The sequence below is a fragment of the Vulpes lagopus genome, chromosome 18, assembly GCF_018345385.1.
Source record: "Vulpes lagopus strain Blue_001 chromosome 18, ASM1834538v1, whole genome shotgun sequence".
Classification (NCBI taxonomy): Eukaryota; Metazoa; Chordata; class Mammalia; order Carnivora; family Canidae; genus Vulpes; species Vulpes lagopus.
Window position 1 is genome coordinate 26,217,434 of NC_054841.1, and position 128,562 is coordinate 26,345,995.

At 45.5% G+C, this 128,562-nt stretch overlaps 3 protein-coding genes and 1 non-coding gene across 5 annotated transcripts; 2 read left to right on the forward strand and 2 right to left on the reverse strand.

The window, feature by feature from the left end:
* Window positions 1-3,313: 3,313 nt before the first annotated feature.
* On the reverse strand, window positions 3,314-31,223 carry POFUT1 (protein O-fucosyltransferase 1). The gene is made up of 7 exons (XM_041733156.1): window positions 30,997-31,223; window positions 29,043-29,164; window positions 23,945-24,127; window positions 22,262-22,374; window positions 10,814-11,006; window positions 8,798-9,040; window positions 3,314-5,009 (listed from the first exon to the last, which is right to left on the reverse strand). Exons 1-7 carry the CDS (start codon window positions 31,127-31,129, stop codon window positions 4,821-4,823), a joined length of 1,176 nt encoding a protein of 391 aa, XP_041589090.1. The 5' UTR covers window positions 31,130-31,223; the 3' UTR covers window positions 3,314-4,820.
* Window positions 31,224-31,313: 90 nt separating this feature from the next.
* PLAGL2 (PLAG1 like zinc finger 2) lies at window positions 31,314-46,855 on the forward strand. Of its 2 annotated transcripts, XM_041733371.1 has the most exons (3): window positions 31,325-31,430; window positions 37,020-37,393; window positions 40,438-46,854. In XM_041733371.1, the coding sequence occupies exons 2-3, from the start codon at window positions 37,134-37,136 to the stop codon at window positions 41,666-41,668; spliced, it is 1,491 nt and encodes a 496-aa protein (XP_041589305.1). In that variant the 5' UTR covers window positions 31,325-31,430; window positions 37,020-37,133; the 3' UTR covers window positions 41,669-46,854. The 2 variants fall into 2 exon arrangements, with proteins under 2 accessions (XP_041589306.1, XP_041589305.1); XM_041733372.1 differs by lacking the exon at window positions 37,020-37,393 and having other exon boundaries at window positions 31,314-31,430; window positions 40,438-46,855.
* A 20,084-nt stretch (window positions 46,856-66,939) lies between these two features.
* TM9SF4 (transmembrane 9 superfamily member 4) lies at window positions 66,940-118,907 on the reverse strand. The gene is made up of 18 exons (XM_041733107.1): window positions 118,688-118,907; window positions 97,219-97,332; window positions 92,396-92,495; window positions 87,074-87,242; window positions 86,843-86,972; window positions 85,591-85,714; window positions 83,997-84,115; window positions 83,769-83,880; window positions 82,296-82,366; window positions 80,450-80,582; window positions 79,470-79,551; window positions 79,299-79,374; window positions 76,521-76,604; window positions 74,806-74,981; window positions 74,263-74,326; window positions 72,944-73,063; window positions 71,806-71,895; window positions 66,940-68,886 (listed from the first exon to the last, which is right to left on the reverse strand). The coding sequence occupies exons 1-18, from the start codon at window positions 118,700-118,702 to the stop codon at window positions 68,737-68,739; spliced, it is 1,929 nt and encodes a 642-aa protein (XP_041589041.1). The 5' UTR covers window positions 118,703-118,907; the 3' UTR covers window positions 66,940-68,736.
* Window positions 110,271-110,381, forward strand: LOC121478481. Its single transcript, XR_005984488.1, has one exon. It is a non-coding gene; the product is annotated as a U6 spliceosomal RNA (small nuclear RNA).
* Window positions 118,908-128,562: the final 9,655 nt, after the last annotated feature.

The following is a 128,562-nucleotide window of genomic DNA, read 5'->3' on the forward strand; positions in this document are numbered from 1 at the left end:
GCAGGCTCCATGCACCGGGAGCCCGATGTGGGACTCGATCCTGGGTCTCCAGGATCGCGCCCTGGGCCAAAGGCAGGCGCCAAACCGCTGCGCCACCCAGGGATCCCATGGGTCAGCAAATTCTATTGGCTCTTTCAGGGACACCTGGGTGGCTCAGTGGTTGAGCCTCTGCCTTTGGCCAGGGCGTGACCCCAGAGTCGAATCCCCATCAGGCTCTGCAGGGAGCCTGCTTAACCCTCTGCCTATGTCTCTGCCTGTCTTTCATGAATAAATAAAATCTTAAAAAAAAAAAAAAAGATGCAGGTACCCAGGCACTACCCACAGAACATTCTGATTCCTCAGGCGGGTGGATCCCTGGAACCTACCTTATCAACCAGCTCTCCAAGGATTATCTGAAGACTACCTGAGAAACACTGCCTGGGACCATGATTAGCAGCAACTGGAGCTCGATGGAGGTGGCTCACCTTCAAGTCTGCAGGTCAGGGGAATTGCTCTGTTGCTTTGGGGTTTTCCCTTAACTTAGAACCTCCTGGCCTTCTGGTTTCCCTCCTAGCCTCCATTCAGTGGGTCAGCAAATTCTTTTTTTTTTTTTTTTTTAGTTTTTTTTTTTTTATTTATTTATGATAGTCACACAGAGAGAGAGAGAGAGAGAGAGAGGCAGAGACACAGGCAGAGGGAGAAGCAGGCTCCATGCACCGGGAGCCCGATGTGGGACTCGATCCTGGGTCTCCAGGATCGCGCCCTGGGCCAAAGGCAGGCGCCAAACCGCTGCGCCACCCAGGGATCCCATGGGTCAGCAAATTCTATTGGCTCTTTCAGGGACACCTGGGTGGCTCAGTGGTTGAGCCTCTGCCTTTGGCCCAGGGCGTGACCCCAGAGTCGAATCCCCCATCAGGCTCTGCAGGGAGCCTGCTTTTCCTTCTGCCTGTCTCTCTCTCATGAATAAATAAAATCTTAAAAAATTCAGATTTTCTTTAAAAGACTCTAACACATGGACTTCGGGGGTGGAACAGTAAATGAAATAAGACTGGTAAAATGTTGGACTGTTGAAATTGGGAGTTCATTTTATTACTCACAATTTTTATGTAGACTTGAGTTTTTCCATAATAAAAATGTTTGTTTGATCTAAAAAATCCATTTCTAGGGATCCCTGGGTGGCGCAGCGGTTTAGCGCCTGCCTTTGGCCCAGGGCGAGATCCTGGAGACCCGGGATCGAATCCCACGTCAGGCTCCTGGTGCATGGAACCTGCTTCTCCCTCTGCCTGTGTGTGTCTCTCTCTCTCTGTGTGACTATCATAAATAAATAAAAAAAATAAAAATAAAAATCCATTTCTGGGAATTTATCTTAGTGAACATTTTAGATACAGAAAAAAAGTGCAAATAAAAATATTATTTAAATAATGGTGAAAAATTGGGAATATACTAAGTTCTCCTAATAGGGCAATAAGCTATGGGACACTCAATGGAATCTTGTAATTAAAAACATTTATTCAGGCCATGTACCAACATGGAAAATATGATATACTATTAAGTGAAAAACAAGACATTAAATTTATATGCTGCATGATTAAAACTATACAAAGACTCCTATCTTTGAAAAAGATTGAAATTTAATGGGGTGCCTGGTGGGCTCATAACATTCAACTCTTGATCTTGGGGTTCTAAGTTTGAGCCCCATATTGGATATAGAGATTACTTAAAAATAAAATATTAAAAAAATAAAGAAGTTTGAACTTTAAAAAATAATTTTATATATTCAGAATCTGTGCACTTCCCACTACCTTCAATACAATGACCTTTGCCTGAGCCCCTCTGGCCTGCTTGCATCCCTGGATCTGCCTGGCCCTGGTCTCCCTGCTTCTACCCCTCCCATCTTTTTTTCCATGTGGCTGCTAGAGGGGTCCTTCAAATTATAAATAGATCTTGATCCTTTTCTGTTCAGAATCCTGCAAAAGCTTCCCACTTCTCCAAATAAAAGTGTTGATTTGACCACTGCCCTCCAGGATATAGGACCTTGCCTATTCTCACCTACTGCTCTCTTCCCTGCCTTGCTCTGGACACTCCAACCATGCTGGCTTCCTTGCCATTCTTCACTCACTCACGCCAGCTCCAGGACCTTTGCACCTGCTGTTTCCTCTGCCTGGAATGTGCTGCCTCCAGATACCTGAATGAGTAGTCCCCTCCTTCTTCCTGGCAGCTCTTCAGAGAGGCCTTACCTTAACTCCTTATCCCAAACAGCACTGCTCCCTCTCTCAACTCCCCCATGTCCTTTATTTTTCTTCATAGCAGTTAATACCTTTCCTGATAATTTATTAGGTAGTATACTTACTGCACTGCCAAGCCCTTGAGAACAAAGGCTTTGTCTGATTCTCTGCTGAATTCTTGTACCGAGCACAGTGCCTGGCACACAGCAGCTGATTTACATGAAAGAATGGTGGCCTGAATAACTACCCCGAAAAACTGTAGCTTCACGTGGGTTTTCTTTTCTGGGTGCTCTCTCCTTCCCCAAACCTCCTGGCAGTGACAGATCGACCCATACATGGCAGGAGCCCAGCGGGAACTAAAGTGGCTGATCATTCTCCTACCTGAGGCCCACACACACACAGGATATAAAGTACATCCTGTGAACTGGTGGCAGGAGGGCACGTGCTAACGGTAATGGCTTTGGGAGGTCAGATCCTGGCTTAACACCACCAGCTATGAGGCCATGAGAAAATTAGGAGAATTTTCTGAGCATTATTTTCCCCTATGCAAAAGGAGAAGGATATTAACAGCCCCTACTCCCCAGGACTGGAGTCAGGACTAAATTCCCATAAAGCACTTAACAAGCATAGTGTCTGGCAGAGGGTAGGTGTGCGGCAAGAGGCAGTCAAATTAATCAACAGCCATATACGTGCCTTTGGGTCTTTACAGTTTACAAAGCACTCTTATGCTTGCTTTATCAGATGTGAGCCTTTCAACAACCCTGTCAGTTTTATCACCATTTTTATAGGTGAGGCAACTGGGTCAAAGAGGAACAAAGTGCTTGCTTATGGAATACAACTGAATCTGACTACAACCGTGGCACCCTCTTGTCCAGAAACTTGTTATCACTGCCAATGTTAATCAAAGTGGGAAGGCCCATTAGAGCCTCAAACTCTAAAGCGTGTGCCCAGTGTGAGCTTGTGATCAGCAGATGAATTCAGCAAACAAAATCTGCCAGTGAGCCACACCTTCCCAATGACCCCATGGGGGCAGGGTGCACAGGCTCCCGCACCTCTGAATGAAGCTTGTGAACATGTCTGGACAGACAAGCCATCTCTCAGAATCCACACAGGATTTAGAACAGTTTACTGTTTTCCCAACAGAGAAAACACAAAAGCCCTTCCTCAAGTTTCTCTGCTTCAAATTGGGCAACAGCTCTAAGCAGCAAATGCCACCATTAGTCTTTGAGATCTTTGTTGCTCTGCAATCTCTGACCCAGTCTGCCTTGAATGAGACAGTGTTTCTTCCCAAAGGTAATCCAAGGGGGAAGGAAGTCCTGCATGGAGCTCTGGGCCTGGCTCTCATCAGTTTTCTTCACCTTCCCAGGATCGAAGGCCAAGGGAAGTCATGTGGCAGAAAGAGACCAGCAGGTAATAGACAGGAATTTTAGAATAAAAGGACAAAACATCACAGACTCTTAGGAGTCATGGATTACCACAACTCTAGCATCTGAGAGACAAAGAAACTCATGACTAAATACCTTAAGCATCATGGGGTTGGTAGAGATTCCACTGAACGAGGGGCAAATTGGAAATCTGATGGCTTCTGGGTCATGGGCATCTTCTATCTATCTGCTCAGAGGTTTGGCAAACATGCCCTTGTGAGAATATAGCCTGAGGACTGGCTCCAGCTCCAGGAAAGAGTCTGGGATAACAGGTGTTGGATGGCAACTTAATGGCAAAATTCTGCAACCAGGCCTCTTGGGACACAGAAGAAAGGGTAGCCTTCAGATGGATGCTCCCAGGTCATTCAGCCCTGGTCCCTGGTGATGTGCTCCAAGATCTCGATTGTGAGATCTTGTGGTTGGCAGGCCACCAACCACTAGGAGACTCTGAGAGCAATACCATGATGATCTGGCTCGATGGCAGGTGCTCCTTGCTTGGAATGTGCTATGTGAGCAGCACTCAGTATTTGCAGAGCACTGCACAGCATCCTGATCAATAACTTCTGTTTGCATAGTGTTTACAATGGAGATGAGTGCTCATGCCCCAAACCCTGGAAATGACCTTGGAAGAGGGGTTGGTGATGACTCTGACCAGGCAGTGGAGATGGCTCTGGCCTGCTCTAAGGGTTACTCTGGGTCATCTGGGAAAGGGTCAATTCAACCACTCCACCACTGGCCTCATCTTTAATTCAAGGTCACTTTAGGTCCCTATGTTAATGAACTTCACTGATTTTTAAAAATGAGGGTGGGTTCTAGAATAATCATGATCTCATATCAAAACTATAAAAATCTCTGGTTCTCTATTAAAAATCGCTGAAGAGAGTTTAGCCCCCCAGGGGGCTCAGAGAAGGCTAGACCAAAGATAGAGGTTGGACTGCTTTGCCACATGAGAAATTCCCAAGAGAAATAGTAGGAAGCACACAGGGAGCAGAGATACTCTGGCTCCAGGAGGCCTGAAAGCCCTGTGCCTTGGGAGATGGAATCCTTCTCCTCCATAAGTCCCTGGTGCTTTTCTGTCTCTGGCCAGGGAGCAGAAGAGCTTGTACTCTTGGGAATCAATCCTGGGAGCACTGCCAGCTGCCAGGCCTGGCAAATGGGACCAGCTTAGACTGGTGATGTGCCCCAGCCAGGATCAGAACTCATCCCGCAGCTGAGGGGGTTTGTCCATGCCGAAGAAAGAGGACAACCTTCCCTGGAGGTCCCGTTCCCGCTTCACAAAGGCAGTAAAGGAGGAGACACAGTTGCCAATAAAGTGGTCAGCTTGGCCAAGGATGTACAGGTCGATCTGGGCCACGTCAGGCTTCAGGCTCACCACCTTCACCTGTAGGAAGATGGGCAGAACATTTTTACCAGGGTGGCTGAAGGCCAAGGGGACCCAGTTTGGCCAAGGCCTGAAGCTATACCCTCAGCCTTCCTCCCCCATTCTCGAGGAAGTGACAGACACAAAAGGTGGGCAGAGAAGATTAAGACCTGGGGTCGGGCATTCTAACAGCAGTATTGCCCAGTGGCTGTCTCGGCACACCCCGACATAGAACATCCCTCCAAACACACCATCATTCGCCCTCTATGCCTTCACTAGTGTGGTTGGTTCCCTCTGCCTGGACTGCCTTTTTACTATACATTTCAAGGCTCAGTTCAAATTCCACCTTTCTCATGAAGTCCTAGTTTGGCAGGACATGGCTCTCCCCATCAAACTGTAATCTGGCCAAATAGTACCCCACCCACCCTGTTCTGCTGCCTGGATGCCTCTGAGCCCTAAGTCCTATTCGATTTATCCCCGAGATATTTCCTAAAAGTGAACCCTTCTCTTGGTGGATTAACACTTCCTAGGCCCAGGCACCACAACCTCTTGCCTCCTCATGTGTCCCCTTACCACAGAACAGAACAGCTGGGAAAACTTTTTCTGTCCCTCCCTCCACCCCAAGTTGAACACTCTTAAATGGTACCCTACTGCTCTTCAGATAAAGATGACAAATCCTGAATTGGGCCTACAAAGAAAGCTCTGTTCAAGCCACCTCTCCACCTCTCCTATCTCCCTCCATCTCCCCCTTGAGCTCCAGCCACTACTCACCAGGTTCCCTTCTGCCTCAGGACCTTTGTATGCATTTTCTCTGTTCAGGGTGCTCATCTTTTTTGTCTGGTTAGTTCTTTTTTTTTTTTTTTAAAGATTTTATTTATTTATTCATGAGAGACACACACAGAGAGAGAGAAGCAGGGACACAGGCAGAGGGAGAAGCAGGCTCCATGCAAGGAGCCCGATGTGGGACTCGATCCCGGGTCTCCAGGATCACACCCTGGGCTGCAGGCGGCGCCAAACCGCTGTGCCACCAGGGCTGCCCTGTCTGGTTAATTCTTACTTAAACTTCACTCTGCAGCTCCAGTCTCACCTCTGCAGACCCCGGTCTAGGCCAGAGTCCTCTGCTGTATGCTTGCTCTCTCTCTCTTTTTTAAGATTTTATTTATTCATGAGAGACACAGAAAGAGAGAGGCAGAAATATAGGGAGAGAGAGAAGCAGGCTCCATGCAGGGAGCCCAATGTGGGACTCGGCCAAAGGCAGGTGCTAAACCACCAAGCCACCCAGGCGTCCCTCTGCTCTATACTCTCACAGAACCATGTTCCTTTACTTTGGAGCAGACATCTCAGTTTGTAGTTTCTACTTTGATTAGTATCTGTCTCCTGCACCTGATGGGGTTGAGACTTTCGCAGTCTTCTGGTTACTGCTGGCTGGGGCTTGCCTCAATAAATATCTGTTGACTGGGCAAGTGAATGAATGAGTCCCTGCCCCACTCAAGCTCCTAGGCCTCTTGTGTAGCATCTATTAGAGTTTTGTGCAAAGTCTCTTGTCCTGAGTCTAGACTGGGTGCCTTGGAGGGCAGGACCACATCTTATTCATCAGTGTCCCCAGCTTAGCAGGGGGCACCCAGCTTAAATGAGGAGCAAGGCTGGGTTCTGAACCCATGGAGAAAGGGACTGAGGCCAAGGGTAGTGGCACAGGAACAGGAAACAGAGAATGGCAAGAAGCTCCAGGCATAACAAATATATTGACTCTAAAAACTCATGAAAAAACTCCCTGGGACTCTCCAAATGCTTCAACTGGGTACAGAGGTTTATGGGTGTGGGCAGAGCTGGGGCTGAAAGTGCTTTGCTGTCACACAGAGATTTCTGATGTAACAAAAATCATCATCTTGCTATGTGGATGGTAGCAAAGAAATAATACTAGTTTAATCATGGCCAAAATCCCCAAGCAATTCCACCCACGCTCTGAAACTTACCCGCTCTGTGTCATGCCCACTATAATTAGCTCTGAGACCTCTTGGGTAAATCCTATCCCTTCTTGGGACTTTAGTTTCCTCAGCTTATAAAAGGCAGGGGATGGGTTAGAGGAGCCCTGAGGTCTCCCAGCGCTGATGGTCTTCTATAAAGTGGGTGGGTGGGAGGAAGGCCAGGATGCACTGCTTTAGCACCTTCTCTACAAGTCAGGGCTTCCAGCCCATGTCTGGGGTAAAAGTGAGAAGGGGGCCCCTCACATAAAGCCCAGGGTTCTCCCTACTAGAAAGCAAATCTTTTAAGGCCTGTATAAGCATTTAGGACTTCCATCCATTCCACAAATATCTTACTGAGGGGCACCTGGGTGGCTCAGTGGTTGAGTGTCAGCCTTTGTTTCAGGTTGTGATCCCAGAGTCCTGGGATCGAGTCCCATATCAGGCTCCTCTGTAGGGAGCCTGCTTCTCCCTCTGCCTGTGTCTCTGCCTTTCTCTCTGTGTCTCTCATGAATAAATAAATAAAATCCTTTTAAAAAAAACTTGCTGAACGCTCATTATTAATTTAATCATTTTATTGATATATACTTACTTAATACCTATCCTTCCCTGACACAGCACCAATCACATCCACTCTTTAGTCACATGCTGAATATTTACTCTTCACCATTTCCTTAAGCGTTTACTAAGCACAAAAGAGCCTTCCCTTTATTCATCAACCACTTACTCCTACTATCAGTGACTGCTAACATTATCGAGGACTAGTTTTGTACTGGATCTGTTTTAGTTTTTTTTATATCTCACCTTCACAACCACCCAGTGAGATAGGACTACTCTCAGGGCCGTTTTACAGAAGAGGAAACGGAAGCACAGTGAGCTCAAGTAACTTGCACAACACTGTATAGTGAGTAGTGCCTAGGTTCTCTGGTTCCAGAGTCCAGGCCATTAATCTCTCTGCTCCACCAGATTTCTCCCAAGGACCCACTCTTCACATCCTTATTCAACAGTTACTGAGCATCTACTGTGTTAGGCACTGTCCTAGATGTTGGTGATGGCAAGGCCCCAGATGCCGAGGGACAGAACAATGAGTTACCCTTGGACTCTACTGTTAAGGAAGCATAACTCTTAGGAAGTGGGCCGTATTTCCAGCCCCATGCAGGCTAGACAGTGCCTCAAGAGCAGATGTGATAAACTGCTGTGATAGCTCCAGTAGGGACACAACAGCTATAAGAGTGCAGGGAAACCAGGAGAGAATGTGCCAAGGTGGTCGGGCTTTGTTTTTTTTTGTTTGTTTTTTAAATTTTTTTAAAATTTATTTATTTATTTTTTAAATTTTTATTTATTTATGACACACACAGAGAGAGAGAGAGAGAGAGAGGCAGAGACACAGGCAGAGGGAGAAGCAGGTTCCATGCACCGGGAGCCCGATGTGGGATCCTGGGTCTCCAGGATCATGCCCTGGGCCAAAGGCAGGCGCCAAACCGCTGCGCCACCCAGGGATCCCCTTAAAATTTATTTTTAAAGATTATTTACTTATTTATTCATAGAGACACAGAGAGGGAGAAGGAGAGGCAGAGACACAGGCAGAGGGAGAATCAGGCACCATGCAGAGAGCCTGACGTGGGACTCAATCCCGGGTTTCCAGGATCACACCCTAGGCTGCAGGCGGCGCTAAACCGCTGCGCCACTGGGGCTGCCCTGGGTCGGGCTTTAAAGAAAGGATAGGCACTGGAGCAGAAGTGGGTGTCTAAGTGTAGGGAGGACATGAAGCATGCAGAGGAAGCAGTGGGACCACCCTGGAGCTCCCTTTGATTCCCTTTCCCACACCCCCACTGGGACCATACACACCTTCCCTTTGAAGAGCTCTTGGATCTCAGGCACATAACTCTCGGAATCCGTGGCGATGTAGACCGACTGGGCATTCAGTGCTTCCACCCAGAGCTTCACGGCCCGTCTGATTTCCTTCAGGTCGGGGAGGCACATAGTCATGGTAAGGGGGGCCGCCGTACTGCGGCTGTAGCCCACACACTGTGGGGAGGCCATGAAGTGGGAGCCTGCGGTCCCGTCCTTCAGCATGGCACAGGCGTTCTTCTGCGGGGTTGTCAGGGGACAGGGTTAAAGACAGCAGCCGGCCCAGGAACCCAGAAGCAAGAGCCACTAAGTGGATAAAGGCTATACAGAAGCTCAACTGTGTTTTTTAAAAAAGAAACTGCGGAAAGGGGAAAATGTATCAAAACAGTAATAGTTGTTTCTGTGTAGTGGCATATTGGCGTTCTACAAAATATTTTTTTCTTAGTGTTTATATTATCTGGGACTTCCAGAATTCTGAACCATGGTGGTGATAATGGGCAGCCTTATCTGATCTCTGACTTCAGTGGGAAAACTTCTGTTAGCTCCCATGAAGTACATGTTTGCTGTGGGTTTCGGAGAGATAGCCTTATCAAGTTAAGGTGGGTCCCTTCTATTCCCTGTTGGTTAAGAGGTGTTTTTTTTTTTTTTTTTAATTATGAATGAGTATTGACTATTATCAAATGCTTTCCTGGCCTCTATTAAGATGATTATATGATTTTTCCTCTTTGGGTGCTAATATACTGAATTTCATTGCATTCTTGGGATAAAGTTTACTTGTATGCTCTTTAATACATTACTGGAGTTTACTTGCTGATATTCTACTTAGGGTATGTGCATCTATGTTTGTGAGAATGAGCTCTATTCCTCTGAATTGACTTTATCTGAGTTTGGTTTAGTGTTATGCTTGCTCTATAAAAATATAACATCTTATATCTTTTTATGTTCTAAGTATGTATAGATGAAAATTGTTTCTTAAAGGATTGGCTGAAACCACTCTATTCTGGGCCAAGATATTCTGAGCCTGGTTTCTTTTCTTTATGAAAGGAGGGCAGGAAGGGAGTCAAGTGCATAAATGTGTGACTTCAGGTGACCCTTAAACAACACAGGGCATAGGGGCCACCACCCCCTGCAGTAAAAAAACCTGCATATAATTTTGACTTCCCCAAAAATTAACTTCTAATAGCCTGTTGCAGATTCAAAGCCTTATTGATAACATAAACAGTCAATGAATGCAAATTTTATATATTATATCCATCACATACTGTATTCTTACAATAAAGGAAGCTAGAAACAAGAAAGTCATTAGGAAAAGAAAACCCATGTACACCCCTGCACTGTAAAACATCAGCATGTATGCAGGCCCAGGCAGTTTAAACCCATGTTATTCAAGGGTCAACTGTACTTCCTTGAACAACTCTGAGTGAATTCTGATCTAATTTCTATGCTTTGCAATATTTTTCAAGTCTTTAGCAATGAGCATTTCTAACATACAGACATACACATATCTTATGTAAATTAAGGAGACTGTCTACATTTCCCCTATTATTTTCATATAGAGGATAATCTGATGAAGTTTCTGCACATTTAAGTGGCCTCCAAATTTGGAAGATGACATCTTCATTTCTTGGGAGCCCCACCCAATCTCCAGAGCCTGTTTTTCAACAAAGAGCCTACTGGCTAAACACTGAGCTGGACCACAGGACTCCTGGGCTGTGGGTCTTTCTCTGGCTTGTTGGCTAACTTGGAGTCTAGCTTGATTTTATTTATCCATCTGCAAAATAAGGACAAAAGTGGCCATTGTTAGAATTGAGGGCTGGCAAGCAAGCATCTGGAGCCATATTTCTGATGTGTCTATGGCAGGATTATGGAACACTGCCCTGTGGACTTGGCTGAGTGAAACTTCTCTACTCTGGCTGGGATTCTGTGCAGTGGGTTAAGTGTTTAATGTTTAATACCCATAGGCATGGGCCCTAATCAGGGACATGCTGGCCATGAAAGGAAGGGAAAAATTACCCAGTCAGAGCCAATGCGCAGGTGAATGCCCACGTACGGCCGGATGAGGTGGGTGAGAATGTGGGCCTCTCCCGTCCTCACCATCTCATCTGACCATACCACATACTTCTGGAGCGGTCTGTGCTCCTCCAGGACGGGGAACTGGGCAGGGGCTCCCGGCAGGGCCAGCACTGGATGTTCCTTTGGAGAAAATCTAGGCATGAGACAGAACAAGGGGAAGTCACGACAGAGGACACACAGACAGCCTGGTCGCTGCCCCCACAGGGCAAAGGATGGTGCACCATACCCCAGAGACCCTGCAGAAAGGGGCCCCTCTAATATGCAAGAAGCACGAGAGGCTGTGAAACCCCAACAGGCTGATAAGGAACTGCGGCGGGTGACAACAGGCACAATATACAATACTGTCCCGCCGCACGGAATTTACAATCCTCTTTGCTTGTTTAACAATTAAAAATTTACAGTAGGGCATTCCAACCTTTTGTATGTCATGCTGGCTTCCAATCTGTGGTGTGGTAATTCACTCCAGGGTGGGGTGTCTGGACCGCACCTCTGCCCTTTTACCTACATGGCAGGACTGGGACATGCAGCAGCTTTACAGAGGACTGTGGACAGGTCATGCTCACAGGCAATGTGTATACTGGGTGAGAACATTCACTCGACATTTAACACGTATTTGTTGACTGCCTACTATGTGCTAGGGCCCAGGGAAGAACAAGACAGGCATGGTCCCTGCCCTCATGAAAAGCACCTGCCATCTGCAGATGCCCATCATACCCTTCCGACGGCTCTCCTTCCTCCTTGTACACTACGTTTTGTAATTATTTCACCCTGTCTTTTCTGCTAGACACAGACTTCTGAAGGCAGTGCCTCCATGTGCCTAAGACAGTGTCTGGCACATGTAAGAGCTCAGTGAATATCTGTTGACTGAACGAGTAAGGAACGAACCTATGCTTCTTCCTCTTCAACTAAATCCAGAGTCTGTCCTAGCAAGCCAAACATCTTGATGGTTCCATCAACTTGAATGCACTTTCAAGCTCCAGAGCTCTGTATGCTTCCTGCCCCAACTTGGACTGCCTTCTGTCAGCCAAAAAAACCTTTTCTTAAAATTACAAAATAGGCATAGCCACTCTGGAAAATGGTTTGACAGTTTCACTAAAACTAGAATGCAGTTATGATATGCCCCAGCAATTGCATTCTTGGGTATTTATCCCAAAGAAATGAAAACCTATATTCACACACGAACCAGTATACAAATGTTCATAGAAGCTTTATTCATAATACCCCTGAACTGGAAACTACTCTAACATCCAAGAAGTGAATAGTTAGTTAACCAAACTGTGGTGCATCCTACCATGGAATCTGACACAGAAATACCAACAAACAAAGTACTGAGACAGGCAACAATGTGGGATGGATCTCATCAGAGTTATGCAGAGTGAGAGAAGCCCTCAATCTTATATACTGATTGCATTTATTTACTTATTTTTATTTTTTAAAGATTTTTATTATTTATTTATTCATGAGAGACAGAGAGAGAGAGAGAGGCTCAGAGACACAGGCAGAGAGAGAAGCAGGCTCCATGCAGGGAGCCCGATGTGGGACTCGATCTTGGGTCTTCAGGATCATGCCCTGGGCCAAAGGCAGCACTAAACCGCTGAGCCACCTGGGCTGCCCTATTTACTTATTTTTAAACAAATTTATTTATATTTTATTATTTTTAAAAAAGATTTATTTATTTGACAGAGAGAGAGAGCACAAGCAGGGGGAGTAGCAGAGGCAGAGGAAGAAGCAGGCTCCTCAAGGAGCAGGGAGTCCAAGTGGGGTTTGATCCCAAGACCCTGGGGTCATGCCCTGAGCCGAATGAGCCGAAGGCAAACGCTTAACCGACTGAGCCACTCAGGCACCCCTGATTGCATTTATATAACATTTTTGAAATGACATAATGGAGAACAGAAGTGGAGAAGAGATTAGTGGTTGTCAGGGGCTAGGGTGTCCTTGCCCATGTGTGTGTGTGTGCATGTGCATGTTTAGGCACATGCGTGCAGTTATATACTGGTCACAAAAGATCCTTGTGAAGTTAGAACTGCTTGGATATTTTGACTGAAGTGATGGATACACAGACCTACATATGTATAAAACTGAACAGACCTAACTACACACACTCACGTGCACATACAGAAGTGAGTACAAGTAAACTAGGAAAATCTGAATAAGTTGGGTGGATTGTATCAATGTCAACATCCTGGTTGTGATACTATACTGCAGTCTTGCAAAATGCCAGCAATGGGCAAAACTGGGTAAAGAGTATCTGGGACCTCTTCCTCTCCTTCCTTCCTTCCTTCCTTCCTTCCTTCCTTCCTTCCTTCCTTCCTTCCTTCCTCCCTCCCTCCCTCCCTCCCTCCCTCCTTCCTTCCCTTCCCTTCCCTTCCCTTTTCCTTTCTTTGTTTTTATCTTTGTTATTTCTTGCAACATGTGAATCTACAATTACCTCAACAAAATCTTCAATTAAAAATTATTAAATAGTGGGATGCTTGGGTGGCTCAGTGATTGAGTATCTACCTTTGGCTCAGGGCATGGTCTCGGAGTCCTGAGATGGAGCCAGTCTCACATCGGGCTCCCCTTGAGGAGCCTGCTTTTCCCTCTGCCTCTGCCTCTCTCCCTGTGTCTCTCATGAATAAATAAATAAGATCTTAAAAAAAGTTACTAAATAGTTCAAAGCATACAGGAAAATACAGAAAATAATTTTACAATCCACATACATGTGACCCAAATTAGCAGATATTAATACTTTGCTTTGTTTCAGATTTTTTAAAAAAGAGACACCAAAATAAAAGGTCTATCCTATCATCTTTCCTTCCTTTACTTCCTCTTCCCAGAAGATACTGTGGCTTTATGCATGACTACACTTTTACTGTTTGTACAAAAAGGTATTATTCTGTGTGTTTTTCTCACAGTGTAATGGTAAAGGCACAGGCTGTCAAGCCAGACAGCCTTGTGCTAATGTTGACTATGCCACCTACTAACTTGGGCAAGTGACTTACCCATTCTGTGCATCAGTTCCCTTATCTGTATAATAGAGCTAATAATAGCTCCTAACTCACAGGGCTCTTGAGAAGATTAAATGGATTAATATAAGCAAAGTATTTAGAACAGTACTGGGCACTTAGAAAGCTCTTAAGAAATTCTGACTGGAGGATCCCTGGGTAGCTCAGCAGTTCAGCACCTGCCTTTGGCCCAGGGCACGATCCTGGAGTCCTGGGATCGAGTCCCACATCAGGCTCCCTGCATGGAGCCTGCTTCTCCTTCTGCCTGTGTCTCTGCCTCTCTCTTTCTCTGTGTCTCTCGTGAATAAATAAATAAAATCTTAAAAAAAAAAGAAAAAAAAAAGAAATTCTGACTGCCACCATCATGTATGTCATGTTGTCCTATGACATGAAATCCATTGCAACTTTTTAGAAATTCAACTTAATGTGTTAAGAGATTTGGCCACGTTGATAGTGTCAGCTTCTCTTGAAGTTTTGTTTTGCACAAGTTAACACAGCAGTGCTGCAGTGGGCATGCCTCTTTCTTCACACCCAACCCAAACACCTCCCAACCGTCCAAGACCAGCTGCCACTCCCAATCCTCAGCTCCTACGGGAGGGCTCTCTGTTCTGCTTCTCCTTTGCTGCTTTCTGCACACTGTGCTTGGCAACCGTCTTCCCTACTCGACTGTCAGCACATGAGGGTAGGGGCCTTGGCAATTCTACTTACCACAATTCCCACACACCGTGGTCCAGGGCTTGTGTCAAGGAAGCAATAAGCAAGTGTTCATTGATATCCTGTCTCTATATAACACTAATTTCATTATAATAATCTTACATATACATATATGTGAATCATTTATCTAACCTTATCATGTGACAGGCAACATTCTACTTGCTTTACATGTATGAACTCATTTGGTTCTCACAAGGGCCCTGTGATGTAAGCACTATTGTTATTCTCCTTTTACAGATCAAGAAATAAATGCACAGAAAGATTAAATAACATGCCCAATCATGCAACTAGGAATTGGTGGGGCTGGGGTTTAAATCTAGGTTATCTGCTCCAGAACCTGTATTCCTTTTTTTTTTTTAATTTTTAAATTTTTTTTAAAAAAAGATTTTGTTCATTCATGAGAGACACAGAGAGATCGGCAGAGACACAGGCAGAGGGAGAAGCAGGCTCCATACAGGGAGCCTGACGTGGGACTCGATCCCGGGACTTCAGGATCACGCCCTGGGCTGAAGGCGGCGCTAAACCGCTGAGCCACCGGGGCTGCCCAGAGAACCTGTATTATTAACTATGTACCTCACTCCCAGCGACTCTACTGCCATCAATGAGCCCCTCAAAAAATGAGTCTGTACTTTATGTTTCTGATCTCTAGCCCCTAGCATGGGCCTCAAAACACAATGGGTACAAGCAGTACATGATTGAGGGAATGAGAAGGATTCAGGGGTCTTACCAGAAAGACCAGGCCAGATTGTCAGATGTTAGAGGAAAAAGAAGCGTATCTACTACCATCAGGCCCTCAGCCAAACTCCTTTCTGATGTCACCTTAAAAGATTTCAAATGGAAAGCTAGAGTTTCTGATCTCCCAGGGGGTGGAACACTAGGATAAATCAGGAACTGTGTGCTCTTTGACTTCTTGGAGAGAACCTGTAGGCCTTTGGTGAATTCTAGATTTGGAATTTGGAATGTCCTTCCCATCTCCCTAGATCTGGATTGGCACATGGCTGCCCCACTGGGACATCAGCTCTGACCTGATGAGCATCAAGAGGCACAGACTGATGCTCATTTACTCCCAATGAAAGAAGAGAGTGTTGTTTGGAATGAAAGGGAGTACGAAGGGTCTTGTTTGGAAAGAAAGCTTGACCAATTCCATCTGACCCTGGTCACCATCGAGCTAAAAAAGCCTATGTTATTGCTGCTGGGTGCAGTGAACCTCTGGTGTTCTTCCCCACCACCCCTACACTACTGAGATCTCCCACCCAGCTGGTTTCTCTATGCACAACATCCAGAGTATCTACATGAGATAGCAGGTGAACACCATGCTGAGTGCCAAGGCTGGAGGACTATGAATGAGGCAGGGCCTTACTCTCAATGTCCCTGTCATGAAGGACTACCTCTCTCTCTTCCACTCTTTTCAGGGATGGCTCCTCATCCTTCAGGTCTCAGTCTGGTCCCAGCCCTGCCAATTACGTATCGCCTGTGTATGGACTCTGAGGAAGGCTCAGCCTGGGAGCATGATAACAATAAGCGCTGATGGTTGAGTGGGGAAGATGGTTGCTGAGCATATCAGTGTGCATAAGGCAGCAAAGGAGAAGCAGGACAGGGAGTCCTCCCATAGGAGCTAAGGATTGGGAGTGGCAGCTGGTCTTGGACGGTTGGGAGGTGTTTGGGTTGGGTGTGAAGAAAGGGACATGCCCACTGCAGCACTGCTGTGTTTACTTGGGCAAAACGGAAAACTTCAAGAGAAGCTGACATGATCAATGTGGCCAAATCTCTAACACATTAAATTAAATTTCTAAAAAGTTGCAGTGGGTTTCAAGCCAGAGGACAATGATGATGGTTATGGTGATAGAATTTCCTAAGAACTCCATACACCTGTTACTCTCATGCCATGAAAATGGTTCAGTATGATGGTTGATGGTCTTTCAACATTTGATGTGTGATAAATATCTGCTGAATCAAACCTCTGCCAGGGTATTCACAGACTCAGAAGCAGCAGAGCTAGAAGGATTCTGAGAAATTCCCTAGTAGGGAAGAAATACCTCTTATCCCCTTCTCCTAGAATTAGCTGGACACATGGTAAATGTGAGATTATAGATTTCTCTGTATTTCTTGCAGCTGAGACATGGCCATGTGTCCAAGAACTGGCCAATGAGATACAAGAGGTTTATATGGGACTTCTAGAAAGGTTCCTTAAAAAGGTGAGGCTGTGGCCCCCTTTTGCCCTTTTTTTTTCTTCCAGGCTGCCTGGGGCAAGGTTGCTATGGCTAAAGCTTCATCAGCCCTGTGAGAGGACACTGAGGATAAAAGCGCTGGGATGCTGGGCAGAGATGGGAGCCTGAGTCCTGACAACACAATGGAGCTGCCATCCAGCGGTGGGTTGGATATCCCAGTATTTCTCTTACTTAAGAAAACAATGCAATTCTGTCTTGTTAATCTGCTGCTATTTGGGGTTTTCTGTAACATGTAGCTTAAATTAAGCCTGCTATCCCTAGACCTGTGGCCATCCAAACTTTTAGTTGATATACAAGAGGATTACTGGTTAAAGATGGTGGGGGAAGGGATCCGAGTCCCTCTAAATTCACCCTGCCCTGCCAGCCTCACGGCACTACAGGCCCTTCTCAAGAACTCTAAGGAATAGTGTGGAAGTCACAGACCTTGCTCATCCTCTTCATTTTACAGATGGAACATTGGCCAGAGAAGAGAAGCAATCTACCTAGTCACACGGTGAGCTGGGCAAGAGCTTGATGCTTTCCAATGCCATTCTCCCTATACCCAGACCTCTGCCCCCAGAGGACAACTTTCTACAGCAAGCGTCTGCTACTTTAGAAAATGTTTAAACTCGCTTCTCCAATCTCCTCACCTGTATGGCAGATTAATTCTTCAAACCTCCTCTCACTAGATGGGCTCAATGTCCCCTCCCAACAGCATGTAGCAGAAGTGATACTGTCCCAGTCACCAGGCCCAGGCTGAAACATTCCCTGGTTATACCCTCTCAGAACTTGGCTGATATGCTGCCAGGAGTACAAACCACATGGAGAGGTCAAGTGTACTCGCACCAACCAACTGCCTCAGCTGAGCTCTCAGATGACAGCCAGTATTACAGCTAGCTATGAATGAGCCCTCTTGGACACATAGCTCAGCCGAGCTTTCAGACTCCAACCTCAGCTGACAGCTGACTGCAACCATATGAGAACAAAAGCAAGAAGCACCCAGCTAACCCAAATGTCCATCAACAGAGGAATAGATAAACAAAATGTGGTCTATGCATATAACGAACAATTCAGCTTTACAAGGACTAAGACAGATTGTGATAAATAGAACATGGACAAGACCTGAAGATACTACACTAAGTGAAATACACCAGACACAAAAAGACTAATATCATATAATTCTACTTACATGAGACCCATGATATGCAAATTCAGAGATAGAAAAGTTGAATAGAGAAATGGGACAGGGATGTGTGGAAGAATGGAGAGTAGTTGTTTAATGGGTACAGAGGTTCTGTCTAGAGTGACAAAAAAGTTCTGGAGATGGACAGTGGTGGTCATAGCACACAACATGTCACTGTAATTAATGCTACTGAATTGTACACTTTAAAAAGTGGTTACAAAGGTAAAGAAATAAATCATACACACACACACTCCATTGGCACAAATATACATAAATACCCCAGTAACCGTTTTTTGAAGTTTCATGCTTGTTTATATTTAAAACTGATCCTACTAGCAATATTTACTAACCTGGTATCAATTGCTCCTCAGAAAAGACAGTTAAGTAATACTCGATTACAAACTACACACAGTAGTTTCATTTTAAGATAATCTGTACAGGTACATAGGTATGTAAAAGTACCTGGAGGAAGGAAGTATATATACCAAGCTGCTAAGAGTGCTTCTTGAAGGAAGGGTGGATTATGGGTAAATGTAATTCTTTTATTTAAAACTTAAAAATCGGGATCCCTGGGTGGCGCAGTGGTTTGGCGCCTGCCTTTGGCCCAGGGCGCGATCCTGGAGACCCGGGATCGAATCCCACGTCAGGCTCCCGGTGCATGGAGCCTGCTTCTCCCTCTGCCTATGTCTCTGCCTCTCTCTCTCTGTGTGACTATCATAAATAAATAAAAAAAAAATAAAAAAAAAATAAAACTTAAAAATCTGGGACGCCTGGGTGGCTCAGTGTTGAGTGTCTGCCTCTAGCTCAAGGCGTGATCCCAGAGTTCTGGGATCGAGTCCCACATTGGGCTCCCTGCAACAAACCTGTTTCTCCCTCTGCCTATGTCTCTGCCTATCTGTATCCCTCATGAATAAATAAGTAAAAATCTTAAAAAAAAAAAAAAACACTTTAAAATCTCCCACCAAATCCATGGTGGGGAAAACAAAACAAAACAAAACAAAAAATCCATAGTGGGTATTCTAAAGGATATTTATACCAAGAATTTTTTTTTTTTTTTAAAGATTTTATTTACTCATGAGAGACACAGAGAGAGGCAGAGACACAGGAGGAGGGAGAAGCAGGCTCCATGCTGGGAGCCCGACATGGGACTCGATCCCGGGACTCCAAGATCATGCCCTGGGCCAAAGGCAGGCACTAAACCGCCGAGCCACCCAGGGATCCCCTATACCAAGAAATTAACATGGATTGAAACTTTGTACAGCTGAAATTCTAGAAAGAAACTGAAAACCAAAAACCAGAAGAACTGCCTCACTAAGCCCAGTCAACCCACAGAGCTCTGGGAAATAATTACCCACTGCTGGGGAGCAGCAAAGTTTTGGAATGGTTTATTTGCAGCAACCGACAATGGAACAGTCCTCTGTTCCCCTCCTCATTCACTCCACATCAGCCACACTGGCCTTCTGTCTGCCCCTCCACCTGCAAGCATGCCTGTTCCTGCCTCAGAGCCTCTGTGTTCTATGTCCTTGCCATGAAGACTACCTTTCCCTCCAGCTTTTTCCATGCATGGCTCCTTCTCTTCAGGTCTCTCGTGGACTGGATGTTGATGTCCTGCCCTCTGCCCCCACCCCTTTCATAGCTGAGTCCCAATCCCTAATGTGATATTAGGAGGTATGGCATTGGGGAGGCACTAGGTTTAGTTGAAGTCATCAGGGCAGAGCCCCCGTGTTGAGATTAGTGCCTCATAAGTGAGCCTGCTCTCTCTTCCAACATGTGAGGACACAGCAAAAAATGCTGTAAGCAAAGATCACCACAACCCAACCATGCTGGCATCCTGATCTCAGACTTCCCAGCCTCCAGAGCCATGAGAAATAAACACTATAGTTTTAGCGTCACTCCCCTCACTCCCGCTCTGTGCTATTTTCTTACAGCAGCCCGAGCTGAGACATGGTTTCAGCCCTCCAATCACACATCACCGGGACACCTGGGTGGCTCAGGGGTTGGGCGTCTACCTTTGGCCCAGGGAGTCCCCAGATTGAGTCCCATGTCGGGCTCCCTGCATGGAGCCTGCTTCTCCCTCTGCCTGTGTCTCTACCTCTCTCTCTGTGTTACCCATGAATAAATAAATAAAATCTTTAAAAAAAATCACACATCACCTGTTTATGTCCTTCATAGCACTGTATCTTCTAGAATTATCTGATATAAAAACTTATTCACGGTATCTCTCCCATTAGACTCAGCTCCATAAAGGTTAGGGACGTTATTGGCCTTACTCTTGCCTGTATTCCCAGGGTCCAGACCAGTACTTGACACCCCAGGAGGTACTTCTTAAATGTGTAGAAGGAAGGAGTGAAGGAAGGCAGCAGTCCAGGTGGCTCTAACTCTAAAACTGTCTCCAGGATCTCATCTTCCCTAATCATCTTCCTTTCCCCAAAATTCGGCTGTAAGGTACAAAGGTTCCCAAGCCCTCAGGCAACTCCTACAACACAATGAACTCAAACAGGACAGTGCGGGCACTGAACAAGTGTTTGAGCAACATTTCCTAACTGGCGCTTCCATGCAGCACTGCACCTTCTCTTCTAACTAGGATTGTGTGATATTTTTGGCTGTCTGGAATTTGCTTTTAGAACTGCTTTTAGAGCTGGTTTCATTTTTGTTTTTCCTGGCATTTTGTCTATAGGAGAAAAATCTCCATCCTTTGAGAACAGATCTACCTTCAGGCAAAAAGCTCCAGCTCATTCAGAACTGAATAAGGAGAACCAAGGGGGTGATCAAATGGGAATGCTCTGAGATCAACCACAAGGGAGGGGAATAGAACCGGCCATGACTAAGTATCCTCAGTAGCTCCTGAATGAGCTTAGAAGTCCCAAGTGGAAATTGGCAGCTGTTACAGGCACAGCTATTCTCAACGGTGATTAAGAATGGGTGCTCTGGAATCAGACTGCCTAGGTTCAAATCCCTCCTTTGCCACTTCAAGCTGTGTGACCTTGGGCAAGTGACTTCACTCCTCTCTGCTTCAATTTCCCTATGTGTAAACACAGAAGACAGTAACTTCTGTTGCACAGACTTGTGGAAAGATCAAATGAGTTATCACCTTAGAAGACTTAGGCGGTGAAATGAAAACTTAGAACAGTGTTTGGTACACAGAAGGCACTAAATAAATGGTAGCCTTATTACCTATTAGAGTTACATTTGACTGTAGCTGCCCTCTCAACAGCTGGGTTACCCTTGGCAAGTTATCTTACCTCCTTGAACGGTTTCCTTATCGGATGGAAATCAATCATAATGCCCACTTCATGAAGCTTCTCAAAGTTTTGTATGAAATAAAGCATGTCAATGTGAATAGTATTAACAGCTAACATTGGTTGGCCCCCTACTATGAGCCATGCGCTCTATGCCCTAGGAGGCAGATACCACAGGGCTTCTTCCATTAAACCACAAGGAGATTCAGGCCAGACAGCTGGAGAGGCTGCTCGGAGTCACCTAAGAAAGAGGCAGGGCTGAGTCTGAGGCCCAGGTCTGTCTGACCCTGAGCGTAGATTCCTTTCTCTACATCAGGTTATCCTTGGTCTCCAGGATGCCAAGTGCGGTGACCATGTACAAATTCATATGTTCCTCACAGCCCCGAACCTGAGTCAAACTTTCAAGCCCACATTCCTTCTCGCCATGCTATAGCATCAAGGTAAGCGCGCTCTGTTTGTTAGCATCATTATAACTAGCCTGTGGCTCCCTGAAGGCTGTGGCTGGGTCTTCCTTATTTTTATATATCACCTCTGGCCTTTGAGTACTATGTCTCATACATGACAGACGCTCTATAAATATTTCACAGCTTGTGCCTGTGCCCTGCTAACCTATTTTTTTTAATAGGGCCTACTGGAGCACAATTAATAAAGCACAGCCAATTATTATCAGGATGACATCATTTCTCAGGCTGCACCTAAAGTTGCTTTTCTCTAGAAGCAGCTTCCAATTTTCACCCTGTGAAGAGGAAGGTAACAGGGGAGTGATTCTCACGCCTCGAGGAGGAAATTGAGACCCATGTGACTGCACAATATTCTTTTTATGACATCCTTTATCGGCTGATAAACTCTTGCTCAACCTTGTGGCAGGTCAATGTCCCACCGCGTCAGGCGCTGAGATGGGAAGAGATCACACAGGATCCCAAGTTCAACAGACAGAATGGCTGCACCTTTGGTCTCATACATCAGGGTGTGGTAGAGGGGGAGAGGGCCAGGATGGTGCTGCACGCTCAGGGGCCCCATGCACCTCCCCTAAACCCAGCAACACTGTCCCCTCCAAGTACCTCTGAATCCACTGGTCTTTGTAGGAGGCACTGAAGGAAATGCCTGAAAAAAGCTCGGACTTGTTGAAACTCACATGAAACTGATCCCAAAATGGGCCAAAGGGATTTCCTTCCTGCAGAAAGAGAGTGATCAATGACTTACTGAGAAGGTGGGAGTGACCTCTGGGGATGGGGCCTAGAAACTGTGGGTGGGGGACCCCTGGTTGACTAAACTTGGGTTGAAACACCTCAAAGTATGTCACTTTGTAAATCCTGGGCTGGGGACTGAGGAGTGCAGCTTGGCCTCCGTCTGGTTTCCAGCAGATGTTCACCACAGTGTCTAAAGGAGTCTTTCTCACTGACATACCACATCCCACTGACCCTGCAGCACTGGTGGGGATATAGGAAGGAAGGAGACCTTGGATTTGGGCTTTGGATCTTGGACTGGAGCTTCCAGAGACTTTCAAGACAAGCTAACACAATGCCCTTATTTTGAAGATGGAATCCAGGGCCCAGATAGGGTAAGACACTTGCCCAAGGTCACACATCAAATGAAGGCAACGTTCAGACTATAAGCCCAGCCTCCTTTCTCAAATTTCATGGCTCCTCCAACCACCTTTCATTGACTTTAGCACTGAAAGACATACTGGGGATTGTTTTATTCCCAAAGTGCTAGAAAATTACAGATTTCTCCTGGTAAAATATGACAGCTTCTTATTTACCTGCCTCAGGCAGAAAAGTATATAAGTTAAGAAAATAGACAATAGAGTCAAATTACCTAGGGTTGAATCCTAGCTTATTTGCTATGTGACCTTGGGCAAAATATTGAACCTCTCTGTGTTGTACTCAGTATCCTCTCTATAGAACGTGGATATTAAGCGGCACCTGGGTGGCTCAGTTGGTTGGGCGTCCGTCTTAGATTTGTCTCTTGATCCCAGAGTCCTGGAATCAAGGCCCATGTCAGGCTCCCTGCTCTGTGCAGCGAAGAGCAGAGCTCTGTGCAGAAGTCTGCTTCTCCCTCTCCCTCTGCCTCTCCACCCCCTCTCCTGCTCCAATTCTCTCTCTCAAATAAATAAATAAAATATTTTTTTTAACGGGGATATTAATAGTACTTCCCTCATGGAACAATTTGGAAATTAAGTGGGTTAATATGTGTAAATCTCTTAGCATGGTACCTGGCATACAGTAAGTGCCATTGAAGTATTAGTTATTATTTGGGGCACTTGGGTGGTTCAGTTGGTTAGGTGTATGACTCTTTGATTTCAGCTCAGGTCATGATCTCAGGATTATGAGATCAAACTTCCTGTCATCAGGCTAGTGGAGCCTCCTTAAGATTCCCTCTCTCCTACCTCACTCTCTGCCCCCTCCCCGCCCCCACTTCTACTCATCTGAAAAAAAAAAAAGTATGGTATTGTTATTGATGTAGCACTTTACAGATTATAAGCACTCTTGGACCTAGTCCTTTTGATATTTATGAGTGAGACATAGCAGGGATTGGTGTCTTTATTTTGCAGGTAGAAATAAAGGCTCAGAGGAATCAAGGTCTTCTGCCCAAAGTGACACTGCTGACAAATGTCAGAAATGGGATTTAAATCTCCATCTTTGTACTCTAAGCCCTTCTAGTGCCTTTTCCCACATATTGCTATCATAGTGTCTCAGGGGTCTAGAGGATATGGAACAGGCAGAAAGGGTCCCCAGACCCACCTTCATGGGGCATGTCTTCTTATCGGGGCTTCGCTGGGCTGCCACTTCAAAGCAGTATGCCACTCGCCTCTCGGGGGGCCAGTGAGTGGGTGCCAGCTTCTCCATGAAGTCCTCTAGGCTGATAACCCGATGGTAGGCTTGGAGGGGCTCCAGCTTGAAGTACTTCTGGTAGGACACATGGAGCTACAGGAAAAGGTACAAAAGGAGAGGCAGAGGTCCCTCTTCAGTATCCTAGTGGCTAATTTAAAGACATTCATCAAAACCATACAGTCGAAGACGCAGACAGTTCAGACTATAAGCCAATGGAAAACTTTTGGGAAAAGATACCAAAACTAGAACAGAAAAAGGCTAGGTGAATTTATCTGCCAACTAATGAAGAAATAGTAACACTTTTTTTTTTTTTTTTTAGTAACATCTTTTGTGTTCAAAAAAAATGCTTGCTGATCTACATGAAAAAAAAAAACGATGTAAGGGAAAAATGTGAGCAAAGGATAGAAGCAAACAACACACAGCAAAGAAAATTCACATAGCCAATACACTCAAAAGATGTACAAACTAATAATTAGAAAAAAAGCAAGTTACAATTACAAGATGACTTCTCACTCATTAGACTAGCAAAGATTTAAAAGCTTAACTTTAATTGCTGGAAAAGATGTGGGGAAGCAGGGGCTGCTGTACATGGGTGGTAGTTGAAGTGTTTGTTCTGGAACAACCACTTTAGAATGCAATCTTGCAGCAACTACTAGAATTTAAAATGTTCCTTCCAGGGCAGCTGGGGTGGCTCCATGGTTTAGGGCCGCCTTCGGCCTGGGGTATGATCCTGGGGACCCGGGATTGAGTCCCGCATCGGACTCCCTGCATGGAGCCTGCTTCTCCCTCTGCCTGTGTCTCTGCCTCTCTCTCTCTCTCTCTCATGAATAGATAAAATATTTTTAAAAAATAAAATAAAATGTTCCTTCCACCTCTGTGTATTTTCCCTAGAGAAGCTCTTCCACTTTACACCATGAGATGGGTATAGGGATGCTCAGTGCCACAGCAGAAGTACAAGAAAAACCTCAGAAGGAGCTGCTCCGAAGTCATTACATCCACCACAATGGCTGCCTCTGGGGGTTGGAAGGAGGGAGTGGGACTAGCCTGGGGAACCATGTGAGACTTTATCTTTTAACAACTTCATCTCTAAAAAAAAAAAAAAAAAAAAAAAAAAAAAAAAAACCCAAAAAACAAAAACAACTTCATCTCTAGTATTTCTTTAAAATAAGAAAAATTAAGCAAAGAGAAAACATTAATGATGATCCCTTCTAGCAGTGGGCACACAGATGATGACTGTACTAATCTCTGTATTTTTCTGGATTAAAAAAATTTTCTTAGAATACCATGGAATAAAAATGTAGACTTTATCCTATAGATCAGGGTTCCCAAGCATGTTCTACTAGTTCAGGGGGATAGAGTTCTGCAATCAAAAGGCTCCAGAGATAAACAGACCTGGGAAATGCCATGTTGAGCTGATGTCTTTACTACAGGACTTCTGCAGTATGCTAATGTGTATTTTGAATCTCCAATTTTGCAGGATGGGGAATTGAGAATATAATTTCCCAAAGTAATTTAACCACTGCACCCTTCCTTCATGAGCCACTGGCACCCCAATGAACAGATTTGGGACACTTAACTATTAACAACTAGGTCTTGCTGCAGGATTTCATTTATTTTTTTAAAAGATTTATTTACTTTTTAGAAAGAGAGACAACATGATGGGGAGAAGCAGAGGGAGAGGGAGAGGGAGAATCTCAAGCAGACTCTTTGTTGAGCACAGAGCATGACTCAGGGCTCAACCTCACGACCCTGAGACAACCTGAGCTGAAGCCAAGAGTAGGATGCTTAGCTGATTGTGCCACCCAGGTGCCCCTTACTGAAGAATTTTAAACAGAAATGATAAGAGATATGCCTTTTAGAAAGATCACTCTGGTGGTAGAGGAGAGTATGAATGGATGGTAAGATTAGTTGAGGAAGAAGAATAAGGAGACTAATGCCATGGGCCTTTTATTTGTTCAAGTACTTACTCAACATGTACTTTTTATTTGAAGATTTTATTTACTTATTCATGAGAGACACAGAGAGAGAGGTAGAGACACAGGCAGAGGGAGAAGCAGACTCCCTGTGGGAGCTCAATGCAGGACTCAATCCCAGGACCCTGGGATCATGCCCTGAGCTGAAGGCAGATGCTCAACCACTGAGCCACCCAGGAGCCCCTCAACATGTATTCTTGAGCGTTAAGTCCAAGTGAAGATGGAGGGCACGGACAGCTTAGGAGAAGTAAAGCGGAGTACAGGGTAAAAGGAGGCATTAGGATGACTTCTAGATTCCTGGTTTGGTATCCAGGTATGTGGAGGTAACATAAACTACAGCTAGGAATATAAGAGGTGACACAGGTTTGAGAGGGAAAGATGCCAAGTTCAGCTCTGTCTTTGTGAATTTGAGGTGTCCCCAGGATATCCAAGTACACTCAAGGGCTTAGGAATTAGAAACACAGGTTTATGATCAGGAGAGAGTCTGGGCCACAGATAAAATTAGGAGGTATGTGGAGAATAGTGAAAGCCATAAGACTGAACAGAAATTTACAGCAAAGCAAATGATGGTAATAATAGCACTAAATATTTACTGAGTGCTGACTTAGTTCCAGGTGCTATACTCATCACATTTCATGGACTTGCTCATCTAATTCTAAGAGGTAGGAATACAACCACCTCCAGTTTACTTATAAAGAAACCCAGACAGACAGAATCTAGATAACTCATCTGAGATCACATAACTAATAAGCAAACAGAAAGAGGAGACACATCAACATTTATCATTTTTATTTTATTTATTTTTTTTGAGAGAGAAGAGCATGTGTGGGAGTGGGCGACAGGGGCGGGGGGGACGGAAAGAGAGGGAGAAAGAGAGTCTTAAGCAGGCTCCATGTCTAGTGCAGAGCCTGACACAGCTCAATCTCACAACCCTGAAATCATGATCTGAGCTGAAATCAAGAGTCAGAAGCATAACTGACTGAGCCACCTAGGTACCCCAAGACACACCAACATTTCAACGGTGGGTAGAGAGAAGTCCCTGATACAGCACAAAGAGGAAAATGTTGAGAGGTGAGGACTAAAACAGGAGCAGGCTGTGTTTTAGAAAATATGAGAATAGAGATGTTCAGGAAGGAGAGGTTCACAGGCCCAAGTGCCACCAGGAGGATAGCTGGAAGACTAAGAAACTGCCCCTAGATTTGGCAATTCTGAGGTCCCTGGTGACCACTGTGAGAACAGTCCCAATGGGGAAGGGGAGCCTAATTGGGACAGGTTGAGTAATCCATAGAAAGAAAGAAGTAGAGACTCAGAAAGATTCTTGGCTGAGAAGGCAAGGTAAGAGAAAGAAAACAAGGCAGAGGGGGATGCCTGGGTGGCTCAGCAGTTGAGTGCCTGCCTTCAGCCCAGGGTGTGATCCTGGAGTCCCAGGATCGAGTCCACATCAGGCTCCTTGCATGGAGCCTGCTTCTCTCTCTTAATAAACAAAAACAAACAAACAAAAAAAACAAGGCAGAGGGAGACAAACGGACAATGACTCAACTCTAACGGTGAGTGCAAAAAATCAGTCCATCAGTGGTTCCCAGTTACTGAGGACTTCCTATGTCCTTTGTACTTTGCATTGATGAACTGCTGATTCTAAGAGAGGGGCATACAATGAGGCATGCTACAATCGCTAACTCATTATGGTAGCCATAGTTACTACTTGCCTCTTTTAAAGATGAGAAAACTGAGGCACAAAAAGGTCAAGTACTCTGTCCAGGTTACATGTCTAGTCAGTGAAAAAGCCAAACTCTGATCTCAGGTCCTCTTACTTTTGACCTCTAACTGATAAAAACCTCTCTAAATACAGGCATGCAAAAATAATAATTATTATTATAATTAAAATAAGGACACTTAGGTGACTCAGCAGTTGAGTGTCTGCCTTCAGCTCAGGGCGTGATCCCAGGGTCCTGGGATCGAGTCCTGCATCAAACTCCCTCCGGGGAGCCTGCTTCTCCCTCTGTCTGTGTCTCTGCCTCTTTCTGTCTTTCATGAATAAATAAATAAAATCTAAAAATAATAATAATAATAATAAAACCTATACAGAGAAAAGGTTATAAGAATGAAATACAGTGTTTTGTACATACAAACATAGTTCTTTAAGGTTTATTAAAAATTTTAAAGTCAATTCATAAGGGGAGGAGGAAGGTGGGAGCATGGGGTAACTGGGCGATGGGTACTAAGAAGGGCACTTGATGAGATGAGCACTAGGTGTTATACTATACATTGGCAAGTTGAATTTAAATAAAATAGTAAAAAAAAAAAAAGTAAAATATATAAATAAATTCCCAATGACAATAAATAACAAACAAACAAATAAATAAAGTCAATTCAATAGATTAATTCAGTTCCTACTGCCAGGCCCCTGGGGATACAGTGTGAGCAAAGACAGACAGACGATCAGTAGAAGACACAAAGAAAAACAAGGAATTAGAAGATGTTGAGTATGACCACAATGGGGTGAGACGGTTCTGGAGCCAGACTGGCTGAGTTTGTGACCTTGAACACAATATTAACTAACTCATAGCTCAGTTTCTCCTTCAAACTGACAACAGCAAAAAAAAAAAAAAAAAAAAAACTGACAACAGCATCCATCACCCTTTGACTAATGGGATGAAGAGAGGGTGGGACAGACAGGGGTGGAAATGGAGCTTTAGGTTCAGATCGCCTCCAACAGACATGGACTTGAGTTCCAGCTCTACTCCTCACAAGCTTCGTGACCTTGAGCAAGTTATCTGACTTCTTGAAACCCACTTCCTCATAGGAATGTGATGAGGAATAAAAGAGCTAGTCTTCAAGTAGCGCTCAGAGCAGTGTCTGGCAGACAGAAGGCACTGGGTAAGTGTTAGCCAGTTAGCCAGGAAGACAGTTTGGGATGGGGAGTGGGGAAGGCTCAGAGGAGCAGGAAAAGCCCAGAGAAGGACGTGGGGTCAAGAGGAGGTAAGCAGAATTGGCATAGGCTGGATAAGGGCTTAAGGCCAGTGGGAGGTACTCACATTGGTGAAGGGAGGCCTGTGATGCTGGTACTCGATCCAAGGGGGTACAGCCAAGGTGCGGTTCAACAGCTTTGCAAAAGCCAGGGAGCCCAAGAAGTGATCAGCCTGGTTCCCGAAGCGCCCTGGATGGTATATGGTGGTTGAGGTGAGGCCTGGGGCATTGAGGGCATGGGGCATCCAGGATTCAGAAAGGATACAGGGCCAAGGGTGGGGGAGGGCCAGGACACCAAAGAGAGCCAGGGGAGCTGGCAGCATTGGATCAAATCTGGACTTGTGGGTCTGACCTCAAGGCCCTCAGATCCTACCTACCCTTCTGCCTCAGGTGCTCCAGGTTCCTTGCTTTTTCCCAGACATGCTCTACATTTCCCACCTGGACCCTATGCTTTTGCTCCTGTTGTTCTCTCATCCAGGAGGGCCCTTCCACCTTTATCTTCACTCATCTGTGTATGAAGGGCCAACTCCAATGCCTCATTCTTTTTTTTTTTTTTTTTTTAAGATTTTATTTGTTTATTTATGAGAGACACAGAGAGAGAGGCAGAGATACAGACATAGGGAGAAGCAGGCCCCTCACAGGGAGCCCAATGTGGGACTCGATCAGGACTGGGATTATGCCCTGAGCCAAAGGCAGATGCTCAACCACGGAGCCACCCAGGCATCCTTCCAATGCCTCATTCACTGGGATCCTTTCACCAACCCTCTGCTATACTCAATCCCCTCCTCTGCCTCCCACCTTGGATTGGAGCTATTTATGGTTTTTTATTTTTCCTCAAATGTCCTTTCCTACTTCCCTGTTTCTTCAGCCTGTGAATACCTTGGGTGAAAGGACCCTGTCTGATACTTTTCGTTATCCTCAGCATGTCCATTCATTCATTCAACAAATACTGAGAGGCTGCACTGTGCGAGGTTCTCTGCTTTGTGCTGGAATACAGGATTCAACAAGAAGGATAAGGTCTCTGCCTTTGAGGCACTCACAGTCCAGCTAGAGACATTAAACACGTAAAATAAGTGTATTGTGGTAAATTCTGATAATTTCAAGGAAGAAATGGGAAAAGTTTGATGATGGAGAACAGTAAGGGGGAGGTTATTTGTCTTGAGGTCATCAAAGTCCTTTCTGGTGACATTTAAGCTGAGACCTAAGAAAGGGAAGGAGTTCATTTGGCAGAAGTGAAGAAGAAGGTGTTCCAGTCAGTGGGAATAGCACAGGTGTCAGGACCTGAGTATGTATGAGGAGGAGAGGGAATATGAGTGGCTGCAGCTCGGGGACATAGGGAGAAAGGAGTGGTGGTAATGATGGGCAGAGGGCCAAATCGCCAGGGCCTGGAGTCTGGAGGGTTTTAAGAAGGAAGGCCTTTTACGATGACAATCCACCACCCCATTTAAATTGTCGCTTTTACATTCTCCCTAACTCTTCTCTATTTCATTTTTCCATAGCATTCATCCTCTTCTAAGATACTATGTATAATTACTTTTTTTTTTTTTAATGCTTATCTTTTATCGTCTTTCTTTCCCAGCGATGATGAAGGTTCTCCAAGGGCATGGCGTTTTCTGTCTTACCACTGCAGTATCCCCAGAACATTAAACAGGGCTGGGCACAGAGTAGGGTTCCTACAAATATTTGTTGAACGATGAAAGAATCGTCCAGAGCCAACGTGGAGTCAATGATATCAAGTCCTGCCCCACTAATTCCATTTACTGAACTCTGGGCTGGCTTAAACCTTTCACAAGACGCATAACCTCTCCTGGCCTCAGTTTCCTCATCTGCCAAATGGAAGGTTGGACGCAGGGGCCCCTCAGGGCCGTCGGAACTGGGGCAGAGAGGCGAGCAGCAGGCCATGCCCCCACGCTGGGGTTCTCTCGTGGACATGTCAAGGTATCTCTGGGCACCTAGGAAGAGGGCCTTCGCCTCTCTGGGCCTCAGTTTCCCCATTTGAGCAGAGGACTCGGGAGGCCTTACCCATGCATGGGCAGTAGAGCAGGTAACCGGCCGGGTCCCAGGAGCCCACGGGCAGCCCCGGGAGCGGCAGACTCAGCAGCAGGAGAGACACATGCAGCGGCAGGGGCGACGATGCCCACGCGGCGGCGCCCATGACGGCTCGGGAGCCCGAGCGCGCGGTGGTGCGAAGGCGGGCCGAGAAGGAGGGGCGCGAGCGTCCGCCCCGCTCCCGGCGGTCCCCGCGCGCCGCCCGCGCGCCGCCCCGGCCTCTCTAGCCCGCGGGCGGGCGGGATCATAGAGAGCCCGCGGCACCGCCCCCTCCACGGCCCGAGCGCCCGCTCGCGCGGCTCCCACAATGCACCGCACAATGGCCCGACCGCCGCCACTACCGGGGCCTGAGCGGGCCTGGCGGAGCCCGAGCGCGGCCCTGCCCGCAGCGCGGGGCCCCGAGCGCGGTGAGTGCCGGCGAGGGCCCCGGGGGACGGCGGGGAGCGGGGCGGGAGGCCGTCTCGCTGCGCCCGCGCGCCCGGCACCCGGAGCGGCGGCGCCTCTCCTCTCGGGCCCCACGGCGCGGTCGCCCGCACCCCCGACCGGGGGCCCCCTCCACGCCAGTTCGGACCCAGATAGGCCCCGGGGTGACGAAATCTCTCCGCGGACCCGATACCTGGGTCGGGGGACCGGAAGAAACCCCAGTGGCCCCCTCCCTACCGAGGCCTGGGGACTCCCCCCTGAGGGTCCCCTACTCTCGAACCCCCAGGCTCCCTGGAGACCCAGATAACGCGCTGCTGACCTTCCCAGGGACCCGGGTCTGGGGGACGCAGATAAGCTGCACCTGCTCCCTCCCCTCAGACACGCCTACCGGACCCACATAACCCCTTTTCCTGCTCCAAATACTCGGCTTTTTACTCTCCGTTTCGTTTCCCAGAACCACATAACCCATTTTGAGGCTTCCGTCAAATACCTGGTTCTGGAGAACCCCAATAAGCTCTACCTATGATTCCCTCCTCAGTCACCATACTCCCAAACCTTAGATATCATCCATCTGGTTACGCTTTTGAGACCATTGAAACTCAGAGAATTCACTTCTAATTATCTTCAATCCCTGGAATCCTCCAGCCTTTATAATCCCCCATCTCTTTCTGTTTGGGGCGGGGGGAGGGGGAGGTCCCTTAGAGATTCAGTTAACTTGCTAATGATTCTTTATCATACTTTCCCTTCCTTCCCATCCCTGAGACCTCCTCCAGACTTCTACCTGAATTTCTGTCCCTTCTCTGGCAGGCGTCCACTCCCATCTCTCCCAGCTCCAGGGGAATAGAACATTTTCCACCACACAGTGGAGTGATCTGAAAGCTGCCGGAGGAGCCTGGTTATTCCCTGCAAAATCGCAGGCTATGGCCCCAGCTTGGTGGGGGGAAAGGGACCTGTAAGGTGGAAGATGAGGGGACAACTGGTGTGGGGGAGTTGGTGCTTTCACCTGCAAGAGTAAGCCTGTCTCCTGGCTTGTATGTTTTTCCACCTGTTAGTTTGGGACTGTGATAGAGTCTGGCCTTGGATTTCTAGCCCTGCCCCCCACAGTGAGGCCACTCGTTGTCGGGGGAGTCCTTAGGGGTGTCCAACCAGGCTTCCTCGTAATGAGAATGGGGCTGTAGTGAGTTGCAGCCATTTGCTCAAGGCCTCCTCAGGAGTGGGAGGCAGCGGGAATGGGAGGAAAGAGTGAATCAAAGGGACTGCAAAGAGGGCCCATCTACAGTGACAGAAGAACTAGCAGCCCGAGAGTAAATCCAACCCCTGTTAATCCTGTTTGATGTCCCTTGGAATGATGCAAGTCATTGAGACTCTCAGGCCTCCCTGTAATTTAATTCTCCCACCACTGGAGTGTGTGTGAGGGAGGGAGGGAGGCGGGCAGCTCTTCCCATTCCCCCCTTTCCTTCTCACTTTTTTCCAGCCAGTCAGTGTGTCATTTGGATTTGTTTCTGGTGCTCAGGTCAAGACCTGTTTTTTTTTTTTTTTTCCCCCTTCTCTCAGTCTATTTATAATTTCCCAGTTGCTATTTTGGGTTCTGCTTAAGGGAAGATTCTGTCCACCCTAAGGAACGTTCCAGGGTGTGTTCCCGGGTGTGTTTCCTCCTCGGCAGGTGTTGAATTGAGTTCTTCAGATCCCCAAGTAGCTCTTGGGCTGGAGGGATAAAAGCTATTTTAGGGTAGTCACTGAAGTGGAGCTGTTAATCCTCCATGGGTCTCTCTCGTTAAGAACACTTAGGGATTAACCCTTTCCTTGCTGCACGGGGGCTACTCCTCCACAGTTTTGGGAAGGTTAGGAGAGTTTCCTGCTGGCAGCAGAAGGTTAGATGGGAACGTGCAACTCAATACAAAGGCAAAGATAATAGCTGCCTTTTGTTGGGTACTTACAGCAAGCCAAGCCCTATGCTGAGCCCTTTGCATACCTGACTAAAATAATCCTCACAACAAGCCTGTGAGGTAAGTATTTTTAGCTTTACAGATGAGGAAACAGGCTAATAATGGAGAAAGAACACAGTTTCTATAGAGATGATGTAACACCATAAAAACTATAGTTTCGTCAGAGGGCAGCAGGCCATCATGGCACACAGCAGGACAGAGAGACTAGGGAGCTGTTTGTCTCCTTTCAGCTTCCAGAGAGGATCTTTGAGAGTTTTTAGAAAGCATTTGTGTTTGGGGTACAGAGCCTTAGTAACGTAATAGAAGAGATTCCTAAAGTGAGAGAACCGCAGCCCAGGATGTGGTGCGGGAGGAAGGGAGCGCAGGGGGCACTGGTTAGAGGGGATGTGCTGCGGCTTGACTGTGAGGGAAAAGGGGAAGGCTGCATTCTGGGGAGATGTTGTGAAGGGAAGGAAGCTCACACGGAGGCCTGAGAAGTGACATTAAAGGGGGGAAAAAAAGAAGTACTACTCAGGCCCTGTGCGGAAAAGAGGCAGACACAGTATATAGACCCGGGAGACGGCTCTGCATGTACTCACACACTTTATGTCAGGTACTTCATCCTCCATGAGACTGTTCTAGGTAAGGAGTAAATCTTTGTTTTAGGAATTGAAACTGAGATTCAGAGAAACACAGTAACCTGCCCCTGGTTTCACAGCCAGTAAGTGGCAGCCCTCCTGATAGCAAGTCCAAGGTTCTTTCCACACTACCTCCCTCTTCAGATCAGGCGCCAGAAGGAATCTTTGGATGAAAATATACCAAGTTATACCAGTAACTGGGAGGGATTGGTTGTGTTTGTTTTATGGGAACAGGTTCTGTCAGCTTCTCTACAGTTGTTAAGGTTAGAGTGTGAGACCAGAAGAGCGGCTTTGAAAGAGAAGCAAAATTCTTTCAGTTTTGCCCAGGAAGAAGTCTGAAGGAGAGAGGCCCAGGAATTTTCCTGGAGGAGAGGAGTTTGCAGACAAAGGACAGAGGGAGAGAGACTAGATTCCCAAAAGGGCTCCTAAGGTAACACTGGAAGCTTTGGTTATCCAGCAGCCTGTTGGTGACTCTAGGTAAGGACTTCCGCTGTGCCTTTTTAAAAGGGTAGGGGTAGGGCAGCCTGGATGGCTCAGCGGTTTAGCGCCGCCTTCAGTCCAGGGCGTGATCCTGGAGACCTGGGATCGAGTTCCCTGTCGGGCTCCCTGCGTGGAGCCTGCTTCTCCCTTTGCCTGTGTCTCTGCCTCTCTCTCTCTCTGTCTCTGTCTCTATGAATAAATAAATAAAATCTTAAAAAAAAAAGTTTTAAAAAAACCAAAAGGGTAGGGGGAATAGGATCAGGGTGTTGGCTGTTTCCTTTTAAAGCCATAGCTCCATTAAAAGCAGATCAAGGAAGGCACATGGCTGCCTCCCCCTTTGATTCTCTCAGTACGACCTCGTGAGCTCTCCTTAGCCACCACCGGCCTCTTTCTTAGAAGCCCATTACTCACTCTTTCAGAAGCAGCATACTAAACTGCTGTGTCTTGTTTGTGCTTGTTCAGGAGAACAGAAGAGGTGGACGTGTGGGAGGTAGGGGACGTACTGTTCTCTTTCTGAGTTTGTGTGGAATTTCCAGGGCTAGGCTTCCCTCTCACGTTGGCCAGAGTGATGGGACTTGCTTCCCTTTGGCTGCCATTCCCAGCTTTCCAGAGGCTGAGGTGCATGATTCTGGGTAACAAGGGGGAATAGAATTTGACTTTGAGGGTAGGGGAAATTCCCTCCAAACTAGATGTTCAAAGTCGTGCTGCTCACTCTCTACCCAATTCCAAGGTTCGTAGTAATCACTGGTATTATAAACAGGTAATTCCACCCTTGAGAAGAAGGAAGGACTTAAACCACGAAAGGCAGATGTCAGAGGCCTTTGAGATTTATTGTGAAGCAGGCAGGTACGCCACGATGACTCAAAGGCTCAAGTGGGACTAGTTTTTAGTGCTGCCCACCCCTCCCCAGCATGTGACTCATGCAAAACGCAGCCACCTTTGTGCAGATCTTTCTAGGCAAATCTCCACTCGTGATGGGGAAATGTTTATCATATTACATTGCAATGTTTCTTCAACAAGAGGAATGGTTCCTGAACAGGACGTAGCTCACGTTAATGATGAGCAAAGCTCTCTGGGGCATGAACCCGCTGATCCCATCATCTCGTTCACGGCCAGTCTGTTGGATGAATGGTCACTGTAAGCAGCAGGTGCTAATGAGCTGAGCAAGCATTCTGTGGCACACAGCTGTTTGTGTGGTTGGAGCCCTCCCCAGATTCTCGTGGACAATCCCCAGATACCCTCTTTGCTCCCTTCACATGGAAAAGCCTCATGACCAGATTTTGGCATGACCTCTTCAAAAGGAATCCCCCCTGTTGTGGCAAGTTGCTTTGCAGTTGGTAATCTATGATGAGTTTGTGAGTGTGAATATGGATCTGTTGTCCCCCTTTGAGAGTCCATACAGTAACTCCCATCCTCTCTTCCTTTGAGTTGATGTAAAGAAAAACAGCTCTGTCATCTTTGCTCTAGTTTTCCCCCTTCTCACAGCCCTCCCCTCCCCCTGCCTCAACAAGAGAAAGGATCAGACTTCAAGATATTGGCTCCCCACTTTGGAAGGGCTGTGACCCCAGATTAAACCAGAACTTTCTGAGCATAAGTTAGCCTTGCATCAGCTTGCATTCAATGATTAATTTACCCATCTAAAAGAAAGTTGAGAGGCCTTTTCTAGATGCTAAGTGTGTGGAAACGAAAGAACTGTGATCTGACCCTTCAAAGAATCAGAGTTTGCTGGAGTTCTAATGCAAGTATGCTATGTGCTCGTAATGGAGAAATTAAATACATATGTGCTACAAGGGTCTGTGGAAGGGACCGCTCAGCACCTGGGGTGTTGGACAGGCTTTGCTAAAGAAGCATGGTCTGGGAGACCCAGAGAGGTGATGGCGGGTAGGATGGGACCAGTCTTCATTTAGGAGAAATGCGAGTCTGCTGTTGCCTCCTTAGGCAGAACTACTTATTGATGCTCTGCTGAGAAACACATCTGGCTCCTGGGACTGACTTTCCAGGGTGTAAATTCCTAAGCAAAGGCTTCTTCCTTCCCTGTTGCCTTTTGGGCATTTTATTGCTCTTTAGCACCTCCATGAGGAGGAGAATTATGGAAAGTAGTGGGTGAGGAGGAGGTAGGGTAAAGAGGAGGAGGAGGAGCTGCTATCTCTAAGTTTAGTGGAAAGGATATAAAAGTGAACTTGGAAGAGAATAGTTGGAGTTCAGGGCTTTTACTTCCTCAAATTATCTTGTTTACTATTAGCCTAGATAGTACTAGTAATAATAGTTACCATTAAACACTTAGTAGGTGCCCAGTTTTTTGCTGAATGCTCTCTATTCATTATCTCGTTTAATCCTCAAACCATCCTTACTATTTAGGAGTTTATTAAGCCCATTTTGTAAATGAGATAGCTCAGGGAAGTAAGTAATTGGCTGAAAGTCACATGGCTTTGAAATAGAAGGACTGGGATTGGAACGGGATCTGTCTGCCTCCAGAGCCCATGTTTTCATGGTATTGGGCTCCCTAACACCAGGTGTTCTGATGTTTCAGGTGAAGAGATTGTTTTCTGAAGGCTGCGTTGGAGGCTGTGACAGAGCAGAGAGCCCGTGTGGAGCTGATGGGGAGGCTTTCTGAATAACATGGCCCTTCGCCATTAGTCTTGCCATGACCACATTTTTCACCAGCGTCCCCCCCTGGATTCAAGATGCAAAGCAGGAGGAGGAAGTGGGCTGGAAACTAGTTCCCAGGCCTCGGGGCCGGGAGGCGGAGAGTCAAGTGAAGTGCCAATGTGAAATCTCGGGGACGCCCTTCTCAAATGGGGAGAAGCTGAGGCCTCACAGCCTCCCCCATCCAGAGCAGAGACCGTATAGCTGCCCTCAGCTGCACTGTGGCAAGGCTTTTGCCTCCAAGTACAAGCTATATAGGTAGGTGACACTCCCATATTTCTTTCTGCCCTGAGGTTCCCAGAGGACAAAGCCAAAACGACTCCACTGAGTATGAGGTTTTATCTGTGACAGAGGAGTTCAGAGGAGTGGAGGTTAATTGGCCCGTCAGTGTACCCTGAACACTAACCATTTGAAGTCACTCACTAAAAACTAATGCTGATATTTGTATTCAGACATTAGACTCTGATGGGGAAGTAATCAGTCAGTCATGAACAATCCAGATTGAACAATTTTGTCAATACTGCTTTCCCCACCTTTGTCAGGTAATGGTGAGAATAGTCAGGAATCGGTCTTAGAACTTTAGAAAGGGAAAAAAAAAAAAAAAGAACTTTAAAAAGAAAAGGAGACCCTCTGGTCCAGTCTTTCAATTTTATTTTATTTTATTTTTTTTAAGATTTTATTTATTTGAGGGGGAAAGAGAGAGAGTACTAGTGAGGGGCAGAGGGAGAGGGAGCCTGATACGAGGCTCCATCAGATCATGACCTGAGCCAAAGACAAATACTGAAACAACTGAACCACCTAGGCACCCCCCATCTGTAAATTTTAAGGTGGAGGCGCAGAGTGGGGAAGTAATTTACCCAGGTTCACATAGTTTCTTTGGTCCTGCAGTGCCTCATCTTCTGAATGAGCCTGCTACTCACATGATTACTTCTGTCTCTGTAGAATCCCTGGTGTCCTCTGGTTCAGCAGCTGCTCTGGAACTTGTAAGCCCAAGAGCCCCATATAAAGTGAAATGGATGTGAAGGTCCTGGTGTAAAGTAGATATAGCAGAACAGCTTGGAAGTGGAGGGGGCTGCTCAGATTTTATCCTTGCCTTTCCATCAGAGGAACAGGAACATGCCCCTTATAAATGATATAGACTACCTGATGCACACCGCTTCATCCGTTCATCTAGCCAGCGCTGATTTATTGAGCTCCTGCTACATACCAGGCACAGTATTGAGTGCCAGGGATAGAGTAGTGAGCCAGGCAGATGGGAGTTGTTGGCCCACCTTGATAAGATACTACTATCTTAGTAGTGGGGACAGATAGCAAGTAGGTAAGTAAAGGAACAAGTTGGGCAGCCCTGGTGGCGCAGCGGTTTAGCGCCGCCTGCAGCTCAGTGTGTGATCCTGGAGACCCTGGATCGAGTCCCACAGCGGGCTCTCTCCATGGAGCCTGCTTCTCCCTCTGCCTGTGTCTCTGCCTCTCTTTCTCTCTGTGACTCTATGAATAAATAAAATCTTAAAAAAAAAAAACAAAAAACAAACAAACAAAAAAAACAAGTTGACCACAGAAAGCCTTAGTTCCTTGTCTGGAAGACAGTTGATAGGAAGGAACTAAAACAGGTAAGGGGGTAGTGTGTGACCGGGATTATCCTTATGACAGTTCTGTAGTCCTCAGGAATGCTTTAATTCTGTGTGCTCCCGTGTCTTAGGTGGACTCCAGTGGGGCCGTCCTCTTAGACTTTCTTAGTACAATCTGGGTGTCCATGGGAGGCTGCAAGAAAGGTCCTGGTCTGGGGGGGGGCAGGAGCCCCAACTCCATTTGTAGTCACTGTGTGAGCTTCGGCGAGTTACTAAATCTCTTAAGGTCTTGGTTTCCTCACTTGCAAAACGAAGGAACTGGACTGTGGATCACTCAACACCTCCTTCTCATACATTATCATGTCTGTTATATCACAGGAGGTCCACAGTAACTCTCAGGTTTGAGCATTCACAAACGTAGCATGATGGTAATGGCTGTGTTTGATGCCTTCCAGGTAGGAAGGATCACTGCGTGCTGTAGTGGAGACATTGGTGGCATACCTAAGTGAATTCAGGTTTCAAAAAGAACTGTGTTCAAATTCAGCCTCTGCCACTTACTGACTGGTGGGTGGGGCTGTCCTGTGCTTGGGACTCTTGTGGAGAACAAGGTTAATGACAGTTCACACAGGGCCTGGTAAATGGTGGGTCCTCAAAGTCTTGCTAAGTGTCTGTGGAGTTCCAGATTATAACTCCTGGACTCTGAGCTGCTGTCCCTCAAGATGGGAGCAGGTAAACCAAGGGACACTGAGGTGGTATACCATGGGAACAGTTTTTTATATTGTTGCTGGTTTATATGGCAAATACTTCAAATAGTACAAATAGGCATTCAGTGAAGAATGAATTGTCCTCGTGTTGGAAGCTACCATTCTCCTTCCCAGAGGTGTCCGGTGGCGTCAGTTTCTTGTGTATCCTTGCTAAGACATTGAAACATGTACTCCCTTCCCTTTTTGTTTTCACAAGGGATTGTATTACACACTATACTAAACTTCCTTTTTTGACTTAGCCCCTTATATTTTGGGATTCTCAGATCAGGAAGTTTAGATATATTTCATTTTTCTTTTATTGTGTCATTTTAAATTTTTTAAATATAATTTTTTTGAAAAGGAAATACATTCACGTACATCAAAAATTCACAAGGTACCAAAAGGTATACAATGAAATTCTCCATCACACCCATAAGTTTCCTATCTCTTCTCCCCATAGGCAACCAGTGTTGTTAGTTTCTTGTATATCCTTCCAGAAATCTTTTTGAGCAAACCTACATCTATTTTCCCTCTTTTCCTATACATAGTACCATTTTGAGACACTGTTCTGTCACTGTTCTGTCCCATTGCTTTTTCCCACTGCATATATCTTAAGAGCTTATTCCCTTTATATGTTCCCCAACATACAAAGCTGCCTTATTTTTTAAAACAAAGTTGAGTCATTTTATGAACTTACCATAATTTATTTTACCAGTTGTTAGTGGTGAATGTTGATGGACATTTAGATTGTTCCTGATTTTTAACTACTACAAACAGTGCTGCAAAGACTAGGAGTACATGTGTGATTTTGCAGGTGGGTGAGGACACCTAGAGAATCTAGATACTGACTGGCATAGTATCCTTTTGTGTTCCAGCACATGGCTCGACCATCATTTTTTAATCTAGTTCCCTGTTAATGGACACCTCGGTTGTCTGGCCAGCCCTTGTGATCTCCCTTCTTTATTTCTCCTCTATCCTCCATCCCTACCCCCAGGCACATGGCCACCCACTCAGCCCAGAAACCCCACCAGTGTATGTACTGTGATAAGATGTTTCATCGCAAGGACCATCTGCGGAATCACCTGCAGACCCATGACCCCAACAAAGAGGCCCTTCACTGTTCTGAGTGCGGTAAGAATTACAATACGAAGCTAGGCTACCGGCGCCACCTGGCTATGCATGCCGCCAGCAGCGGTGACCTCAGCTGTAAGGTGTGCCTGCAGACCTTTGAGAGTACCCAGGCCCTACTAGAGCACCTGAAGGCCCACTCACGCCGAGTAGCAGGCGGTGCCAAGGAGAAGAAGCACCCCTGTGACCACTGTGACCGGCGGTTCTATACTCGAAAGGATGTGCGGCGGCACCTGGTGGTGCACACAGGCCGGAAGGACTTCCTATGCCAGTACTGTGCCCAGCGGTTTGGCCGCAAGGACCACCTGACACGTCACGTCAAGAAGAGCCACTCGCAGGAGCTGCTCAAAATCAAAACAGAGCCAGTGGACATGTTAGGCCTACTCAGCTGCAGCTCCACAGTCAGTGTGAAGGAAGAGCTGAGCCCTGTACTGTGCATGGCCTCTCGGGACGTGATGGGGGCCAAGGCCTTCCCTGGCATGTTGCCCATGGGCATGTATGGTGCCCACATCCCTACCATGCCCAGCACAGGCATGCCACACTCCCTGGTGCACAACACGCTGCCCATGGGTATGAGCTACCCTCTGGAATCCTCACCAATCTCTTCCCCAGCTCAGCTTCCTCCAAAATACCAGCTTGGATCTACCTCATACTTGCCTGACAAATTGCCCAAAGTGGAGGTGGATAGTTTTTTGGCGGAGCTTCCTGGAAGCCTGTCTCTCTCATCCGCTGAACCCCAGCCCGCCTCACCTCAGCCGGCGGCAGCTGCGGCCCTCCTAGATGAAGCACTGCTCACCAAGAGCCCCGCCAACCTCTCTGAGGCCCTCTGCGCTGCTAATGTGGACTTCTCCCACTTACTGGGCTTTCTTCCACTCAATCTACCCCCATGTAACCCGCCCGGGGCCACAGGAGGCCTGGTCATGGGCTACTCCCAGGCCGAGGCACAGCCCTTGCTCACCACTTTGCAAGCTCAGCCTCAAGACTCCCCAGGAGCTGGGGGACCACTGAACTTTGGACCTCTGCACTCCTTGCCTCCTGTCTTCACCTCTGGCCTGAGCACCACCACCCTGCCTCGTTTCCACCAGGCATTCCAGTAGCCCCCAAGGAGGCCCTCAGTCCAGTCTTAGGCTCTGTCAGGGAGCCTCTGTACCCACCCTATCTGCATCCCTCATGAAGGCAGCTGAGCTTTCAGAGCTGGGTTCAAAAAGAAAAAATTCCAGTATCTGTATGGAGCACTTGGTTTGGGGGTTCAGGCTCCAGGATCAGTTCCAGGAGGAGCCTTGAGCCCCAGCCCCATGAAAAGATCTCATACCATAGAACTTCAGGTATTTTTACTTTTACTTTTTTGATCTGAATCGGGAGCCACACTTAGCCCTCTCCGCCTCCAAAGTGTCAGAACCTCCTTCTCTTCAGAGAAGGAAGCGACCTCTTGGAGACATAGAGGGTGTCACTTTGGATGACCTCGAGAGAAATAGCCCAAGAAGCCCGCCTTCTGGTCCCAACCTGCAGACCCCACAGCAGTTGGTCAGGCCCTGCTGCAGAGAGAGGGTCATTTGGCTCCATCGCCTGCTTCCAGCCAGTGGGCAGGAGAGAGGGCCTCTTCTTCCCACTACCCCATCCCTCCTGTACCAACACCTCCATTTCCAGTCAGTGTTGTCCAGCAACGGTACCGTTTACACAGTCGTCTCAGACACACCATTCACCTCCCTTGCCAAACTGTTAGCCTTAGAATGATTGCAGTGAACATTGTTTACACGTCGTGAATCCATTCCCACCAGTCCATTCCAGTTGGCACCAGCCGGAACCATTTGGTACCTGGTGTTAACTGGAGCCCTGTTTACAAGGCGGAGTCGGGTCTCGCTGACTTCTCTTCACTTGAGGTCACATTTTTCCCCTGTGGGGAAATAAACTGACTTTGGACTGCTTCAGTCTCTGCCATCTTCCATGACTGTGTCTGTTCCTGCCTTCCTCGGCAGTGTCCACAAGACAGGCAAGAAGACTGGAGCCGTTTTCTCACAGGTCTGCAATTTTGTTTTTCTCCAAGTACATCATGACCCCTCCCCCCTCCTCTTGAACTGGAGAGGGGAAGAAATGAAAGGCATGCCCGTTTCCATCACCCCCATTCCCCAATCCCTACCCCAAACATCATGAACTGTTGTCAGTCTTGGAAGGAGGGACTTGGGTCCTAAGCTGGTGTGGATAGCAAAGAAGAGGGTGTGAACCCCTGATTTGTCTCTCTCCTACTTGTTCCTTTTCCAGGAAGTTGTGGAATTGTTGGAAGAAGAGTTTTCAGGAAGTTAGGGCTGGGCAGATAGTTGAGTCCTAACCTATGGGTACGTCATTGGCTCCCATACCAACCTTTTCTCTTATCCGCAGTATCCCTGTCTCTCCACTACTTTGCAGTTACTGTGGACTCTAGGCCACTGTGCATAGGCCTCTCTGCTCTCCATCAAAGAAATTCCACCTTCCTCTTGTGCCCCCTCCCCCAACTTGCCCCCAATACTTAGGGCTTCTTGCAACAGATGATTCATTTTCTTCTGGCTTGTGGTGCTTCTTGCCACAGACAGCACAGCCCTTGCCCTGCTGAACCCCATCCCTGCTTCATTTCTCAGTTCTGCATGGGCTTTGCTCTTCCCACTCACAAAGGGAGGCCGCTCAGGGACCACCAATGTGGGACCCTCCTGAGACACCTCCACTCTGATTCAGAAACACACTTCTACCTCTTTACTGTTAACTCCTGCAAACGCAGCCAGTAGTTTTAGGGGCACTTCTCTTAGCAGTGCCTCATGCTGGCTTCTCCACTAGGGTTTCAGGACAAACTACCAAGGAACTGCCTCAGCCTCCTCCCAGTCCGCCTACTCCCCCTTCTAGAAATCACTTTGCTTTATCATCCGGAAGTGAGCAGGTCCAAGATCCAGGCTTCTACTTCAGCCCAGCCAGTACTCTTTGAGGTGAAAGCCTTAAAATGTAGCTCCCTGGCCCTTGATTGGAAGCAATGTGGCATGAACAAGCATGTTTTGATTTAGGCCGGGTAGCTTGGGATACCTTTAAAAAGAAACAAAACAAACCAGATATAAATATGTCTGGCAAGGTTAGATTCAGACTAGGTGATTTGCTTCTAAAAATTAGTTTCAATGAGTCCCAGGGACTAACTAAGGTTTATTTTTAAAAGCGTCCGCCTTGGTACGCAGCCACCTCCTGCATGCTGTGCATGTTACTGGGACTCGTATTACAGGAAATGGTACGTGAGGGTCCAAGCAGGACTCCATGCTGCCATCCTCCTTATTGCCTCTGGTCCACATCACTAGACCCAGCAGCTCTTCACCTGCTCCCTGCCACCTTCCCTGTACCTGTCGTTAATAGAGGCAAGTGGGTCTCTGGCCACAGAGTACAAAGTCTCAGGCTTAGAGGAGTCCACTCTTCCCTGCCTCCCCTTTCCTGTCCCCCCTTGAATTCTCTCACCCATTAGTGATGCTGGGAAACTCATAGAACAGGCAGAGCAACTATTTAAAGACTTGTAACTGGGGCCTTGCCCCCCCCCCCCCTTTCCACCCTTCCTTCCCTCTTCCTTCAGTGCCCTCACCACACACAAGGAATTTTCCTATCACTGTGAACTTTGCTGGTACAGAGGAACATCTGCCTTCACCTGTTTTTGGACCATAGCCACCCATCCGCTTCTTAAACTTCCCTTCCCCAAATTAAAAAGAAAAAAAAAGAAAAGAAAAAAGCCTTATTGGCCTGGTTGTTCAAAGGATAAGAATAGCTTTATCCTACACTCAGTACCAAACCCACTTCAGTGGCCATGAGAGCCTGAGGGGTGTCTGCCCAGGACAGGAGCCATGGCATGTGGCAGAGACCAAACAGGGACCAGGAAAAAGGGGTGATGTCCCCTTTCCCCACCACCTCCTCCAATCTCTGTCAGTGATGAACCACCCTGAAGGGTGGGGGGGAGGCAGGCACCTCCCATCCTGCACATAGCTGGTCAAGGCAGAGTGCAGTCCTGGGGGCTAGAGGATGACCTAACCCAGCTGTGTCAGCTCAAAGGATCTGTGCACATTTTAAAAGAGGGGAGAGGTGGGAAAAGGAGCACCAATGAGTTTCCCCCCCAACCTTTTACAAATGGCATTTAATGGAAATCCGGGAAGCAGGTGTGATTACTTTTTTGCTCGTAGATATTGTCCTAAGTTGAAATTCTTCCACTACCCTAAGCCTCCTCTAGTAGTCTGAATCCCTTTCCCCCTTTCTTTTTGGTAGCTGTTTTCCCCATTCCCTCTACTTCCCCTCTTATCTAGGAGCTGTTGTTAAGCACGATTTTTTTTTAACAGTTTATATTGTACAGGATCAATATTTTGCTTTTTAACAAGGATATTTATGTAATAAGAAACTTTGCCTTAGGCAGGTGTTGGCCAGAAAAGTCCAGATTCCTCTGGGACCCCACCCTGGCCTCTCCTGGAGCTCTGAACCTGCTGTGGAAGGAATTGGCTATGACCTTCACCACTGGAGAGTAAGGTCTAAGGCAAGGGAAGGGGTGTTCTGGTTCTAACAGGAGGAGGATTCACCATGATAATCTAGTGCCTTTGTGGAGGGGTTTGGAAGAAGTATTCCAGCCCAATTTCTTCAGATGCAAGCTTACTTCTGTGGCTGCCTCTCTCCACTGAATATTCGGCACCAGAACTCCTGAAACACCACTTCTCATTTGCCTCCCTCCCTCCCAGTGATCAAGGCTTTGGGGCCACTCTTTCGTAACGCCAGATTATTTAAAGAGAGAAAAATACAAGACAAAAACCTTCTAGCACTTTGTAAACACAGTGAATAACCTCTTGGAGTATTTTTGGCTTTATATAAAACAAGGTTTTTAATTGTAAAATATAAGTGCCATTAGAAAATGCACAGGGCGTATCTTTGTTAAAGTAGATTTTTCAATGTTTTACAGAATTACATTTTCAAAAAAAGTTTTTATAATGAAGTTGTTTATTAAAAACTTCTGAATGATGTGTTTGGAAGTTGTGAACCTGTCTGATTGGGAAAGGGTTGGAGAGAGCCTGAGGAAGAACTTGAAACTCCAGACATCTAGCCTCCAAAGGGATGGTGAGTATAGGGCCAACAGTAACAATCCTTCACATTAGCACCTACAAACTTTGTACTTTGAAATGAAAGATCTTAATAGGATGTCTTTGAGGTAAGTGGCATCATATTATCACTTAAGCTTGGATGTAAGGGTCAGGAAAATCAAATTGGCTTAATGAAATTTCATATAACTAAAAATGCCAGATGTAGTGCAGTTTTTAGAATTGGTTCAGCCCCTCAAACGTGGTTGGCATTAGCAGTCCTATCTTTCATGGCCCTGTCTTCCATAGTTGGGACTTCATCCTCAGTCCCTACAAAGTAACTTGCCCCTTTGTGTAGTAGAATGCCGCCATCATTCCATCCCTGTCCTTCTCACACCGTGCCGGCCAGAAAGAGAAAAGAGAGAGGAGTCCTCGTGTTCACAAGAGCCCCACTAGGCATCTCCTGTCTCACTGGCTTTGATGGGGCTCTGTGTCCTCCCCCAAACCAGCCAGTGATGACAAAGCTGAGAGAGACAAAATGAATGGTTTCTTGAAGGAAATTGGGGCCAGTTAGGATGAAGAATGAATGCTGGTTGAGCAGGAAAGACCTGCCATCCCCTGTCCAAGGTACATGGCTGGCAAGTACACAGCTAGGACCTGACCTTGCTCACACTTGTGCCTACCCACTGAGTTCAGACAAATTGTTGAGAGACTGACATGGCTTCCGACTTTGCCACTTGGCCAGTCTCTAACAAAGGTAGTCCTCCCCATCCTGGGGAGGAACTGGAACTGGTAATGAGATCCTCTTGTCCAGATTGACCTTGTGTGATCTGGAGCCAGTGGCCATAGCCACACAGTGTAAGTCCAGAAGCCTGTGGGATAGTAACAAGTATTAAAGTGTGTACCAGGTGTTTTGTGTACAAAGGCAGTGGGCTGGTCTTTCATCTCTGGCTTTCCATTTACTTCACAAACATTCAGTTAAGACCCCAGTGGGTTCAGATCCCTGGCTAGGGCCCCAAGGGAATCCACCTTGCTCTCTAGGTGGAGAGGTGGGTCCAGGGGCTCAAAGAGCTACCTTACTCATTGGGCAGGAGGAGGCCGAAGGCTTTCTGGAGGAGGTGGCAGGACTTCCAGGCAAAGGAGGCTGACCTCCAAGGGCACAAGTTGCGGAGCCAAGACCGCAGGAGTGCAGCTACATTTGCGGGATCAGGGCTGCATCGCCGGTTCATCCATCTTCATCCTATCCAAGCACATTTCCTGCAATTCAGACTGAAGTTCACATTTGCAAAATGTCTGGTATAGAGCAAGAGGTAGCCCCTGGGCTCAGGACAAGATGTCCACCTTTCCATCTACAAGCCCAGGAGAATACAGTTCTTACAAACCTGCCAATTTGCTCCAGGTCTGCAGCATTTGAGACATTCCCTTGCCCAGCATCCTTGTACTTCAAGTTTGTTTCTTTCTCCATATAAATATTTCTAGTACCTCCATGTGCCAAGCAATTACCATCATCTGCAGCTCCCCGTTTGGGTCTGGTTAGTCTGTTCTCCATATGCTCGAGTAATTTATACTGTGCAAAACTGCAAGTCTCCTATAGCTGCCCCTAAATCGCAGTTGAATGCGGGCGCAGGGTGGCCCCCACTGACCACTGCGGATGGTGGTGAGCGGTGGGGGGGCAGTAATCGCTGCGTGTGGTGGCTGTGATGGAACGTTCTGTGTGTCCGTGACGGGAGTCCTGCCCGACCCTTGGTGCCCGCTCGGAGCTGCGCCTTGCTTGGTACACCCCTGCCCTTCACCCCCCTCCGACACTCTACTAAATCTGGGGCCAGTTCTGTCTGGCGCTCGCGGCCGCATCCCCACCAGGCAGCCCCCTGCCCCTCCGCCCCGCAGCCGGGCACCGCTGCGGATCCCACCCCGGAGTGGGGCGCGCCCCGAGGAGCCGGCGCCGCCAGGCTGGAGGGACCCGCGGCGCCGCCCACGCGCCCTGCGCGGCTGCAGGCCCGAGGCTCCCGAGGGGAGGGCGCCGGGGGGCCGCGGGGGCCCGCGAAGCCGCGGCACGCGGGCGCCCCCCCCCGCCCGGGAACGCCCCGCCCGCCCCGGGGAGCCGGAAAGCGGCTCGTTGGGGCCGAGGCCCGGGCACCCGCGGCGCCAAGGGGCGGGGGGCGCGGGCGGGAGGCGGCGGGAAGGCCGAGGAAGTGACGACTGGCGGGGCGCCATCTTCATGCAAGGGGCGGAGGAGCTGGGGGCGCGGAGGAGGAGCCGGGGCCGCCGGAGGCTGGGAGGGAGTGCCCCGGCGGGCAGGGCCTACCTGGGCTGCGGCGCGGGTTTGGGCGCACCCGCCGTCTGCACCAGGCCCGGGGGGCTTCGTTATCCAGAACATTCGTGGCTCCTAGGTGACCGCCTTTCTGAACCACCCGCAGCTGTCAGCCATGGCCATGACTCGTGATGAAGACAGCTCTGGTACCTGATGAATTTGGAGGTGAGGGAGCTCAGGTGTGCCAGCACCGTGCAAGTTCAAGTTACACTTTCGGAACAACTCTTACTTTTGGAACAAGGTGCTCACGAATGAGTATGCGTGCAGATCTTCAGGCCCGCTGGTGTCGGTTGCAACTTGCATCCGATGGCACAGGGGCCAGGAACCCCCTGTTCTGATACCCTGGGACAGTTCTCAGCTTCTTCACCTGGTTCTCACAGCACAGTGTCCCAGAGGCTGACGAGGTTGCCCAGATTATTAGAGGCTCTGTGGCCCAACCCCGTGCAGTACTATGTGCTGGGGGATAGGCCCCACAGAGCCGGAGAGGTCTGGCAAGGTGGCCCACAGAGGTCCTCCTAGGCTCTACAGGTTCCAGTCTGGCTAAGTCCCTTGCTGGGACCTGGCCCCTACATAAGACTCCCTTCTACCTGTGCTTAGGCTAATGACATAAATCTGCTGTCTGCTTGGTTTTCATGCACTCTGGCCCCTCTGAATATTCAGGGAACTCTGCTCCAAAGTTGTGACCTCCGTGGCCATGCTCTTCTGTTTCCATGTGGCCTTCATGCATCACACAGCTGTCACATGCCACGTGTCTTTCCAAGCACCCAGTGCTATGGATATGTACTGCCATCATCTTTGTGGTCCAGGCCTACCTCTGATCATGGCCTTCTCACTAATTTTTTTAAAGTAAGCTCTGCACCTGTCATGGGGCTTGAACTCAAGATTCTGAGATCAAGAGTCCCAGGTTCTACCGACTGAGCCAGTCAGGTACCTCTCCTCACCCATTTTTGACATGGGTACCCACAAATCATTGCTAGGAGGACTAGTGCTTTTTTCAGCCTGCTACTTCAAGGCCACAACATGTTTGGCTTCGTATTTATGCATCCAGAATATTAGCTGTGGCAGTCTCATCACCCAAGAAGAAGTGGACACATTTGGTGCTGGCTATCAGCCAGCCTTGGACACTTCATCCTCAGGGCCTCAGGACTGCAGGACCACAGACCAGGCTACCCCAGGCTACTGGCTCCTGGGCATCTGGTAGAATGGTCACACAACCATAGACAACTGCTGGGCATGGGTGAGGTCAAGGGCATGAAGCAGTGGGCAAGGCATTCTTTGTAATCACGCTGCTCTTCTTACCCCTGTGTTGGTACTACCTCAGAGCCTGCCATCTGCTTGTCAAAATCTGTGGTACCATGCCAGTGTCTAGCCATCACCTTTTCTGAGTTGTGCTCAGGCTGCCACCAACACTATTGCCTGCTCCCAGGTCTGTCAGAACCTCAATAACCACCTGCAAGGCACAAGAAAGTCCCCAACTCCCTAGGAACTCTGGCACACTGGCATATCTGGGCATGTGCTCTGGGCATGTGCTCTGGGCAGGCATGGGGGTCCCTCCCAGGAGCCTACCTTCCTGAGCCTCAGGCTCACACACAATCCAGCCCCCCACCCTACCCCCAGTCTCTGTCTGTTTTCAGGCTGTCAGGCTGCAGGTACAGGAGGGGTGTTTCGAGTCATGGGGCCTGTCTACACCTGCCCAGATCTCATATCTTTCTTTTCATTTGCTTTAACGTGACAGCTCGGAATCAAAACAACTGAAGAAGCAAAGTTTTTAAAAACAGCTAAGGAGACCATCTTTCTTATTGAATTTGCCACTCTTCTCGACAGCCTCTAGAGAGGGAGGGTTGAGCTGTAGACTGCTGCCGGCTGGGTCTTTGCAGGTCTTTCTCAAGCTCTGCGCCCTTCAGCAAGGCCCTCCCCAGGGGTGGGGCTTGTTCATTGTTTTGTTCTGTGCCGTGCTGTGTTCTTTCAGACTAATTCTAACCCCAGTCTACTTTCTTCTCCTTCCACCAGAGATCCAACCCCTCACTGTGGGGTTGTGTAGGTAAGAGTTAGCTGCCTCCCCAAGTCCCCCTTCCCATGGAAGGCCTTGTCTTCTGCTTCTGAGGACTTGGGGAGCCCTTGAACAAAACGTGGTGGATGCTCTCCACAGAGGAATGCACTGGAAGCCAAAGGCAGCTGGGAAGGCTCTGGTGGCTGAGAGACCGTGGGGTATAGGGAGCAGAGCCCCCTGATCCTTCTGAACTTTTCTGATTCACCAACAACTTTTTAAAAATATTTTATTTATTTATTCATGAGAGACAGAAGGGCAGGGGGGTGGGCAGAGACACAGGCAGAGGGGAGAAGCAGGCTCCATGCAGGGAGCCTGAGGTGGGACTCAATCCTGGGTCTTCAGGATCAGGCCCTGGGGCTAAGGCGGCGCTAAACCACTGAGCCACCCGGGCTGCACACCAAAAACGTTTTTTAAATCAGAAGACTTACTAATGGGACACTGAAACTCTGGAGGCTTCCTTGGTCCAGGTGTGACCTGTGAATGCGGAAAATGGATGCCATTTTTCATTTCACTGCTTTTAAATAAGATCCATGTATCCTCTTCCTCATTTCCCCCCTGTGGAGAAACTGAGCTGTCCAGGCCTGCCTACTGCTTTTAGTTGACAACATTCACAAGAAAGTACATGTAATTGCTCCATTTGGAGAGCCACGCCATTTGGAGACTTCGGTGGCTATTTGTGGTGGTTGACAAGTTGTGGCCTGCTAATACGGCCCTGTACATAGAAGTAGTATGAATAAGGTGGTTTCGTAGGACCTAAGGCTGGGAGCTGTTACCATGTTCTGTGAGGATACCCTCCAGAAAGAAATCTGTAAGGTCCTGATGAGTCTGTGCCCTGGCGATCACGATGTCGTGGGCATTGCTGTATCTGATGTCTCTGCTTCAAAACAGAGAAATATTCATGGGGTGGCTTTGTCCAATCAGAAGAGGATTTACGGTACTTTTATCTTCTATCTGCATGGCTAACATATAAAAACCTTTCAGTCTGGGGAAAAAAATAACGATCATGTTATTCCCCCATCTGGAACTCTCCACCAGTAGGGGAAAAAAAAGTCCTAATTTCTTAACATGGCTGACAAAGCCCAGCGCTGTCTGGCTCCTGCCAACATCACCCATTGATCTGCTCTTCACTCACCCTACACTCGCCTCTCTGCTGCTACTTAAACACGCCAAACACATTCCGGCCTCAGGGGTTTTGCACTTGCCTTTCTCTCTCTCTTGAATTTTCTTCCTGCAGATATTCTCATCTCTGGCTGCCTCCATTCTTCCAGGCCTCAGCCAAATGCCACTTCTTCAGAGGCATTCCCCACCTTGCCTGTCTAAAGTCATTCTTTATCTGCTTCTGTCTCTTCTCCCTGCTCCCATGTGATTCCCTCCATATTACTGTCTCTGAAATGGTTCTGTTTTCCTCTCTTCTTCCTTCTCCCTATGACAGGTCAGGAGAACAGGGACCTACCCATCCACTGCTTTGCCCTGTTGCATCTCAGAAATTATTTGTGTGAGTGAATGACTTTATCCAGATGTGTCAGAGCATGATCCTGGGACCAACAGAACAAAGAACAAGGTATCAGTCCTGCCCCAAGAATTTCAGTTGGACAGAGAAGGCGAGCAGGGCAGCTTGTCCAGCTGGCACACATCTGGGAATGAAAGGGGCATGACTGACAGTCACCCCAGGATAGGAAGCCTAACTGGTACAGAACAATCACCCTAGAGAGACAGAACCCAACCAAGTCCAGCTTTGCATACAGCTCCCCCCAAATGTGTGTGATGGGGGATCAGAGGGTGGACATTCTCTGAATTTGGGACATGGGAGCTGGGTGCTGAGGAAAAGACAGTAGTTTAGGTAAAGTGGGGCTGGAGAGGGAATTTCTGAGAGAGTACACGGCATGACCAAAGGCACTGAGATAGAAGATGCGTGATGTCTTCAGGGCACAGCAGGTACCTTGAATGTGGCTGCTTGGAAGAGGCAATGCTAGAAGGGTAGGGTAAGGCCATTTTCTGGAAATTCAAACTCTGAATACAAAGCTGAGGCATTAGCCCATGGATAGAGGGGAGGCGTATCAGATATGGTTCAGAGGTAGGAGAGCTCACAGGGCAGATGGAGGCAAGGGGAGAGGAATGTCTAGGAACTCTAGCTCTCTAGTATCTTCAGTTTGACCCCTGGCTGCAGCTCTTCCAGGAAGCCCTCCATGATTGCCCTTGCCTGCAACAATCACTGCCAGCTCCCAAGTACAGCCTAGAACCCAAATTTTGGATACTACTGACTGGCTGGGCTACATTCTCTTTTGTGTCAAACACTTGCTCATAATGCTCCCAAGGGAATCAAAGTGAGCCTCTAAACATCCGGATAATCCTAGAAATTGGTGCCCCATGTCATTTGCCTGCCCCACACATGGTGGTTGGCAGGTATACTTTGGTTCCTGCAGCCCAAATTTGGGCCCAGTCGTGTCCTGCATGTCCCACTCCATAATGGGCACTGGGGGTACAAGATGACTATTCTGATCTCTGCCCTCAGTGACCTCAAGAGCCCAATGGTGAGGCTGAAAGCAGTGATACTAACCATTGACATTTAGTGAGCACCTACTATGTGCCAGGGACTTACATGGATACAGCAGCCAGAGTAGCTCTCTAGACTTGAGTCAGGCCACATCCTTCCTCTACTCTAAACCTTCCAAAGGCTCCAATCATATGCCAGAAGAAAAACCAACATTCTCCTTATGACCCGCAAAAGCCTCATGATCTGACCTCTTGTCACCTAACTTCATCTCTTCTGCCTCACCTCCTTCAGATCACATTTCAGCGACACCACCTCCTGTTAGTCTTCACACCTGGCTCAGAACCTTGGTTGCTCTTCCCTCTGCCTGGCCCTTCTTCTCCACATACAAGTATGCATGGCTGGCTCTTCTATTCATTAAGGTTTCTCAGCTCAACTGTTACAATTACATCTCTTCACGAAGCTTCCCTAATAACCCCTTCTCAAAGCTGCCCTGTTGGAGCGCCTGGAGTGGCTCAGTCAGTCAAGTGTTGGACTTGTGATTTCACCTCAGGGTCATGATCTCAGGATCATAAGATCAAGCCCTGCATCAGGCTCCACACTGAGTGAGGAGTCAGCTGGAGATTCTCTCTCTCCAGCTCTCTCTATCCCTCCCCCTGCTCTCACTTACTCTCCCTTTCTCTTTCGCTAACATAAATAAATAAATCCCAGGCAGCCCCTGTGGCGCAGTGGTTTAGCGCCGCCTGCAGCCTGGGGTGTGATCCTGGGGACCCGGGATCGAGTCCCACGTTGGGCTCCCTGCATGGAGCCTGCTTCTCCCTCTGCCTGTGTCTCTGCCTCTCTCTATGTCTCTCATGAATAAATAAATAAAATCTTAAATAAACAAACAAACAAATAAATAAATAAATCGATCAATCAATCCCGGGATCCCTGGGTGGCGCAGTGGTTTAGCGCCTGCCTTTGGCCCAGGGTGCGATCCTAGAGACCGGGGATGGAATCCCACGTCGGGCTCCCGGTGCATGGAGCCTGCTTCTCCCTCTGCCTGTGTCTCTGCCTCTCTCTCTCTCTCTCTCTCTCTGTGTGACTATCATAAATAAATAAATAAATAAATAAATAAATAAATAAATAAATAAATAAATTCCCTTGGTGCTCCCTCCCTTTCTGTGGTTTGAATTTTGTTAGAGCTCTTACAACCACCTGACATTATATTCATTTATTCACTTATGTACTAGCTTTTTTCTCCCCTGGTGGGGACATTGTTTTATTCACTGCTGAATACCCTTCACCTAAATAGCACCTGGCATGGCTGGGGGTTCAGAAACTCTTGTGTAATCAGTGAGTACATGCGCGAGGGTTAGGAGGGTCTTCCAGGTGGGCAAGGGGAAGATTACCTCTAGGGATAGGAACTCTGTGTGGCCAGTGTAGCCCTTTTCCAGTGAGTGTCTGTGCCCATTCCTGGTCCCTCCTACAGAGAGATGGCTGCCAGGCTTACCCCTGATCCAAGGGTGGAGAAAGGAGGTGAGAGCAAGGAGGGGCTTCCTGCTCTGGTGTGGAGAGCAACACGAGCATCTGATCCCAGGGCTTTGCTTACCTCTGCTCTCAAGAGTCTGCCCTGTTCTGTAGGCCTGGGGAGGAACTTTGGACAAGTTTTTACAATCAGAAAAATCTGTCCTGAAACTATAGCAATTAGTTGTTACCTGTAACCGCCCTGATTACAGTTTGGGGAACTTTGAGTTTTCTCCTCCAAGGACATGATTTCAGCACAGAAATTCAAGGAAGTCCCTGGTATCTGCTTGCTCAGCAGAACTGAATGTTGACTTGGGTTGGTGAACTTTGAGGCCCCCACCCCAGAGGCCCCCCCATCAATGCTGACTCAGGATCTCAAGGGCATGGGGCTATAGTGGAGCAGGCACCAGCTGGAAGGCTGGTAGGCCTGTGTGCTCTTAATTCCCCACTGTGTGGCCTTGGGCACATCTTTCTGCAGTTCTCGCCCTGTTTCTCATCTAAAGGAGAATTTAGAAGTCTTTAGCAGTGGGAAAAAGTCCCTGCAAGGTACCCCACCTCCATTTATAGTTCCAGCCCGCCAGGTGGCTGGGTCAGCAACAATGCTTCTGGTTGCATCTAAAAGAAACTCTAACTTTAGTAGACCTAAACTCTTTTTTTTTTCCTTATGTGAACATCCAGAGGTGAGATGGGCTTTGGGGCTGTTGGATTCAGCAGCTCAGTGATGTCTTCAAGGACATAGACCTTCTCTGATCTGCCGTCCTTGTTGCTTCCAACCTCAGCTTGGTGCCAAGATGGTGGCACTAGCTCCAAGAGTCACTTTAGGAAGTGGTAACTCCAGAAAAGGTTGATTGTATCTTCCCATGGCTCCCTTAAAATGGAGAAAACCTTTTACAGAAACTACTCTAGACTTTCCAGATCCTGCATCTAATTGGCCAGAACTGAGTAACATATCCACTCTTGAATGGGTTTTTGGCCGGGGGAGCACAAAGCCATGGCTTGCTTGGAACAAGCATCAACAGTGAAATGGGAGTCAGCTCACAATGTCCAGTGGGATAGCTAAGATCATTATCTCTAGGAGCTTACAGTAATTATTCAGCTCTTCTATGGGAGCCCTCAAATGCCACTTTCATCCTATGATGGCCCTCAGGGTCCAAGGGTGCTGACTTCTGGGCTAGTACAGGTCCAATGGCAATGTTTCTGGAGCTAGAGAGTTCCTTAAGTCTAGTCAAATCACTGTCAAATTAAGATTCCTGTGTCAGGGTCTTTAGACTCACCTTTGGTAGATTAGGAGGGGATAAATGTGTGTGTCACTACTGTGTGAGTGACCCTTTCACTTAACAGAACTGATAGAGTCCTTCAAAGACACCCTCTGATCTTTTTTTTTTTTTTTTTATGATAGTCACAGAGAGAGAGAGAGAGAGGCAGAGACACAGGCAGAGGGAGAAGCAGGCTCCATGCACCAGGAGCCTGATGTGGGATTCGATCCCGGGTCTCCAGGATCGCGCCCTGGGCCAAAGGCAGGCGCCAAACCGCTGCGCCACCCAGGGATCCCCGACACCCTCTGATCTTATGGGTACAAAAGCCAGCAGAGACTTCTGCTTTTAGCCAAGATGTAATAATAAGGATCAGATTTATCCTCCCACCTGAAACAATCAGAAAACCAGATAAAATACAAAATATAAGAAACAGTGGCTTTCAAAGCTCTGAACACTGATCAATTAGTATTCATCAGAATACTAATCAGCACATGTTTGGAAACTACCTGAGGCCAGGTAAAGAACCATCAGGAAGGATTAAAGGGAACAGTGCCTAGTGCTCACATGAGTGGGGAATAGTGTCTATTCCCACAGTGACGGTATTGCAGAGAGTATCATGAAGTGTTAAGGAGAATACTCAGAAAGGTCTTGCCTTGACAGTGGCCAATAAGGGGCACCTGGCCAGTTCAGTCAATAGAATACGTGGCTCTTGATCTCAGAGTCATGAAGTTCAAGCCTCACATTGGACATGGAGTCTACAAAAAAAAAAAAAAAAAAAGTGGCCAATAATTAGCCCTAGAATGAGCATTGCTCTGGAATTGCCTTAAAAATCTTATCGGCAAGACCTAAAAAGAGAGTAAACTGTTTCTGAGAAACTGAACTGTCACAGAACAAAGCTCAAGAGTATTTGCAGGATTACAAAGATATCTAGTACCTAACAAGGCAAAACTCACAATGTCTGGCACCCAATCAAAGATTATCAGGCCTATGAAATGGCAGGCAACATGATCCATGTTGAGGAAAACAAGCAATCAAAACCAGCCCACAACAGAAACAGATGTTAAAATGAGCAGATTAAGGACATTAGAAGTTATTGCTGTATTTCATACATTAAAAAAATTAAACAGGGGTACCTGGGTGGCTCAGTCAATTAAGTGTCTGCCTTTGGCTCTGGTCATGATCCTGAAGTCCCAGTATTGAGCCCTGCATCAGGCTCCCTGCTCAGTGGGGAGTCTGACTCTTCCTCTGCCCCCTACTCTACTTGTGCTTTCTCTTTCTCTCTCTTGCTCTTTCTCTCAGATAAATATAAAATCTTAAAAAAATTTAAAAAGCTAAACAGACACTCACATACACAGATGACCCTGAGATCAAGACCTGAGGCTTAACCAACTGAGCTACCCAGAGGCACCTACAGTCAAATGATTTTTGGCAAAGGTGCCAACCATTCAATTGGGAAGGGACAGTCTTTTCAACAAACTGTGTTAGGAAAACTGGGTATCTTTGTGCAAAAGAATAAAGTTGGACCCTTACCTTATACCATGTATAGAAATTAACTCAAAATAGATCACAGACTCAACTGTAAGACCTAAAACTATGAAGTTCTTAGGGGGAAAAAAAAAACGGGAAAAGCTTCATGATATTGGATTTGGATTTGGAAATGATTTCTCACATGTCACACCAAAAGCATCAGCAACAAAACAATAGATAAAATGGGCTTCATCAAAATTGAACTTTTTAAAAAAGATTTTATTTATTAAAAAAAAGATTTTATTTATTCATGAGAGACACAGAAGGAAAGAGGCAGAGACCTAGGCGAGGGAGAAGAAGGCTCCATGCAGGGAGCCGGATGTAGGACTCGATCCTGGAACTCCAGGATCATACCCTCAGCTGAAGGCAGATGCTAAACCACTGAGCCACCCAGGCGTCCCCAAAATTGAACTTTTGTGCATCAAAGGACATTATAAACAGAAGGGACAGGGAACCCAGAGAATGGGAGAAAATATTTTGAAAATCATTTATCTGATAAGGGATTAATATCCAGAATATATAAAGAATTTCTTTAGCTCAATAACAAAACACAACTCAACTAAAAAAATGGGCAAAGGACAAGAATAGACAATCTCCAAAGACATACAAATGGCCAATGAACAAATGAAAAGATGTATAATATCACTTATCATTAGATAAATACAAATAAAAAACATAAGATACCACTTCACACCCACATGGATGGGTATTATCAAAAAACAGAAAACAAGTGTTGGCAAGGATGTGGAGAAATTGGAATTTTCATAGAAAGTAAAATGGTGTGGCTACTATGGAAAACAATATGGTGATTCCTCAAAAGATTTAATATAGGACTACCACATGATCCAGCAGTTACACTCCCCAAAAGAACTGGAAAGCAGGGACCTTAACAGATTTTTGTATACCAATGTTCATAGCACCATTACTCACAATAGCCAAAAGATGGAAACAACCTAAATGTCCACTGGTGGACAAATCGATAAAGTGTGGTATATACATACAGTGGAATATTACTAAGCCTTAAAATGGAATAAAATTCTGAAAAAGGCTACAGTGTAGATGAACCTTGAAGACATTATGCTAAGTAAAGTAAGCCAGATGCAAAGGGACAAATACTGTATGACTCCACTAAAGTAGTCAAGTTCAGAAACAGAAAGTAGAATAGTGGCCACCAGGGCCTACAGTGAGAAGGGTATAAAGAGTCAGTGTTTAATTAGTACAGTTTCAGTTTGGGAAGATGAGAAAGCTTTGGAGATGGCTAGTGGTGATGGTTGCACAACATTATGAACGTACTTAACACCACTGAATAGTATACTTTGGGATGCTTGAGTGGCTCAGCAGTTGAGCATCTGCCTTCAGCTCAGGGCATGATCTCGGAGTTCCAGGATCGAGTCCCACATCGGGCTTTGTGTGGGGAGCCTGCTTCTCCCTCTGCTTGTGTCTCTGCCTCTCTGTGTTTCTGTGTCTCTCATGAATAAATAAATGAAATCTTTAAAAAATGAATTAAACACTTAAAATGGTTAAAACAATATATTATACATTATGCATATTTTACACAAAAAGTTAAGTAGACATATGGAAGATATAAAAAAAAAACATTTAAATCAAGTTTCTAGGGATCCCTGGGTGGCGCAGCGGTTTGGCGCCTGCCTTTGGCCCAGGGCGCGATCCTGGAGACCCGGGATCGAGTCCCACATCAGGCTCCCGGTGCGTGGAGCCTGCTTTTCCCTCCGCCTGTGTCTCTGCCTCTCCCTCTCTCTCTGTGACTATCATAAATAAATAAAAATTAAAAAAATAAATAAATAAATCAAGTTTCTAGAGATTCAAATTCATGAGATGAAGACCATACTGCATGGGATTAATGGCAGAGCAGACATTACAGAAGATTAGTGAATTTAAAGATATAGCAAAAGAAACTACCCAAAATGAAACCCAGAAAAATAGATTAAAACAACAACAACAACAACAACAACAACAACAACAAAAGAAAGTAAAAAGCCTCAATGGGTGGGCATCAGTGGTGGGATAACTTCAAGCAGCTGAACATATAAGCAATTAGAATTGCTGAAGGAAAGGAGAGAACTGGGGGACAGAAAAAATATTCAAAGGTCTAAAATATTCAATGGTCTAAAACTTTGTGAACTTACTGAAAATAAACACACAGTTCTAAGAAGCTCAATGTACCCTAAGCATAAGAAGTATGGAGAGACTACATTGGCATCTGTAATCAAAAACCTCAATACGGGTGACAGAAAAGCAACCAGAGAAAAGAGACTTGTTACATACAGACGGGACAAAGATAAGGACATCAGATCTATTGTTGGAAGCAATACAAAGAATAAAAGACAGTAGAGTAACATCTTTAAAGTAATAGGAAAGGGGGAAAAATTTGTCAACCTAGAATTCTATACTCAGCAAAAATATCTTTCAACAACAAAGGTAAAATTGAGACGTTTTAGACATACAAAGGCTAAAAGAATTAATCATCAGCAAATCTTCACTATAAGCAATGTTGAAGGATGTCTTTTAGGCAGATGGGAAATGATACCAGAGGGAAGTCTGGATCTATATAAAAGAACGAAGACCACTGGAAATGGTACCTACCTGGGTACTTACCTAAGATATTTCATTACTATTCAAATTATTTAAAGACAACTGTTTAAATAAAAATAACAACAGTCTATCGTGGGTCTATTGGTTATAAAGTAACAAGGAATGACAACCATAACATGAAGACTGGGAAGAGAGAAATGGAAGTATACTATTTTAAGGTTCTTATACTATATGTAAAGTGGTATAATATAATTTGAAGGTAGACTGTGATAAGTTAAATATAGATATATACACAAGCCTTGGGGCACCTGGGTGGCTCAGTCAGTTAAACGTCTGCCTTCAGCTGAGATGATCATCACAGGGTCCTGGGATTGAGCCCTGAGTCAGACTCCCTGTTCAGTGGGGAGTCTGCTTCTCCTTCTTCCCTTGCCCCTCCCCATGTTCGTGCTTTCTTTTAAATAAATAAAATCTTTTTTCTTAAAAGCCCTAAAGTAATCATAAAATATCAAAACAAGAAGGCATAGTCAATAAGCCAATAAAGGAGATCAAGATATAGTAGTCCTGGGGTCCCTGGCTGGTTTAGTCGGTAGAACATGTGACTTTTGATCTTGGGGTCAAGAGTTCAAGCCCCATGTTAGGTGTAAAGCTTTACTTAAAAAACGAAAACAAGAAAACCCCAAAAAACAGTAGTCCCCCCTTATCTGTGAGGGATATATTCCAAGACTCTCATTGGATACCTGAAACCATGAAGAGTACCAAACCCTATATATGCTATGTTTTTCTTACACATACATATCCATGATAAAGTTTGATTAACTTTAAGATTTTATTTATTCACAACAGGCACACACAGAGAAAGGCGGAGAGATAGGCAGAGGGAGAAGCAGGCTGCCTGTGGGGAGCCTGATGTGGGACTCAATCCCAAGACCCTGAGATCATGCCAACTCTGAGATCATGCCCTGGCCAAAGGCAGACGCTCAACCACTGAGCCACCCAGGCATCCCAATAAAGTTTCATTTAAAATTGGGCACAGCAAGAGATTAACAATAAAAACTAATAATAAAATAGAACAATTACAGTAATAAAGTTATGTGATTACAGTCTCTCTATATCTCAAAATATCTTATAGTACGGTACTCACCTTCTTGTGATGGTGTGAAATGATAAAATACCTATATGTTGAGATAAGGTGAAGTGAATATTGGAAGCATTGTGAGAGCATTAGGCTACCACTGACCTCCTTTTTTTTTTTTTTAAGATTTTATTTATTTATTCATGAGAGACACAGAGAGAGAAAGGCAGAGAAATAGGCAGAGAGAGAAGCAGGCTCCATGCAGGGAGCCTGATGTGGGACTCAATCCCGGGACTCCAGGACCACGCCCTGGGCTGAAGGGAGATGTTTAACCACTGAGCCATCCAGAGATCCCCTACCACTGACCTTCTGATGATATGTCAGAAGGAAGATCATCTGCTTCCAGACTATGGTTGACTGTAGGTAACTGAAACCATAGAAAGCAAAGCCACAGATAAGGGGGTCTACTGGTACTTGATTTGTCCAAAAGAAGGCAGAAAAAGAGGGAAAATGAAACAATGGATGGGACAAATAGGAAATAACTGGAAAGATTATACACTTTAACCTAGCCAAATCAATAATCACATAAAATGTAAATAATCTAAGCACTCCATTTAAAAAGCAAAGGTTAGGGGTCCCTGGGTGGCTCATTTGGTTAAGTGTCTGCCTTTGGCTCAGGTCATGATCTCAGGGACCTGGGATCAAGCACCACATCGGGCTCCCTGCTTCATGGGCAGCATACTTTTCCCTCTCCCTCTGCCTTCCCCTCCCCCTGCGAATGCTCTGTCTCTCATGAATAAATAAATAAAATTCCCAAAATTAGTAAGAATAAAAAGATTACAAAGTTGGATAAAAAAGCAAGACCTGGGATGCGTGGGTGGCTCAGTGGTTGAGTGTCTGCCTTTGGCTCAGGTCATGATCCTGGGATCCTGGGACCGAGTCCCACAGCAGGCTCCCAGTGGGGAGCCTGCTTTTCCTTCTGCCTCTGTCTGTGCTTCTCTCTCTGTGCCTCTCATGAATAAATAAAATCTAAAAAAATAATAATACAAAAGCAAAACTAAACTACACGCTGCCTATGAAAAAAACCTATTTTTTAAAAGATTTTATTTATTTATTCATGAGAGACAAAGAGAGAGAGAGAGGGGCAAAGACACCGGCAGAGGGAGAAGCAGGCTCTCTGCAGGAGCCCGATGTGGGACCCGATCCCAGACCCCAGGATCATGCCCTGAGTCAAAGGCAGACACTCAACCACTGAGCCACCCAGGCGTCCTGAAAAAAAACTTTAAATATAAAATCCAAATAGGTTGAAAGTAAAAGGATGGGCCAACATACACATGAAAAGTTGCTCAACATCACTCATCATCAGGGAAATGCAAATCAAAACCACAATGAGATATTACCTTATACCTGTTGGGAATGGCTAAAATAAGAAACAGAAGAAACAGCAAGTGTTGGTGAGGATGTGGAGAAGTATGAATACTTGTGCACTGTTGGTTAGGAATACGCACCGGTACAGCCACTGTGGAAGACAGTATGGAGGCTCCCCAAAGAGTTAAAAACAGAGCAACCCTATGATCCAGTAATGCCACTACTGGGTATTTACCTAAAGAATATGAAAATGCCAATTCAAAGGGATATATGCACACCTATGTTTATTGCAACATTATTTGTGATAGCCAAATTATGGAAGCAACCTAAGAGTCCATCAGTGGACAAAAGGATAAAGATATGATATGTATACAATTATTATTACTCAGCCATAAAAAAGAATGAAATCTTGCCATTTGCAACAACATGGATGGACCTACAGAGTATAATGCTAAATGGATTAAGCCAGTCAGAGAAAGACAAATACCATATGATTTCACTCATGTGGAATTTAAGAAACAAAACAAATGAACAAAAGGAAAAAAGACTAACCAGAAAACATACTTTTACCTATAGAGAACAAACAGATGGTTACCAGAGAGGAGATGGTGAGGGAACAGGTGAAATAGGTGAAGGGAATTAAGAGTACACTTATCTTGAGCATGGAGTAATATACAGAATTGTTGAATCACTATATTGTACACCTGAAATGAAGATAACACTGTATATTAACTACAATGGAGTCTATAAAAAAAGTTGTTAAAAAGAAAGTAAAAGGATGGAAGAAGATATACTGTGCTAACATAAGTCAAAAGAAAGTGGGATTGGCTATACTAATATCAAAGTAGATTTCAGGGCAAAGACTATTAACAGGAATAAATTCATCCAGAGGACAATATGCACCTAATAGAGTTTCAAAATATATACAGCAAGAACAGAACTGCAAGGAGAAATATACAAGTCTAAATTATAGTAAAAATTTTCAATACCCCTCTCTCAATCATTTATTAAACAAGCAGGCAGAAAATCAACAAGCATATCATAGACTTGAACACCACTACCAAACATCTTGCCCATAGCACTACCAACAAACTTGCCCTGATTGACATTTATAGGACAGTCCACCCAAGAAGAGCAGAATACCCATTCTTTTTGAGTGTCCACAGACTAAGACCATATTTTGGGCCATAAAACAAGTCTCAATAAATTCAAACGGATTCAAGTCATACATAATCTCTGCCCATTATGGTTCTGCCCACAACAGAATTAAATTAGAAATCAGTAACAGAAAGATCCTTGAAAAAATACCCCCATATTTATAAACTAAACAATACACTTCTAAATAATAAAGAAAGCAAACAGAATTTTTTTTAATTTTTATTTATTTATTTATGATAGTCACACAGGGAGAGAGAGAGAGAGAGAGGCAGAGACACAGGCAGAGGGAGAAGCAGGCTCCACGCACCGGGAGCCCGACGTGGGATTTGATCCTGGGGCTCCAGGATCGTGCCCTGGGCCAAAGGCAGGCGCCAAACCGCTGCGCCACCCAGGGATCCTAGCAAACAGAAATTTAAAAGTATCTTTAATTGAATGACAATGAAAACATATCAGAATTTCTGGGATATCACTAAAGCAGTACTTAGGAAAAAATTTATAGCACTTAATACCTATATTAGAGGGAAAAAAAGGACCTTAAATAAATGACCTCAGTTTCCACCCTAAGAAACTAGACTAGAGCAATAGAATAGAGCAACTTAAAGATATATGTTTACTCTCACCACTTAGCTCTGTAATGGAAGTTGTAGCCAGTGCAATAAAGCAAGAAAAAGAAACAGAAGGCATTCAGATTGAAAAAGAAGTAAAATTATCCTTATTCACAGACAACATGATCATTTATGTAGAAATCTGATAGAATCTATAAAAAAAAGCTACTAGAACTAGTAAGGGAATCTATTAGCAAGGTTGTCAGGCTATAGGATCAATATGTAAAAATCAATTGTATTCAGTTGTGTAATGAAAAATCAGAAATAAAAAATACATTTATAATAGCATCAAAAATATGAAATACTTGGGAAAAATCCAACAAAAATATGTGAAAGACCCAAACACCGAAGACTACAAAATATGGCTGAGAGAAAATAAAGGCCTAAATAAACGGAGAGGTATATTTTGTTCATGGATCAATTCTTCCCAAATTGATCTATAGATTTAGCAGAATCCTGACTGAAATTCCAGCAGGTGTTTTGTAGAAATTGACAAGATAATTTGAAAATTCACGTGGAAATCAAAGGGCCTAGAAACCCTGCAAACGAACAAAATTGGAGGGCTAAAAACACCTGATGCTACAGTAAATAAAAAGCATGATATTGGCATAAAAATAGATGATCAATGGAACAGAACAGAAATTCCAGAAATAAATACACAAATATATGAGTAACTGATTTTTGTCAAGGGCACAAAAATAAAAGAGAAAAGGTAACCTTTCAACAAATGGTAAGAAAAATGAACTTGAATCCATACTTTGCATCATATACAAAAATAATGGATCATAGACCTAAGCATAAAACCTAAAACCAAGGAAGTTCTAACAAAAAAAAAAAAAAAAAAGGAAAAAAATCATTGTGACCTTGGGTTAGACAAAGATGGCTTAGAAAGGATACTATAAAAACCAAATCCACAAAAGAACAAATTGATAAATTAGCCTTATTCAAAATTAAAATTTCCTGCTCTTCAAAAGACACTGTTAAAAAAATGAAAATTCAAGCCAGAGACTGGGAGAAAATCTGTGCAAAGCATTGATAAAGGTCATGTATGCAGAATATATAAAGAACTCTCAAAACTTAATTAAAAAACCCCCAAACCCAAGCAACCTTTTAACTGAAAGGCAAAAGATTTGGACACTTCTCCAAAAAAGATATATGCATGACAGAGAAGTACAGGAAAAGAATCAACATAATTTGTCACTAGGGATCTGTAAATTAAAATCACAACATGAGAGGGACGCCTGGGTGGCTCAGTGGTTGAGCATCTGCCTTCGGCTTAGGGCGTGATCCCGGGGTCCTGGGATCGAGTTCCACATCAGGCTCCCCGCAGGGAGCCCGCTTCTCTCTCTGCCTATGTCTCTGCCTCTGTGTGTCTCTCATGAATAAATAAAATCTAAAAAAAAAAAAAAAAATCACAACATGATAGGGGGTGACTGGCTGATTCAGTAGAAAAGCATGCAACTCTTGATCTTAGGGTCATGAGTCCAAGCCCCATGTTGTGTATAAAGATTACTTAAAAAAATCGGGGATCCCTGGGTGGCTCAGTGGTTTGGCGCCTGCCTTTGGCCCAGGGCATGATCTGGAGACCCGGGATCGAGTCCCACATCAGGCTCCCTGCATGGAGCCTGCTTCTCCTTCTGCATGTGTCTCTGCCTCTCTCTCGCTCTCTCTCTCTTTGTATCTCTCATGAATAAATAAATAAAATCTTTAAAAAAAAAATCACAATGTGATTTTATGCAACTGTTAGAAAGGCTAAAATTAAGATTACCCAAAGCAAGAGTTAGGATATGGAGCAACTGGAACTCTCATCTATGAGATGGGACTGTAAAGTGATAGTCATCTTGGAGGAAGCCTTAGCAGTTTAGTTTCCATGTGTGATCTAGCCATGTCACTGCTTTATTCACAACTTTATTTGTAATAGCCTCAAACTAGAAACAACCCAAATGTCCATCAGTAGATAAGGAGATAAACAAATTATGTCATATCCATACGATAGAATACTTGGAAATAAAAAGGAATGAACTATGGATACATATAACACCATGGATGAATCTCAAAATACTTATGCTGAATAGAAAAAGATGGCGGGAAAAGCATACTGTATTTATACAAAAGCCTAGGAAATGCAAACTAATCTACAGTGACAAAGTAGATGGGTGGTTTCTTGGGGATGGTTAGAGGCTGGAGGGCAGAATTACACAGGACATCTTGGGTTGATGGGTATGTTTGCTATCTTGATTGTGATGTTTCATGATATATATATACCATAGTTACATTATACACACACACACACACACACACACACATACACACACACAGATGTACAGTTCTTTTAAAAGGCGGCTATGGTAGTTGTTGGAGGAACACATTTGGGAGTGTGCTTCAGCTGAATTAACACTCTAGCACATACCTGCCATGGGACTCCCAGCAGGCTACTTCAAAGACAGGGTAGGTACCTCGGTTAACTCCTCTGTAAAAGGGGGCTAATAACAGAAAATGCCTTAGGCGATCATATTCAAGAGTGAATGGGCTAATACATGGAAATGCAACAGTTGTCTGAACACTCAAAGTATTCCATGAATGGCACCAGCACCCTTCTCACTGCAAATGAGGAAATTAAGCCATGGAGTTGGAAGAGGTGAGGTTACAATAGGCAATTTGTTCGTTTGCTTTGTATCCCTACTGTGGGAAATTGTTCTTTCCACCCATTCCTAGTGATTCGAGCGGGTCTAAAACTCACAGTACCCAATATCCTTGGAGTATGCAGCCTGTAACAGAACAGTCTTCCTTGATAAATGACTGGTCCAAGGTGTACAAACAGTCATCCAAACTGGGTCCATCAGAAAACTTTTCTGGGATTTACCTGTATTAAATATACCGAAGTAGGGAAGGAGAGGTCTTTTTCCTTTAGGCTTTCCAAGCTGGCTAACCTAAGCCTGGAGTGATCTGTGACATGTCCTCATCACTTCCCTCACAGGGAAGATTTTTGACAGTGGAACAGAATGGGCAGAGAAAAGCAGTGGAGAAAGGGAGAATCCTAGGCTACCCCTTGAGCCCCTGGATCTATCTAGGCCTGAAATCAAACACTCCTTTCCTCGATGACTTATGAACCAATCAATTTCCCTTGGGACATAAGCTAGTTTGACCTATGTTTCTATTTGAAGGACTCTTAGATGACAGAGAGATGAAATAAGTTGGCAGTAAAATACTGGAGCTGAGATTCTAAAACCAGGTCTCTCTCACTGCTACCAAAGCTCACACCTGACTGCCCTTTCCTACTCGTGGAGTGGGGCAGATGCCTGTGATTCAGGATGGAAGGACTGAGCAGATGGAGCTTTGATGGAAACCCATCAGCTCCACCCATCTGGGGAAGTTGTCTCACCTCAGGCTTTTAACCCTTGCAAGAGATTCCAAAGACATGACAACAGGACAATGGCATATTTATTTACAATTGGACCAAAAAAAGGCATACAGGCATCTTTTAATTAAAAATAATAATGATGATGATTAAAAAAGTCAGAAAAATCGATGACATCTGAACCCTTTGTGAGGAGTCCATTTCCCTACTCCCCCGCCCCCCAAAAGAGAATCTCCTAGGGAAAAAAATCCGAGATTTGGATGAACAAAAGCCTGCACTATCATTCTCCACTGCTTGGGTTCCCTTTTCTCCAACCTGATTCTTGGTGGACACTGCCTGGTGCTACGGAGTTGCTGTGTGGAAGGTCAAGAAGTTCACTGGTTTGATTGGTGGAACTGGTAGGGGCTGCTGGGGGAATCTGGAATCAGGGTGCAGGGTGTTGAGGGGGTGGGATGTGTTCCTAGCATCCTGAGCTTTGTCTTGTGGTGGGAGTCCCAAAGGGCCGAAGCAAGGGTGAGTGACTGTTACTTAAGCCCTAATACCAGGGTGGGTCTGGTCTCTTGCAACTTAAGAACAAATGTTTGGACATGCACGGGGTGCGCAGGGGGTTAAGTGCTGACACAGGAGCCAGGCCTGCCAGGTTAGCAACCTCTAACTCAGCTCCTTGCCTATTCCTGGGAACGGGGGACAGAGTGACAGAACTGACCTTCCCTCTTCCTTCCCACAAGCAGTTTTCTGGATGTCCCCCAAAGGAGGCAAGAATCAAATGGGAGTTGGAAGTGGAGGCAGAGGGGGTGGAGCTGGCTAAAAGAGCTGGGTACGAGCGCTGAGGTTGGGGATGTCAGGGAGAGAATGCCTCTCCCCAGCCACCTAAAGGAGGGCATGGGGCGGGGGGGGGGGGCGGTCTCCTGGACTTGTTCTGCCCGGGAAGTGGGAGAGAAGAGGGCCCGCCACCAGCAGACTTTGCAAAGAGCAGCAACCCCCCAAGGAAAGTACTGGGGAGTAATCCTGAGGGGGTGAGGACCCTCATTCCAGAAAGACATGTGGATGCTTGGCTTGACTCTGTAAATACTCAGCCCTGGATCCAGGGTTTCTTGGCACGAATAGTTCACTGCAAGTCTCTTCTCTTCTCTAGCAAACTCCCACTGCTCTGAGCAGGGGTGAGTCTTGCTGTCCTGGGGGCACTTGGCCCCGAGTACTTCCAGGGGATTTTCCTTGGTTGATCTGGAGGCCTGGCTGGAAGCCCTGCCTTGGGCAGCCCTGGGAGGAGGCTGGAGGAGAGAGGAGTGAGGGACTGGGCTGGTAGAGGCTGGTTGGCACCGAGGATGCGCGTCCAGGCTAGAGCTGTGCTTTGTTGCAGCATCAACGACGAGGAGGGGCCATGAGAGGCTTAGAAACCTCATCGAAGCCCTAGAAGGCCAGGCATTTCATCTTCCAGTTAATCGTGGGGTGGCCAACAGCCTGAGGAACTGAGGTGGAGACAGTGACCAAAACCCAGTGTCATGGTGATTTATCCATCCTGGATCCATATGTTAAAAAACTAAGGAGAAAACCCCCAACCAAAAAAATAAACCTGAATAAACAGGTCTGAGAATTCCTGCTGGAGGGAACTTTCTTAGCACTGAGGAAAAAACAACCCACAAAAAACTCATCCCCCACAGAACTAGAATAAAATGATGAAGAAAAGTCCGAGATTTATCTACAGGCCTTCCCGCCCCCCACGCAGCCCCAGGATCCAGGAACACTGTGTCAGGAGTTACATTCCCAAGGAGCAGGAGTTATTTTATTTGCGTGCCTGCAGTTCCCCACGCAGAGTGGCTTCCTGTCCGTGGATGGAGTGGGCCTGGCCATGGTCCACCCCATCAGTCTATTTTCACAGCAGCGTAGATCTTGCGGACAAACATGTAGGCTGCATAGAAGCCGATGGTGCCCGTGAGAAGCCAGAAGGACAGGACCATGAGGGCCGTGTAGCCAAAGTACAGGAGGGAGGGAATGAACTCCACGATGTCCAGCTAGGGCACAAGCGGAGAGAGAAGAGAGGGGTGGACACTTAGTGCCAGTCTACCACAGCCAACTGGGGGCCCCCAACCTTCTCACTGATCCTGTGGCACAGCTGAAGCCTGGCAAGGGGAAGGGGTTCGCTCCAGGTGGGCAGTGAGGGGCAGGCAGGGCTCAGAGCCATGGCGAGCCTTTGTCAGCACCAGGGCCCTCATGACCACCGTGGTAGGCTATTAACCCCACTCACAGATGGGGCACAGAGGGGTCTGGTGCCACCCACAGTTACAGAGCTAGGAAGCAGAAGGACGTGGGCCTCAGACCTGGGGCTGGAGGGGTTGGGGTCCATTGCCCAATTCCACTGACCCAGGCCACTTCTTGTGGGGGAGGAAGGGGCACGAGTCATCCTGTAGCAAGTCATCCCGGAGCATCCTGGGCGCTCCCTGGGAGACAAGAGGAGACTTCAGGGGCCAGGGCCAGAATGCCTTAGACAGGAATGGCCACAGCTGTGTCACTTCTTCATCCTCCACAGTCCCCAGAACAGCACAGCAACATTCCTGGATGGCTGAAGCAGCTGCCAGGAGTGGAGGGAGGAGACAGGCATCCAAGGGCCCCAGCTTAAAAGAGCAGAGAGCCAACAAAGCCAGCCTGTGGTCCTCACCTCCTGACAACGCTTCTGCCACTACTGTCAACATCTCCCAGGGATTTAATCTTGGAGCACACTGGACTCCTCTGTAGAGTCAGTGGCCTGGCAGAGATGTCAGGGACCTGTGTGGTGGTTGTGTTTGCTGGTATCAAGACCTGCTTGGCACACCGGGGTTGGAGTGGGGACAGTGCCAGGGCTTGTGAGCAGACACGTGGTCACAAATGTCAGGAACTCAGAAGAAATCAACAAAGACCTTCTCCCCAAGGCCAAATATCCTCAAACTTAGGGGATGAAGGCCATTTTTTGTAGGCTCAATCTTCCCGTTTCACAAGCTTTCTCATGGCTGGAGAGGGCAAGAGGGAGGCAGGGGACATCGCAGTGGTAAAGCCAGTGATAAGACCAGGAAGGAAACGAGGCAAACAGGCACGGCTGGAATGGCCCTCAGAATTCAGACAGGCCAAGGCTGTCATTTTATAGACAGACTCTGGGACTAGGGGTGGTCATTAGAACAGAGAAGACTGGGGCCCAGGGAGGAAGAACAGGAGGTCGTGAGATGACCCTGGGGGCAGTCTAGGAGGCCATGCAGCTCGGTTTTGTTTGCCCAACATTGTCCCTTGTCTTCTATCTTCCTGGGTTTCGGAGTTACCCACTCCTTATTCTGTGGTTCTGCTGGGGCTGTCAGTTTTAATATAACACTGAAGCTAGTTGATCAGAGTGCACCATCTCACTGGACCTGAGGAACAGTGAGGGATGGTGTGTAACCTGAGCTGATGAGCCTCTTCCCTGGGATTGGTGACTTGACAGTAGAGAAAACATGTTCTTTTGGCTCTAGGGCAGTGAGGCTGAAAAAAGAACTAAGGCTGCCACTGGCATCTTTCCACTTGGAGGCAAGATCCTGCGTACAGACGAAAGCCAAGAAAACACGCAGAGCTGAGGCGGGGATGCAGAGCCTCAACAACATTCGAAGTGCTGGATCTAACCATGCCTGAAGCTAGACTTTTCCAGGTATACCAGTGAATACGTTCTCTTTTTGCTTAAGTCAGCTGGAATTCAGTTTTAATCACTTTCTGCTTGAGTTCTGATGAATGTGGGCTTTAGAGGAGGGAAGTTAGATTTGTTCTGGATGACTATGGCCTAAAGACAAAAGTTACAGGGTGGTAGATTTCAGTGTGAATCAAGGAAGACCTTGATAATGACAGGAGCTAGCCAGAGACTGAAGATGCCAGGAGGGAGTGTCTTTTGTCACTGGATGTGCCAGAGCAGGGGTCAGCAAATTTTTTCTTAAAGGGCCAGATTATACAGTTTAGGTTTCGCAGGCCATGTGGCCTCTGTCACAACTACTCTATGCTGCCACTATAGTGTGAAAGCAGCCACAGACAATATGTAAATTAATGAGCATGCCTGTGTTCCAAGAAAACTTATTTATAGAAATAGGCCCACCGGCACATAGTTTGCTGACCCCTGAGCTCCATGAGAAAGAGGAGCACGGTCAGCCAACTGGAAGCAGGGTGGAGCACCACTGAGGATGATCCATGCAGTCCTTTCTGACTGACGATTTTGTGAAAGGGCATTCTAAGTTTCAACCACTGACCTCTGACTCTGGTTTGGGAATATACCCTGGTTGCAAGCAGAGGACTGCCTGTTTTTGGGTTCTGGAGACCTGAAGCTCAGCGGGTGAGCCTGTCTCTAGTGGCAGCCTTGGAAGTGAAGAGTACACCACAGTGAGCCTACACCCCTCCAGTGGCCCATCTGGCTTATGTGTCACACATGAACCTACCACAACTATCGTGGTGAGTGGGCTCTGTATTCTCAAGCCACCCTTGGGGGCAGTGAGCTCTGTGGGTGTACCTGAGTTCCTAAATTTGGGCACTAAAGCCCATTTCAGCATTTTCTGCTTATATCTTTATTAGCTCCTTCTCATCTACTTTCTGTATTCTTTCATGTTACTGCTTTTTTCCCCCCTAGCTTGAGGTAAGTACCACCTTCTCAGCCTCTCTTATTTCTTATGAGTAGCACTGTAAGGTGAGAGATTTCGTTTAAGTTCTGCTTCGGCTGTATCTCACAGGTTTTGCATGTAATATTCTGTCACTTATCCTAAAGGCTTTTGTCTCCCAAAAACACAGGACATAAATTCTCTCTGTCCTAAAAAGATGCATTTCCTACAACAGAATGTCTTTGGTTCTCCTTACTCTTGGTAGGAGAGACTCAGACACTAGGGCTTTTCCCCAGCACCCTCCTCTCCACCGACCTACCCTGAATGGGATGGGGGCTTCCTCACACAGGGCAGTACCTTGTTAACAAAATAAAAGATGGCATAGACGAGGACATAGAATGCAGATCCCCCGGAGACTAGGAAATTCCTCCACCACCAGCGGTAATCCTGAAAAGGAAACAGAGCAGAGTCATTATCTCCAGGTGTAAAATCTTCCCCAAGTTTCATGGTCGCCTGAGGACCTAAAGACCTTAGGCAAGAACAGTCATATTTGGGGTGATGGGAATGTTTTATATCTATATCTATAACCATAGTGGTTACACAACTTGTATGCATTTCTAAAAACTCATTGAAGGGACGCCTGGGTGGCTCAGTGGTTTAGCACTTGCCTTCAGCTCAGGGTGTGATCCTGGAGTCCTGGGATCAAGTCCCACACTGGGCTCCCTACAGGGAGCCTGCTTTTCCTTCTGCCTATGTTTCTGCCTCTCTCTGTCTCTCATGAATAAATAAAATCTTAAAAAAAACAAACAAACAAAAAACAACTCACTGAAGACTAAAAAGGATGAGCTTTACTGTTCATAAATGAGATCTCAAAAAAAAAAAAAAAAACCAAAAAAACAAAAAAACACCAAAGACCACAGCAAAAGAAAGTAATAACAACATTTCTTGAGCAAATGGTGCCTGCCAAGTGCCAGGCACGATTCTAGTGCTATACGTGAATCAGCTTATTCACTCCTTGTAGCAGCCCCGAGTTAGGTGCTATCACTGCCCTGTCATCACACAATGAGGGAAGAAAGGTGCAGACAGGTTAAGCAATTGCCCAACCAGAGATACTAATGGAGGAGTCAGGGTTTCAGCCCAGGGCTTCTGTCCCAGAGCCCTTGTCAAAGGGCTCTGCCAAGAGCTGATCCCCAGAGGGAAGGAAGGTCACCTAAAGTGCGCCAATTACTAGAGAAACCATTACTGGAGTGGACTCCACTGACATACCTACTGACCTTTTCTCATGTCACCATGACTACTACACGTGACTATGCTGTGAGGTAGGGATCATGAACACCAGTCTACAGCTCAATAAATGGAGGCTCAGTGAAGTACTTGCCCAAGACTTCATAGCCAGAGGAGGGGAGCCCACATGGGAAACCCAGACAGCTTCATTGACCCATTCAATGCTGGACCAACTGTCCTCACCCCCAACTCCTGGCCCCATTCCCCTCACCTCTGCACATAGCTGGAAGTACACCATGACGATGCTGATTTGTGAACACGACACCACCAGGATGATGAAGACAAGGAACAGGAAGCCAAAAAGGTAATAGAACTGATTCTCCCAGATTGCCTGTGGACACATCACAGCTGACCTTCAGCTAGCCTGCCTCCCCCCAGTGACCCCTTCCCTTGGCATAGGCTGCCTGTTCTCAGAAAGCCATCCCTCAGTTATGTGTGGCACACCACCTGCCACCAGGGCAAGAATGGAGACACCCTCATGATACCACTGGGGCCTGTGGGCCTGGCATGTGGCTCTGACTGGCCTTTCCTTCCTAGAGCAGAGGGTGAGCCAGGCTGTTCTTAGGGAGGGGCTGAGGCATGGCTGACCCTACAATAAGTGGGCCCCTGCCTGAACTCAACAGCTTGTGGGAAAATAATGAATCCCACTCCAATCAAAATCACACAGCAGCCACCACCACTTAGGGGCAGCCTGCTGCAGGCCAGGCATGGTGCCACATGCTTTATGTGCATCTCCAAACATAAGCCATTTATGGATGAGGAAGTCAAGGCTTAGAGAGGCTGGTGATTGGCCCAGGGTCACACAGAGTAAGGTGGCCTCCGGGGGTGGGGAGCAGCCAACCTGTCCTCTGACCCTTTTCCTAGGCAGAGCTGGACTACTCCAGAGCAGTAGCTGCTTGTCCAGTACAGACTTGGTGAAGGGGACCAAGTTCAGTCAGCTAGGTGCAGATGGCTCTGAGGAGCCCTTCTGCCAACTTCAACCTTGGCTTGGCTATTTAACATTATCCTCATGATAGCCGCTATTTAACAAGTACTGCCTGAATGCCAAGCATGTGCCTTTTACATTCTCACTCCAGCCTCACAGTGATCCTGAGAATTAGGAATCATTCCCCACACTTTCCTGAGAGTTCTGAGTAGCAGGTCAAGATGAGTGGGGAACTGGAACTCCAAGCAGAGGCCATGATATTACCAATGGTGGAGCCTGGCTGCAACATTATTGAAGTAGCTCCTACTTCCTGAGCACTTCCCACATACCAGACCCCCCACACATGGCCTATCTCATGAGTCCTTCCAAGCCATTCTGAGGGGCGGGCGTGTTAGCCCTATCTCGGCATGAAGAGTGTGGACCCTGACAGGTGAAGGGGCCTGTCTGAAATCTCAAGGGCAGTAAAAGGCAGAGCACATAAATGGAGGGACTAGGGACCAGGCAGGCTAGTAGGGGGAAGGCGGCAGGCTATGTGTGGAGGGATGGGGAAGCACCCCCACCAAGCCCCTGGGGCTGACCCAGCCCTGGGGAGAAGTGCTACTCACACTGAAGATGAAGAAAAGCTCGATGAACATGGCACCGAAGGGCAGGATCCCAGCCATAAGAATGCTGCAGCAGAAGGTGAGGGTTAACACTACTGGGGGACCCAGACTCCTCCCAGGTAGTATAAGGAACTGTGCTCACACAGCTGTGGTGGTTCTAGTTCCCTGGCATGCTTTCATACCATTATAGCCTCCTGAGAGGGTGGCAAGGTGGGCATCGTTCTCTGCATTTTATAGATGGGGAAGCTGAGGTATAGAGAGCTGGGGTGAATTGCCCAGATCCAAGTGATCTGTATCACCTGCAATTTTCTACCCCTTCCTTCCCTGTCCTGGTTCTTAGGCCAATACCAGGTCTGGCTGGAGTGAAGTTAACCTGGTGTGAAGTTAATTTTCATAAAATCTATGAGAGCACCCTGGAGCTGCAGAACACGTCACAATGTCCCTCAGGGAGGGTACCCATTCCATGTCCTCCTAAGGAAAGGCTCATGGCAATGTCCGCCTTGCCCACTCCAGAATTCCCTGGCCTTGCCCCCACCAGAAACTCACCCAACAAATCGGTTCATGTACCATCGCTGTTCAGGAATCTGCCGGGGAATCTGGTTGGTGCGCACAGGGTTGTCATATGGCTGCTTGCGGAAGCCGAAGTAGTAGCCCAGGTAGACGAGGGGCAGGGAGATTCCAAACCACATGCACAGCAGGGCCACCATCGTGGGGAAAGGGACCTGCGGGCACAGCACTGTGAGGCCCCACAAGGCACTGATGCCTGGGGCCAGGGATAGTACAGGAGGAAGGGAGACCCAATGAGTCCCCTGGAAGGAGGGTCACCATGGTGGGGAAGGTCCTGCAGACATGCCCCCCACAAGGCTCCTGGCCAGAACCTCTGGGGGCTGATGCAGCCCCGGGGAAAAGCAGAGGGCAGTTGGAGGACCATTTGGGCTGTGAAGTGAAGAAGGAACCACAGCATCCCAGAGGAGCTTGTCATCCAGGGAGGGATTGGGGAAAGAACAAAGAAGGACTGAAAACAAGAGGGGAAGATGAGGCCAGAATGAAGGAGAATTATGTGGTATATGACCTGGAGACAAAAGGGGAAAGACCAAGTGCACAAATTGTGTCTTCCCAATTTTGTTAAAATAAAAAACCACAAATATACTATGAAGTAAAAAAAGCAGGTAATAAAACTGTATGTATAGGACTCCATTTTAACAAAAACATCTCAATCTTTGTATTTTATGTGCCTACGAGGGCTGTGCCCAAAAATTAATAGTAGTTCCTCTGATGGCATGTAGGGGTTAGAACTGATTTTTCATTTCTTTAACCTATCCTATACAGTACTACATTTTTTCAATAATCATGCAAACTGGAAGAAGCAAATTAACATGTGCAAAGTGTTTTTAGGACAATACTTATTCCAATGTAAGCACAATACAAATGCTTGCTATTTCGTGATAATTTTAAAGTTACATCATTCTATTTTAAATATAGCTAAAAAGACTGCAAAAAACATATACTAAAAATTACATCAACTTCTCTGTACTTTCCAACATTTCCACAATGAGTGTTTATCATAAGTGGTTGGTAACTGGGAGGAAAATGTTGAAAGGGAGAAGGAACAAAGGTATAAAAGAGGAAGTGAGAGGAAGAGCATGACTCTGTCTTTCCTGAAGGTGGCTTCCCAACCGCTGCAAAAGAGCCAGTCCTCTGGCTCCCTGGACTCTGCTTCACCTGACAACCTTAATAAATGGGCAACTGCAGGTGAGGGAGGCAGTTCTATCCGCTACAACCGGGCTGGCAAATGCCTGCCCCACCTCCACTGCAGCCCTGCTCTGGGATCTAAGCCCCCTGTCCCCACCCCCACTCAGTGAGTCCTGGGCAGCTGCTAGCAGTGACTGTGGCTGGCAGGATTCCTGTGCCAAGGGGCAGGGCAAGGAAGAGGAGAGCCTGGTTTGGGATACTGACCTAATAAACTCACCCGAGGCAGCTTTCCCTTGGCTGAGGCAAAGGGAGATTCCCCAGCTGGCCCCTGGACTGTGGAAGTCTCCCTTTAGAGAAGTGAGCTTTGGCCAGCTGTCTGCAAGAGCCCATATGAAGGCCAGGGCCAGAGCAGAGGCCACAGGATGGGCAGGGAGGGGGAAACCCTGGGTAGTCCTCAGACCCTAGGGCTGGGAACAGAACTCTGGGGATTCAGAAAAGGGAAGAGAACAGTGGGAAGTGACCTGCTGGGGTGGGTCGGAACACAGCTGCCGCCCCCCCCCCTTACTTACTGCTCCTGATGAATGCTTTCCCCAGATGAAGCAATTCAAAACAAAGCAGATGCCAAAGACCACACCAGGGTAGAGTGTTGCCGTCTGGAAGCAAAAGAGACCAGGCTGGGGAGATGCAAGAAGGGAGCTCCCAGCTGTTCCCGTGGGACCCCCAGACTTGAGGCTCTCAACCCTCTTTGTCCTTTAGGACCCAGCACTCCAGGATAATTCCTTCCAGAAAGCATGCCCTGAACTGTCTGTTCCTTGCCCTCATCCTAGTCTGTGAGTAGGTACGGTTACCTGGTTGATGTCTGCTTACCCCCAGAGACTGTAAGCTCCTTGGGAAGAGTGTTTTCCCCCCCGTTCACTGATGTACACCCCACATTTAGAACACAGTAACTGCTCTCAACAACCATTTGTTGAACAGGAATGAATGAATAAAAGTTATACAATACATGTGTGCGTGGGCCTCAACCCAAACTGCCTAGAGAGGTGGGTGAGCTTTAATTGAGGCTTCAGGGTGGCAGGTGTTGGTCCCCACACACACCAGCTCACCTCATCCTCACTACAGGCCTGGATGGAAAGGGCCTTTTAAAGAAGAGGATACTGGGACCCAGCAATGTTAAATATACACCCCAACTTCATACAGGAAAGGGTGGATTGGAGGTTCAAAACCAAGCAGTCTGACTCCAGAGGCCAAGCCCCTACCCCATATTCCATCCTGTCACCATCTCTTGGGCTGGGGCCCAGGCACTTGGAACCAAAGCCCCAGATCTACAGGAGCCTCCTTCACTGCTGTGGCTGCCTCAGCATCCGGGAGGGCCCCTGACCACAATGCCCGAGGCCCCCTGCAATCTGGCACTCAACCTCCAATGCCAATTTCACCTTTGACTCAGAGCCACTACCCCACACCTGGTAACTGGTCATTGCCCCTTCATGTCGCCGCTGTCCCTGGGCTGTCATGCAGGCAGAGTTATCAACATCTCAGGGTATCTGCCACCTGAGTATTAATGTTGGGCCAAGGGCCTTAGACGCAGTCTCTTTCTGTCCACATAACAACCCTGAGAGCAGGTGCAACCATCCCCTACAGGAGAGATGGGGAAACTGAGACAGAACAGAGCCAGGGTGGGGATCTAGGAGATTCCAGAGCTCCAGGCCACCCTGCCAGCTGCTTCTTTCCATCTGAAACCCTCCTCTTCAAGGCCTGGCTCAAACGTCATTTCCTCTCTGAATGTTCCTGCTTTACTTTGCTGTATAGGAAGGCATTCCTGTCTGCCCTCCTGGCCAAAGTTAGACTGGGCACTGTGCTACACACCGGGAGAACAGGAAGAAAGTTCCAGTGAGGCCGACAGACTCGTAAGTGGAGAACCACTTTCACAGCACTACCTGTAGGCATGAGGCCCCTGCCTGGGCTCCCTGGGAGTCAGAATGGGGGAAGAAGGGGCAAGGCTTCTAGAGGGTGACACTGGAGCTGAGACCTACAGTACGAGGTGAGGGGAGTAAGGGAGTGGTGTGCCTGGCACAGGCTAGAAGGGGACAGGAGTGGTGGGGTACCCGCATCGCTGTAGGCCATGGCACATGCCCACCTGTGGACGGAGGCACAGCACCAGGGAAAAGGTGCCAGGGATGCCTAGGACAGTCAAGGGTCTAGGCAAGACCTGGGCAAGAGTTCCAGAGCCAGAGCTGGAGCTGGGAGGGAATTCAGGGACTATTTGACAGGAAAGCCCTCAGCACTTATCTGAGAAGAGGTCGGCTGAAGGGAGCAGGAGGTAAGGAAGCAACCCAGCTCTCTGGCCTGAGGGTCTGGTGAATGATGCAGGGAACAGGTGTAGGGCAGAGAAGTGAGATTCTGGTGTGGGGTTGGCGGAGGGAGGACCTGGGGCTACCTGTGGGAGGCCTCCCAGGGAAGAGTTGTGCTGGGGGGACATTGGAACTGGGTTCCACAGCTCTGTAGCTGTACCACAGCCTGAGAAAAATGCTCGAGGCATCAACAATTCAGGGCCTTTCTCTGATCCTTCCAGAAGTCACCTTCACAGCTCTCTATAGTGAGGACTCTGTGCCAGGGTTGTGGCGACCAGACCAGAGACAGCCTGGGTTTCCCAGGGCTTTCAAGAGAGGGGGAATGGTTTTAGCACGTCAGGACCACAGGCTTCTCTGAGTCTGGCAAAGGGGTTTCTTGGGGTCTGAGGGGCCTCGTTTGTCTGGGAGAGCGGCACAGGCTCCCTGGGAGGTGGGGTCAAGTCCCAGGCATCTGCCAGTGTCTAGTCTTTACTGCTGCCCCAAACTCTCTTGACTACCAGGAGGACAGAGCAGGGCACGGACTGTCCTCCCTGAAGAGAAAACAGAGGTACCAAAGTCCGAAACATGGGCTGAGAGCAACATGGGCCTGGCTTCTTCTGCCCCTGGCAGGCAGTTCTCTCTACTCTGGGTAGGGTGTCCTCCCAGCAGCCCAGCTACCAGTTTTGGGCCTTAAACTTTGACACAGAGGGTTGTTGCCTAAATCCTGTTATTCTGAATCCTCTATCTCGTTTCTTGTGTGAGCAATCAGACAACGTAGGCTAAAAATCACCTATATTCAATCTGCTCCTCTCATGGATGTAGCAGCAGAGGCCCTCAGAAGTCCCAAGATGCCTGTGTGAGAGCCCAGTGTTCCCTACCCTGGGGCGTGTGCTCCCCCACCACTCTATCACACTGCTACTCTGGTGCTAACCCCCACCACAGACTGCCTATACTGCTGAGGAGACCAGGAAGAAGCTTCTCAGCTCCACACCAACACTGGCAGGAGGTTAGCACACTTACACAGAAGGCTCCTTTCTTCCACCGATGGCCTTTCAGAGTGCGGTACAGACGGCCAGCAGAAAATCCACCAAACACCCTGTGGGGAAATCGCAGGGGTCCACACCAAGGGGATTTGTTAGCCGGAGGGCAGGCAGCCTGGGCCAGCCCCGGAGTCCATTCAGACACACCTACCCCATGAACATGAAGAGGAAGCAGGCTGTGGTCATGAGAGCTCCCCGGCTGGAGGGCGACAGCATCCCGAGCATGGCCACGACTGTGGGGGAGCGGGAAGGAAGAGAGACAATCAGGGTCCCTGGCCCCAGCCTCCAGGGCAGATGAGGCTTCCTTCTCCCCTGGCCCTCCTGACAGCAAACTCCCCTGCTCTTTACAGGAGAAGACGGGTCTTAGCTGAGGCTCACTACTGCCGAGCACCAGCTGGCCACATCTGCACCACCGCTTCCGGCCCACAGAGCACTTGCGACCAGTCAGGCACTAAGCTGAGACCACTACAAATACCTGCTCACTCTGTCTGCCTTATCAGCCCTGTGAGGCAGAGCTTGGTTACCCATTTCTCAAATGAGAAAAATGAGGTTCGCAGAGGTTAAGTAACTTGTCCAAAGTCACAAAGCTTAGCGGCATGAGGCTGAGATAAAAACTTAGGCAGATCAACTGCTAAGAGATTAGGTCTTAAACGTTCCCATCACAAGAAAAAAAAAATTATGTAACTATGTGTGGTGATGTTAACTAAATTACTGTGATCATTTCATAATATATACATATAGCATATATATGCTATATACCTTAAACTTATGCAGTGTTATGTCAATTAAAAACTAGTAAAAATGGTTAAAAAAAAATTTAGGTAGACTGATTTCCCCTCCCAATCCTGATGCTGACTTGCTGAGTCACTGAATACCTGACCACGGCTTTGCAGATGGAGTGGACATAGTAGGTGATCAATAGTACTTGCTGGAGAGCTCTGAGGGGCACCAAACCACGAAGGCCTGGTGCTGAGAGGACCCAGCCATCCTGCTGGCAAGGAAGACTGTCTTGCCCAGTGATGCCAACATGTCTCATTCTGCAGTGGGGGAGGCCACCCCTCTCTCAGACTCATCAGGCCTGTGCTGCTCTGGTGACAGGACCCCATGCCCAGCCCTCCCAGACCCACTCACAGATGACGATGAGGATCATACAGAAGAGCTGAATGCCTGAGCCCAGGAGGGAGCTGAGGATCATGGGATACTGCGGGGGCCTGAAGACATCACCATGCACCAGCTTCCACCCAGACTCTTCCATGGTGTCTTCCTGCAGCAAAGGGTCAGGAGTGAGGCTGCTTCCTGGGGTCCAAAGGAGATAGCTCCTGCATAGACCAGCCCCAAGGACCCACGCCCCCTGACTAGGGCTGAGGGTCCCTCAGGTGTCAACCAGCTGCCGCCCTGACAGGAGTGTAAGCAACATGAGACAGTGCTTCCCAGAGAATTATCACATGGAAAAGGAGGGCACAAAAATGAGGCTTACAGCTACTTAAGATTCCACAAGCCTGGTGCACAGAAAAATAATGTAAACATCAACACACTGAAACGTTAATTGTGAGAGTTTCTGAGTGGTAAGATTCAGAAGCAATTTTTTAACTGATTATAAAAGTAATATGTGTTTTTATGTAATAAAAAAGTGAAAAAAATTATGGCATTTGGCATGATATTTAAATGAACAAAAGGCAATAAATGTTTATAGTAGAAAATTGTTTAAAAATCTGGAAATACTGAAAAGATCTAAAACTCATAAGTAAACATTCAAAAATTAAAAAAAAAAAACCAAAAGACATAGAAAAGACAGTAATTTATACCCCTGGCATTTAACGATACCAATGTTTTGATGCACTTCCTTTAACCCTTTGTGTATGTTTATGTGCATATGTATATATAATTTTTAAATACTAAAATTGGAACCAGAGTGTTTTTATTGCATACTTTGTTATTTTTCAAATGATGTTTGATCAAGAGCATTTCCTCATTTCTAAAAAGTACTCTTTGCAATTGGTATTTTAATGTCTGTACAATTTGCCATTGCACAACTCTACCGTAACATCCATTATTATGGAATACCAGGCTACATTCAGTTTATTTCAAATATAAATAAAGTTGTAAGAAATATTTCTGGAGTCCTTGTGGTTTTGATGTTTTCCTTTGAAAATTCCAGAATAATTACTGGGTCAAAGCAAGTTAACTATTTGACAGTTCATGGTATGTACAGCCAATTCATAACTTTTCAGAAAACTACCAATTTACACTTGCATGGGTGGCATGCGCAGGGCCTTAGCTCACATAAACCTTGCTGACAATGAGTACTATATGAAAACACACTTGGATTGATTTGAAGGTCCAAAATTGTCTTCTCATAATTGTTTGAATTTGTCCTTTGGGAGGGGAGGGTGGTTATCCCTGAGATAAAAATGGTTTTTCACATGTTTATTAGCCATGTATAGTTCTTAGTCAATAAATTTTTTGTTCATTCTCAAATTAGAGATTTGGGAGCTTTTTAAAACCAGCTCTCTTAACTACAACCTTTTTCAAGTTTGTTATAAGTAATCTCTGGCACTTTTCTGTTTTAGCTATATATTCTGACATGCAGAACAGGTTTTAGATTTTTTTTTTTTAAGTAGTCCCCATACCTAATATAGGGCTTCAACTCACGACCCAGAGATTAAGAGATGCAGGCTCCATGACTGAGCCAACAGGTGCCCCTAGTTTTCAAATTTTTAATGTAGTCATTAAGTTTTCTTCTTGTGATTTCTGCTATTGCTTTTATGTTTAGAAATTAGAACAACGCTTATCTCTATCATTTTGGGTCATTAAACATTTTTTTTTCCTTTTCAAACTACTCTATGAAACACACATACATCACCAACACCATCACCACCACCACAACCACCCTGTCCCCCAGTCTGGTAGCCCAGAACCCTACTGCTAGTCTGCCCTCCCTCCCCAAGTCCATCCCTCCCCAGCCAAGACCTCGTACAATGTCATCCTCCTTGTTATAGTTGGCAATGTCCTTCCGGAGGGTCCGAATGATGATCATGCTCAGGATGCCTGAAAAAGACGGGTCGGGAGGAAGAGGCGTCAGCATTGCTGGTGCAGTCTCCTGGGCTACATGCCCTCCTGGGCTTGGAGTTTTGCTGGGGGATGGCTGGCGTGCATGGCTTCCTCCAGTGGGAACTGGCTGTGCAGCTGCCTTGGGACTTCTGCTGAACAGAGCTCCACCCCAGCTATCCAGAGAGGGGCACACGGAGGGTCACTCCCCTGGTAGGGGAAGGAAAGAGCCACTGGGATGCATACGGATAGCCAAAGGACATATCGTTTTTTATTCCAGGGAGAATAGCACCACAGCGGCTCGGTGTCTGGGCTCCCCTGACCTCTGCAGCCTCACATCTACCCAAGGCTTACCTCGCTGCCCCTGCTTGCTTGCTACTTTTGTCATCAGTTTTGCTTGCTACTTTTGTCATCAGTTCACAGCCTCCACAGCCCTCACTGGGGCTGTTTCCTGTTCCCTTTGCCTGCAATGCCCCACTCTGCCCTAACTCCCACTCATACTTCAAGACTTATCCCAGGCATCTTTGCCTTCAACAACCCCCAATGGTTCAGAGGACCCCACCATGTGTACCTCCACATCACCTGTTTCCTCTCCAGGCAGCACAGTATAGTGGTTAAGACAATGGGTTGTATGACCTCAGCTAACTTAAAGCTCTTGGATCTTGACGGATTAACAGGTCTGTAAAGTACTTATTAACATAGTGGCTGGGCCCGCAGTAAACATTTAATAAAAAGTGGCTAGTATTATCTTTACTTCCCATCTGATACTGAAATGATTGGTTTCACTCCACCTCTGCCCATGACCCTCCCCTTGGCTTGCAAGCCAGCTTCTCCCTAAGCTTGTCCCAGCCAGGGTTCCATGGCCCTGGCTGAACTAGTCTTTCCTTGGGTCTCTGAATGGTGGCTCCTCCTCACTCACAGAGGTCTTCTTTAAAGCAGCCTTCATCCTTTCTCAATGGCTGTGTATCTGGTCACCCTGTTTATCTGCTCCTTTGCACTTATCACTATCTGGACTCAACCACTTCTTTGCTTTTTTTTCTCTCCCACCACCAGAACAGACTTCGTGAGGGCACAGACTGGGCTGGGTTTGCTCAACACCATATCCCTAGGATGTGGCATAGCACTTGTATGGGATAGTCAACAACGAAATCTTGTTTAATGAATTGGTGAAGGTGTCCATGAAGAGATATATCCATCTTTCCCTAGGGAGCTCCTCAAAGTAGAGACTGAATCTTATTCACCTTTGCATGCCTGATGCCTAGTACAAGAGCCTTGATGTCTGTTTTTGACCTATACTCGGCCCCAAGAGCACCCTAGAAGTCCCCCTTGAGTCATATGATACCTCAGACCTTCATCCCTCACCCTCTTGTCCACTCCCCCTCCCATCCCATCAATCTCTCACCTGACAGGAAGAAGACCACCACAACAGAGTTAATGATAGAAAACCAGTGAATCTGCACATCACTCATGGTCAGATAAGTATCCCAGCGAGATGCCCATTTGATGTCACTTTCCTGGAGTGGAGGGAGGGAAAGTGGGAAAGAAGCACCTAAGAGTCAGGATTCTTCCTAGACAGCTCCTGCCAGACCAGAACTCCCCTCCCCTGCCATGGGCTCCAGCCCCTTCTCACCTCCCAGTGTACAGAGTAGGTGAAGTACAGTTGGTTCTCCTTGGTGGGATCAATTTCTTGGGGCGAGGAGTTGGTACCCTCAGGCAGGGTGCATGAACTCTTCTCATCTGCTTTGATGTCTGTGAGAGACAGAGACTCAGCGTGCTCCTGTGGGGGCCAGTGCCTCTACCCAAAGGCTGTTTGGCGGTGGGGGTGGGTGCCCTCAGAGGCGGCCTGCTGCTAGAACCCAGGGTCTGAGTACAGGCAACACAGTTGTAGAACTTCCTCCCCAGAGCCCTGACCATCCTAAAAGCCTTTGGAGCTGCTGGGTGTGCAGGACGGGGTCTGAGTCCCATATTTAATCAATCTCTCTTTGCTCAATTCAAACATTCATATATCCACTCAATCAGCTCCACTGAGGAAAAAACACCACTGACTCATGCTATCACGAGTTTACTCATTCATGCAGTCCCCAAAGTCCTGGCATTTCAGCAATTCAATCACTCAGATGCTTCTTTCTTCATTTATTCATCCTGTTACCTGTTCATGCATTCAACCAACAACCATATAATGTGCACCTACTATGTGCCCAGGACTGTGCTGGAGAGAAAATGGTGAGAAAAGGAGACGGAGTCTCTAAATTCGAGGAAATAGTTGAAGGGAGAGATGATGTCAAAATCATCAGGCAATAAACATAAAGCTGTGATCATGACATTCATCAGACAGAGAGCAGTATACTGCTCTGAAAGCACAAGACCGATGTCTTATTATGAGATTTCTGGGTATGATTTTGTTTGAAAACTAGGGGCAGTCCCGGTGGCTTAGTGGTTTAGTGCCGCCTTCAGCCCAGGGCATGATCTTGAAAACCCAGGATCGAGTCCTGCATTGTGCTCCCTGCATGGAGCCTGCTTCTCCCTCTGCCTGTGTCTCTGCCTCTCTCTCTCTCTCTCTGTCTCTGTCTCTAATAGATAAATAAAAAATCTTAAAAAAAAAAAAACAAAACTAGGTTCCATAGCTTAAAAAAAAAAAAAAAAAGGCCAGAAACCCACCAATACTGTGGACAAAGGCCAAGCCTGCTAAGTTGAAATGTGCCCTGTGGGGAGAAAGGGCAGACAGATGAGAAGCCAAACCAGCTCTCTTTCGGCCCGTAGGGCTAGGCTCTCAGATTCTTGCACATCTATTGCCCCTAGGCCAACTCTAGTCTGTGCCAATGACTTAGTCAGAGGAAGAGGAAACAGAAAGCAGCTGCCTGACTGCCCTGTCTGTATCCCTTCACCTTGCTCTTCAGCCAAGGGTAAGCTGGCTGGCTCTCATGAGAGGCCCAGCCAAGTCACCAACCTCTCTGAGCCTCTGGTTCCTTGTCTATAATCACCACACACTTTCAGGGGTTGCGAGAGGCAGTAAACCGGGAAGGTGCCAAGCCAGGACATAACAGATATCAGCTCTCCTCTCACTCCTCACCTTCTTTCACGGGAATGCAGCGGCCCTACCTTGGCTGGGCCCGTACGCCACACTGTGGCCTATCAACCATCTCAGAATCAAGTGTGAGAAGATCCTGGGTATGGAAGCCCAGGCCCATCCAGCCCTACCCCTCTGGCCATACCTCCCCACTCACCCTCCAGCCTGATGCTCTGGGGAATCACCTCGAAGCGGACGACTCGGTATGTATGTTCCTGATCCTCTTCTAGGTCCTCCCGGTGGTAGTAAAGGATAAACGAGAGGTGATTGTGCAGGTAGATCTAAAACAGCAATGGAGAGAAAATACCTAGTAGTCGAGAAACAACCAGAAAATCATCCCAGATATCAGATTCTTCCTCTTGTCCAGTAGGCCCAGCTGTTTCCACCTGCCAAAAACACTGCTCTCACAGCACTCCCCACTCAGAAACCCTCCAGAGCTCCCTGGGGCTTACTAGATAAAAGCCCGGATCCCTTAGGCCTTCCATCATGTTCTCAGACATCCAGTTCACCTGATCTCCCCCAGCCCTCCCCTGCGCCATGAACAGTCACCACGCAGCAGCTCTGGCCCTGGCATTCACTCTGGCTAGAATGCCACCCCTGACTCCACTCCACTCAAGCCTTCCTATTTTCCGAGGCCCACCTCCTCCATGACAATCTGAATGCACAACAGGCTCCTCTGAACTCTGCTAGCCTTGATCGTCATGGCACTAGCACCATCAGCAAATGGCAACTGGGACTTAAGATGCAGGGTCTTACATGGTCAGTTCTCTTTCCCATTGGGATCAGAAGCCCTTTGAGGGCAGGGCCTATGCCTCAAAAGGTCAAATTTTCCTTTATTCCCTACGTAGAAGGTGTTCAGTTTAGAAAATCAGAAAGGAGAATCACTGTTAACTATCATTGCCATTATTAGCGTATTTCTCAGAGGCTGTGCACTATAAGTAGCAGACACAAATTTTCTGTTTCACTCTGCATAACAAAAAGGGCAGCTATGGACACTGCATCTTTTTTACCGATGAGAAATCAGAGGCCCAGAGAGTTAACAGGTAGGCTCAAGGACACTCAACAACCAGGAGCTGGTGGATGTGGGACCCAATGCCCAGGGAGCCAGCACACTCCTGACTGCTATACTACCTCGCTCTCTCTCCTCCATACTGATGAAATCCTTTTTTGTTTTGTTTTAATCTTATAAATATGGAATCTTCCTTCTGAGGGACTGTGCCTTCCACTTTCTGCCAAAAGCAGCTACTCTAACAGACCACACCCAGCGGCACAAAGAGAAACCTGTCTTGGCCATCCCACCTTTTGTTAGAAACCTAGAGCTAAGTATTTCCCCCTTCCCTGTGGCCCCAGGTGCTCATGACTTACCAGTGAAACGCCCCCAGCCCTTCGAGCACGCAGAGACACTCTACCTTGTTGACATCCGTGAAGCCGAGCCGGTAGCCGTGTTCAAACTGCACATCTTTTTCCTTCTTCTTGTCATCACCGTCACGGTTGGAGTAGAGCTCCAGCCGGGTGGCCACAGGCAAGTTGTCGGCAATGCTGGAAACCCAAGGCCCCGCTCAGTCCCTCTGGACTGCCTCTCCCATCAGTGCCCTCCCCGACACCAACTCGAGGCTGGCAGGGAGAAGAGGACAACTTACAGGTGGACATAGTAGTCTTCAGTGATCCGTTCGGCCACAAGCCGGCTCTGCTCCACGGTCAGCGTCACTGGCTTGTTGGTCTGGCTGCATAGAACCTCACACTTCTTTTCGCTGTTCATTAGCACCTGGAAAGGGGTGTTGACAATCCGGTCCCCTCTCAGCACCTCTCCTGCCATAAGAGAGACACATGGATCTCAGAGCTTCAGCCCTGAGGTTGCTGAGGTCAGCAGAGCCGCAGAAACACAGTGCTGACTCGCGGGGCCCTCAGCAGTTCTGCAGCTGGCATTCAGTGCTCTACGCTACCTGCAGAGAGCTGGCCCATCCATCTCCCACCTGTCATCCTCTCCGCCCCCTTTGTGACACCACCACCAGACTCCAGGGCACATCAAAGTTGCCTCTGGGCCTCATGTCATCTCTTTTGCCCGGAGTGCCTCTTCCTGCCTATGTTCCTGGGAAGTTCATCCTCACCCTTCAAGCCCAGCTTTCCCCCTCCAGGAAGCCCTTCCTGACCTCTGGAGCTCGTCACTCTCTCCAGCGATTTCCCTCTGCGTAGAGGCAGTGTCATGCAACGGTGAAGACAAGACTGCCTAGTGAGCCCTGGTTCTGCCACTTACTATCTTAGCAGTCTTGGTAAGTTACTTAACCTCAATGAGGCTCAATTTCTGTATCTGTACAATGGGGATAATAATAGCATGAGGAACAAGGCGCAGAGCAGGCTGGCAACATACACTATCTTTATCATGAGCATTCCTGCTTCACCTTTGCACACACCAGTGATGTGACCGCACAGCACAGTGCACTGCCATATTAAGTTTCTGCCACCTCGTAGGCTCTTTTAAGGGCAGACTGTTTCCCATTGATTTCCCTGTTTCAGATCCCAGTTCAGGCAGGGAGGGAAGTGAGGTAAAACCCAGCACCTGTGATTTTTAGCCAAAACATGTTCTTACTTAACGAACTTGCAGCATACCCACTGCAAGCATACTGCTTCAGAGTTGCTCCGAGGCATCACACTAGCAGGTGCGGGAACAGTGAGGGACTGGCAACGACAACCAACGGCACTTTCATTCTAAGCTGTTCTAACAATTCTACTGGGATGATGTGAAATGGGAAGACTGAAGACTGACCAAAACCAACAGGCGGGACCAGTGCCTGCATAGTCCCAGGGTCTAACACGGGCCTACTGGGAGGGACTGCCTGAGATGGCATGCTGTGACTCGTCAGCCATTCCTTCCTTCGTCCCTTCGCTCATTCCCAGCAGGTACCTGGTACTGGTTATGTGCTGGGCCCTGAAGATGCAATGCTGAACAAACATATTCATGGAGACTACATCATGTAAAGAGAGGAACTTGTTCTAGACACAGGGAGCAGGTCTAGGAAAGTTGCTCTGAGGAAATGATGTTTGAAGTGAGCTCTAAATGAAGAGGGGTATTCACTATGTAGAGAGAGGAAGAACATTCTAGACAGCAGGAACAGTATGTGCAAAAGCTCCTTGGGGTGAGAGAAGTGTGATGAGCTTGAGAGGCTTGTGCGATTGTAGCACAGAGAACAAAGTGAGAAAGTGACCTTGGGTGAGCCCACATGATGAGCCAGAGCTAGACCTTGGGCCCATGGGCTGTGCTGGAAGTCCAATTTTTATCTAGAGAGCAAGAAAACCCCAGGAAGGGTTTCTAACAGCGATGGAAGAAGACACTACCTGATTGTGACGACACAAAGATCACTCTGGCTATTTTGTGAAGAAAACACAGAAGATACAAGGGACTGGCTGGGGTGATGCCAGTCATGCAAGTGAGCGAGGATGGGATGGTGGCTGGCCTGTACTCGGGTGGAAGCAAGCACGTGGACATAGGAGGTGACACTAGGGGACCTGGTGCTGACTGATACAAAGGATGAGGGAAGGGAGGTGACAGACTGAGGTTTCTATAATGGGGTGCTAGGTGGGAATACTGAAGAGGAGCACATTTACCCTTAGCCATTTTTTCCACCATTTGGATATGTCAAGCAGGTGATTAGATATCCAAATTTGGGGCTTGAAAGACAGATTAGGGCTATGGATGGAAGCTGTGAGCTGTTGGCATTCATACAGCCAGTGGCAGGGCCCAAGCTCCACTACTGCACAAAGTCGCAGCCTGGGCAAGTGTGGATGAGGCTGCTGAGGAGAGGGGGAGAAGAGGGACTCCTCTACCCCCCATTTCAGATGCCTAGTGATGCAGCTGAGTCTACAGAATACCAGGATAGGTTGGCCAGTGGAGAGTGAGGATCCCAATAAGACATCTGCATGGTCTGCTGTGAAAATGACTCTTGGGTCACCCTCTTCATTTTCCAGAAGATGACACTAGGGCCAGACAGGGACGGTGACTTGCCCATGACCATATGAGGGGATTGTCATAGTGCTAAGATCTTGGGCTCCTTCCTCCACATCATTCCCTACTGCCCACTTCTTTTTTAGTGTACAAGGAGCTCACATGAGGAAAGGAAGAACATGTATGGAGAGGAACGAGGTTGTAGACCAAGTAAGTAAGTATCATTTCTTGGTATTTAGAAATTTACACCAAGGGCAGCCCTGGTGGCTCAGCGGTTTAGCGCTGCCTATAGCACAGGGCCTGATCCTGGAGACCCAGGATCAAATCCCATGTCAGGCTCCCTGCATGGAGCCTGCTTCTCCTTCTGCCTGTGTCTCTGCCTCTCTCCTCTCTCTCCTCTCTGTGTATTCTCATGAATAAATAAATTAAATCTTTAAAAAAAAAAAAAGAAATTTACACCAATTAAAATTTACACCAAGAAAGACATGCTGGTCTGGAACAGCTCATTTCTAATATGCAAATGTTCCCTTTAACTTTTTTAAAAATTTTATTTGAGGGATCCCTGGGTGGCGCGGCGGTTTGGCGCCTGCCTTTGGCCCGGGGCGCGATCCTGGAGACCCGGGATCGAATCCCACATCGGGCTCCCGGTGCATGGAGCCTGCTTCTCCCTCCGCCTGTGTCTCTGCCTCTCTCTCTCTCTCTCTGTGACTATCATAAATAAATTAAAAAAAAAAATTAAAAAAAAAATTTTATTTGAGAAAGAGAGAGAACATCAGTGGAGAGAGAGAGGCAGAGGAAGACCAAGAATGAGAAGCAGACTCCTGCTAAGTAGGGAACCTGACATGGGGCTCGATCCCAGAACCCTGGGATCATGACCTGAGCCAAAAGCAGACATTTAACAAACTGAGCTACCCAGGGGTCCAGCCTTTTAACTTTTTATGGCTGGAGCAGATAACCATCCAGGCTAAAGGAGCAACAAGCTACAAATGTGGACGCTCTAAGGGAGTCCGATGCTGTACTCCAGTATATCTGTCACAGACACTCCCACACACACCGTGATACAAATCTCCATCAGTGTGATCACTAGGAGCACAGCCCTCAGACAGCCCAAATGAACCTCTCTGGAGAAGGCAGCCTGGACAACAGGAAGAATTTTGTCTTTAGAGTAAAAAAATCCACCTGGATTAATATGTCAATTTCTCTACCTATTGGCCAGGTGACCTGTGGAGCAAGTCTTTTAAACCCTCAGAGCTGCTGTTCCATTATGAAACAGGAGCAATCATATTGGTGAGTGAGTAGGGCAAGGAACTCTACCTCCTTTTGCTTCACTTCCCTTACCTATGTTAAAGGGACAGTAAGAGGAGCTGCTTTGTAGGGCTGTTGTGAGAATTAACGAAGTTAAAGCACAGAAGTGCCTAGAACAGTGGCTGGCTCACAATGAGAGCCCCTTGAAGTATTAACGGTGGTGATGATGAGAACATATAGCATAAGGCCTGCCATCTAAAAGGTACTTAATCAAGGATGTATCTGCCTCAACAGGATGTATCTACCTCAACATTCTTAATCAAGGATGTATCTACCTCTACATCCTAAATCAAGGATGTATCTAATCCTAGTACCTAGGATACTAACATTGACTGAATTCTACTGTGTCAGACACTGGGTCTGCAGCGGGAGAGAGAGGGGAACGTAAAGCATGTTCCCTCCACTCTGAAAGCCCATAGGCTGTGAAGGCAGGCACTCCACAAAGACAGAATGAGATACAAATGGCAATATGAGATACTTTCGTACATAGAAGGTCCCATTTCTATGAGACAGGAACATTCCCCAGCTTAATTAAGGAAGATGCTGCAGAGGCTCAGAGAGCTGAAAGTCACCCAGTGTCACACAGAGGTGAGGTGAGCCCACCTGCTGGCCAACAAATCCACACCAGCTCATGGGCAAGGAAGGAGCTGTTCCGAGAGTCCCGGTAGCAAGAGGCCCGGAGGACAAAGCCAGTCAGGTTTCTCAGGCAGAGACAAGGTGGCCAGAGGACAACATGGTATGGAAAGGGAAAAGAAAGCTAAGTGACAGGCAGGAGGAGCAGCCCAGACAGTCAGTGGAAGTCAGCCCATGCTCCGAGCCAACAGTACAAGGCAAGATGAAGGGATAGGAGGATCTGTCTGCTTTTGGTTAAGCTGATTGCAAGGGACACCTAATACCTGGTCATAGATATACCTGTCAGCTAGGTTCTGGAAATATCTGAGTCATGGGTGGTTCTGACAGAGAAGGCAGTCCTTTTAGAGGCCTGCTCAAGAACCAATTTTCTCCTTTCTCCTTCCTAAGCTCTAAGAGGAAATTCTCTGAGTTCCTTGAGGTCAAGGACAGCATCTTTCCACATTCATATCTCCAGGACTCAACACTGAGACAGGCATAGGGTAAGTACTAATAATTGTGTCGGGAATAGAGGCTTCTGAATGTCTTTTGCTTTAAGCCTGAAATTCTACCAAATGGAGAATTCTTTTAATTAGAATAAAAATGGCTACTATTTATAGAACACACATGCCAGACACTGTGCTGGGTGCTTCACACATTACTTGAGGCAAGTCTTGCACAGTCACTTAGCAAGAACTACAGTGATGTCTCTGCTTCCTTCAGGGCCAGAGGTAACCACTCACTCTTTTAAGGAGAAGCAGAGGAGGTAACAGAAGCCATGAAAGGAAATCTATAATATTTAGAAATCAAGGGAGATGGTCTGAACAGAAGCCAAGGGCAGAAACTCTGAAGTCTGACTACGTGGACTCCAACCTCAGTTTAACCATTAGTTAAAAACATAACCAGAGGTAGGTCACTGGACCTGTAAAATGGGCATAAAAACAGCAACTACCTCCCCAGGGTTGTTATGGGGCTTGAATAAGCTGATATGTATGTAAATTATGTAGAACGATGTGTAGCATGCAGTAACGTCAGGTTAACTGCTATCATTGCCATGTAAAGATGTGGCTTCCCCTCTGGGACAGGCTGACAGTGAGAAAGAACTTACCCAGATTCTCTGCCTTGTAGGTTATTTTGCTGGGCTGGCAGAAGGGCAGCGAGTAGTATTCATAAGGTAGCTGGGTTCGAGAGCTGGTGAGCTTCACTGCCTAGTGGGAGAAGAGAGGCTGTTGTTCCTCAGTTCAGAAACCCAGATGGCAGTTTCAATAATCCTCCCTGCCACCCACACATCGTTGGTACACTCGGTAATATTATCAAATAAGCAAACTAACTGCAGCAGATTACACTGTAGAATAATATGTACCATATGGTCGACAATTCTGAATTATCTAATGTTTCATTAGTTTTAGACTACATGATAGATTTTAAGATCACAACCAAATTCAATATATACTGAGGGTCTGATAGCCTTTGACTCTATAATTTCACTTCTGGGTGTCTTTCCTAAGGAAATAATTCCAAATGAGGATAAACCTTAGGAACAAAGAGGTTCACTCCTTCCTCATAACCCCAGTGCTCTCCTGCCTGCAGTTCCTCTAGCCTGTCTAGCTCTCTCCTGCCTCAGGTTCTGAGCCTGCTGTTTCTCCACATCTGACTCCACGCCTGTCTGGTTCCTTCGCACATTCACGTCCCAGCTTAAGGTTCCTCGTCTGGAAGTCCTTCCCTAACTAGCTCATCTAAGGGAGTCCCCCCAATTTGCTCTATTCCAACACATGTAGTTTCCTAGGTAACATATCTGATAAAACATATTTTGTTTACCTGTTGCTTTTAAAAAAAATCAGTCTCCCTCACTAGAATTTAAGTGGCTCCATGAAGGCAAGGACCTACAGAGCCAGGTGCACAGTAGCGCTCATTAAATGTTTGCTGAATGACTGAAGAAAGGAAAAAAATGGGAAAACAAGTATAAGCCCCCACCACTTAATAAGCCATAATATACTCATTCAATGAAATATTATGCAACCATTAAAAACAAGGTTTCAGAAGACCATGAAGGAGAACGTTTAGGAAGTGATGCATGCACACAGAATATAGCTCTGAAAACGATGACAGTCATGGGCAATGCCAAACCATTGATCAACAGAACTGATCAAAATGTTGCAAAAAATAAATTCTGGTCCACATGCAAATGAAATTATCTTTGGTATTTAGAAACTACCCACCATTCCTCGTGCAACATCTAAAAAAGTAGAAATACTTTTTAGAATCCAGGTCCACAATCCTTATTTAAAATTCATTTGGTTTTAAAAGGACAGTATGGACAACATCCCCAGCTGGGTTTGGGGCAGTACCCATATTTAATGACTACTTGTGCACAGAAATGCAAAAATACTCTACATGGGATAAATAAAGTCAGACATTTCAGGTCAAGTCTTGTCTAGGAGGAGTTTAGAAAACTGGGTTTCCGAGGTTTTTAGATGTTGGACTAAGGGACTGAGGACTTCTATTAAGCATTTCATGAATTGCTTGTGCCACAATGGCCAATAAGTTACTGTCCCATCTTTATGTTCCCTTCGCCCCTCCCACCTCCAACCAAAGTGTACGCTCTTACATTCCTAGCCTGGCAGGACTGGAAGCCAGAGCCACCCTCTCCTCTCTATGCCACAACCTTTGCTCTGGAGAGGGGCTTTTGGCAGAAGCACTAGAAGGGTCATGCCAAAGTTAAGAGATGGAATAGTTAAGAATTAACCCTCTCTTCCTCACCACAAGACCTTGGGCAAGGTCGTTTACTTCCCTGGGCCTTGGTTTCATTGTCTATAAAATACATAATAAATCTGTAAAAAAATACAAGTGGCTACCTCAGAGGGTACTTGGGGGGCATCTGAGTTAAGTCATGAATAATGCCTGGTATGTAAATAACCCTCAATAAATTTTACTTTAATTACTCCTTCTGAAAGTTACAAGTCTGACCTGGAGGAAGAGATATGCTCACAATAATGCAACATATGTAACATTGTGTTTCCTTGTTAATTACTGCTTAGTGGTAAATGCACTGTTTAAAAGAGATTTTATTTATTTATTTATTTTGAGTCACCAGAGGGAGGGGAAGAAGGAGAAAGAATCTGAAACATACTCCACGCTGAGCATGGAGCCTGATCCAGGGCTCGAACCAATCACCCTGAGATGACGGCCTGAGCCAAAATCAACCAACAAAGCCATCCAGATGCCCCTAAGTCAGATGCTTTTTAACAGCTATTTGTAAGACATATTTATCCACCCTGCCAGGCTATGTACTAGGAGCTGGTAACACAGCAGTGATTGGGACAGAGAAGATCCCAGCTCTTTTAGAACTTGGTTCCTAGCAATTTTCTTTCTTTTTTTAAACAAATGTATTATTTATATATTTATCCTCTTAACTGGTTAATTCCTACTGGATAATCACAAACTGCTTGTATGTGATGCCCCAAATAAGCATAACATGTAGCAATTTGTAATTTTGCTAATATGGTGGCAAAGGGGCATGTACCTGATGGCACATCTGTGTTTGTGACCCTGTATTCTGCTTCTCCTTTTGAACACTGCGACGCTCAGGAAAAGATAAACACTTGATTTTCATGCAATCTTACTGCTTTGGTTCTACAGACCAGTAAAGACATGGTTCATAACAACACAATAACGAGGCAGAAAAGTGTGTTTATTTTAAAAGCAGAATTTATTTTCATAACTTTATAAGTTTCGTTAACCCTTTTTACATAATCACTAAAGATGTGAAGGACTACTTAAAAATTTCAACTACACATTACTTTGCCAAGGGAGGAACAGTATGGTAGTCAAGTAGTTGGGGACTTACTGAGGTGAGAGAATGCCAAGGGTGCTATACTGTAAACACTGCACAGGAAAAAAAACAAAAAACAAAACCCAACCCAGAAAAATACCAAAGCATTAAGAGTGGTTTATATTTGGGTGACGACAGAGAAGAGTCCCTTTGGCTAGGAGCCCTTATTCAAGGTTACACCCCTTCCCTAGTGGCAGTCCATATCCAATGGCTGGTTCATGGAGGGATACAGAGAACCAGTCCTCTTGCCTCAATCTGGAACAACTCCAAAGGGCTGGCTATTCCAGTTCCAGAGCTCCCCACAGGCCTCTGTCGTATAGCTCAATGTCTCTCTCTGTCCAGTCCTGCTTCCCTCACTCCTTCCCAAGTGCTGACCCTGTGAGCCTACCCAGTAAAACGGCACCGTATCTCTCCCTTGGAGTTTGTGTCCTGGGAAACCAGATCCAAGAAGATCCACCACCAACTCCTCCCCCTGCTTGGGGCTCTAAGAATGCCACCAACACAGTGCACTGTTAAAGAGCCATTAATCAAGGTGCCAGCCCTGCTCACTTCCCGTAACCATATATTTTTTTAAATTTTTATTTATTTATGATAGTCACAGAGAGAGAGAGAGAGGCAGAGACACAGGCAGAGGGAGAAGCAGGCTCCATGCACCGGGAGCCTGATGTGGGATTCGATCCCGGGTCTCCAGGATCGCGCCCTGGACCAAAGGCAGGCGCCAAACCGCTGCGCCACCCAGGGATCCCTCGTAACCATATTTTAAGTGACTCCTTCTCCACCTTTGCCAGTTGATTGATCCACGGTAGGCATCAAGCTTAAAAAGCAAAGGTGCCAGGGATCCCTGGATGGCTTGGCGGTTTAGCACCTGCCTTTGGCCCAGGGCGTGATCCTGGAGTCCCGGGATCGAGTCCCGCATCAGGCTCCCGGCATGGAGGCTGCTTCTCCCTCTGCCTGCGTCTTTGCCTGTCTCTCTGTCTCTCCATCATGAATAAATAAATAAATAAATAAATAAATAAATAAATAAATAAATAAATATTTAAAAAAAAAAAAAAAAAAAAAGCAAAGGTGCCTGGTTGGATGGCTTCTCTCTTGCCTTAAATTGTTCATGCACCAGTATGCCTTACCTATGTATCACTGATTCTACTCTTTATTTGGATCTGACTCATTTCTAGGGAAATACATTTATTTAAGGAACTAATACTATATCACCATTAAAAATGGAAAACTGGGACAGCCCGGGTGGCTCAGTGGTTTAGCACACCTTCGGCCCAGAGCCTGATCCTGGAGACCCGGGATTGAGTCCCACGTTGGGCTCCCTGCATGGAGCCTGCTTCTCCCTCTGCCGGTGTCTCTGCCTTTCTCTCTCTCTCTCTCTCTCTCTCATGAATAAATAAATAAAATCTTAAAAAAAAAAAAAAAAACAACGGAAAACCAACAGCAGCTGTAAAATCATGAGTTAAAGTAGCAGCTATATTTCTTAGTATACGTTAAAAGAAAATAGGTATGAAGATAAAATAAATTTGTCAACTACTTAAAATCATTTCATATACTACCACTCAGACAGGCAGGATGCAGTCTGGAAAACCTGAACTAGAGCATCCAGCTGGTGGCAGAAGCTGCAAGTGAAAACAGAGGCCCTAATAGGCTGTGCGTGCGCAGACAATCTGAGTCATGCGGAGAGAAGCTGTGAACAGAAAGGAAGATGGAGCCAATGAAATAGGGAGGTGGGTTGAGACAGACAGACAGATAGATGTAACTAGAAACAGAGACACGTGTGAGGTTGAGAATGAGAAACACAGACATGGAAAGAACCAGAGCCAGAGCCAGAGCCAGACAGAGAGGGACACAGATCAAGAACACATTCACACGGGAAAACCTGTGGAGGGGGAGAGAGGGATGAAGAGGCAGGGCTCCTGGAACCATGGGCTCCTGAGGGCACTCCCCTTCCAGCAGCATAGCATGTAGCAAACCTGTTTTTTGCCAGTCACCGGCACTAGCTTTTGTTCTCCGCAAGCATGGGACAGACAGGACCATCTCACTGGGGTCCTCCAGCCAGACTGCCCAGCATAGAGGCTTCAACAGTCTGGAAATGCACCTACCTTGATTTCTACAGGGTCATTCTGGTGGAAGTTGATTGGTGCGACCCCAGGAACATAGAAGGCGCGTGTATCACATGTGAGAGAGAAAAGCAATAGGGACCACGGCAACCAATCCTGCTTGGAAGAAGAGAGATCATAGTTGGAATGGAGGAAAGTTGTAAATCTCTCTCTGAGGCAGATCAAGTTATAGCACCTTTGCACCTGCTTTAACTGACCCAGCCTCACCCACACTCTGTGTCACCTTCCAAATACCCCTGAGTCCCACAAGGCACTCCTTCTGCACTTCCAGAAATGAGTCACAAAGTGAGTGAAGTAATTACTACGGGGGCAAAAGGGAAGACTGCTATAGTAGCTGTGGCTTCCCACTTTCAGACCAATGTTCTTTTCACCACTACATGTTGTGTTGCTTTCCAACATAGCTAGCAGGAAACAAAGCTCCACAATATTCCACCGATTCCCTTTTCTCTATACAGGAATAGATTCACTTGGTCAGGAAGCTCCTATGTTACAAATATATTTTCCTATAAGCCATCCCCAGATTGTACTGACCCATCACTCGCCACACTCCTCCTGACTTAGCCCTAGCTATGCTGGCCTTCTTGCTGTCTCTAACCCTCAGGGCCATCACCCTGACCAGAATGCCTTTCCCATAGACACCTGCGGGGCTAATCTCATCCCTTATTCATGTCTCTCTCAAATGTTAGGTCCTCAGAAAAGTCTTCACCGACAAGCCTATCTAAAACAGCACCCTCGGGACTCCCATTACCCATTTTCCACTCCCATACTTCATTTCTCTTCCTGGATTTATCTTCCTGACATATTCAACATGCATTTGTTTCTTTGTGCAGTCTGTCACCCTCTGCTTGAATGCGCTCTCTGTGGGAGCAGGGACTATGTGTCCCCACTGCCTGGCACTCAATAGGCACTCAGTAAATGACCTGCATGCAGGAGAGTCATCTGGGGATTAAAGGCAAGAAAGACCAGCTATGGGCAGCCCTGGTGGCTCAGCAGTTTAGCGTCGCCTTCAACCCAGGGCCTGATCCTGGAGACCCGGGATCAAGTCCCACGTCGCGCTCCCTGCATAGAGCCTGCTTCTCCCTCTGCCTGTGTCTCTGCCTCTCTCTCTCTCTCAGGAATAAATAAATAAAATATTTTGAGAGAAAGAAAAGAAGAAAGAAAGAAAAAGAAAGAAAAGAAAGAAAAGAAAGAAAGACCAGCTACGGGCCTCAAGAAACACACTCCATCAAAACCTCTCTTTCCCTTCATTCACATGTGTCAACCCCTCAAGGAATTAGAAGAGCTTCCCGATTCCCTCTCTCCACCTGGTGTGAAAAAGGAACTCTTATCCAGACACCTGGATCACGGACTCTCTCTATCCCCTATACTGGTACAGCACTTCAGACCCTCGTTTCCCCTCACTGGACACTGGTCATAGCCTTCTGATCACCTTGCCTCCACAGCCTCTCTATCCTTCAAGTTATTGCCATACACACACACAAGCGCACACACCAGCACACATGTGTGCACTCGGATGACTTTTATTGGACTCAGTTTCATAAGGAATTAGAATCATTCATGGGGCCTGCCAAAAATGTAGACTCATCTCCATTTTTACCAACAGCACAAGCTAAGAAAAAATGGCTTTAATAGTTTAACATTCTGGGGCACCTGGGTGGCTCAGTCAGTTAAGCATCTGCCAGCTCAGGTCATGATCCCAGGGTCCTGGGATGGAGCCCCACATCAGGCTCCCAGCTCAGGGGGGAGCCCGCTTCTCCCTTTCCCTCTGCTGCCACTCCCCCTGCATGTACGCATTCTCTCTAATAAATAAAATTCTTTAAAAAAAAAAAAAAACGTTTAAGGTTCTGAGCTTGGTGTACTTTTCGTAGATACATAGCTTGGTCAAAGTCTTAAAAGTAATAAATTCAGAATGTTTCTCTCTTGATTTGCTAGGAATGTTTATAAGTGTCTGCCAGCTGATGTTCATTATGAAATAAGAAACAACAGTGCAATAAAAACACTGAAAGATGACTAAGACATTGTATTCAGTAATCAAGAGGTCAGCACAACTCAGAGTAGGTAAAAGCAAGATCTTTAAAAGAAATGACAAGACTAGATGTTAGAAAATTATATCATGGGGTAAGATTCTATATAGGAAAAGAATACTTTCTCCATTCTGTCCCTTAAAAAAAACCTTTTCATTTTAAAATAAATTCAGATTTACAGAAGAGTTGCAATGATACTATGAGAATTCCCATATACTCTTGACCCAGTTTCCTCTAATGTTAACATCTCATATAACCACGAGGGGGCAAGGCTTTTAAAAAATAAACTAGCTTAGGGGCATCTGGGTGGCTCAGCTGGTTAAGCATCTGCCTTTTTTGGCTGAGGTCATGATCTTTGGGTCCTGGGATCGAGCCCTATGTCAGGTTCCCTGTTCAGTGGGGAGTCTGCTTCCCCCTCTCCTCCTGCCTGTCGTTCCCTCTACTTGTGCTTTCTTTCTGAATAAATAAAATCTTTTTTTTAAATAAATAAGAAATAACCAGCTTTAAAAATGTTTTGAAAAAGTAGCACAATTATAGTAAATAATTCAAACACAGTACAAATGGGTATACCATGAAAAATAAATCTTCCTCCCACTTGGGCTCCCCACAGACAACTGCTAACACCAGTTCCTTGAAAATCCCTCTAGAGACATTTTATGTATTCACAAGGGGAAGGGCTTAGTAGTATGGGTTTGCCTTGAATGCAGTAACAAAAACAGAATTTATTCTTTCTTTCTGTGATGGAAAGTCTACTGACTGTGGGCTGCCTCTAGCATCTGATTTCCTTTCGATCAGATTATTTCCTCCAACTGACCTGTTGTCAGAAGATTCTGGCCCACCCTCCCTGGAACCCTGTGCGAGGCCTCACTGGTCAGTCTTTAGAAATATGAGTGCTTTGAGTAAGAGAAATAAGCCCTATCCTCTTTCCCCTAATTCCTCTTGGTACCTGAATTCCAGTTAACTAAAATACAAGGAAAACAAATCCTGCAGTACTGGCATAAACTGCCACACAAATTTTGTTTTTTTTAAAAAAACAACCCAACTCTGAATTTTTTTTTAAAGATTTTTATTTATTTGAGAGAGAGAGAGAGTGAGCGAGAGAGAAAACACACAAGCAGGGGGAACGGCAGAAGCAGAGAGAGAAGCAGGCTCCACACTGAGCAGGGAGCCTGACTTGGGGCTTGATCCCAGGGCCCTGAGATCATGACCTGAGCTGGAGGCAGACACTTGACTGAGCCACCAAGGCGCCCGAACTCTGAATTTTTGAAAGATGATGCAGAAAACAGACAATCCTCACACAAAGATACTACCAGTAAACCACAAATCAATTGATCTTAAAGCAAGGATCTAACAGATGAAAAATAGCAAAGGGTATTTCCTTAATGTGCTATAATCTTTGAATAATATAAGCTGACAACCAAAAAATTCAGAAGTCCAGTTTAGAAATGACTGCATCAAAATGACACTGTCGGGATCCCTGGGTGGCGCAGCGGTTTGGCGCCTGCCTTCGGCTCAGGGTGCGATCCTGGAGACCAGGGATCGAATCCCACGTCGGGCTCCCGGTGCATGGAGCCTGCTTCTCCCTCTGCCTGTGTCTCTGCCCACCCCCCCCCCCTTCTGAGTGACTATCATAAATAAATAAAAATTTAAAAAAAAGAAGACACTGTCAGTTTTATATATGAAAATGTCACTATTCAGATATTCTCATAGGGCTGGAGGGATAATTATTTAGAACACTCCTTAGGGGGGCAATATGGCACTCTATCAAAAGCCCCCCCAAGTGCATACTCTAACCTGCAATTCTACTTTGAGACATATTAAGAAAAATATGGCAAATACCCCAAAATGTACATAAAAGGATGTTCACTACAGCATTTATTTATTTTTTAAAAGATTTTATTTATTTATTTATTCATGAGAGACGCAGAGAGAGAGAGAGAGAGAGAGAGAGAGAGAGAGAGAGAGAGAGGGAGGGGCAGAGACACAGGCAGAGGGAGAAGCAGGCTCCATGCAGGGAGCCTGACGTGGGACTCGATCTCTGGACTCCAGGATCAGACCCTGGGCTCAAAGCGACACTAAACCCGAGCCACCTGGGCTGCCCCACCACAGCGTTATTTAAAATAGTGAAATCAGGGGCACCTGGGAAGCTCAGTTGGTTAAGTGTCCAACTCTTGATTTTGGCTCATGTCATGATCTCAGTCAGGGTCATGAGGTCGAGCCCTGCATTGGGCTCTGTGCTCAGCATAGGGTCTGCTTGAGATTCTCTCCCTTTGCCCCTCCTCCTCCTTCACATAAATGCATGCATGTTCTCTCACTCTCTAAAAAAACATGATAACATAAAAATTAATAAATAGTGGAATTGTTAACTGCCTTTATTATTTTTTTTAATTTTTATTTATTTATGATAGTCACACAGAGAGAGAGAGAGAGAGAGAGAGAGAGAGAGAGAGGCAGAGACACAGAAGGAGGGAGAAACAGGCTCCATGCACCGGGAGCCTGACGTGGGATTCGATCCCGGGTCTCCAGGATCGCGCCCCGGGCCGAAGGCAGGCGCTAAACCGCTGCGCCACCCAGGGATCCCTGTTCACTGCCTTTAATAGTAAAATATCCATTATTAGTGGAATGGGTTAAATTACGGTGTATCCACTTACCTATTCATGTACTCAAAATATTTCTTAAGTACAAATGTTTAAGCTTTAGATTTAAGTAGAAAGAGCAGGGGATAGAACACTGTATAGTAGGATCTGCCCTTTTTAAGACAGTTATCTTTGAGAAAAATGTTTAGCAGGCAAAAATGGGTTACCTGAGTGATGGACCTTCTTCCTTTCTGTATATCTCTATTTTCTAATTTTTCTTAGGGGGTTATAAAGCAATTTTATCATATCAGAAAAATAGTAAGATAAATCAGGCAAAAAACAACAAAAAAACAAAAACAAAAAAAAAACAAAAAACCCTCCATCATTCTAAACACCTAGGTTAGAGTAATTCTAGCTTGGTTTGGAAGGGCCTCCCTCCACCTGCTGGTCCCAAGATACCTTTCTATCAGCACCTTCTACCTTTCCCTTCTAAGCCTTCAGGAAGATCCTAAGATCATTTTGGCTTTTGGTAAGCATACTTGTCAAGTGAGGCTTCCTTCAAGCCTCAGCTCAAGCTGTTTTTGACACGTGCCATCACCCTATTCAAGTTCTCTCGACCCTTGAAGGCCCAGTGGAAATGTTTCTTCTTTCAAGAATGCCTCAGATCTCCACAAGGGGAATTATTCTTTTCCTTTTTTTCCCAAGGCACCTTGTAAATATCTCTATGATGTCACTTGAGGCAGAAGAATGGAAAATACCCAATACCCAACTGAACTTTCACAACTATACATGTTCAAGGATTAGTGTTTAAGTTAGACATATTTAAATATGCACTAATCTAAGGCATTACTGTAGTACATTTCATGTTGAATTACAGTCATTTAAGTTTCTGCCATCTCTCTATCTGCACTAATTGCTTGTCTAGCTTTGTTATGGGAGTACTCAAACAAATTAATAATAAACACCAACCAACCTCTGATCTAAAAAAATACAAAACTATCCACTCACACAAACTGAATGCCATAGTTTTTTTGTTAAGTTCTATGCCTAACTATGCTGGAACTCATGACCCTGAGATCAAGAGTCACATATTACACTGACTAAGCCAGCCAGGCACCCCTGAATACTTTGGTTCTTAATCTTTGTTGTGTCCCCTTGAGAATCTGATTTTTTTTAATCCTCAAATTTAAGGAGTGCTTGATACCTCCCACCTTTCCACCTCCCAGAACCTAGTTTGAGACTCCCTGAGAACATCTATTATCTCATACTCTATCTGTACATCTAGGATAGTGGTTCTCAATCCTGATGCATATTAGAATAACCTGGGAAGTAAATGTATTAAATTCTCAATCCAAACACAGAGAGTGGCTGAATGGATAAAAAAAATTAAGAACCAGGGATGTCTGGATGGCTCAGCAGTTGAGCATCTGCCTTCGGCTCAGGGCATAATCCCAGGGCCCGGGATCAAGTCTCACATCAGGGAGCCTGCTTCTCCCTCTGCCTGTGACTCTCATGAATAAATAAAGAAAATCTTAAAAAATAAAAAACAAAAAACCAGGATCCAGCGATTTGCTGTCTGCAAGAAATTCACCTTATATCTAATTGCACACATGCGCTGAAGATAAAAGGACAGAAAAAAGATATTCCATGTAAGTGGTAACCAAAAGAAAAAGCAGGGGTGGCTAAACTCATACCAGACAAAATAGACTTTCAGTTAAAAACTGTGTCTAGAGGGGATCCCTGGGTGGCGCAGCGGTTTGGCACCTGCCTTCAGCCCAGGGCCTGATCCTGGAGACCTGGGATCCAGTCCCACGTCGGGCTCCCTGCATGGAGCCTGCTTCTCCCTCTGCCTGTGTCTCTGCCTCTCTCTCTCTCTCTCTCTCTCTATATATATATATATATATATATATATATATGTGTGTGTCTATCATGAATAAATAAATTTAAAAAATCTAAATAAAAAAACTGTGTCTAGAAATAGAGAAAGTCATTATATAGTGACAAAAGAGTTGAAACAGTAAGATATAACAATTATATGCACACCTAACATCAGAGCACTAAAGGTATAAAGCCAATCAATATTGACAGATCTGAAAGGAGAAACTGACAGCAATACAGTAATAGTAGGGGATTTCAATACCCTATTTAAAATAACGGCTAGAACTTCCAGACAGAACATTAATAAATAGCTGACTCAAAAATCACTACAGACCAAATGGACGTAACAGACATACATGGAACCTTCCACCTGATAGCAGAAGAATACACATTCTTCTCAGGTGCACACAGAACATTCTCCAGGACAGATTACATGGTAGGTTCACAAAATAAGTCTTAACAAACTTAAGATGACTGAAATCATTCCACGTACCTTTTCTGATCACAATGGAATGAAACCAGAAATCAATAACAAAACATGGGGAAAATGAAAATGCAAATATGTGAAAATTAAACAACACACTCTTGAACAATCATTGGGTCAAAGAGGAACTCAAATGGGAATTTAAGTACTTTAGACAAAAGAAAATAAAAATACAACATACCAAAACTTACAAAATGCAACAAAAGCAGTACTAGAAGTAAACAACTACATTAAAAAAAAAAAGATCCCCCCATATCCAACTTTACACATTAAGAGGTCAGAAAAATAACAAATGAAGCCCAAAGTTAGCAGAAGAAAGGAAATAATAAAGATTAGGCAGAAATCAATGAAAAGGAGAACTTTAAAAATAGAAAAACAAAACAAAACAAAATCAAAAAACCCTGGGCAGCCCCGGTGGCCCAGCGGTTTAGTGCCGCCTTTGGCCCAGGGTGTGATGATCCTGGAGACCCAGGATCAAGTCCCACATCGGGCTCCCTGCATGGAGCCTGCTTCTCCCTCTGCCTGCCTGCCTGCCTGTCTCTCTCTCTCTTTCTCTCTGTCATGAATAAATACATAAAATTTTTAAAAAGAGAGGAAAAAAGAAAAAAGTCCCTATAACAGAAGTTGGTTTTTTGAAAAGATAAAAATTGACAAACTAAATGAAATGAAATAAAATTTAGCAGCACCAACAAGAGAAAAAGAGAGGGAAGGCTAACAAGTAGTTCAGAAAAAAAAGGATTATAATCAATTATACATCAACAAACTGCATAACTTAGAAAAAATGGGTAAATTCCTAGCAACACATAACCCCCAAAACTGAATCAAGAACAAAACATCGAAGCAGACCAATAAAAATGGGGGATTGAATCAATAATCAAAGACCTCCCTTTGGGATCCTCAGGTGGCTCAACAGTTTGGCACCTGCCTTTGGCTCAGGGTGTGATCCTGGAGTCCCGAGATCGAGTCCCACATTGGGATCCCTGCATGGAGCCTGCTTCTCCCTCTGCCTGTGTCTCTGCCTCTCTCTATGTCTATCATGAATTAAAAAAAAAAAAATCTTAAAAAAAAAAAAAGACCTCCCTTCACAGGTGAGTTCTTCCAAATGTTCAATAAAGAATTAATACTAATCCTTTTTAAACTCTTCCAAAAATGAGAGAGGGAATACTTCTAAACTCATTTTATGAGGTAAGCATCACTCTGATACCAAAACAAGACAAAGATACCACAAGAAAACTATAGGCCAATATCCTTGATTACCACAGATGCAAAAATTCTCAGTAAAATACTAGCACACTGATTTTTTTTTTAAAGATTTTATTTATTTATTCATGGGAGACACAGGCAGAGGGAGAAGCAGGCTCCACGCAGGGAGCATGATGTGAGACTCAATCCTGGGACCCCAGGATCATGCCCTGAGCCAAAGGCAGATGCTCAACCACTGACCCACCGAGGTATCCCTAGCACACTGATCTTAACAGCACATTTAAAGGAGCATACACCAAAATCCAGTGGGATTTATCCCTGGGATGCAAGGATGATTCAACATATACAAATCAATCAGTGTGATACGCCACAATAAAATGAAAGAAAAAAACCCACATGATCATCTCAATAGACACAGTAGAAGAATATGACAAAGTTCAATATCCACTCATGACTTAAATTCTCAACATAAAAGGTATAAAATGAACTTACCTCAACACAATAAAGGCCATGCCATATATGAAAAGCCCACAGTTAACATCCTTATTTCTTGCTAATCAAAAATATATGTGTTCTGACCTTCCACTCCCAGAAACCCAGACATCAGACTTTTTTGCCTTTTCTAATATGTGATTTGAAGCCAGGGCAGAGGATTACAATCTCCTGTTGTCATCAAGCCAATTAAATCTAAGAAGTTGCTCCAGTTCTACCTTCTTCGAAACAGAATCCTCCAATCTTAGGAGAGAGATGCTGCCCCAGACAACTGAAGGGCTCCCTGAGAGCTTAGGTTGCAGAGAGATGAAAAGCAAATCCTGAAAGACTTCAACATGCTTCTGTTTCAAAGTCTCAAACCAATAGCACAAACACACACACACACACACAAACCAAAACCAAAGGAAAAGACACAACAATGAGGATAATACTCACCCTACTGGAAAACAACACTAAAAAGCAACAAGAAGCCATAGAGGCACTGAGCACTAGCCAAGTAAGTACAAGGCACTGTGGTACCCAGTCCTTTCCACTCCCTACTTTGTGCTTGCACCATTCCCACAATGACAACTGCCTGGGGATTTCTGTCACCATTTCATGGATGACTGCTAGTTAACCTGAGATCCAGAGATGAAATAACTTGCCTGAGGTCAGATGGCAGAGGAACAGATATGCTCTTTCCAGGCAAGTGAGCTGCCTTAAAAGACAAAGAGCATGTAACGATGATCCTGATATAATGGCATCTAACACTGAATGATGACTATGTTCTATGAAATATTAAAATATAGAGCTATCCAAATTAGTACTGGAGAAGACAAAAGACTTATACAAACTGAAATAGAAGTGTTGGAAGCAAACTTTTAAAGATTTTATTTATTTTTTAGAGAAGAAGGGAGAGAGAAAGAGAATCTCAAGCAGACCCCATGCCCAGCAGAGCCCAACATGGGGCTCAATCTCACAACCCAGAGATCTGGACCTGGGCCAAAATCAAGAATTGGAGCTTAACTGACTGAGCCATCCAGGCACCCCAATAAACTTTTATATAATCTTGACATGGAAAGTTTCCTAAGAATGAAACAAAATCCAGAAATTATAAAGAAAAAGGATATATGGAAGAAGGAAGAAAAATTTTTAAATATATACATTATAAATAAAGAAAACACTATTTGGGTAAAAATATTTACTACACATCTGACAAAGGACTAATTTCTTCAGTATACCAAGAGCTCGTATAAACCAATCAAGGACAAATAACCCAGAAGAATAAAAATGGCAGTTAAGAAAAAAGGAAAAGTTCAAAACGCCAAACACAGAAAGATGGTCAACATCATTCATAATTTTAAAAATTCAAATCAAAATAATGACATCTGATTTTTTACCTATTGGGGATCAAAAAGCTTTAAAAAATCTGAATACACTAGATATAGGTAAACTGAGGAGGGCAATTTAGTTCTCTAGACCCTAAAATTTATATGGAAACACAAAGGACCCAGAACATCCAAAACAACTTTTAAAAATAACAAATTCTAACCTTATTCTATTTCTTTTTTTTTTCCCTTATTCTATTTCTACACTTACTGATTTTCAACGAATTGCCAAGGCAACTCAATAAAGATAGTTTTGTGTGGTTTTTTTTAAGATTTTATTTATTTATTCATGAGAGACACAGAGAGAGAGAGAGAGAGACAGAGACACAGGCAGAGGGAGAAGCAGGCTCCATGCCGGGAGCCCAACATGGGACTCGTGGGACTCGATCCCTGGGCCCCAGGATCACACCCCTGGCCAAAGGCGGTGCTAAACTGCTGAGCCACCCGGGCTGCCCAAGAAAGGATAGTTTTTTAACAAATGGTTCTTGGGACATTTAGGTAGCCACTTGCAAAAGGAACCTCACACCATACACAAAAATTAACTCAAAATGTTTCTTAGACACGAATAGAAAAGCAAAAACTATAAAACTTCTAGAATAATAGGTATGAGAAAATCTTTGTGACCCTGAATTCAGCAAAGATGTCAGATACAACACCAACAGCACAATCCATATCTAAAAAATTGATAAAATAGATTTCATCAAAATTTAAAACTTTTACACTTCAAAAGCTATCATTAAGGAAATTAAAGACATGGACCTAGAGGGCATTATGCTAACTGAAATAAGTCAAACAATGACAAATATCCTATGATTTAATTATATGTAGAACCTAAACAACAAAACAAATGAACAAAACAGAAACAGAATCTTAACAGAATAAACCAATGGTTCCAGAGGAGATGGGATGGGAGGATGGGCAAAATAGATGAAGGAGATTAAGAGGCACAAACTTCTAGTTATAAAATAAGTTAAGTCGTGAGGATGTAAAGTACAGCACAGGGAATACAGTCAGGAATACTGTAATACAGTCAAGAGGATAACTACACTGACAATGGTAAAATGACAATGGTATTTTATAATGTATAGAAAATATCAATTCCCAAGTTGTACAACTGAAACTAATATATAGAATGTGAACTATACTTCAATTTTTAATTAAAAGAATAAATAAAATGAAAGGTCACAGACTAGAAGAAAAATCTTTGTGAATCACATATCTGATAGAGAACTTCTATTCAGAATACATAAAGAATTCTTATAACTTCATGATAAAATATACAACCCAATTTTAAAAATGGGCAAAAGACCTGTATAGGGGATCCCTGGGTGGCTCAGTGGTTTAGCACCTGCCTTCGGCCCAGGGCGTGATCCTGGAGCCCTGGGATCGAGTCCCACATCAGGCTCCCTGCATGGAGCCTGCTTCTCCCTCTGCCTGTGTCTCTGCCTTTCTCTGTGTGTCTCTCATGAATAAATAAATAAATAAATCTTAAAAAAAAAAAAAAAAGACCTGTATATATATTTCACCAAAGAGGATATTATACAACTGGCTAATAAGAACACGAGAAGATGTTCAATATTATTTGTCATTAGGGAAAAGTGAACCAAAACCACAATGAGGGACACCATACATCCATAAGAATGGCTAACCTCAAAGACACAGACGATGACAAATGTGGACAAAGATGTGGAGAAACTGTAAAACCCTCGTATACTGATGGGAATGTAAAATGGTACAGCCACAGGAAAGTTTGGCAGTATCTTTAAAACGTTAAACATAAACTTACCACGCTATCTGGCAATTCCAATTCTAGGCATTTACCCAAGAGAAAATGAAATAGTTATCCATACAAAGACTTGTACATGAATGTTCCTAATAGCTTTGATCACAAAAGTCCAATGCTGGAAACAATCCAAACACCCATCAATTGGTGAAGGAAGGAAATGTAGTACAATCATGCAATGGAATAGTATTCAGCAATAAAAAGGAGTTAACTCCCAATTCCTGTGACATTGATGAACCCCATAAACGTTATGCTAAGTTAAAGCCAGATGCAAAAGTCTACATGGTGTATGGTTCTACTTATGGGAAATGCCCAAGAAAGGCAAATCTAGAGACGGAAAGATCAGGTTGGCTGGTGTGGGAGCAGGGACTGACTCCAAGTGTAAACTCCTTGGCTCTAAGGAAACCTACTGGGGTGACAGAAATAATCTAAACTTCGTGTCATTGGGATGATGGTTGCACACGTCTACACATTCACTAAAACTCACTGAACTATACACTTAGAATCAGTTATTTTACGGTGTTAAATGGCACCTTTATAAACCTGAAGAAAAAAAAATAACCAGTTCAACAAAGGACTCATTTAGAGATTAAACAAGTCTGGCAATGTAATGGTAATTACTGAAGGTGGGTGATGGGTTATAGGGATTCCTTATACTATTTCTTCTACTTTTGTAGATGTTGAACATTTTTTATAGTAAAAGTGGTGGGTTTTTTTTAATGATTTTTAAAATTTATTTGAGAGAGAGAGCAGGGGCGGGGAGCAGCAGAGGGAAAGGAAGAAGCAGGCTCCCCGCTAAGCAGGGAGCCTGACAAAGGGCTCAATCCTACGACCCTAGGATCGTGACCTGAGCTGAAGGCAGACATCAAACCAACCAAGCCACCCAGGCGTCCCTGTAATAAAAACTGTTTTTAAACAGACACTTTTATGTGTACAAAAGTATTCTGGAGAAAAAAAATTTTTTAAATCAAAGACTATGTACCTCTGATGAATGGACTAGGAGTAGCTGGGTGACTTTCTTTTCATTTAAAGCTTTTTAATCCTAACTTTATTGCATGTACGTAGATCACCTATATTCAAAATAAATATTTACATCTTAAAAAGGAGAAGGAAATGGGATGCCTCTGAAAATACTTGGGCAAATTCCCCTGAAAATGTACAGAAAATGGGAGCAATAAGATGAGAATGATGCACAGGGGATTCTGGCAACAGATGTGTGAGTAACCAGTGCTTGTTTCAGCAGTACATACACTAAAATTGGAATGATACAGAGAAGATCAGCAACGGCCCCTGGGGCAAGAGGTGTGAGTAACCAGATCAGTAATAATCCCTAACCTTAGAGAGAGGACTATAGATCCCCCTGAGAATCTTATGTCACTAGATGAAAGGTACAATATACAGAGTACAGTCAATGATATTGTAACAGTGTTGTATGGTGACAAGCGGTAGTTACACTTGTGGTGAGCATAGGTTTAGAGTTGTTGAATCATTTTATGTGTGCCTGAAACTAATAAAAAAACAATTCAAAACACAGATTCCAGGAGGATCAAAGACCTAGAAGTTCATAGGCCCCAAATAAAACCCTTGTACTGGTTACCATTCCACTTCTTATGACTCTGATTTCATTATCTCTGCAGCCCAGACAGCCTGCTAAAGGATGTTTGTCCCATAGTTCGTTTCTGTAGGGAAGTTAGGGAGTAGCAAAATACCTGCTTCTTGGGAAATTCCTTTGTATCTTCCTTTAATTTTTAATTGGTCATCATAGGAACTTCCATGTGAAGTTCAGTCTGAAAAGCCAATTAACTATTTAGCAAATACCCGTTCAGAGCCAAGAAAGGAGCGGGAGTCCTAACATGTGAACCAGCCCATTCAATGTTATTTTGCTTCATTTGGTTTCCAACTCATGAGACAGCATGTCAAGAAGCAAAGTGATAGCAATCTAGAAGCCCTTCATGCTGTAATCTAACACCCCATCACTGGCAAAGATATGGGTGACCTGGAAAGTTATAAAGCTCAAGAGACCCAAGAATCAAGGTCCTGCCCTCCCTATCTATTTTATTCTAGGGGGGGACTGGGCATGCAGAAAAACTCTCCTAAGAGTCCAATGAAGAAGTCCTAGGACTAAAAAGTACCCCTCACCTCCTAAAATTTGCTCCACCTAGTTTAAAAGGTGTGAATAATTCTTCAAAAAGAAAGGGGGTGGGGGGGAGAAGAGGTTTCCTGTTGAGATCTAAAAAATCAGTTCGTTCACTCCCATCTCTCTGTGGCCAGAAGTTAACATTTTCTCTTCTGGAGGCCCCTGCCTTGTAGTCTTCTTTCCCATTAATAGCATCACCTAGCGACTGAATCTGGCCTGTCTGAACAGCTTTTTTTGTTCCTGGTTCCCATTCCATATTTCCTACCACAAAAGCAGCACCCTCCTATACAGTAAGCTAGATTCTTCTATTTCCTTCTCAAAAATAGTCGCCATTTTAAGATCATGTAGTAACTGCTCCCCAGATTAAGAAAAAAAGAATAGAAAGAAAAAGGCTGTGGGGCACAGTTTGCCAACAGTTAACTGAAATCAATTACCCAACCAGTTGAAGCTCCCCAAGAGTTCAACCACACTTGCATGAGGGCTAATGACAGCTAAGGACCACTTACCAAGCAGCCCCCACAGAGCTAAGGAACTCAGAGGCCAAAAAGAAAAAGAGGAAGGAAAAAAAAAAAAAAGAACCAAATTAGCCTTGGGAGGCTCTAAAAATGTAGAGTTCATTTCAGAGCCCATAGATACAGAGTTGCCGTTGAGCAGAGATACAGAGAAAGATTCAAACCTGCACTTTGGGAGTAGGGAAAAAACCACAGCTAGCTGTGGAAGTCCCAGTGAAAGTAACTACCCTTCACCAAGCAACAGACCACCAGATCTAAGCCTTCAGGCCAGAAAGTGCACAAGTAAAGCACAAGAACTGCACTGACCTTCCCCTCTGGGCATTTATAAAAGAATGCTCAGTTAGTTGAAGCAACAGGCTTAAGTTGTTCACCTCTGCAAGACTTCAAATCTTGGAACAGAAAAATTACACAGAGCTTTGTGCCAGGCACTCTCCTCTCATATATATATATATATATATGAGATATATATATATATATATATATTTTTTTTTAGATTTTATTTACTTGACAGAACACAAGCAGGGGAAGCTGCAGGCAGACGGAGAAGCAGACTCCTTGCTGAGCAGGGAGTCTGATATGGGGCTCCATCCCAGGACTCCGGGATCATGACCTGAGCCGAAGGCAGACGCTCCTCTCATATTTTAATAATCACAGTGATCCTTTAAGGACAGCGTCACCCCTCATTTTAAAAATAAGGAAACTGAATCAGTACGGGATGATAAAAAGTTCTGAAGATGGATGGTGCTGAGGGTTGCACAACACTGTGAATGTAATTAATGCCACCGGATTGTAAACTTTAAAAACTTAAAATGATATATTTTGTTATATATGTTTTACCACACATGTACAAAGATTTTAAAAATGGTTAACTGCAGTTTTAAAAAAAATAGCTTGTCCAAAGTTATGAAATCAATCACAGTATCAGATTCTAGCCCAGGGTCCTTAGACCAAGCCTTAGTTTTTTTCACCTGTAAAATGGGCTTTTGTAGGGATCACATGAAATACTGGATGGGCATATGGTTTATCAACTGAAATGTATTGTGTGAGTAGAAATTTCTCCCTTGAAATCAGGGCTCATAGGGGATTACCACACACTTTTAATAGCTTTTGAATCAGAATGTCAGAGTAGGAAACACTTTATAGAGAAACTAGTTTATTCAGGGATTGCAAAATCAAACACTTAGCGAGATCATGCAAGTGACCTAAACGGTGATACTACCCTGGGGTGATACAGGAAGGTGCTGAGAAGGAAGTGATGAGCAGGGCCCTGAATAGGGAATGCCCCTAACAGGGAATCTGGGCCCAAATTCTCAGGAGAAAATGAAAACCTAGAAGCTTTTAAATGTGAAATCTCCCAATTAAACGTTGGCAACCAGGGTGCCTCGGTGGCTCAGTCGGTTGGTGTCTGCCTTTAGCTCTGGTCATGATCCCAGGGTCACAGGATTGAGCCCCGAGTCAGGTTCCCTGCTCAGCAGGGAGCCTGCTTCTCCCTGTTGTCCCAGCTCATGCTCTCTGTCACGCTCTCTCTCTCTCTCTCTCTCGCAAATGAATAAAATTTTTAAAAAGAAAATGTTGGCAACCAACTCAAAAACTTTTAAGTTCTGGGTCAGTCAAAACCAAACCAAACCAAACGAAACAACCTCCCCACCCCCCAAATCAAGTCCATGTTAGGATGTGGTCCATGGACTGCCGAACTTATCATCTGATGTACCATGAGTAGAAAATGAGGCCCAAAGATGCTAAGTGACTTGCCAGGGCACCCAAACTCCCTTCTAAATTGCCATAAGAATTCAGTTCCAACTTGTGCTTTGATTTTGTTTTTTAAGGACTATAAGTAGCACTTAGCATATCCTCAGAATACAAACCCTGGGGATTTCAGACAGTGGGGGAGGCCTGTCAGTTTAATGCTCATGCAGAGGTGAGAAATCATGTTAGGAAGGCAGAGAAGGAAGCAATGAAGAGGACTGAGATGGAACTGAGAAGTCCTGGGTGTCCCCAACAGTGCCCCATTTGGGAAACACTAGTGTCAGCAAATGGTTCAAGGATCAAAGCAGGTTGGGGTGTGGTAGGTGGCTATCATTCGTCTATGGCCAGATGGCCGTACTCATCCCGGGTCCTTCCCACCTTCCTGCCAGTGTCCAGAGATCAAAACTCAACCTTCTCCACCATTCTGCGATTGGTTCTTTTAATGCCAAGATCAAAGGGGAACTTTTGTCCAAGTTGTAAAAGAGAAACCAAGAGGCAACTTAATGTTGTTTCAGCCTCCTCTGTACTTCCTGAGAGGATTAAGACACTTCTTTAAAGGGACTGCTAGGAGAAACACATCTGAACCAGGGCCTGGTATTGGCACCTTAGCTCCAAGGAACACGGCGGCTCCTGCAGAATTCATGCCAGGCAGCGCAACTGGAGAGATCAAAGAGACAGCACAACCAATAGACAGTAGCTTGGAAAGACTACAGAAACTATGATCATGGGGAGAAAAAGAAAAAAACAAAACAATAACCCTTAAATTTGAGTATTCTAAACTACAGAATTTTCAAATTTATTTATTTTTTTTTATTTTTATTTTTTTAGAATTTTCAAATTTAAATTTTGAAACCATCAAGTCCAAGCCTTAATTTCATATATGACATATGTGGCTACAGACCAAAAAAGTCAAGGGTGTTTGCCCCAGGCCACATGGTGGATCAGTGTCAGTGCCAGGACCGAGTCCTAGACTGCTGACTCCTGCTCCAGGACTCCACTCCATCCTCAATGGGCTGATACCAACCCAAACGTGATGCCCAGACAAGACAGCAACTTCCTATACATAGGACTGGTGGCAGAGCCCAGGCCTCCTCTTCCAGTCTCCTACCAACTAGATTTTGCCATGAGAAACAGTTCCTGTGCTTCTGACTAGGACTGTGGGGGTTGCCTAGCACTGCCTCCATTTGCTCAAATGAACCTTGTTGTCATTCAGTCTATTACCCTGCCTCTGGACTGGATCAAACCCAAATAACCTCAAAATACTGTCAACTGACCTAGCAACTCTACTCCTAGGTACGCACAAGAAAACCGAAAATATGTGTTCACAGAGAAACACATACATGCACATTAATGTTCATAGTAATGTTATTTGCAACAGCCAAACAGTGGGGAAAAAAATCCCAATATCCATCAATAGATGAAAGGCTAAACAAAATGTAGTACAGCCACACAACGGAATATTATTTGGCCATGAAAAGGAATGAAGTACTAATACCTGTTACAACATCAACTTTGAAAACATTATGTTGAAAAAAAAAAAAAAAAGAAAACATTATGTTGCCTTAAAAAAAAAAGATATAAAACACCATATATTATAGGATTCCAGTTATATGAAGCGTAAATTTACCCTTTCAGAAGGGTAAATTTTAGGGTTATATGAGTTATATCCAATAAAAAGGAAAAAGATAAAACCCAGACAGTATGGACAATGATATATGTGAGAAAGTACAGTTTTATTCTCCAAATGGAGGTTTCCAGACTCCTGAGATGCCTATAAATGTACTCAGAGGACATTTTATAAGTTACACCAAAGTAATAATCCCCAGAGTATGTTCCATATTTTCAGTATTTCCATAAAGAATGAGATACGAGTCTGCCTCTCACCTAAGACCTAGGTGGATCAAGTTAGTATCCTGTAACTTCATAAAGCCATCTAAATCCAGGGGTAGGAGGAAAGCAGGAAAACTAGAGAGAAATTCTGTTTACACCAGCTAATCAATCTACTGCCATGGTGAGAGAAGTCTTGCCCTGCAGGTTTAGGAAACACCCACTATGCTAACACAGACCTGTGTCTGTGTTGGCAGGTGGCAGCCCAACCCCTGGGGAAGAAGAGCCGTTCACTATAAAAAGGGAAGGAGGGAAAAGCCCATAAAATATTTCTAAAAACTTGTACCCATAACCCTAACTTTCGAAATAAAAGGACAAACCAAAAACCCAGCCTGTTCCCACAGTCACTAAATCCACTAGCTTAGTACCTCTTTGGTTGTATGAATTGCCAAACAAATTCATATATCCCAAAGCAGATCCACAGCCCCCCATCCCCACTGGTTGTGAAACAGTTAACAAGGGTGTGGAGACTATTCTGACTTCCGTTTGATAAAGTGCTTGACACAGGCCAAACTCCAGTCTGTATGTGACCTCATTTTGCCTATTACACACATCCCTCCGTAACAAATTCACTTCCACACATCTTCACTATTGCATCAAACATGAAGTTTCTCATGCACTGGCCTATGTGGGTCACTGTATACATGATATCTTCAGTTTCTTAAAATCAGTTACTGTATCTACCACGAAAGCACAGGGTAACACTCCCAAGTGACAGGACATACACTGAATCACTGTGCTTTCCACTGAGCTTAGAAAATCCCAACTCCTTCTCATGGTTTCTCTGCAGGCTGAAAACAGTTGACTCCCCTAATGTTCTGGAGGGGTGGGAAGCACCTATAGAGCAGTCTATTTCAAAATGCAGCCCTTAGACAGCAAACTGTAGACTACAATCCACTGCAATTATAAGCATGCTTTTAGAAACACAGCTGCTCCTGCCTCTCCAGTTTCATATTGAATCATCCCTCCCCCACCCCTCACCATGCTTCAGCCCCTCCAGCCTTGTGTTCCTCATATATACCAAGCTCTTTCCCACGTTGGTCCTTTACGCTTGCAATTTCCTTTACTAGGGAAACTCTTTGCGTTGCTGGTTCCTTCTCTGACCATTTAATCCAAAGTAGTTGCATCACTCCATTGCCTGCAATCACTATCACTTTGCCTTGCTGTCTTCACGGCATTTACCAATATCTACATTACCTTGTTCATCTACTTGTTTACTTGTTCACTGCGTCTCCTCAGACTAGAAAAGCTCCACAAGCTCCATCTTGACCCTCTAATTCACAGCTATACTCCTAGGTCTTGGCACAGAGCACTCACTTTTGTTGATTAAGTCAACGTGTGACAGAAATATGTACTGCTAACTTATTACCTCTTAAAAACCTCTGAACAGGGCATGAAATATCCAGTGCAATGTTACAAATGCCACTTTAACTTTTTCCCTATGGCAAGGGAAAGTGTGACTTTTCCTGTTATATTCTTATACCATTCTTGTTCTGAATGTGGTCCAGAAAAAAATTGGTTTCAACATATCACTCATGGTTTAAATTGAAGTCTGAGACCACAGAAATCAGGCAAGGCTGGGATATCTTCTACCTGACCTCAGGTTCTAAATAAGGAGTCCCCTTTTAAGAACGCCTGGTAGCTCAGTCAGTTGAGCGTCTGCCTTTGGATCAGGTCATAATCCCAGGGTCCTGGGATCGAGCCCTGCATCAAGCTCCCTGCTTAGTGCGGGTCTGCTTCTCCCTATGTTCTCTGTCTCTCTCTCTCAGGTAAATGAAATAAAATAAAAAATACGGAGTCCATTGAGCAGCCCCGGTGGCGCAGCAGTTCAGCGCCGCCTGCAGCCCAGGGCATGATCCTGGAGACTTTGGATCGAGTCCCACGTCAGGCTCTCTGCGTGGAGCCTGCTTCTCCCTCTGCCTGTGTCTCTGCTACTTCTCTCTCTCTCTCTTCATCTCTATGAATAAATAAATAAAATCTTTAAAAAAATTAAAAAAGAAAAAATAAGGAGTCCCTCATTAAACAAAAAGGATGTTATCTGTTGGTTAACAGAAGGAGGCAACTCATTGTCCGCCAGTAACCTACCCTTATTTGGAGAAAACCAACACCAAAGAATTTAAACAAGAATCTTCCTTTGCTAAAGTCAAATGTCACCTCCTTTTTTTCCCTGTGTTTTCCTTTACATTCACTCTTAGGATGAAAGTATCTGCTGAGGAAGCAACACACAGAAGATCTAGAAAAATCACTCAGGACGAAGTGACTTCAATTCTGGTTCTGGTCTCTAGACAAGCAGAATGTGAGCTGAGCTTCTGAAAGAAAGGCCACTCCTTCATAGGTCTGCTTCCAGGGTTCTGTACTAGGAGCCAGTAAGTTCTGACCCACTTTCCAGGCACAGTTTTTTCACCCACACCCTCATCCATACACAGCCTTCATTCATCCTAATGAGCTCCATTCTAATGAACCTTCTTCCTAAAGAGCTGTGTGGGGCATCCAAGGGGAAGGCAGCCAGACAAGGCTAGGAGAGTGTTTTTCAGAACATAGTTCACAAATCACCTGCATCATACTCACTGGTGTGCTTATAGAAATGCAGGTTCCTGGGCATCACCTAGACCTAATGAACCAGAACTTTGGAAGTGGGGCTCAGGAAACTGCATTTTTTAACATGCCTCCCCCCGACCCCCAACCCCCCCCCCCCCAGAGTCTCAGGCACAGTGAAGTTTGAGAACCAATGGGATAAAAGCTCCCCAGGAGAGAGGTCGATGGCTGATTTACAGAAGACCAGATAAATGTTTAGAGGGAGGGTCTGGAGATAGAAAATGGAGGAGGGTGTAAGGGCATGCTCCGGGTAGCGGGGGTCAAGACCTGTGCGCGGTGGGAACGAACGGCTGGAGGTGGACATGAAGACAGGGAAAGGATCTGAGACGGGTCAGAGGTGAGGTCGCGTCCGCGGACTGGTCAGGACAGGGGGAGGCGGACCGCGGTGAGCGCAAAGTCTGGACGTAAGGAGGAGGAGCAAGGGTGGGAATAATAGGGCGGCTCTTCGGAGGCACCGGGGCTGGCAAGTGAAAATTAGAAAAAGGGGGTCACAGGAGGAGGAGACCAAAGCAGGAATAGGAACCGGCGGAGACGGTAACCGAGACCTTTCCTCCGACCGGGTGCCTCCCCCAAAACTCCGGGCCTTGACAAGCCTGATGCGGGGCCGGGGTCGGGGAGGGGGAATTTGGGAGAAACAGGCCCAGTCAGAGACGTCCCTAAAGCCTGAGCTAGGGGTCCCGGAGGTGGCTCGGGCCAGGCATGGGCCGCTGGAAGGTCCTGGGATCCCCCGAAGGGCCCCGCTCCAGCTCTGACTCTCCTTCACTCACCATCGCAGCCGCCATCTTGGATCCACGTGTCGCCGTAATGACGTCAGCGGAAGTGGTGTTTCCCTGGTTACGGAGTTTAACTCCGCTGGGTGCTGCCTGGCTTCAGTCACTCCTGTAGTCGTGGTCAGCAAAGGGGCGAGAAGAGTTAGCTGCTAGTCGGCAGCTTGGTCTGGGCAGTGTGGTCGCTGATTAGGTGACGAGCGGATGGTGTAACTATGGGAGCCATATTAACTCCTGGCAGGGACTGCTCCTCCCCCCCCCCACTGTATTGTGGGTAATGGAGGTGTGCGTAAACGCGTCAGCTCTCTGGATGCCATATTTGCTATTGGCGTTGCCAGGGTTACCTGAGGCCTTGATTTGGTGCGTGGGATTGGTACCAGGGCTCCCATAGAAACCTAACTACATTTGTAATCATTTGTAATTAAATATCTAGTTATTTGCTTGACTATTTTATATCCTCTCTAATAGATTGTAATCCCTATGAGGGTAGGATACTGTCTTTTATTTAACTTTACTCTGTCTTATTCTCATTTGCAAAATAGGTAAGGAATTATAATAGCTTTATGATGAGGATTCAATGACGTTACATAGTGTGTATTCAATAAATAATTGTCTTATATACTTATGTATACTTCTTTGGGTAGATGGTAGGTGCCCAGTACAATACACTACTTAATTAAAGGAATGAATGAAAAGCAGCGTATTTAGTGGAGGAAGATATCTGTGAATGTGGACTACACCATGGTCTGGTTAGCTAAAAGTGTGACTGAAGTAAATCAATCTTCCTAAGCCTCAATTTACAATATTTGGAAAGGGGACTCAAAGAGTCATGGTGTTAAAATTGGGAGAGACCAGAAAGTTCATTTATTCCATGTATCCCTGTAAAGTGGATACAGTACCAGTGCTACCAGTAACTGTTTCCAAAGGTTGTTAAAAGAATAATGATGATTTAAAAAAAATCAGTACTTACTGGGCATTTGCTGTGTGCCACAGTCCTTAGCATTATGCCAAAGCCATTCGTAAGACTCTCATCTAGTCCTATCTCTTCGCAGGGGACAGTTGAACTCTGACCCCCACCTATGGGTGCCAATGTAGTGGACTGTCCACAAAGATGGCCGCCAACAAGTCTTCCTATCTTTGGGTGATCACGCTGTTTCTTCTATCAGGAGGTAGACTATTTCTCTTTCCTTTGAATCTGGCTGGTCATGTTACTTGCTTTGACCAAAGAATGTGGTACAACTGACTCTGCTAGTTCTGGACTAAGCCATAAGAGGCTTGGTGGCTTCTGCTTCTACTGTCTTCCACTCTATGGCTATCCCGTGGGAGAATCACATGGAGAGGGAGGGAGGCCCAACCAACTCCTCAAGATATTCTAGAAACTCCAGCTGAGTACTACACATGTAAATGAAGTCATCTTGGACATTCCAACCCCAGCTGAACTACCAGCTGAAATGCAGCCACATGCATACCCTCATTAACATCATATGGAACAGAAAAACTGCCCAGCTGAGCCCAGTTGTTTAAGATTTTGGAGTGGTTTCCCATGCTGCAGTAGATAATTGAAACACACATCTGTTAACTCTTAGGACTCACAAAACCATCCTGAAGAATAGCAGAACAGTTATCATCCCCAAGGGTGAGGAAAGATTGATAACCTAGGAGAGATTTTCCTGGAGTCACATAGCTAGTAAGCCATAGATCCCAAACTTGCAATCAGTTCTTCTCGTGATTGAATCCTGGATGCTTCCTATGATTTCTAGACACATGAAGAGGGATGACTGATAAGGAGCAAAACTCCATGAATGACATATCATTCCTCAGTATTTCTATTACTTTTTCTATTTTTCCTCAGTATTTCTATTTCTATTATTCCTTGTATTTTCTATTTCCCTGGAAGGCTTTCATATCTCAATCTCTTTCAGTAACATACACCAGAATCCTAGAGCTAGACTGCCCAGGTTCAGATCCTATCTCCACCACCCAATAGCTCCGTGACAAGGACACATTTCTTCTTGAAAACGTTTTATTGTGGTAAAATCTATATCATATAAAATTTACCATTTTAATCACTTTTAGGTGTACAGTTCAGTGGTATCAACTACATTAATGATATTGTGCAGCCATCACCACCATCCATCTCCAGAACCTTTTCATCATCCCAAACTGAAACTCTGTGCCCATTAATACTAACTCCCCATTAAGGCTACCCCCAACCCTTGGTAACAACTAGTCTGTTTTGTGTCTTTATGAATTTGCCTATTCTAGATACCTCATATAAATGGAATCATGCAATATTTGTCCTTTTGTATATGGTTTATTTCATTTAGCATAATGTCCTCAGGTTTCATTATTGTTGTACCATGTATCAGAATTTCCTTCTTTTTAGGTCATTTGGGTTGTTTGCACATTTTGGCTATTGTGAATAATGCTTCTGTGAACATTGGTATACAAGTATCTGTTCCAGTCCCTGCTTTCAATGCTTTGAGTATATATGAAGAAATGAAATTGCTGAATCATGTGGTAATTCTATGTTTAACTTTTTGAGGAACTACCATACTGTTTTCCACAGTCACTGAACCATTTTAAAATCCCACCAGCAATGCGCAAGGGTTCCAATTTCTCCACATCCTCATCACCACTTGATATTTTCTGTTATTTTTAATAATAACCATCCTAATGGAAGTGAAGATGGGCAAGTTTCTTAACCTCTCTAAACTTTGACTTCCTCATAAAAGACCTTACTTTATGTGATGGTTATATGGACTGAATAAGTTAATATATGTCAAAAGCTTAGAATAGTGTCTGTCACATGGTAAGTGCAATATATGTGTTTGCTGTTATTGTTTTGTGGTCAGCAGGGTGGGCCTTCTCATCTAGAATGATGAAGAGGCTAACATAAAGAGAATTAAGGAAACTGGACAAGTAACCTGATGAATTATTTTTTTTTTTTTACCTGATGAATTAGAAGGGGTCTAAGGCCAGACTAAAATCCATTAAGTTGTGTCCATGCCTCTGCTGTACAACCAGACAGACAAAACCAAGCCCAAATCAAAGGGCTCTTATAGTAACACCAGGGCATGTAGCTCCCGGTACCTGCAGAAATGCTTCTCCAAGGAGAATGGGAAGGTAGAGCTGGGGTTTAGGGGAAGCAAATCTGATCCTCAGGTATCTCCAAGGAGATACCTGTGTTCTTTTCACATTTATTTCAGTTATTTGTTGTTAAATAACCCACTATAAAACTCAGTGGCTCAAAACAACAATAATTTATTATTTCTCTTGACTCTGTGAGATGGCAGTCTGGGCCATTCTGATAGTCTTACCTGGGATCTCTCACGCACTTTTAGCAGATGGTTCAGCTGGGGCTGTAGGGTGCATGGTGGCTTCTTATGCCTGAGTGTTTGGTGCTGGCTGTCAGCAAGGCCTCTCTCTCCATGCGGGCGCTCATCCTCAAGGACGGTCTCAGGTTCATGGCGGTGAGTGAAAGTTGCAAGGCCTCCTAAGGTCTAAGCTTCAGAACTCCCACAGCATCAGTTCTGCCATATTCTATGGGTCAAAACAAGTCACAAGGTCAGTCCAGAGTCAGAGTGGGAAGAGACCACACAAGGGCATGAATTCAGGGGGGTATGATTTGTTGAGGTCATTTTGTAACAATCCACTGTGCCATCCTTCATTCACACCCCCACCCCCTGTCCATGAGGCCTCTCTGGAAGCCTTCTATGTGGCTTTCTACTGCTTGCTATCCCTGTCACCTCTAATCTTGATTCTTCACTTAACAGGCATTGTGATAACATAAAATCTCAAGTCCTCACCATGGCCTACAAGGTCCTGCGTGATCAAGTTTGTCTCCTACCATTTGCCCCGTCACTCACTGGGCTCCAGCCACATAGATATCCCTGGCCCTGCTTATCTGCACCTCAGGACCTTTGCACTTGAAGTTCCTTCTGTCCAAAATACTCTCCTCTCAGCATTTTGTGTTGTTAGCTCCTTCTCATGTTTGGGTCTCAGCTCAGCTATCACCTTCTCAGAGATGTGTTCCCTGACCACATATAGATACAGATATAACTTGGTCATTTGTTATTGTCTATCTCCCATCAAAACCTGGACTGGATTTATGTTGTTACCAACTGTGTTCCTATTAAGTATGTGCTCAAAAAATTTTTTGCATGTTTACATTAGGAATTGATCTCAAGCCTCAGTGTATTAGTTGGGAAAAGATCCAGCTATAAAGAAGAACCATCCCCCCTCCCACCAAAATAATAGTGGCTTAACAAGTTGGAAGCTTACTTTCCTCTGTCTTAGCTTGGTTTCCCTAGAAGCCAATTCTGAGACAAGGATTCAAGTCAAAGTAGTTTATTGGAGAGGTGAAGGGACACAAGAAGGCAATGGTGTACAAGAGCTGGCTCATACTGTTTGCAAGTGCCAATAGTTAAATTTTTTGGAATTTTGTAAGCCAATTGTTGGCTGTAGGCATTATTGAAAATTAAGTTATGTAAATTTTAAATTAAATAAATGATATTAAAATCAAAAATATGAAACTCTACCACTTAATCATTTTACTATATTTTACTATTATCTATGCTCTTGTGCTCGCTTCGGCAGCACATATACTAATATTATCTATGCTCTTGAGGTTGTTCATACCTATTTTATCTGTATGATAGAAATATTATGAAATGGTGTACTACTGCACATCTTTCCCCCGTTCTGAGCTCAGTAGCATTGAATTGGTAGCAGAGCCAACTTATCCATTAATGCAGTAGGCACATATACAAGGCCCACTCCACTTTTAGAGGCCATGAAAAGAAATTAATTTCTTTCTTTTTTTTTTAATTTTATTTTATTTATTTATGATAGGCACACAGTGAGAGAGAGAGAGAGGCAGAGACATAGGCAGAGGGAGAAGCAGGCTCCATGCACCAGGAGCCTGACGTGGGATTCGATCCCGAGTCTCCAGGATCGCGCCCTGGGCCAAAGGCAGGCGCCAAACCGCTGCGCCACCCAGGGATCCCAATTTCTTTCTTTTTTAAAAAGATTTTGGGGATCCCTGGGTGGCGCAGCGGTTTGGCGCCTGCCTTTGGCCCAGGGCGCGATCCTGGAGACCCGGGATCGAATCCCACATCAGGCTCCCGGTGCATGGAGCCTGCTTCTCCCTCCGCCTGTGTCTCTGCCCCTCTCTCTCTCTCTCTCTGACTATCATAAATAAATAAAAATTTAAAAAAAAAAAAAAGATTTTGACAGAGAGAGAGAGAGAGAGCACAAGCAGGGGGAGCAGCAGGCAGAGGGAGAGGGAGAAGCAGGCTTCCCACTGAGCAGAAAGCCCAAATGCAGGGCTCAATCCCAGGACCCTGGGATCATGCCTGAGCTGAAAGCAGATGCTTAACTGAGCCACCCAGGTGCCCCAAAATCAATTTCTTTTAAAATCAGAAGGAAAACATGAATTTTGGGGTTGGAGGGAAAGTTTTTTTTTGAAAGTTTTAATATGTACTATTATTATATATAAATAAGTAATTTATATATTAAATATGTAGATATTGAAATAAAAAAATACACACACACACAAAAGTGCCTAAGGCTTGTGAAAGTCATAATGCAGTTCTGGTTGGTTGGTAGCTTGAAATTGGCAATGGTGGGAATATTTATACCACCCCAAATAAGCAAATGCTACAAATCAGAGCTTGAATATTTATTTTGCTAGCAAACATTTTCTGTAAAGGGCCAGATAGTAAAATATGTTAGGCTTTGTAGATTGTGTGATTGTGTCATAATTCTCAACCCTGCCTTGCAGTACAAAAGCCACTACAGACAACAAATAATGGGTGTCGCTGTGTTCCAATAAAACATAGTCTAGTCTGCCCTAGTTTCCCATGCCCTGGTCTAGACTTAGCATGCTAAAGAAAAAGCCAGTAGTGCAGATTCAACGTTAAGTGTGTTGTATCTGTAGCTGTTACACACAGGGCAGCCCTGGTGGCTCAGCAGTTTAGCGCTGCCTGCAGCCCAGGGTGTGATCCTGGAGACCCGGGATCGGGTCCCACATCGGGCTCCCTGCATGGAGCCTGCTTCTCCCTCTGCCTGTATCTCTGCTTCTCTCTCTCCTCTCTGTGTATTCTCATGAATAAATAAATAAAATATTTTTTAAAAATGTGACAGTATTTGAAACTCTTACCTGAGGAGAAAAGTTGGTCATGTCATTGACTAATGACTGAAGTTCCAATGTACATCTTCATTATTTCATTTTCATTTTATTCATGAATATAAATACAACTATCAACCCACAGTCATGTCAGAGCTATACTTGGAGAGGGTATGTTGTCAAGCAAGTTACCTCTGTAAGTAACTGAAGTGTAATCCTATGGGAAAACTCTAGAAAACAACCCCAAACACACACCTCACAGTTATCCCACCAAAAGAGCAAGGGAGCTGGGGTATTTATACACCAACTTCCAAAAGTCGTTAGTGAGGATTTATCCAAGAGAAGGTTAATTTCTCAGCACTTTGACCTTCTGAGAACACTGGCAGCTGAGGCTTTCTGCAATGTTAGGAAAAGAGCCCTTAGACTCACAGTGGTGGAATTAATGGCAGCTAAAAAAATCTAGCCCACTTTAAGGGATACTGACAGTGCATTCCACACTCTCTGAAGTAAAAGTCTGGAAGACCCTTCTAGTTGCTGTGCTGGCTGTGCTTAAAATATTGTCAGATATCTAGGCTCCATTTGGCTTTACCATCCCTAGAGTTAATTCATGTTCCTCAGGGTCCACTTTGATAGCTACAGCTCCAGCCTTCACATGCACATTCTAGGCACCAAGATAGAGGAAGAGATGAAAAATAAGGAGCAAAGTGTCCACATCAGTTGTCTTTTAAGGGAGGATATTGAAAGATGCTTTAACACACTTCCACTTACAACCCATTGTTCAGAACTTAATCACCTGGCCTCACTTAGCTGCAAGAGGGAGTGGGAAGTGCAGCCTTCATTCTGGGTAGTCACGCACCCCCTGATAAAAATATCGTTTCTCTGGAAGAAGGAGGAATGTGGAAATGGCGACAACTAGCAGTCATTGCCAACTCCCAAAAGGGAAGAGATGCAAATGGAATGCAAATTGATATAACCTAATGTCAAAATATACTGTGATGAGGATAGACACACGTCAAAACTGAGGACCCAGGTCAGGGAATAAGGAGGTAGTTTTACTTCAATTCACCAGGGAAAAATGAAACAAGTCCTTTCCCTATATTTAGACTCAAAGCCACAGCTGGATACTAGATTACAGCAAGTCATTGATACTTAGAGTGGGGGCACCTTATTTGTGCCTTCCTTTGCCACCTTCCAGGGGAGGAGTGCATCAGTTTTCTCAAAGTATTGGTGGCACAAAATTTATCTCCATGTTTTTGTTTGCTTTTTTATTTAACAGACTTTATTTTTTAAGAGAAGTTTTAGGCTTACAGAAAGATGAATAGAAAACACAAAATTACCAAAATTACCGTATACCCTCTCATCCAGTTCCCAGTTTCCTCTGTTATTAACATGTTGCCTTAGTGTGCTACATATGTTACAGTTGATGAGCCTATTATCATTATTAACCTAAGTCCTTGGTTCACATGAGGATTTACTCTTTGTGTTGTACACTGAGTTTTGACAGATTTATCTACCATTAAGAGTATCATACAAAATAGCTTCACTACCATAAAAATCCCCTATATTCCATTCTATTCATCTCTCCCTCTCTGCCAAACCCCTGGCAACCACCAATCTTTTTATTATCTCTGCAATTTTGACTTTTCTAGAATGTTCTAGAGCTGGAATCCTACAACCTTTTCAGGTTGGTTTCTTTTACTCAGCTATGTGCATGTAGGTTTCTTCCATGTCTTGATAGCTTGTTTCTTTTGACCACTGAACAATATTCCATCGTATGGATATACCATAGTTTGTTGACGGACATCTTGGTTGCTTTCAAATTTTGACAATTATAAGTAAAGCTGCTACAAACATTAGTGTGTATGTTTTTATGTGGAAAAAGTTTTCTTTTTTTTTCTTCTTTTTAAAAAATATTTATTTACTCATGAGAGACACACAGAGAGAGGCAGAGACACAGGCAGAGGGAGAAGCAGGCTTCATGCAGGGAGCCCGACATGGGACTCGATCCCGGGTCTCCAGGACCACGCCCTGGGCTGAAGGCAGACGCTAAACCACTGAGCCATCCAGGCTGCTCCTGGACAAAAGTTTTCAACTTGCTTGAGTAAATATCAAGGAGTACAATTACTGGATTGTATGGTAAGACTATATTTAGTTGTGTAAGAAACTATCAAATGTCTTCCAGAGTGGCTGTACCATTTTGCATTCTTGCCAGCAATGAATGAGTTCTTGTTGCTCCATGTCCTTGTCAGCCTTTGGTGTTGTCAGTGTTTGGATTTTGGCCATTCTGAGTAGTGTGCAGTGGTATCTCATTGTTATTTTAATTTGTATTTCTCTAATGATATATAATGTTGAGCATCTTTTCATATGCTTATTTGCCTTCGGCATATCTTCTTTTGTGAGGTGTCTGTTCACGTCTTTGACTATGTCTTTAGTGGGTTGTTTGTTTTCTTATTGTTGGCTTTTAAGGGTTCTTTGTATATTTGGGATATTGGTCTTTTATTAGATATATTTTGCAAATATTTTCTCCCAGATTGAAGGTTTCCTTTTCATTTTCTTAACAGTATCTTTCTCAGAGCAGAGTTTTTAATTTTGGTAGAGTCTGATTTATCAATATTTTCTTTCATGGATTGTGCTTTGGTGTTGTATCTGTCCTCATGTTTTAATCTATCTTTCCTGTGGCTGGAGGGATAAATCCACAGGACAGTGTAAACTAAAAGAGCAAGAGGATAGGAATTGAATCCTGGTCTTGTCCGTGTAGCAAAAGGCTCCCTTGTATGGATTACTGAACAATGTACCACAAATCATGAGTGGAAATTCCTACTGTAGGAGCCTGAGCTCTGCTTTCAGATACCCAAAGACACATCCCAAATGAGAAAGCAGGAGAGAAATTCAGTTACCAACTAGGTACGTTGAAACACTGCTAGCTTCATTTTACACTGCTTATACTCAGTTCCTCTGTGCTTCTCAGAGGTACAGAATCAATTCAGTATAGGTTCCAGGAGATCCCGGCAGGTGCTGTGATGTAAATTCTTCAGGGGATGCAATAATATAGAAAGGAATCCTCTCACTGTCCACCTCTTCCCATAATTCCCCTTATAACAAAAGCTAATGCTTTCAGCTGAGAAAATATGAAAGAAGGGCTCACTGCCTCCTTGTCTTCTCTGCTTTCTTCTCATATCTCCTCCTCCACTGAGAGCTTCCCATACAAGTTACCAGATACCTCTCAGCAGCCACATCTCTAGACCCTGGTATTCCTTTTTTTTTTTTTTTTTTTTTTTAGACCCTGGTATTCCTACAATGGTGGGTACCATCTTAATAACCATGATGGCTGCTTGGACATGGGAAATGCTCAGACTGTGGACAGCCCTGCAGCCCTTGGGGGGACCCAGACTAACTAGCTCATGTATCAGTGTGGGTTGTCAGGAAAATCAGAGCCCCAATCATGAAAAAATCATTCCTATAATTTTGGCAAACTCAAGCTCTTTGGAGATAAAACCCCACTGGCATCCCAGTGCCAGTGTGATAGGCAGAATAATGCCCCTCCACCTTGCCCACGATGTCACTGTCCTAATCCTTGAAACCTATGAATGTGTTGCCTTACGTGGCAAAAGAGGCTTTGTAGATGTGATTAAGGATCTTGAAATGGAAACGTTAGTCTGGATTATCGAGGTGGGCCCAATGTACCAACAGGTGTCCTTACAAGAGAAAGAGGGAGGCAGTAGACAGACTCAAAGTGGGAGATGTG

Excerpts from the sequence above, each read along its gene's own strand:
- TM9SF4 (XM_041733107.1), bottom strand. Across the intron at positions 92,496-97,218 it reads ATGACCCTGTAGAAATCAAG|GCAGTGAAGCTCACCAGCTC; the intron begins GTAGGTGCATTT and ends TTCTCCCACTAG. Across the intron at positions 82,367-83,768 it reads GGTGGTCTTCTTCCTGTCAG|GCATCCTGAGCATGATCATC; the intron begins GTGAGAGATTGA and ends CGTCTTTTTCAG.
- POFUT1 (XM_041733156.1), bottom strand. The coding sequence starts at position 31,129 with ATGGGCGCCGCCGCGTGGGCATCGTCGCCCCTGCCGCTGCATGTGTCT. Across the intron at positions 9,041-10,813 it reads TGCGCATTGGCTCTGACTGG|AAGAACGCCTGTGCCATGCT; the intron begins GTAATTTTTCCC and ends ACAACCCCGCAG. Across the intron at positions 5,010-8,797 it reads AAGAGCTCTTCAAAGGGAAG|GTGAAGGTGGTGAGCCTGAA; the intron begins GTGTGTATGGTC and ends ATCTTCCTACAG.
- PLAGL2 (XM_041733371.1), top strand. The coding sequence starts at position 37,134 with ATGACCACATTTTTCACCAGCGTCCCCCCCTGGATTCAAGATGCAAAG. Across the intron at positions 37,394-40,437 it reads TCCAAGTACAAGCTATATAG|GCACATGGCCACCCACTCAG; the intron begins GTAGGTGACACT and ends CCCTACCCCCAG.